A 144,179-nucleotide genomic window follows, 5' to 3' on the forward strand; every position below is an offset into this window, starting at 1 on the left:
TTATTTTTTAATGTTCTTGAGAGACAGACAGAGCATGAGCAGGGGCGGGGCAGAGAGAGAGAGGGACACACAGAATCTGAAGCAGGTTCCAGGCCCTGGCTGTCAGCACAGAGCCTGTTGCGGGGCACAAATCCACGAGCCATGAAATCATGGCCTGAGCCATGTCAAGTCCCAAGTCAGATGCTTAACTAACTGAGTCACCCAGGTGCCCCAGAAACTTGCTTGTTTTAAATAACTGTATGAGTTAATAGTACAAAGCCTCTATATTATTTAGTACCTAATTATGGTTTCAGATATGCAGAGAGGACATTCCAGAACTTTCTTACTTTATTTAGCAAATGCATGCAATAAAACACAGAATAGCTTTTAGGATTTTTCACAATCAAGGAAATCATCAATTACCAAATTCGATTTTCTCTTGAAAAAAAAATCTGCCTTTTATTTCTCCAAATGTAGCAGATTTGTGATGCTTTTCCAAAAGGTCATCAGTTTTATAGGCTCATTCATGGACTCATGAATTTTAAAAATAAATCTGAGGAAGATACAGTAGTTATTCCTATTAAAAAGTTTTTTTAATGTTTATCTACTTTTCAAGAGAGAGTGGGCAAGAGGCAGAGGCAGGGAGAGGAAGACACAGAATCTGAAGCAGGCTCTGAACTGTCAGCACAGAGCCCAACAAGGGGCTCAAACTCACAAACTGCGAGATCATGACTTGAGCTGAAGTCAGACACTTAAGTGACTGATCCACCCAGGCACCCTCATCCATATTTTTTTAATGTGGAAACTAGGATACAGAAAAGTTAATTAACTGACTTACAGTCAGAAAGATAATGACAGACTCAGTCTCACTCTCAAATGTCTCTTACCCTCTGTGCTGCAACCCTATTTACTTGTTCTCTGTTTGCTTTTCTGAGTGAATTTGATGACATGATCAAAGAAGATTTAGAGAGATATTTTATATAATGAAATTCTGCAAATTTGGTGTTTCTCAAAGTTTTTCTTATAAATCACATGAGTCAGTGGATATAGTATGGGATTTGGATATTCTGATTGTTTTCTTCAGTATGAAATGAGAATAATAACAGTACCACTTGTGCAGAGTAGGACATCGTAGGTGTTCCAAAATGTAAGATTTCTTCCATCACCTTCAATCAGGGAAATGAATTGTCTTAGGCCTGATTCTCTAGCAGGAAAGCCGGAGATGGGATTCAAGTGTAAGTGATTGAGGATGTCCTTTAGGAGAAAGAAACTGAAGTAAGCAAAGTAAGATTAGGGGAAGCTGCTAAGCAAGAATGTGAGTTTAAACCTAGCCTGATTGCACGGGATCTCTGCAGCATCAATCACACCTGAGAATTACCCCAGGAGGCAAAGGGAGCATCTGTCCTTATAGTTGTGTCTGTCATGACCAGTCCTGGCTCCCAGCTACAAGGGCAAGATGGGGATGAGGAGCAATGTGCTTTTTCTATAGAGCAAGGTGGCTCCTGTTCATCCAATAGGAATTCTGTGGAGAAGCAGGAACTTGGTATCATAAGCACCCAGCACCCGGCAGATGAGGAATACCTGCTTTAGCAAGCAGTAAGGGGACCTGTGTGGGGTCCCTAAGAGTATCTATTATATTAATGGTGTCTAGAATTTGATATCTCAATTCACATGTGTCACAGGACTTTTTAAAGTCATGGATAATATGTTTGAAAGTTTAAATTAGCCACTGCTGGTGTGCATTTGTTCTTTAGCATGGTAGCATCACTAAGGTTTTCATAGGTTAATTCGAAAGTGGATACGATTTTCTAAAATATCCCAAGACCTGGAGTTTGGAGTCCTCACCATTATTTTTTGCAGTTAGTGAATTATTAAATAATTAGCAAGATTCTTCCATGAAACAGTGACACAAGTTGCTGGTACCATTATCAGCATAACATGCTTTCGAATTAACATGAATTATACTGTAATTACCAGTATAAAACATGAATGCCTATAATAGCTTGCTAACTGTAGAATTGTGGGGGGTTGTCCTATTAACAAGAGCAGTAGCTTAAATTGACTTCATTTTTCCTATTATAGTTTACTTTTCAGCAGTCAGAAAATTGTAAGAACATTCAGAGTAGGTGGATTTTGGGAGTGAGACAAATTTTAATAAAAGTATATATTTCTTAGACATATTTCCAGTCAATTATCTTTTTTTTTTTTAATTTTTTTTTTCAACGTTTTTTATTTATTTTTGGGACAGAGAGAGACAGAGCATGAACAGGGGAGGGGCAGAGAGAGAGGGAGACACAGAACCGGAAACAGGCTCCAGGCTCCGAGCCATCGGCCCAGAGCCTGATGCGGGGCTCGAACTCACAGACCGCGAGATCGTGACCTGGCTGAAGTCGGACGCTTAACCGACTGCGCCACCCAGGCGCCCTCCAGTCAATTATCTTTAAATTTAGGTGAATATGTCCCATGAGGAGTAATCAGTTTCTGAGTTCCCTCCTTTACTCATTGAATTCCTGACACTTTGCCCACTTCCTGTGATCCTTGCATGTTGTCTCTTCTGTCATTCCTCAATTTAGCTTCACCCAAAAGGCTTTTGAGAATACAATAAGCATATTCTCCCTCCTCCTTGGCATGTATCCCATAGTTGCCCTTTTTCTTGTAAATAAGACTGATTTATTGTTAGCAATACAGCTTTTCAGATATGCATATACTATGCTAGTTGTAAATATGAAAATACTGGTATTTTTGTTGGTATAAAACATTAGTTCAGGACTTAAAAATCTGAACACTGAATCACTTACATCTTGAGAAATACCCAAAGAATTATAAGCTAATTCAATTTTTGAATATAAAAAATTACTTTTATTTGAAAAATGTTCAGAAAATATCCCTTCCGGATATCTCACTGTTATTTTAAGTCCCATTTTTCATTATTATTGAGTTTTTATTTTACATCATACATAATGGCACCATTTCTCTCAAAACCAGATGGAAGAAGCATTCTCGAACAACAGAGTAAAGACCTCCAAAATTTTTCTCCTCTATAAAATGTAGAAAGGAGTAAAACGATATTTATTTGCAGATGTCATCATCTTGTACATAGAAATCCTAAGGAATCCACTAAACAACTATTAGAACCTATAAATAAATTTAGCAAGGTTGCAAGATACAGAAATTAATTGTATTTCTATATATTTGTAATTACCAATGCAAACATGAAGTGAAGAAAACAATTGCATTTGCAACAGCATCAAAAAGAATAAAATAGTTTGGAATAAACTTAAAGGAAGTACAATAACTATGAAACTATAAAATACTATTGATTGAAATTAAAGAAGACCTAAATAAATGGAAAGACATGGTGTGTTCATGGATTAGAAGACTTAAAATTAAGAGGACAGTATTCCACAGATTGGTCTATAGATTCAATACAATATCTATCAGAATCTCACCGTCGTCTTTGTAGAAATTGACAAGTTGATTCTAAAATTCACATAGAATTTATGACTGAAAATAGCCAAAACAATCTTGAAAAAGAACAAAGTTGGAAGACTGATACTTAATGATTTAAAAACTTATTAAAAACCTACCATAATCAAGGATAGTGTACTATTGGCATAAGGATAGAACATAAATCTAAGCAATAGAATTGAGAGTCCAGAAGTAAACTCATGTGTGTATAGTCAACTCATTTTTGACAAAAATTTAAGGACCATTCAGTGGGGAAAAATAGTCTTTTCAACAAATTATATTTATATTTATTTATATTTATAAATTTAAATTAACTTAAATTAGATAAATTAACTCAAAATGGATAAAACACTCTTTTGTGTCATTCTCAGCCTATCAATAACCAGCACTGTGGTGAGATCAAGCCCCTGTGGTTCTTATTATGATTGCAAGATGCCTTCAGCAATAACCATCAGGAACCTTTGAAAGAGACAATGTTGGTTACTTAACAAGTTCTGGAAATTACATAGCACATCTAGGGCCACACAATGAGGTGAAGGGGAGAGAGAGAGAAAGAGAGAGAGAGAGCGCGCCAGCCCACAGGCCTGGGGTTCTGCTTTCATTGGGGTTGAAAGTGGGGTCTAGGGTTGCAAGAGCTCACTTCTTATTGGTGGATTTAAAATGTGAGAGTGGGAATTTAAAATGTGAGAAGAGAAAAAACAAGTGGCCTGAATGGTCAGTTATTGAAATTAACCAAGATCACTAAAACAAACGAGTCTGGGGTCAGGGATGTAGACTTGATTCTTTATTTAGCTTTATCTAGTCCTGTGGCTGGCAATGTTTTTATTCCAGATAGCCATCTTTGAAGTTGATGCCTCTTTGAAGTGGATGCCTCAGCAATCAAAGCTTAAATCAGGCACTTGCATTACAAAAAGAAAAGCCAACTGTCAGGGTTTACACTAAAAACACTGCTATTGAAGATCTAAAACTATAAAACTCTTAGAAGACAATGTAAGGGTAAATCTTTATGACCTTGGATTTGGCATAGAATTCTGACATATGACAACAACAGCACAAGTAAGAAAAGAAAAGAAAAAAAAAAAACAGATAAATATGACCTTATCAACATTTTAAAATCTTGTGCATTACTAATACCATCAAGAAAGTGAAAAGACAACACCCCAGAAAAGGAGAAAATATTTGTCAATTATGTATCTGAGAAAGTTCTTGCAACTAGAATACATAAATAACTTTTAAAACTCAACAACAGAAAGATAACCTAATAAAAACAGGCAAATGATTGGGGCGCCTGGTGGCTCAGTCGGATAAGAGTCTGACTTCTGATTAGGTCATGATCCGGGAGTTCCTGGGTTCTAGCCCGTGTTGGGCTCTGTGCTGACAGCTTGGAGCCTGGAGCCTGCTTCAGATTCTGTGTGTCTCTCTCTGCCCCTCCCCAACTTGTGCTCTGCTTCTCTTGCTTTCAAAAATAAATAGATACTTAAACATTTTTTTAAATACGCAAATGATTTGAATAGATGTTTCTGCAAAAAAGATATACAAATGTCCAAAATGCGCATGAAAAGATGCTCAACATTATCAGTTATTAGGAAATGCTAGTGAAAGCCACAAAGAGCTAGTATTCATCCTCACTAGGAGGTCTAAAAAGGCAGACAATAACAAGTGTTGATGAGAATTTGGAAACATTGCATTCCTGGTAGGAATGTAAAATGATTCAACCACTTTGGAAAACAGTTTGGTAATTCCTCAAAATGGTAACACAGAGTTACCAATTGTCCCAGGATTTTCTCTTGTAGATATGTACTCAAGAGAAAGGAAAGTGTATTTTTATGCAAAAACTTGACCACAGATTTCATAACTGCATTACTCACAATAACCAAAAACACATAAACATCATAAATATCTATCAACTGATTAATGGATCAGCAAAATTGGTATATCCATATAATGAAAGATTATTCAGCAATAAAAAGGAATAAAGTACTGGTACATGCTACAAGATAGATGAGCCTTAAACACACTGTGCTAAGTGAATAAAGCCAGTTACAAAATACTACATATTTTATGATTCCATTTATATGAAGGGTTGAGGATAGCAAATTACTGACTCCAAACAAAGATTAGTAACTGCTGGGCACTGAGGGGAAGAAAGAAAGGGGAATGATTGCTAATGGGTACAGAGTTTCTTTTGGAGATAATGAAAATGTTCTTAATTAGTGGTAATGATTGCACAACTCTGGGACTATACTGAAAACCATTGAGTCAGCCATTTTCAAAGAGTGACTTTTATCATGTGTGAATTATATTTCAATAAAGTTGTCATTTAAAAAATCAGTTTGGGGGTGCCTGGGTGGCTCAGTTGGTTAAATATCCAACTTCAGCTCAGGTCATGATCTCACAGTTCGCAGGTTTGAGCCCCACATCGGGTTCTGCACTGATGCTGAGGAGCCTGCTTGGGATTCTCTCTCCCTCTGCCCCTTCCCCACTTAGGATCTCTCTGTCTCTGTCTCTAAAAATAATAAATGAATTTTAAAAAATTAAACAAAAATTAGTTTGGGCACTGATCAACATCTACGAGTTGTGGAGAGGAAAACGGTTATCTTGGAAAAGAGTGGGATGCCATGCTGACTATTCTCCTTCCCTCTCAGGGATACATTCCCATCCTTTCCATATCATACCACAACCATTTTTCTCTCTGATAAAACAGTATTGGACAACAAAGAGTAAAAGATGCTTGTATTAGGTTATTATAAAATATGTTGCAGCAGGAATCAACGTGAAAATCTCAGTGGCTCAAAACAACGCCAGATCAGGCCATCCACCTGTTTTTATAAATAATGTTTTACTAAAACACAGCCACACCCATTTCTTTACATATTGTTTATGGCTGCTTTCCCATTAGAATGGAAAGAATGAGTGGTTGAGATAGAGAGCATTTGGCTCACAAGGCTGAAAATATTTACTATTTTACCCTTATAGATAAAGCTTGCTCCTCTCTGTGCTAAAACAACAGACGTTTATTTCTTGCTAACACAGAGTCCTTGGATGCCTGAATAACTCTCTGGGGCAGCTGTTCTCCATAAGATGGCTCAGTGTTGCACCTCCAAATCAATATGCACTTCCATATTTGTCAAGACAGGAGAAGAACAAGAACGGATGATTGCACTCTGCTGTTAAATGTTTCTGCTCAAGTGTGACACATGTCAGATCCACACACATTTCATTGGCCAAAATAAGTCATGTGCCAATGCTCAACTTCAAGGTTGCAGGGAAGGGCAACTCGAATGATTATTTTTGTGGTCACTGATATTTTGTTCATTTCTTTACCTGAAGCAATAAGCTGAGTGTTTTAACATATGTGATTTCAAAATGATTCGACCTTATACAGACTCCTTTGGTTTTTATTATCTTCATGAATTGTCAGCCTTTTATAATAATTTTTTGAGATTTGTGACTTCCATGCTCTCTAGTCTAAGAATTGATATAGAATTCTAATATAAAAGCTGATTATGTACAGATTTTATGTGAGATAAAATATCTTATGCAAGTGAATGTGCATCTATCCATATTAAGAAAACACATATACAGGAAACTTACATTAGAAAATGACTAGCATTTCAAGAAAGTTATTACTTTGCAAAATAATCCACTGTTGATTTGTCTTTTTAATTGTGACATTCTTTACTGCATTTTAAATTATTGATTACTACTAATTTGATTTAGAGATGATTTTCAAGAGCTAAGTTATTGGAGAAAGCAAATTACATTTTTCCTAAGCAGCATGGAAACTCAGCTTTCAGTCTGACATTGTTGAAGTATGAACAAATCCCTTTGAAAAAATATTCAAGAGAAAATGTACAATGAAAAAGAAATGGAGGTGGAAGGCTGTGTGGCTCAGTCGGTTAAGCATCTGACTCTTAATTTTGGAGCAGGTCATGATCTCATGGTTTGTGAGTTCAAGTCCCACCTGGGGTTCAGAGCTGACAGCACAGAGCCTGCTTGGGATTTTCTCTCTCTCCCTCTTCCTCTGCCCCTTCCCCACTTGTGTGCTCTCTCTCAAATTAAGCAAATTAACTTAAAAAAAAAAAAAGAAATGGGAAGGATTGTGTTGCTACTTTTCTAAAAGTTAGTATTCTTTAACAATAAAATCAGACTCTGGAACTAAATAATTTATAGACCTTGCATTTATTTATTGTAGAATAAATGCTAGCAGAGACATGTCATGATGTACCAAATTATTTAAGCTCCTTTTCACTCATATTTCCTGTTGTCAATCACTGCCTCTGCCCAATCTAAAATTCATTTTGAATAAACTTTAGAATGATATTAGTCTTTTGAGTCTGTTAGCTCTTTTAAGAGGTTTAGGAATTTTGAAAAATATTTCTAGCTTGTTTGTGTTTTCCCCAGGCTTTATGAAACTATGAAGAGTGACTTCTTTCTCTAATATTTAATCTGGAAGTCATTCAAACATAAGCAAACCAAAATTAATACACTGGAAAATATTCACATTTCTTTAAAATTTGCCTGTGAAATATCCTTGGTGGTATTGCATGCCAGTATCCAGAAAGATCTATTATAAATGCTGCATATGTAGTTAAAATGATCAATAATGACAATGTTGTTCTGATAAGGTAAAGGTAAAACAAAGCTCATTCACACCTATTCAATGAACAGAATAAACAAGAAGTTGCATCTTCACAGAAATCATGAAATCCATGACTTCTAGGATAGTAACTCCTTTTGTTCTTTTCTTTTGACTCAGTTTTCTGTTTCTTTTGTTTTCTCAGCCTATAACAATTGCAATCACCCCACACAGTTTCATTTTCTTCTCACTCCAGCATGGATCCACATATACTTCATGGTTTCACATATATTACTCTCATGTATATACTCACATATATTACATATATAACCACTTCATGGTTTTGCATATATTACTCTTAAGCAAGTAGAAAATTCTACTTATCTAATTCTTTATGTATGAAGAAATTATTGCAAGGGCAACACTTCTCCCTGCCCCTGGGTCTTTTCTGTTTACTTCTTCACTCATTTAATTAACTTTTTTATCATTTGCTGCACTCTGGACACTGTATTAGCAATCTGCTTTCTAGACCAAGAAGCTTCCTGAGCCTCAATTCAGTGACCCCCCCCCCCATTACATGAATGCCCATCTACTAGGTTGCTGTCTCAGATGAATAGATTAATAACCATTTAGTTAGGACATAGCAGACTGACAACAGTCACTGCAAAGTGTGTGTGTGGGAGGGGACCTTCTTATTACTCTTGGTAGTGTATACTCCTGGATTTTAAGGTTGCAATTTGTATTATGTGCCTGCACTCTCTCTTTCTCTCTCTCTCTCTCTCTCTCTCTCACACACACATACACACACACACACACACACACACACACACTCACACACACACACACACACACACACTGACATTCACATTTACATACATACACAATTATTTGGTTCCATAATTACAATGTATTACAGTATGATGTGTAATATTTAAGAGTGTAAATTCTCAGGTCTGATATTTTGTGTTCATATCCCAAAAGAACCCCACATTATCTGTGTGACATTGAGCATTGAAAACTGCTGAATATGCCAGTTACTTTATCTACAGAAAAATAGTATAGCAGTAGCCACTTCATAGAATTATTATGAGAATTAATAGAGATAATATGATAAAGATGTTTAGTAGAGTGATTGCATCATCATAAGCACCAGAAATCAAATGCAGTGAGTTAGAGATGCTTTGTGGACTACTTTAAAATAAAAATTAAAAAAAAAAAAACATTTGAAATGATTTTTATTGAAAAATGTATCATAAATTCCAGTTGATACATAAGCATGTTCTCAGAAGACAATATGGTTTTTTATAATTGGAGTTTGTTTATGTATCTGGAACTCAGAAATTACACAGTCTTTAAGCCAGCCATGTTTCCCACAGCCTGCATCCTGAAAGCTTAAGAAGTTTATATTTTCAAATTGCTTTTTTTCCATGATAAATTTTTGGGACTCCCCAAGAAAAGGTGGTAGTTACTTGTCATCTACACCTATTCTCTTTTTGAATATTTGCTTTCGCTTTCTATAGGTCCTTTCTTGTCACTGTGTCATAAATGTCTCCAAGTTGCTGCTGCCCTGTTATACTATCATCCCTTCTCCAAGGGTGGGCACTAGCCAGTCTCTTCACTGTTCAATGCAGAGCTAATGAACTTTACTGACCTTAATGAACTTTACTGAAAACTTGGGTTTAAATGAAAGAAAAAGGAAACTTTGAATTCTAATCACTGCTCTTGGAGTCCTGAGATTATGCCTCTCATAGGGGTGCCCTCTATTGGTCTCTATCTGTGGCTCCCGCGTTGTCTTGATGATATAGTGATCAACCAGTCTCTTCAAAAAAGGTGCCTTTGCCCACACTCCCCTGCCTAAAGTCTAAATTAAATGTGTCCTGGGCCTAGAGAGAAGAGAAGCCTCTCTCTACTCTGGTTCAAAGCTAGACTTCTTGACTGATCCTGGATGATTGGCAAGTAAAACATCCAGTCTGAAACTCTCACATGCCGGAGAATGGTGCCTTTTATAGCTTTTTTCAACAAGAAGTTTTCAATTATTTTACATTTGCTATTTAGGTGAGTTTCTCAAATGATTTTAAAGGCAAGGTGGTATATACCACTTAATCTGAGGTGGTAACTGGTAGTAACTTTTAAATCAAATCCATTTTTTCTGAAGTCAAGCTAAAAAAAATTAAGGTTTACTGGGTACCCCCAATTTTTAAGTATCACATATAATCTTTATTTTTGACTTCTACTTAGTGGAAGTGCAAACCAAGACCACAATTTAAATGATATTTGAAAAACATGTCTTCCCTTTCAAACACTCAGATTCTCATGTGTTTCTCTGACTACAACCTCCCATCCTTCTATCATTCACTGCATCTATGTACTGCTTTTATCGTGATCTCAATCTTTCCCATTCTCTTAGCCTATCATTTCATTTCAGATGATCTCCTTATCCGCTTGAATCCGGAACTTTTTTTCTTTAAGCACCCAATGGACAATGTTCTCTTGAATATCTGCAGTTCCTTCTTAACAGGCTTCATTTAGTTCTGAAACATGCCTTGCCCTGTATTACTGGGTTCAGTTGTTCTGATTGTGTTTCTTCTTCTTGAAAATCTTGTGAACCCTGGACACTGTACTCTGTTAAATTGTACTCTGTTAAATTGTCTCCCTTCTCTCTGACAATTTCTTCTGACCCTTTCTCATCTTATTCCTTTCCCCTCTTTGCCCTCTTTCCTGTAGTTCCAGTTAATCTTTCCATTTAGAATGTTAACCTAGGCTCAATTCCTAGCCCTAATATCTATTTCCAGTTTGTAATGTCAGCTACCATGGCATTTTGCTAAATATATTCATTGCTAATACCTCCTGGGTATTTAAAACTGAAGATTAATACTACACTAGCCACAGAAAACAGTCATGATGCTTCCAAGTATTAAACTATTTATTTCTCTTCCTCATCCAGGCCCTCTACCCAATATGCATGAGGGTGTCAAGGCCACCTTGCTTGTAGCTATCCCCTGACACTAGCAATCTCAGGAGGTCAAGAGATAAAGGAATGTTGGGGCACCTGGGTGGCTCAGTCCATTAAGCATCTGACTCTTGATCTCATCTCAGGTCTTGATCTCAGGGTTGTGAGTGGTGCCCCACATTGGCCTCTGTGCTGGGTGTGAAGCCAAAAAAAAAAAAAAAAAAAAAAGGAATATTGTCCTCAGATCCTCAGTTAAATGAGGCCAGAATGTACATCATCCACCAGGTGGTTATAAAGAGGAAACCAAACATACTTACCAATAGCTCCTTTTAAGCCATCTTTATTTTCTCATATTCACACTTCTTTAACCCAAACTTATAGTTCTCCTTTTCCTCCCAGACCTCTTTACTGGACCTGAGCCTTCTAAGACTGCTATCTCTGTCTCTGTCTTTCTCTCTCTACGTATCTCACATCACACATGTATATGCGTGATATGTGTGTATATGTATTTCTTTTTATTCAAACTCTCCTAAATCATCCATACCTTTACTGAATTTATTTATTTATTTTTTGCTTGCTTAACACAATGCTACCTAGAGTTCTTCATGAGAATTCTACTTTCTAGGTAACATTTGGAGGATGGGGTTGCTGGCCTATTTTTCTTCAGCTCACATCTCATGATCAAGAGGTCAGACAAGTCTTTATTTTTCTTTCATTCTGCTTCTAGACATTTTGAGTGTGTGCAAGGAGGGACACAGACTGTGCTTTCTGCTACAGGCAGGACAGGGGTTTCCACTAGCATAACACTGATCTTTTTGTACCACCTTACTTAATTCTGCCCAGAGGGAGGAAATATGACTTGTCTCTGAATGAGTAGTAGAAATGGGCCCTTCCTACTTCTTCCTCCAGGGAGGTAAGGTGCACACAGGAAGCATACATTCTGGTCTACACTTCCATTCCATTCACTTTATTAGAGAAGAGAAAGAAGGTCCTTGGAGAAGTCTGAGACACTGCAGTGCTGTTTATAGCTGAGTGAGTAAATCTAGTTTCATAGTCTAATTTTTGGAAGCCATTGTTGTTATAAACTTTGGCAACATTTTCTAGTAACAACTGGACTCAGAAAAATTTTACTCTTAGCTCTGTTCTTTTTAAGAAATGTTTTAAATGTTTTTATTTGTTTTTGAGAGAGAGAGAGAGAGAGAGACAGAGCACGAGTGGGGGAGGGACAGAGAGAGAGGGAGACGCAGAATCCAAAGCAGGCTCCAGGCTCTGAACTATCAGCACAGAGCTGGTTGTGGGGCTGGAACCCAAGAACAGTGAGATCATAACTTCAGCAGAAGTCTCACAACCGACTGAACCACCCAGATGACCCTTAGCTCTGTTCTTAATTAGCACTGTGAACCTCAATCTCTTCATGTGTTTCATGGAGAGAATAATAATATTTTATCCAATAGCATTGTGAAGATTAAGTAACTTAGTACAACTTTAAAATACTGTACAATGCACTTGGCCATAGTGATTGTTAACTGTTACTTAAAACCAGTGTGATCCTTAGGGGGTACCAGCCCGCAGAGATTCTCTGCTTCTTTCCTGCTGGAGGAAAGGGGGTCTTGAGGTGGGGGAGAGTGGCAGGACCCTGTAACCACCTATTGACATGGAGTTGGTAGAGAAATAAAAGTACAGTGCTGGGGCAAAAGACAAAACAAAACAACTAAGTGTGATCTCTTGATCTTTCTGTGCCAGAATCTCATCTCTTAATTTTTGTGAAAATTGGGTCAGTTGGAAAAGATAGGTGATGTTTGGTCACCCTTTATACCCCAACACAGATCATTACTTCTTCATCCTATTATTGAAACAACAAAAAAACAAAACCCTGTTCTTTTGAGGAGCATGCTATTTTGCTGTCCTATCCTCAGTTTCTTCCTATCACTATAGGCCCTGGCTTCTTGGATACCTCCAAGGCTTCCAGTCAATGGCTTCTTTGTCTGTTTGGATAGTATCATCAGTGGAATCTCCACACACTCATTTTCCATGCTTTCACACCTGGAGAAATGTATAATATCCTGACCATTTTCTACTAAAGTACAACTAATTGTTCTTTCTTTATGTCATGTTTACTCGTGATATGATAAGGATCATATCAACACTTGATACATTCTCCATCTAAGAAAATATAATTTACTTTATGTATTTCCTTATTAATGTTTGTAGAGATATCTACTAAGATAGCTAGGGATACACCATACTCTTTTCTTGGACTGCTCCCTTCACTTCTATACCAATTTTTAAAACTTACTTCTCTTTTTTTTATGTTTATTTATTTTTAAGAGAGACAGAGACACAGAGCATGAGTGGGGGAGGGGCAGAGAGAGAGAGGGAGACACAGAATCCAAAGTAGGCTCCAAGCTGTCAGCATAGAGTCTGATGCAGGGCTTGAACTCACAAACTGTGAGATCATGACCTGAGCCGAAGTTGGACGCTTAACCAACTGAGCCACCCAGGTACCCCGGCTCCTCTTACTTCTAAAAGGAAGCCTCCTCTACTTAAACACACCCACCCCTAATTCCTCCCTTATCAAAGTTTTTTTTTCCTACACTTTTACAGTATACATTATTTTAATTTGCAGTTTTAATATATTGCTTTGTAGTTGCTTCCAAGTTTATCAGAAATGTGTTTTGAATAACCAAACAAATACTAACATTGTGAAGGACAGGAAATGTTTCTCTTTTTTTCCTTCTCACATCTTCAAAGAATCTACTTTCTCTTTGAAAATAGTGAATGCTCTATAAATACTACCATCTGCCATGCATATATACTTGATAACATCTTATTTCCAAATCTTTGAATTATGGACAGTGAATCTTTTAGTTGTGTTGTTAGTTTGGACATTTCATATATATATAAATACTTGCCACAGGATAAAGATTTAGATATGTCATCATGAATTCTATGGAGACCTGGAGGACTGAACCCCCTCTAGCAATGTATATCATAAACATGATTTGATTTACAAGAAGAGTCTTTCAGATTCAGAAGTAACACTTTTGCTATTCATCGCCACAATTCTTTACACAGGGCTGAGTGGAGAATTACATTGAACAGAATTTTAGTGTCTTAAAAGTTTACATTTTTATTGTTTTTAAAACAATAAGGCCCAATTTTACTTTGATCATTCTGACTGTGCTACTGAATTGGGGAGATGAGCACAGAATGACTCTCTGAGTTTTCCCCCCACCTGAGGGCTTTAATCTACAATCCAGAGCTTTCTCTTCCATTGATTTGAGTACCAACCTATGCCAGCAGGTGAGAAAATCAAAGTAACAGTAAATTTGAACTCTTTCTATCTGTGAGAGTATAGTTGAAATAGTTCTGTTGGAATGATTTTGCTCATCATCTGTTAGACAGGTTGTTTCAGATCTATTCTTCTAAGAATCATGTTCTAAAATCTATAATCTGCTGTGTCTTATTGTCAAATTGCAAGAATCCTAGTTGAGTTTATGGTGATTACATTGACCTTATGTAATTATATCAGAACATTTCTCTTTGATTTTTATGACTTATTGCTATCTCCTTGCTATGTTATTTTCCCATTTATTAATTAGGAAGAAAATGCTAGTTTCTGCCTACCCCAAATCAATAAATCTATTTATATACACACACACACACACACACACACACACACACACACACTATATCTTTATATTCTATCTTTTTAAAAGAATTATTGGACTCTTCACATTCACCTCTTTAACTCTAATAATTAATAACCTTCCTTTGGTGTATCATGATAAATAGAGGATATTTAATACTTGATAAAAGTAGGGTCTTCTGGCCTCCCAGGCAGATTCCAGAATTTCAACTACATTCCAATGTTTTTGGATTTCTTTTTCAGTCTAGGAACTGAAGTTGATCCATAGTCCAGACCTTGTTTCATGCCTTTCTCTGGATTGGGTATCTGCTTCTACAGGCATTCTTCTGTACTGCTTCTGCATACCAAGAGACCAGTCAGCTCACACTGAAGAAAGTGATGCCACCTACCATGCATTTGAGCTGCTCAGGGCCTCAAAAACTACCCTCAAGAATCAGCTTTCTCCTCCTCCTCCTTCTCCTTTCTTTTTCTCCTTCTTCTCCTTCTTCTTTTTTGTTTGAGTTTATTTACTTTGAGAGAGAGAGAGAGACTGTGAGCTGTGGAGGGGCAGAGAGAGGGAGAAAGAGAATCCCAAGCAGGCTCCACACTGTCAGCACAGAGCCTGACACAGGGCTTGAACTCACCAACCATGAGATCATGACCTGAGCCAAAATCTAGAGTTGGACGCTTAACCAACTGAGCCACCTATGTGCCCCAGAAATCAGCTTTCTAATAAGCCTCTTCCAGGCGTGTACTCTGGAAGGGAAAAGTGAATTTTCTCTATTTTATACTCCTAGTTGGTATTCTGTTTCTCCACATTGCATTTAACACGAACTCTGAAAACTCAAAACTCACCAACTCTTTCCTCCTATTTAATCACCTGCAATTGCTTACCATCATCTTCTGTTAAAATCTGAAGTTTTATCCAATTCTTTTTTTTTTTAATTTTTTTTTCAACGTTTTTTATTTATTTTTGGGACAGAGAGAGACAGAGCATGAATGGGGGAGGGGCAGAGAGAGAGGGAGACACAGAATCGGAAACAGGCTCCAGGCTCCGAGCCATCAGCCCAGAGCCTGACGCGGGGCTCGAACTCACGGACCGCGAGATCGTGACCTGGCTGAAGTCGGACGCTTAACCGACTGCGCCACCCAGGCGCCCCAGTTTTATCCAATTCTTGTTGACTTACCTTTAGTTTTGAGTACGTAGAACTCTAGTATTCTTCCAAAAGACAGAATTACAACAATATGACACTCAGAAAGGCGTCATCACTCGCCTATTCCTTTATGCCATTTCACACCCACTTTTCTCCTTATAGGTCACTAATTTCATTACTTTTTGTTTTCTATTTCCTGTATTTCTTTCTTTAAAACTGAACAGATTTAAAGAATCTGTTAGTTTAAGATTAAACCTGAAAGATTAAAACCTGTTTTCATTTCTTCCATATATACATTACAGCATACTCTATGTGAACTTTAAACTTGACTTAATATTTTCTCGAAAGGACTCCATGCCATTTAAGTGTGATTTATCAAAGTTGGTTTTTTTTTAAATTTTATTCCTAAGTATTTCATGAACAGGAATCCTAACTGAAGAGCACCCTCGGCAATTGTATAATGAAATTCACTTTCTTTAATGGCTGATACTGGTGGTGGTAGTGCAGAGTGGGTTTGCAATATCTTGTTCTCTTTCGTTTCTGCACATGAATTTTTCCCCGTTCCTTCTTTCTGTCCCTCCACTTCCAATCTCCAAGACGCAGTATTCTTCTTGCATTTATCTAATCCTCTCCCAGAGCGATGCATCTGCAAGTCTGCAAACTTTTATTTCCACATTCATTGAAGCCCTTTTCCAACAGGTGGTGCTGTGAATGAGGCGGAGATATCTGTGTTCAGTATTTTAGCACTTGGTGTTAGACTTTTTCTCTGTGCTACATCTAAGGTCTCCACTCTGCTATCCTCTTTTTCTGTGTGTAAATCTTTCTTAGTCTGCTCGCCAGGCACAGAATCCTGCAGTCATGGTGTGTGTTTCAGCATTAGCTCCGTCAGGATTTGGACTATGTTTTTCTACATATCTGTGATGATGGGAAATTGGTGGAATTTCTGATCTTCTAATGATGCTGAAGGCATGGGTCATGTATGGTTTCCTTTGAAGTTTCTGTTGCTCATATGATCTTGAGGACAGTGTGTGAAATGGTTTATATTCAAGAGGCTAATATAATAACCTCTAAATAAAGAATGCTTAAAATCCAAACTTCCTTTTAACACAGTCTACACGGTGCTTCACCACCAGGCTCCATCTTAACTGCATGCTGAGTCCCCTGCCCGTTTGTACCTTCTGCTCCAAATGTGCCTAAATTCTTTGTTTTTGGACTGTGTCTTATAAATGCTATAAAAATAATTTTACTTTAATATTTATTTTGATAGTACTCATATATACTATCATTTCTTTGTTCTTGGTGTTTTGTTTTGTTTTGTCTTAAGGAATCTCTACACCCAACATAGGACTTGAGCTCACAACCCTGAGATCAAGAATCTCTAGCTTTACTGACTATTACAGCCAGGCACCCCACATATATGCTATTTGTAAAGTAAGTAGAATTGATGTATTCTCTTTGGCAGAATTATTACTTCTTTCGCCAACAGAATACATGTGCAATTCACCTCCCTAAATATCCATGATTTTTTTGCCACTTACTAATATGACTTAAACATGTTAAAATATTCTAATGATTGATTTTCTAATTTGTAAGGTAACAATATCAAACTAGTAACTGAGAGACTAGAACTAAATACATTTTTTTTAAATTAGAGCACATTTCCTCCCTCCCCCCCAAATTTAAAATCCTACTCACTGGAAAAATGGCAGAGTTGAAAAGCCAGTCCTTTTTTATATTGGTAATGTATCTGCCGCTTAGTAGAACCAGTATTTATATAATACAGTAGTAAGAACAATTATTCATTTTCTTTTTTAAAAAGTTAAAAACATAGAAATTGTATTGGCTGTGATAACACAGTAATAATTCATTGGTCGGAATACTGTAGCTACACTGGTATTATTTATATCAATAGACTCATTAAGGAACTAAAGATTTTTCTCCTTGAGTTATTGTGCTCCTCTGAATAATCAATAAAACCTTTGGCAATTCCTTTGATCCAAAAATCTGCCTTTGTTTCCCTGAAGAAAAATTAGACAAATTATCTTAGTGACACCATAGACATTTAGAAAGAAGCTTCCATATTCCTTGCAAAATAACCACTTTCAGAGTATTGACCATAGATTACTGTATGATTAGCAAGCAGAGTTTTAAAATTAAAGAGATCCAGGTTCAGATCCAATACTACTTCATAACTACTCAAGTATGTATGTTCATACATTAAAACTTAGTCTGATTTTCAGCTTGTGCACCAGTATGATAAGGAAAATAATATCTATTTCATGGGAGTATTATGAGACTTGATAAAATAATGTCTACCAAGCTAATCCTGCAGTAATTAGCACCACATTGGAGCTCAACAAGGTTATTGATAATCTTAAAATGTCTTTGAAATCCAAGTGCCAATTAAGGTGGCTTATTAGAAGCAATGTCATTTGAAGTTCCTTAATTTTTACACCATAATGCTTCTTAGAAACTTCTCTGTATATGTAACAGAATGTAAAAGTTTGATAATTAGTCTTTAATTGTGCCTATTCTTAAGTAATATAATCAAATATACAATAGAAGGAATTTTTGCTAGTTGGGTATTAATCTATAGATATGCTTTCTCAGGCCCCTTACGAAACACAGTGTCCCAGGCAAAACTGCTTCTGAGGACTGAGAGATATAAATCAAAGTGACCTCTCATGGACCATTTCATTAACATGTATATGCTACAGTCTTCAAATTAACCCTCAATGACAGCAGTGTACACAATATCTGTGGCCTGTTCTGTTCACCTTTTCCTGGCTGTATATTTATACCTTAGATGTTGAGTTCTGGGTGCTAATTATTCACAGATACCTTTATCTCTGAAGAATTCCCCTCCCCTCTGCCTGGAACAGTCTTAGTGGAGAGATTAGCCCCAATCCATATGAAAGTACAAAAGGCTGGCTCTTTGCCTAGGTGGGACCAACTCCATGTTTTTCCCATAGGTTCAAGCTGATGTAGGCTCCAGCAGCAGCAGGTACTCTCCAAGATGGCTCTCCAGTGAACCCATTTCTCTTGGTATTTTTGTCTTCGTGTGATCTTCCTCTGTATTGAATCTGCGCTAGGCTTGTGCAACCAAGAATGTGGCAAAAGTAACACTACAACTCTCTGAGGTTAGATTATAAGAATCTTTGAATCACCATTTGTCTTTTATAATGTTTATTCTGGGGAAAGTAAGCCACCATGTAAAAACATATGACTGTCCTGTGAAGGTCATGCTGTTAGGAGCACAAGCCATGTAGAATTTGGGTAGACACAGAGCAGATGTTGGCCAGGTCCAGGTGTTTCCAGGTGTATCCCAGCCCAAGGGCTAGACATGTGGGTGCAAAAACTCTCTTGGGCTATCCAATTCCAGTGGATGCAACATCGGGAAGAAATGAGGACCCCAAGCTTGTCTCCAGTTGTATTGTTCCAGTTGCCTTTAGTCATTTGAGCCATCTGACTTTGCTGAATCTTCCTCAAATTCCTGATTCACCAGAATCATGAGATAACAAAATGACTGTTGTTTTACACCACTAAGTTGGGAGGAAGTATGCGGCTGGAGATAACAAGAACACCAGCTGAGCCCTCACACTTGCTTAGGTTCTTCCCCAGCTCTATGCTGCTTCTCACCTCCTCTCCTTTCTTCAGGGCAGCCCTTCAGTAAGTCACTTGCACGGGAATCATCATTTCAGCTCTCCTTCTACCCAAAACTGGTACATCCTATTATTCTTCACAGTTTTTAGATGTTCAAATGGAGGAACAGATGAATAAAATAACTTACTGAAAGTCATATAACTAATACTTAGGAGAGTTGGTATTTTAATCAAGCCCCAGAGTGCTTGTTCTTAACCAGAATGCTATATGACTCTGACTGGAGTTACCGCTTTCTACCACGGGCAGAATACCGTACTGAGCTACTATGTTAAAGCTTCAAGTTCGGTAAGCTTTAGAATATAAAAGCAAGCATTTACTCACTTTCTGATTATATATATATATATAATCAGATATATATATATATATATATATATATTCGTTCTGTGGGTCCGTGTCTTTCAGAAAAAAATCCACTGTCTTGTTTACCATGTAAGCCTTCTGTGAAGTGGCAGGATGGCAACACATGGGGCTGCCTGGCTGTTGGCCAAGTGCAGTGGTGTTCTGTTTGCACCATGCCAATCCTTTTGTCACTTGTTAAAAATTCAGTGTTATCTCGTCTCCCAAACATTGCTACCATCTGCCTACACACAACATTGACAATGATTATGTGGTAATTGCAGCTGTGTGTTTGATACCAATTATCTTAATGTGAAATGGCCAAAGCAAATATATTTTCAAGCATCTATTTTTAAACCCTACCCTTCTAGTCTTTCCCAACACTGTCTTCCCCAAGCACTTTGCTTATTCTTTTGATTCTTTCGAAAGTTTATGGTAGTTTTGGAAACTCTTGATGCTTTCTGCTTCATAAAGAAAAAAAAGTATCATAAAAATCTTTCCATACATCCATCGACCAAATTAAAATAGCTTTAGGGGCTAATTTTTTAAGATCACAATAGAGTCATAATGTGGACTGATAAAAGTGTTCATTTTAATTTTGTTAAATGGAGCCAAAAAAACTTGATAGTTTTACGGAAGCGTTTTCCCAAATGTGTCCTTATAAATAAGTCAGTGCTTGCATTTATGCATCTTAAGCTTCTTTTTTAAAATTCTTAAAAATAATAACATACTTTTAAATAGTATGTTCTTAGCTAGTGTTTCCTGAAATGTTTGGAAGATTACTTTCAATAAGAAATTCCTGAAATAACAAACTTCCCCCCAATATCCAACTTTAATAAAAATATCATTCATCTCCTCTCCCTACCACTTTAGCTATAAAATATCAATTAATATTTGTCACATGTTTAGAGTAATGATAATTTAAAAAAATCTTTCAGACTAAATATGCCTTTTAGACAAAGATGGCCCATGTTAAGTGCCTGGCAAGTTTCTTAAGGAAAAAACATGTGATTGGCATAAAGCTGAGCACAGTCAGAGGTTGGAGAGTAGGAATAAAAGTAAGAAGATTGACTCTGGAAAGAAATCAAAACCATGAATATAAGAATAAAAATCCTTCGCTATCTATGCTGGGAAGTTTTGGCAGTTAACTGTGGGGTTCCATTTAGTGAGAAACCTAAGTGTCAGAAACTTGAAGTCAAAACACAAAGGAGGTTACTGATTAATACAAAAAGTACTCATCAGTTGCTCTCTAACCTTTCTGCAACAAACAAAAAAACTTACCTATATCTCTCCCTAAAACTCCTACTAGAATACTAGCACTAGAATGCCATCTCAGTTACACTCAGTTTCAGTGACCACACTGTTCCTGTAACTGACTGACTACCGCTCATTCTCTGTATCTCCTATTAGGCATTACTTATATATCCAACTACCTATTTACACTTGTTTTTTTATAGACATATTACATATGCAGGACCCAAACTCTTAATCTATGGCACGTGTTGCTTTTCCTTCATAGCTGCTAAACGTTTACTTTATGTCATTCAAGTGTAAGCTCAAGTATCTTTTCTTCAGAAAATCCTATCCTAGACACCCAGTCAAACCTTCTCTCAACTGTACATTCTCTTACTCTGCTATATTTCCCTTCAGAGTATTTACTTGATTATTTTTCATCTCTCTTGCTAGAAAGTAAGACTTATGAGGACATGCATTACTATACCCTTAGACCTAGAACAAAACAATGTATTAAGCACTCAAAATTTTTGAAAAATGAATAAATGAAACCAAGAAATAAAATAGTAACAGATGCATATATGAAATAAACAAAAATAATAACAGTTATAATATATACTCTGAAGGAAAAAGTAGTGTGTAGTGTTGTGTTTAAAAACAAAATAACTGTGAGGGGTGGTAAATAGGATTGTCAGAGCTCTCTGAAACAATAACTAAGACTTAAAGAATGGGAAGGAAACTGCCTTGCTGAAAGCCAGAGGAAGTACATTTAACCAAAAGGGACAGGAAGTATAAAGGGCCTACAGTGTGAAAAAGCTTGTTAAATTTTGAGAATTGTTGGGGAGGCCTGGGTGGCTCAGTTGGTTGAGCATCTGACTTTGGCTCAGGTCACGATCTCACAGTTCGTGGGTTCAAGTGCTGTGGGGCTCTGTGCTGATAGCTCAGGGCAGGGAGCCTGCTTCAGATTCTGTGTCTCCCTCTCTCTGCCCCTCCCCTGCTTATGTTCTATCTCTCTCTGTCTCTCTAAATAAATAAATAAATAAATAAATAAATAAATAAATAAAACGTTAAAATGTTCTGAGAATTTTTGGCAGATCTTTGTGACTATAGTACTGTGAATGAAGAAGGCAGGGGCTTGAGATAAGGATGGAAAGATGGGTAAGAGGTTGGTTACAGAAGTTTTTGTAGACAATGGTACAGGGCTTTAGTATAATTCTTAGTGAAATAAAACTGCTGCAAAATTTTAAGGGTGGGAGTGGCATGATACTGTTTCTTTTTTTAAGGACTTGCTGTTCATTGGATAAATGAATGGAAGAGAATACAATAGTAAAAACAATAGGATGATCAGTTATGTGGCTGGTATATTAATCCAAGAAAGACAGGATGAGGACTGGTCTTGAGGTGTGACAATGACATGGAGAAAACGGTACCTAGTAACAATTTATTTTAAAGGTAGAATTGATAGATTCAATAGATCGAATCTAATAGTTTGTATCCGGGATGGTTTCGGATATATGTGGGAAAAGGAAGCCCTGTCAGTTTCTGATATAAAGAAGTTTGGGTGAGCTAGAATTCACGGAGAAACAGCAGGAGTCATTTTGGGTAGATTAAATCTGAGATGCCTGTGAGTATGCCAGTGGAGATGTCTAGGCTCTGATAAACTTCATGTAATTGAACTTCTGAGGTGGTTTTATTGTATTCCCCACTGTACAAATGAATTTACTGAGATATAGAGAGGCTAATTAATTTCCCCACACTCTTTTAGCTGGAGCTGGAAGAGTGAATGTTGTATTGTCTCTCTCACTCTAAAACAGTGCTTATAGGTCATTAAGGTTAGTGGATCTGGGAAGAAGTCTGGTCAATAAGTATACATATTTGGGAGTTGCACGTGGTATTATATGTCCATCCGTATGACTACCTACAAACAAGACAGAGCTAAGACCTAAGCTAAGTCCTGAGGGATATGACCATGGAAAACCTGACTAAGGAAGCAAAAGACACCAATATGTTGTGACTAAGTGAATAAGAGGGAAATAAGGAAAGAAATTTCATGGCTACAGGAAGTAGAGCATTACCAGGTTAAAGGAATGGTGAACTTTACTGAATTGTTGAAAATTCAAGTAAAATGAGTACCAGAATGTTTAATGATTAACAAACATTACATGTTTAATAAAAATGTGCATGATTAAAAACTTTCACAATATGTTTTCCCCAGAAACTCATCAACCTCTCATATACCTTTCAGTTTTTGTCCTTTAAGTTTACTTATTTACTTAAAGAGAGAGAGAGAGAGAGAGAGAGAGAGAGACAGCACGTGCACAAGTGGGGGAAGGGCAGAGAGAAAGGGAGAGAGAATCCCAAGCAGCAAAGCCCAGCATAGGATTTGATCCCATGAACTTTAAGATCATGACCTGAGCCAAAACCAAGATCCAGACGCATAACCAACTGAGCCACCCAGGCGCCCCTTCCCTTCAGTTTTTAAAAGCTATAGTGAGGGTGGGATCTAAAACAATAATAATACTAAAACATAAGAAAAAGTGAAACAAGAATAAGAAGAATTTATAAGTCGTGGCTTTGGACAAATCATTTGATTTCCTCAGAGATCTCAAGTCCTTGCCATAAAATAAAATAAAAAGTTAAATCTCTTCTATTTCTTTTATAAGCTTCTTGGAAACCAGATGTGGTGATGGGGTGTTAAAGTGCTTTAATATCTCTTAAAGCATTAAGGAATATTGGTTCTCTATACATATGTAAACATTTGCATTTTCTCTTATCCCATCTCCCCGTTGAACAGCAAACCTCAAAGACTATAATGTCTACTATTTCATTAGTTCTCTTGGGCCTAGTACTGTGGAGCGCATCTCAAAGGGTTAAAACATGGAAATTCAGATGCTATTTTTCAGAAGAGTTCATAAATTTTGTAGTTGCCATTGATATTAATCATGTCACTATTTGCATGTGATCATTTCAATCATCTCTCCACATCATTTTTTCCAGGGACATAAATAACACTTTTCTACATTTTTAGGTACATATTTACTCCTGGTGTAACTCACGTAGAGTTACAAGACAGTAAGGTTGTGAGCAAAAATCCTAAAGTTGCAGGCTTTTTAGGCCCTCCTCCACAGCTGCAATTTGTTTTTCATGGTAAACAAGGTAGAATACCCGAGAATGGTTTTGAGTTTCCTTGTAGGAGACTGTGTGTGTAAATATGCTTGTAGCACCTATGTACTTCATAGCCAACATTACACGGGGCTCACAGATACTAAGGCTTGAGAGATAAAGAATAACAGTGTAAGCAATAATAACACTAAAGCTTTTTTTTTCTTTTCAAGTTGTTTTTTAATAAATCACTTTATTTTTTACATTAAAAAAAATTGTTTTAGAGAGAGAATATGTGCAGGGGAGAGGGGCAGAGGAAAAGGGAGAGAATCTTAAGTAGGCTCTATGCTCCATGCTGACGTGGGGCTCGATCCCACCATGCTGGTATCATGACCTGAGCTGAAATCAAGAGTCAGAAACTCAACAGACTGCGACACCCAGGTGCCCCTATTTTCAAGATTTTATTCAAATTCTGGTTAGTTAACACATGGTAAAATTGGTTTCAGGTGTAGAATTTAGTGGTTCATCATATATATAAAACAGCCAGTGCTTGTTAGGGTCAGGCATACGGCTGGGTAAAGATGAGAGAGAGAGAGAGAGAGAGAGAGAGAGAGAAAGAGAGAGAGAGATATCAGGGAAGTCGCCCCCAGGTGTTGTGGGGTGGGGTTTTTAAGCTGCATTGGTTCTGGGTTTAGGTCCGGGCGGGCTTTTTTTGTGTCAGGTCGTGCTGTCGCTCAGTTGGTTGACCTCCAAATTCGTTCTGGCAGGCTACTAGGGGCTTTTTGTTGGGTTGCATTGGCAAGATGGCCGTCCCCTCTACTGTGGTTCCAAGGAATCCTAACAGTGCTCATCAGGAGTGCCCTTCTTAATCTCCATCACCCATTTAGCCCATCCTCCCTGTCATCTCCCTCCATCAATCCTCAGTTTGTTTTCTATAGTTAAGAGTACCTTAGTTTGGACAGACTAAGCACAAAGCCAGTTTGAAAATATCAGCAATAGCACATCCGAAGAGACAGTGGTATAGAAAATAGTAGCAACCGATCAAAGAAAACACAAGGCTAAATGTTAACAATTAGTAATTGAGAGCAAAAAAAATTAATATCCCTATAATATGTTAGCTAATTAGTTTTAAATTTAAGTCTTACAGTCAGTAGATTTTATCACAGGGCCAGAACCACATTTTCACAGTAGTCATGGCCTTTTGGGGTCCTAGAATAACTTTATGAAAGCAAATATTGGTCTGGAATTTTTATAAACCAACTTAGTCTTTTTAGGCCAAGCTCCAAAATGATCAATCCGAACAAGGTTCATAAAGGAGACCACTGTCAACTCAGCTTACTCTATTATGACAGCAGCCAGTACTATTTACAATTCCCTCTCCACATTCAAAACATTCACATTCTGTGATGAAGAATGGGGAAAATAGGATCAGGAGAAACTGGGAAAAGTAGTTTGTTTTTGTGATTTTTAAACTTAGAGTTGTTTGAGTTCCTTTATCTACCCATAGATTTGGGATACTTCAATTACAAGCCCTATAAAATTCAGCGTTCACTGTAGTTTCCCATTGGGTATTTCCTTTGTCTTTCCTACCTCATCTTCAGATCAATAGGCCAGGCAGAAATCAAAACCACAGAGGTATCTCATAACAGGTAAAGACAAAATATTCTAATACAAAAAGGGTTGTAGTGTCTCCTACCAGTGAATATTATTAAATAGATAAGGAGTGCAGGCAAGTAGAATCATGATGGAGAAAGCATTCAAGATTTCTGTAACCCTCAAGCTACTCAGGTCACAACAGGCAGCCACACCACCCTCAATTCAGAGTGACTCAAATTTTGGTTAATTCATAATTTGATTTTCAAATTCAAAAAATATGTAAGTTATTTTACTAAAGATTATATCACATCTCTTTTGTACCCTAATGGTTGCCGGCAAGGAGTGGTTTCTCAAGGGCAGTGTCAAAGAAAAATTGTATCAAGTGGAGTTAAGCAGGCAGGGAAGTTAAGCAGGGAAGAATTTATTTAAGAGGAGAGAGATTCAGGGGCGCCTGGGTGGCGCAGTCGGTTAAGCGTCCGACTTCAGCCAGGTCACGATCTCGCGGTCCGTGAGTTCGAGCCCCGCGTCAGGCTCTGGGCTGATGGCTCGGAGCCTGGAGCCTGTTTCCGATTCTGTGTCTCCCTCTCTCTCTGCCCCTCCCCCGTTCATGCTCTGTCTCTCTCTGTCCCAAAAATAAATAAAAAACGTTGAAAAAAAATTAAAAAAAAAAAAAAAAAAAGGAGAGAGATTCAATTCAACTCCAAGAAGCAGAAGAGTTTTTAAGCACTGGGATGAGCAGAAGAGAACTAGAGGACATTAGTTAGGAGCTATGTTCAATGTGACCAGGCCATCTGTGTTTGCTAATTGACGCTTGTCAAAGTTAACGCTCCTACCTTCCCACGAAGACTGGGATATAGGGGCTCTGTCTTTCTTGACCATTGCCTTTCTAGGAGAATATTTATATTTCAAAGGGGTAGAAAGAGAATTGACAATTGTGAGTTTTCTAAAGTCCTCTAAGAAAAGGGAGGTCAGGGGTCTGTAGTCAGTGGGGTATCTATCTAAAGTCTGATTAAGCAGAAGGGAATGTTAAGGCTGTCTTGGTCAACAGTTATAGGACTAATGTTAGATTCTATACTAATGTCAGATACTGCTGAAGTAGTCTTTTATAATGTATGTACTTATACCCTATGAGTTATTCTAAGCAACATGCAGAGACTTCTGGGAAAGCTGGATTAATTTATGAGCTTCTCAAAGCTCTATTCTACGACTCTACCTCTCACCTGCTAAGACCTGATGCATTGTTTTGAAAGAACTCGGTTTTACAGCCTGGAATCAACTGTCCTGTGCAGAGGCACAAATGTTATTTGCCTCTTCTTCAGCCAGCAGGAAATCCCTGGAGAGGGTATTGTGCGTAAAAAGGCTAGAGGTGATGTTGAAGGGAAAAGCAATTGCTTCTGACTGCTAATGTTTAATCTGTCCCCTACAGAAATGAAAGCGGCCTTTTATCTTTGAGTAGAATAAGGTGATTTAGGAGGGGAACAAGATGACACTGCAGTAGTTGATGCTGATGCCTTAGTGGTAAATTCAATTCAGCGCATGACTTATGCGAATTTCAAGACTGAGATAAACTTCACTAATGTAATGGCTTCTGGGGAATAAGTTCAGAATTTCTTTTACGTCCTCTAAACTGTTGTTTGCTTGCCATTCTGGGTTTCATTGTAGTGGCAATGTTTGATCTGCAGCATTTAAAGACTTCTCATCATTTCTACCTTCTTCATAGAAATTTGCTCAAGGCTGAAACCTGACTCAAGTTGAAGGGAAGTCATAAAGTAGTTTTTCCCCATATCTGAGAACTTCGTAATTCAACATAAGACAAAACAATAGTGCATACAGTATAAACACTTTAGTAAATGACTATTTCATAATCAATTTGCTTGTTCATTTTATTTTTCAAATATCAACCAAATGTTTATAAGGTCCACAAACTCCTGAATTCTAGTAAATATGTATTGGATAACACAAACATAACTATTCTGGTATTTTTACAATAATTATATTTCTATATCCTGACAGTACTACTTATATACTTTTAATTTTAATATTATTTTCTATAGTACATTAATATAAAATCTTTTGGAAAAGTAATGTTTTTTAGCTTTAAATAGCAAAGTAGTCTTAAAAATAATTTTTTATAAAAGTATAATTGGCATACCATAAACTACGCATATTGTAAATATACAATTTGATTCGTTTTGACAAATGTATACAAACATGAAACAATCACCACAATGAAGAAAAAAAAAACATCATTCATCACTCCAACTTCCTTGTTCCCATTTTTAATGCCATACTCTTACCTTCCCCACTCTTACTCTTGAGAGCTTTGTCTGGAAGCAGCCTCTAACCTGCTTTCTTTTATTACATATTAATTTGAACTTTTTAGAATTTTATATAAATGAAACCATACACCATGCACTTCTTTAGTCTTCCTTTTTAACTCAGAATAGTTGTTTTGAGATTCGCTCAGTTTTTGTGCTATGAAGACTCCGTTCCCTTTTAATTACGGAGAAGTATTCCATTGCAGGATATACCAGATTTTATATATTCACCTGTTGATAGACATATGGATTGTTTCCAGTTTTTGAATATCACAAATGCAGCTGCTATGAACACTTGTGGAAAAGTATTTGTAAGGTCATGTGATTTCTATTGGCTAAATACGAAGTAGTATAATGGTTGGATCATAAGATCTATGTATGTTTAGTTTTTAAAAAATTGCCAAACTGTTTTCTGAAGTGGTTGTACCACTTTAAACTCCTCCTGGCAATGTATGAAAGTTCCATGTCCTGCCCAATAATTTGTATAGATGGACTTTTTAGCTTTAGTCATTGTAAAATAGGTGTTTAATAGTATCTCCTTATGGTTTTAATTTGCATTTCCCTAATGACAAATGATGATGAGCATCTTTTCATGAGTTTGCCATCCATATTTCTTCATTGTGAAGTTTAAATCTTTCATTTGTTTTTATTTTGGATGCTTTGATTTGGTATTATTGAGTGTTGAGAATTCCTTATATATTCTGGATACAAGTCTCCAATATTGAATTAATATACAATATCCTAATTTTCTTTCCCTTATCTTGCAGTATCTTTTTAACAGAAGTTCTTAATTTTAATGGAGTCTACTTTGTCAACTTGTTCTTTAATGGGTTGTGTCTTTGGGGTGATATCAAAAGAATCTTTTGCTAACCAAAGGTAATACAATTTTTTTAAGTTTTCTTTTAAAACTTTTGTAGTTTTATATTTTATATTTAGAATTGATCCACATGAGTTACTTTTATTTTTTAAAGTTTATCCACTTATTTTGAGAGAGAGAGAGAGAGAAAGAGAGAGAGAGAGAGAGGGAGGGAGAGAGAGAGAGACTGCAAGAGGACGAAAGGCAGAGAAAGAGGGAGAGAGAGAATCCTAAGCAGGCTCCATGCTCAGCACTGAGCCCAATGTGGAGCTAGATCTCACCATCCTGGGATCATGATCTGAGCTGAAATCAAGAGTCAGATACTTAACCAACGGAGCCACCCACTTGCCCCATTTGAGTTAATTTTTTAATGTCCTTTGTGTATAAAGATTTTTCTTTTTTTGCATATGAATATCCAGATATTCCAGCATCATTTGGTAAACACACCAAACTTTCTCCATCATATTGCCTTTGCATCTTTGTGGAAAAACAGTTGTCCATATATGCGTGGTCTGTTCCTAGACCATGTTTTGTTCACATGATTTATTTGTCTATCTTATGACAATATTATTAGGCAGATTTTTTCATTAAATATATTATCGTACTGTAAATGTGTTTTCTCTTCCTTATGAGTTTCTTAACAATATTTTCTTTAACTTACTTTTATTGTAAGCGCATACTATATAATCTATATCTATATCTATATCTATACCTATATCTATCTATATCTATATATAACATATAAAATATGTGTTTATAGTATCAGCAATATGGCTTTTGGTCAATCATAGGCTATTAAGTCTTGGGAGAGTCAAAAGGTACCTGTGGATTCTTGAATGCTTGGGGATCACTGCCCTTAACCCCCACATTGTTCAGGATCCACACTGTCTTGATTACTGTAGTTTTATTGTTAAGCTCGAAGTCAAGTAGTGTGAATATTCCAACTTTTTTTTCAAAATTGTTTTGCCTATTCTAGGTATTTACCTTAGCATTTTTATATAGATTTTAAAATCAGTGTGTGAATTTCTATAAAAAAAAGCCTGATGGGATTTTGTGACTGCATTAAATCTAAAGATTAATTTATGGAGAATTGACAACTTAACTATATTAAGTCTTCTAATCCATGGACTAAGTATGTTTTTAGTTTTTAGTGTTTTTAGTTTTCAACGTTGAGTACATTTGCATTTTGTCAAACTTACCCTTTAACGTTTAATATTTTTGGTGCTATTGTAAATGATAGTTTTTAAAAATTTTAGTTGTCAGCTATTCATTGCTAGTTTATAAAAACATAATTGATTTTTGTATGTTAACGCATGCTGCAACTTTGATAAAGTCTCTTATTTATCCTAGTAGCTATTTATTTATTTTTAAGTAAATTCCAGTGGATTTTCTACATAGAAAATCATTTTGTCCATGAATAAAGACATTTTTACTTTGTTTTTCCTGACTGGGTGTCTTTGTTATGATTATTTTGTTACTTATTTTCCTTTAATTTACTGGTCATAACTTTCTGTATAATATTGACTAGAACTGAAGAAAATACACATATTTTTATGTTGTTGCTCCTGATCTTCAGGAGAAAGCATTTGATATTTCATCATTTTGTGTGATATTAACTATAGGTTTTTGTGATCATTTTCACCAGTTTCCTTCCTCATTTGCTAATTTGTTTTTCAATCAAGAAGAAATGTTAGACTTTGTTAAACACCTTTCTTTGACATGTTTTTAAGCATTTTCCTCTTTCAGTTTTTAATGTGGGGAAATACATGCATTGGTTTTCAAATATTAAAATAACCTTGCATTTCTAGGATAAATCCCAATTAGTCATAATGTTTTTTGTTTGTGTTTTTGCATCTCTGTTCATGAGAGATTGGTCTGTAGTTTTCCTTTATTTTTATCTCTCTACTTTCTGGTATCAGAGTACTTCTTGCTTTATAGAATAAATTTTAAAGTATTCCTTTCTTTTCAATTTTCTGAAATAGCTTGCGTGGTATTGGTATTGTAGTTTTCTCTAAATACTCGATCACATTCACTAGTGAAACCATCTGGACCTGGAGTTTCCTTTTTGGAAGGTTTTTAATCTGCAAATTCAATATTTTCAATAGATATAAGCCTATTCAGATTATCTGTTTTCTTGAGCAAACCGTGGTTCTGTTTCTTAATGAACTGGGACATCTATGTTGTTGAATTTTTTGCATTAATTTGTTCACAACATTTCTCAATTATCCTTTCAATATCTGGGAAGCCTGTATTAAAGACATGTCTCTCTCTTCCTAATATTTGTAATTTGTGTCTTTGTTTTCCCCCTGGTCAGTCTAGGTAGAGGTTTATTAATTCTTTTTAACTTCTTAAGTAAGATTTTGGTTTTATTAATTTTTCTCTCCTTTTTGTAGTTGTTTCTATTTCATTGAATTCCATTTTAAAAATTATTCCTTTCACTTACTTGCTTTGTGTTTAATTTGTTCTTCTTTTTCTAGTTTCTCAAGGTAGAAGCTGAGGTTATTGATTTGATATTTATAAAGGCATGTAACACTACACATTTTTCTCTAAGCATTGCTTTTGTGTCATCCCACAAATTTTGACATGTGTTCTTTTTTATCCAACTAAAAATATTTTTTTAATTTTCATTTTAATTCCTTCATTGATCCATGGATTACTTAGCAGTGTCTGAGGAATTTCCAGAGATCATTATTTTCTGATTTCTAATTTAATCCTCGTATTCAGAGAATATATACCATATGACTTGAACCTTTTTAAATTAGTTGAGACTGGTGGTATTATGGCCAATAATATAGCTTATTCTGTGTGTAATGGAAAATAAAGTGTTTTCTGTTATTGTTGGATAGAATGTTCTAGTAATGTCAAGTAAAACAATTGGATTGATAATCTTATTCAAATCTTACATATTCTTACTGATAATATGTCTACTTGTGTTAATTATTGAAAAAGGATGATTGAAATTTCTAACTGTAATTGTGGAAATAACCTTCTTTATTCCTGGCAATATTCTTTGTTCTGAAATCTATTTGGTCTAATAATATTATAGCCTTTCTGGATTTCTTTTGATTAGTGTTAGCATATTGTGTGTTTTTCCAATCTTTTACTTTTATCCTATTTATGTTTTATATTTGAACTTTATTTCTAGTGGGCAAGCATGTATCTCTGATTTTTATTTGTGTTTGGTCATTCATATTTACTTTGATAATTTATATGATTGGGTTGAAGTCTATCTTCTTGCTAACTTTTTTATATTTGTTCCCTTCTTACTCTTTTTTGTTCCTTATTTTGGATTAGCTAATTTTTTTTTTTTACAATTTCATTTTCTTTCCTTTTTGGCTTATTAACTATCACTGATTATTTTTGTGGTTACTTTATGGTTTATAATGTACATTTTTCACTTATCATAGTTTAAGTGATATTATACCATTCATGAATATCATATAACCTTATACTGTAGTAACAGATTTACATTTCTCCCTTCCTGATCTTTCTGCTGCTGTTTTATGTATTTTATTTTCATATTTTTTTATAAACTGTGTACTACATGTATATTTTTGTTTAAGCAGTCAATTATCTTTAAAAGAGCTTTAAGTAATAAGAAAATATCTTACACATTTACCCAAACCCTTACTATTTTTTGTGGTCTTCATTTTTGTGTATGTAGATCCATATTTCTATCTGGTATAATTTTTCTCCTCTTGAATAAACTTTTAAAATATTTCTTGAAATGTGGTGATGAATTCTTTGTGTATGTTTGAAATACTCCTTATTTCACCTTCCTTTTTTAAAGATATGTTCTCTTGGTATATATTCTAGGTTAAATTTTTCTTTCAGTGATCTAAAGATATTGCTGTACTTCTGTAACTTGTATTATTTCCAATAAGAAATCTGTCATCTTTGTTCCTCTCTTGTTTTTTTACACTGAGTGAATTTTAGCTTTTGTCTTTACCACTTGTTTTATAATTGTCTTTCTTTTTCTTGTGCTTGGAGTTCAGTGACCTACAAGAAATTTATAGCTTTAATCAAATTTGGGAAATGTTCAGTCATCTTGCCCCTTCTGTGTTCTCTTCTTAATGCCTTCTATTTTGTGTATATTGAGAAGCTTTGAGTTTCCCCACAGTTCACTTATTCTTTGCTCTTTTTTTAATTTTATATACTTTATTTTTATTAATTTCTATATTTTATTTTTACTCTCTATTGCTCATCTTCAAGTTCACTCATCCTTTCTTCTGTACTATCTATCTTCCCTTTTATCTCATCTCTGTATTTTTTATGACAAATAGTGTAGTTTTCATCTCTAGAATTTCCATTTGGATGACATTTTTTTACATATTCTACGTACGTATTTAACATTTGAACTTATGCAACATAGTTATAATTAATGTTTTAATATTCTTTTCTGCTAATTCTAAGATCTTTATCAATCCAATCTAGTTTAAGATTGACTGATTTATTTCATCACTATGAATCAGACTTCCCTACTTTTTTTTAATATCTAGTGATTTATTAGATTGAAGACATCATGGATTTTAACTATTTTTGTGCTAAATATTTTTTGTATTTCTATACTCTTTTTAAAAAATTTTTTATTTATGTTTGTTTATTTTTGAGAGAGAGACACACACAGAGTGCTAGTGGGGGAGGCGCGTAGAGAGAAGGAGACACAGAATCCGAAGCAGGCTCCAGGCTCTAAGCTGTCAGCACAGAGCCCAATGCGGGGCTCAAACTCACAGGCTGCAAGATCATGACCTGAGCCGAAGTTGGACGCCCAACCGACTAAGCCACCCAGGCAGCCCTGTATTTCTATATTCTTAAGCATTGTACTCAGACATAGTAAAGTTACTTGGGAACAATTTTACCCTTTCAGGTCTTCCTATTAAGATGTATTAGGTGGGACCAGAGCATTGTGAGTCTAGGACTATTTATTCCCCATTAACTAGAGAAGGCTATTTTATGACTGTTCTCAATGTCCCATAAAACTTGAAGTTAGGTTGCCTGTTCTGCTGGTGAGAGAAAGCACTATACCTGGCCTCATGTGAGTCCTGAACACTGTTACCACTAGCCCTTTCACGTGGTTCTTTTCCCAGTCTCAGGTCAGTTCCTAATACATATACAATGATAAGTACTCAGAGAAATACTCCAGGGAAAATTTTCTGCAGATCTCTGAAGTTTTCTTACCTTGAAGTTTTTTTCTTTCCAGTACTCTATCCTGCAAAGCCTGGTTGCCTCAGTCTCCCCAGCCTCTCATCTCTTTCATTTGAACTCAGTTAATCTGCTGGGCTATGCTTGGGTTCCCTTTGCCTGTATTTTGGCTGGAAACTCTTTCAAGGAAGTAAGCTGTGGGAAATCACAAGAATCACTTTGTTTGTTTCCTGGTCTCAGTGATTATGTCCTTTGTTTCTTGATGTCCAGTGTCTCACAAATTATTGTTTTATATATTTTGTACAGTTTTGGTTGTTTTATGAAAGAGGAGAAAAATCTGATCTGTTACTCCCTCTGGGCTAGAAGCCAAAAATTATTTTTTTTTAAAAGGTGATTTTATCACAATATTTTATAAAATACCTTAGCTTGAGTTCATCCCTCTGGCTCACATAGATTCAAAAGGTTTCTTTATTTCTTGCAATAAAATTTACAGTGTCAATTTGGAAGTGATTTACCCTCTGAGTGGTACTATACTGTGGAATGGCATTCTAAGTTGTTTTTAGGAAGTTTATTTTTACCGTCAAACTGGGGGAAGAAAAATCCTAACTGATGGTGAACGGGATGTTCTTAAACAAAATGGTGGGGGCGTCTTTTCATACCTTCAGTAGATCTCCTTTTGCCATTGCTAAACTAAAAAAATTAGTCTCTCTTGAAGATGGCCTCTCACTGGAGGATGACTTTATCCTATATCACCAAGTTTTGCTAAAATATGAACGGATAAGTTACTTGTTTGATGTCTCAAATCCAATGTTCTGGGCAAAACTGAAATATTATCTTAACAACTTGTCACTACAATTAGTCATCTGGAAGAAAATTTTCTCCTTTGAAAAAGTACATTTATAGGAAACCTGTGGGTAGAGAATAAGAAAATGAAGGCACAAATTTGTATGAAGAAAGTAATGAAAACAAATTGGCTCTAAGAATAAATGAAGAATAATTTTAGGGTGGCTAAAAGAAAAAGATGAAAATGAGCAGAGTGGGTCAAAGAAGGAAAACGAAGTTGAAATAACACAGTAGGAGTCTGAAACCTAAAAGGGGAGAGATAGCTTAGGACTTTTAAAAAACAGAATGAATAATACTTGTGTATATGTTGCTGAAATTTCCACAGTGTAAAATGTGTCTTATCTCTCCAGATCCTCTGAAAAATCTGATTGTGTTCAGAGATCCTCAGACAATCTTCTGAAGCAGACTATGTTTTCTATGAGAAAAAGTCTTGATAAACTAGTACTTGTTATATAACATAGCAAGGCTTGACTGGTTCCATTCCCAAGAGCTAATTTATATAAGTTACAGTGGATGTAGATGCAGTGTAGATGCAGTGGATGTAGAAGATAATGACATCTCTTTATTTCGTTCAGTTCCAGGATGACATTTACATGCTTGGTTTATGAAATATTTGTTTTACAGAATAGAAGGAGCTCAACTCTAAACATTCCCCAATGTGTTAGTTGTCTTTTGCTGTTAAACACATCATCCCCAAATCTAGTAGCTAAAGTAGTAAATGTTAAATTCAGTTTCCTGTGGGTCAGGAATCAGGCATGTACTGGCTGGATGCCTTGGCCTCAAGCTCTCTCAGCAGGCTGCAATCAAGATGTCAGCTGGGTTTGTGGTCTCATCTGAAAACTTGAATGAGAGAAGATTCACTTCTAAGGTCACTCAAGTCATTTTTGAAAAGACTCAGTTTCTCATGGGCTCTTGGACTGAAATTTTCAGTGCCTCACTGGTTATTGGCAAGAGACCTCCTTTAGTTTCTTGCTTAGTGGATTCTCCATAGGTTTGGTTACAACATGGCAGTTGGCTTTTCTCAGAGCAAGAGAAGACAATCACATGGAAATCACAGTCTTTTTGTAATCTAATTTCAGAAGGGGTATAATCTATTTTTTTTCTGTATTTTATTTGTTAAAAGTTGCTATGTCCAACCTACATTTAAGGGGTTGGTATCAGATATGCATGTGAATATTAGGAGGCAAGGATCATTGTGCACCATCCAAGAGACCACCTACCACACTCAAGGAAAACAAAATATGGTAATTAATGCTTATTTCTGTCAACCAAAACAAATGACTAATTAACTCAGGACCTAGAAAAAGATAGATATCTCCCCTTATGTTGGTTGAGAAAGCCTTTAAAAATTTGTGACAGGGGCGCCTGGGTGGCTCAGTCGGTTGAGTGTCCGACTTTAGCTCAGGTCACGATCTCGCGGTCCGTGAGTTCGAGCCCCGCGTCGGGCTCTGGGCTGATGGCTCAGAGCCTGGAGCCTGCTTCCGATTCTGTGTCTCCCTCTCTCTCTGCTCCTCCCCCGTTCAGGCTCTGTCTCTCTCTGTCTCAAAAATAAATAAAAACGTTAAAAAAAAAATAAATAAAAATAAAAATTTGTGACATTGTTTAATTGTAGTATATGATTGAATTCACTACAAATTCAAAAATACATGTTTTTAATTATAGGACTGGCTCATTTATGATTAAGTTATTTTGTTGAAACGTTATGTATATATAAGCATGGTAGTTCTCTTTCACAGTTTTCCTTTTAGTCATTGGTAATATGCCAGAAATTTTAATATGCAGGGTACTACATTTTATGATTGTGTGCACATGGTGAGGAATAATCAACATACATAGATGGAAATATTTATTGTAAAGTTAATTATTTCAACAGAAGATGAAACACAGAACTAAACACAATTGATAAAAATTATCCATACCCCTCACTACCTTTTTTCCAAAGGAATAAATAGCTTTTGCACATTTACTTACATATTCTTGCCATTTTTATTGAAATATCTAAGGACAGGCTACCTGTAATCTGTGTCATACGTGCTCCAAATCAAACCAATATATTCCCCTGTAAGTTTGCTTTTCTTTCTAATATTGTTTTTGTTAATAGCATTGACATGTTTAGATTCTCAGCACCCTCCCTTCTTATTTTACATACCACTCGCCGTTTAGTCACTCAGGTACAAAGAGTTATTAATTTACATAGACAACAGCTTTTACACCATCTCATTGGCTTTATTTCCATCGCTACCACACAAATTCTCTGCCTCTTGAATAATTTAAAAAGTTTTCTTGGGCTTGCTGATTCAAAATTTTCCTTCTAATATTTCTCCTATTTTCTTTCAAGAGTAAACATCTCAAATAATACAAATATGTCAATCTCTTGTGAAATGTTATTCACTCCCCAAACTTCATATGTTGAACTAAACCTATATTGAGGTTTAATCTCCTATTTTTCTTTCCATGGCTGCTTCTAGAATTTAGTTTACTGTATTTATTTGCCTATCTTAAATTATGTAATTTCTTTCCCATCTTTCCATCTGTACTACCTCTGCCTTCCCCACTAACATGTCTAAAACCTGATTCATCAGTAGTTGTAATGGTAATCCCTTCAGAGAGCTTTACTTGATTGTGTTATCTAAAAGGAATATTTCCCCATCCTAAACTGTGATCATGCTTAATATTACATTTTTTGTTGTATATTTTATCACCTCTATTAGACTACAAGGTAATATTGATTATCAATGTTTTCCACCAAATATCTGTCATAGGATCTTACACAGAGTAGACTCTCAATGAAAGTGTAAAAGTTAACTCAATGAACCAATGATATATTGGTTCCACTCTTATACACATATATGTAAATACACATATATACATATATTTACACATCTATGTAAATATATACATAAGTACTCATTACATTTTCGGTGGACACTTGTAGTAACGAAAGGGGTTAATCCAGGTTATTTTTCATTCTGTTACTAGACCACTTTAAATGCCTGAATATTTTTTCCTTTAATAATCTGAAATCTGACTTTTAAATAGTAATAACTAAAAATTATACTATTAGTAGTAATAGTGGCTTCATAATTTTATATTAAATTATAGCTTTTAAAATATTTTTACATAAACAAAGTTCAATAATTTTCCTGAAGATTCACAGAACACACCTATCCTCTTCCCTGCTTTTCTTTAATTTTTTTTAATGTTTTTATTTACTTCTGAGACAGAGACAGAGCATGAGCAGGGGAGGGACAGAGAGACAGGGAGACACAGAACCCGAAGCAGTCTCCAGGCTCTGAGCTGTCAGCACAGAGCCTGACACAGGGCCCAAACTCACGGACTGTGACATCATGACTTGAGCTGAAGTCAGAGGCTTAACTGACTGAGCCACCCAGGCGCCCCTTATCTGCTTTTTCTGTGTCATCTGTTAACACTCCTCCCTAAATGTTAATTATGTATACAAAGTTCCTCTAATTATTTTTCTTTAATATTAGCATTAAAAATCCTTTTAGATATGCCAGAAAAAGGATTATATTGCAAGCTAAAATGAGCTGAGACAAGTAGAGTTTCCAGAAGCACTATTATTCTAAAAATAGAAAAAGAGCACTGAGTCATTTAAAAGCATTAAATGATAACTATCTGATGTGACAGAGGTATTAGCTAACACTACAGTGGTGATCATATTGCAATATATAAATGAATCAAATAAACCTATTATTTTACCTTAAATTTATATAATGTTATATGTAATTCAATATATATATTTCAATATAATATTAGATTTCAATAAAAAAAGAATTAAATAAGATAATGCACATAAAGCATTTAGTAGTATGTCTGTAGAGAGGAAGTCCACAGGACAAATTATTATCATTATTTCTTTTTAATTTTTTTTAACGTGTATTTATTTTTGAGACAGAGCATGAACGGGAGAGGGTCAGAGAGAGAGGGAGGCTCAGCACAGAGCCTGACGCGGGGCTCGAACTCACAGATTGCCAGATCATGACCTGAGCCGAAGTTGGACGCTTAACTGACTGAGCCACCCAGGCACCTCAGTACAAATTATTATTAATGTTAACGGAAGTATCAATGAATTTTTAGGATGAACATATAAAAAATGTTCAGCCTCTCTGAAAACAATAAATACAGTTAAACAATGAGTATATAATATAAGAAAATATTCTATAATATTAGTAGTGTTTATCTCTAGGTAAATTTTATTTCTTTTCTGTAGTTCTTTGTATTTTTCCAACTTTTTAAATAATGAATACATTTTCTTTTATAATTAAAAATGAAGTTTTGTTTCTTTGCTAAATATCTCCTTTTTTTTGCTAGTTAATTTCATGTGTCTTAATGTGTTCTAAGTCTAAATCTTTATGACACTCTTAGATCCACAAAATTCTGTTGTTTTATCCTTTGATATGACTTGTGTTCATTTTCTACATAAGCTTATTTCATACCTGATCTACTCAGTGACCAGCTTGGCATTTATATTAATTTACTTGACCATATTTCTTCTTACTTTCAGGTAAAAAATACTCAAGATTATTTTTTAGAATGAAATTATTGGATCATTGATTTTCAACTATTTCTGTCCTTAAACATCTTTACACCTTTTGATAGTCATTTCCATCAATACCAATGGCTTGTGATGACAATACCCCAAACTAGGGATAATATAGTCCATGCACATAGCATTTGGTTGAGTCTCTGAGTGTATGTGTGTATGTGTGTGTTAGTGAATGGTTAAAAAAAATCTCACAAGTAATCATGATAAACTTTCCTTCAACCCCTAATTGAGATTGCTCCTGAAGAGCTCCCATCCATCTGAGACATTTAATTTTCCAGGTATTAGCTGTGGAACACTATGTGGAGAGATGGAAATAGTCCTAGAGTTGTTATCAGATGACCTAGGTCCAAGACCTTGCTCAGTCACTTATAAGTCTTATGACAGGCAGCCACTTAGCCTTCTTTGCTTCCCTTCCCTGATTTTAAAATAGAGATAAAATACCTCATAAAGAGGTTGCCAGGATAAAATGAGTTAATACAAAAGCTTTATGTAGCATAAAAAAGGTTATATAATCAAAGACATGCTTATTACTATTATTTTCTTTTAACTTTGAAGTATGCTTACTTAACACTCAAGACCTCTTTCTTACTGTGCTCTATTTCTCAGCCTGTTCATTTTTTGAAATCTAGCATTACAGGCTTACTTTCAGGCTTTTTCACATTACCGATTAGTTCCAATTGTTTTTTTCTTAATGGCCAGGCCACTTTGGGGGTACTGTAGGTAAAGCATCCCTAGAAAATGTGACTAGCATGACTTTTAAAGGTCATGAAGTGCCTCCATAAATTCATCACACTGTCCTAGAATTGAAGTAACAGCTATTGTGACAGGAATAGACAGAAAAGGAATATAGAAAGCACAAAGTGAAAGCAACATTAGTATTAAATATAGTTGATAAAAATATGTCATAGTACAATCAAGTTAGTTAATATTAACATAAAACAACCAGAATGATTTTTTTAAAAAAACTTAATACATTACATGACACTCAACTTCTTAAAATTCCTCACTGTCTTCCATTGCATGTAGAATCAAGTTACAACTTCTAGATTAAAAAAAAAATTTTTTTTAATGTTTTTATTTAGTTTTGAGACAGAGAGAGACAGAACATGAGCAGGGGAGGGACAGAGAGAGAGAGAGGCACAGAATCTGAAGCAGGCTCCAGGCTCTGAGCTGTCAGCACAGAACCCGACGTGGGGCTCGAACTCACAAACCATGAGCTCTTGACCTGAGCTGAAGACGACGCTTAACCAACTGAGCCACCCAGGCACCCCTAGATTTTTTGGAGATTAATCTGTGTGTGTGTGTGTGTGTGTGTGTGTGTGTGTGTGTGTGTGTATTTTATAAGTTTGTTACCTTTTTTAATTATTCTCATGATTAGGAAAGATATTTTATAGTTTAGGTTATACTTGGATTGAATAAGCAGTTAATGAATACATCTTTTTAATTGATAAAATCAAACTAATAATGGGCCATTGGAATTTTGGATACATTTTAAAAGTGCTTATTTGTATTCTTTTCAATATAGCTTATTATTAAAAATGTAAGTCAATCAATGTTCAAATGAAACAGTAATGGAAATGAAATTAATTTATAAAATTAAAAATGTTATTTATTTGGTAAAATATATATGTACCTTTAGCCATATGTATGTACTTTTATGTATATGAAAATTACATGTATATATGTCTTTTGCAGTGAATTTAAACTTATGTTTAGAGTTTGCTATCTAATAATTTCTCCATTCATTCTTGTTTCTTCATTTCTGTGTTTTTCTGTTGTCCTCCTTCCAAATAGTATAATTTCACAATAATTGTAAAAATATCCCAATTGGAAATTCTAGAAATTGATATTTACCAATTATGGATATGTGTGGAAAGCTGTTTTTTATCTTTACTTTGTGGGTGGTTTTTATTTTTTGTTATTTTTTAAAGTTTATTTATTTTCAGAGAGAGAAAGAGAGAGAGAGTGCGCATGCCAGAGAGAGTGGTGCGGGGAGGAGCAGAGAGAGGGGGGAAGAGAGAATCCCAAGCAGGCTCTGCATGGTCAGCAGGAAACCCCAACACTGAGCCCAATTTCACGAATGGTGAGATCATGACCTGATCAGAAATCAAAAGTCAGACACTTAACTGACTGAGCCATCCAGGGGCCCTGTGGGTAGTTTTTATTAATCAGTAGAATTTGAATTTGAGTAAGTGTTGGAACAGAAGCAGAGTTTTCAGTAATTGTGATAATATGACAACCTACTTTGCTCAGGTCCTATGTTGTTTAATGAATATATGTAAAGGGCTTTGCACTGGCCCATCCACACTCTATTGTTAGTAAGGATTCCCAGGGAACCAAGGGAGGCTAATAAATTTTGCATGTATTAGTTTTTATTTTTAAACAAACAGAGCTAAGTAGAAGAAATTCAGAGATAAGACTTGAGGGAAACATATGAACATAGCAAAGCAGGACTAAATAATATACACTAGCGGGTGAAAGCACTTAAGGAGTTAAAAATAATTAAAGGTGACAAATCATAGGGATGTGACTTTCAACTCAGGGTTTGAGTCTAAGAATATTTTTAATCTATTTTAATGATGATTGAACCATGTTTTCAAAAATATGCCAAGCTCTATTTAAACAAGCAACCTTAATTTTAATGTGTTTCTAATTCATTGACTAATTAACAGAAAATATAGATATAATAAAACCAAAAAGCCCATATCATTCTTAGTTATTTCCCATCTTATGTGTATATTTAAATGCGATAGGTGAAAAAGTATTATAACCATTATAAATATAATTGTTATTTAGACCTGCCATATAACTGTAATAACTTTAGGCTTGCTCTTAAATTAGCCATTTATGAAAGATATAGTGAACAGTTCTTACAACATGAAATATTTCTAAAGATACGCAATTTGGAGAAAATATCTATTTTTGCTTCTGTTTTTTCATCTCCTTTTTTTCTTGCTCCAAAAATATCAAATATGTTAAATATCTAATATTCCCTGACTCTTGTTTTAAAGGCAACAAAACTGTTCACTATTTTAAAAGACTAACGATGTCCCAAATAGATTTATTATTAGTTCAGTGTAGAGCATCATTCTATGTGCCATGTTCAACACTCCCAATTTCAATTTATTTCCTCACCTCAGGGTAACCTCAGATCTTAGATTAATGTCATTTGATAACAGAGTGCAATTCTGCATGACATATTTTCAGTTGCCAAAGACAATGCTTTGATGAACGCCTTTCAAGTAGAATAAATCTCTTATGCTATAAAATAAATGGCCTGGTACACTTTTGCAACCATAATGAACACTGTTCAGGGATAAAAATGTCAACAGAATTTTTAAAAGACAATGAAAATATACCAGTGGTAGTGTTTTCCTATGTACCCGAGTCATTAGAATTATTCCAGCTGGTTCCCACTGAAGCCACCCTTCCTGGATACAGGTGCAAATGATGTACAGGTGCAAACAATTGGCCTAATTCTTCAATCACCAATGTTGTGAGGATATGGGGGAGGAGGGAGTAATCTACATAAATAGAAGGCAGATTCTGCTTCTAAGGATTAAAAAATCACCATAATCTAAACCATTAAATTAGAGCACTTTTATATTTAAAATTGATTATGATAGAGAAACCAATAGTCCTTAATTCTGAAAGTTGTTCATCAAAATTCAACTTCAGATCACTAAAATGATGATTTTTCTACTCCAAAACAATTTCTAATGTTTTTATACTGGCATGTTAAAGTGATGTTCAAACAATCAAGAAAATAGCCTTAAATATATTTCACTCTGATTTCATAGCTATGGTTGTACTCTGTGGAATTTTGGGTAGCTTTTATTTTTCTTTCTTTCTTTCTTTTCTTTCTTTCTTTTTTAAAGAAGAGATATGGTCATTGTGTTCAAATAGTATAACGCAAAATAACAGTAATTTATTCCAAAGTCTATTTAAAGCATATTTTTAAAGTTTACTTATTTATTTTGATAGAGTGAGAGTAGGGAATGGGTATATATATATATATAGAGAGAGAGAGAGAGAGAGAAAATCCTTAAGCAGGCTCCACGCTCTCAGCATGGAACCTGACACGGGGTTGGAACTCATGAACCATGAGATCATGATCTGAGCTGAAATGAAGAGATAGACATTTAACCATCTGAGCCACCTAGATGCCCCAAAGTAAATCTATTTCAAATCCTAATAATACAGTATTTGTGTTAGTGATACAGACTTGATTCAAGTTTTTATTAGTAGGACCTAACAGTGCTGGACAAGAGCAGATTTACAGTATTAGTGTTTGGATGAGTACATATTGCTTTATTTCTGGAAAGAATTTTGAATGACTTTGTTTTGCCGTCAAATATTATTGTGGTAATACTATTTAGTTTCTTGGAATTTTAGGGATTAAACTTTTTGTAAGTTGTTTATTAGCATCCAAAAAATGCCATATACATTGTTATACAAATCACCATGTTATTAAAGATATTTAGAAAATAGAAAATATAATCTAAAACTTGGAATGAAGGTTTAGTATATATGTATGTGTGTGTCTATATATTAATAAGTCACTTAATCACTCAGTGAATATCACTTAATGAATACTTACTTATATTTAATGAGTACTTATTATTTGTCAGGCACTATTATAAATGTGATTTGTTACTTCATTGACTTCTTACAACAGCTGTATGAGGTAATTGCCATTATTATCATCACCTCAGTTCTTTAGATGAGAAAACAAATGTATAAAGGGGGCTATTTGCTAAAGTCACAAAGCTAGGCAATTGCAGAGCCAGCATTAGAACACAGACCATCTTTTTAAAGCCTATTCACTTAACCTCTTTTCTTTAATGTATTTTGTTAGGTCTTACTATAAATTTTGTGATGGCACATGATTATAGAGGCCTCTGTAACTGACCTACAAACACTGGTCTATTAATTGACTTGTTCGTACAAATGACTCTTACACTCCTCATTTTAGTATGCTCCCAACATTATCACAATATTCTACTTCATTTTAATGTACTTCACAAAAGCCTATGAATTTCAGATTAGTCTAATTAATATTTGTTCTGTTTCTTTTTTACCATAAGTACACCTGAATCAGTTGAAAGGAAACTATCAATAATATACAATAGCCTTTCCTTTCTTGCTAATTTAAATTAGATGTACTGAAGCAATAGGAATTTCAATGAGGGAACATGGAACATGTGTGCAAATAGAGAAGATATTAGGGGGATATTAAAAACCCCATGACAAATCTAGCAGAAATTCTCATGTTTCACATTAAAAAAAAATCCAGAATCCATTATTCCATTGTAACCATTGGTCTAAGCCACCATTCTCTTTCAGCTGAGTTATTACGTTTGCCTCCAAATATGTCTCCTCCATGTTTCCACTCTTGCCTTGATAGTCCACTCTCCACATAAATAAATAACTAAGAGATTAAAAAAAAACAGCAATCAGTTCATATCACTGTTCTGCTCAAAATTCTGCTGTGGAGCTCTGCCTCACTCATTAAAACTAGATGGAATATGTAGCCCTTTAAGAACGCTTCCTGTATTTCTTGTGTGAAAGGAACTTTTCTCTATACTCAATCCCCACCACCAGCCCCCTTGTTCATTTAGCTCCAGGAACTCTGCCCTCTTGGTAGTTTGGTTCAGTGAACACAGAAAACCCAAATAACTTTTTAACTCACTTCTTTCAGGGACTTCTCCAGGTTGCTCCATCACTTCCTTTAGTTTTGTGCAAATGTGTATTCCTTTCACTGTGTATTCCTACAAAACAGCAAAATCTACTGCCACTCTCATACTCACTGCCCTCCTCCTTTCTGCTTTGCTTTCATTCATTATACTTACACTTGACTTACTATATTTCTTGTGTATTTGTTTATTATCTGTCTCCTCCCTAGAATATAATCCACATAAGGGGAAGGGCTTTGTCAATTCTAGGCATTGCTCTATCTATCCTTTGTGCCCCAAACAGTGCCTGGCACCTGGCAAGCACTCAATGAATATTGGTTAATATATGGAGTAATGGAAGAAGAGGAATAGAATAGGCATGGAATAGAAAATGAAAAATAGAAAAATACCACAGATAAATAGTCAGCAACTAATGCTCCCTAGCATCTGTTTGGTATCATTGAAAGCATAGGAGATACCAGTATCTACTCTCTCTCTTTCCTGTATAATGCCAGAATTATAGACCAAGTTTGAAAATTCTGATTCATTGTTAATTTTGTATTTCTATCTATTCATAAATAGGTATACTTTTTGGTGTCTTTGCTAATTTACTACCTGTTTTGTGATCACAGATCACATTTGCTATTTCATAACCTATCTTCTCTAAGGAGAAACAATGAAATGGGGGATACTTTTTTATTACAGCAACTTCCTCTGTCTATAACTCTCTCTGGAATTTCTCTCCTGTGCCACTAAGCTTCATGCCACTGACTGTACTGGGGTTTTCTCCCAGGTCTTTTCCACAAATCTATCAATCTGGGACTAGATCATTTACACCATCAGCACCTCTTTTCTCTCAGATGTGATTTCATTTTAAGACTTGTTTTCATCTCAGGCATCCTGTTTTAAAAATTTCTCTGAACTCTGCATGTATGCAGATACTTTTCCATGTGTCTATATCATAGGTTCTAGAAGAGCGATACACACAAACACTCAAAACATAGATCTCCTATACTAAAATCTCCTTTACTATACTAAAAGACTAAGGTCTCCTGAGAGCAAGATCTTTTCTCACTTTTTTTTAACGTTTATTTATTTTTGAGACAGGGAGAGAGAGAGCATGAACAGGGGAGGGTCAGAGAGAGGGAGACACAGAATCCGAAACAGGCTCCAGGCTCTGAGCTGTCAGCACAGAGCCCAACATGGAGCTTGAACTCATGGACCTCGAGATCATGACCTGAGCCGAAGTCGGCTGCTTAACCGGCTGAGCCACCCAGGTGCCCCTCTCGCTCACTTTTAAATCACACATTTTGTGGAATCCAAATGGATTAAATGTTTAACACATTTTTGTTGAATGGATACATATGTGAATGAATAAAATAAAATGTCTGGTAGAAGAAATAGTAGAAAACTACTTTTTAAAAAATAACATTATGGACATGGAGTTTTGTTCACTTGCTATTTTATGTTTATTTTTATTTTCTTGTTGTTTGTTTGCCTTTATAGAAGTTTATCATTCATTTATTTAGACTGAGTTCAACTTGTAACACATCCAGGAGGAAAGTTTCTTGTTGGAATAGAGTATATCCAAATGTCATATAGATCATTTTTTTCTAGCCTATTTGTGTAATACAATGAGAATGAGATCCTTGTTCAAGTTTATAGATTATTATGTGGAGAAAAAATAGGCTGGAGAAAATATTTCCTATGTCCTGTACCCTTGGATATTTTAAAACAAGTGGCGTCTTTCTTACTTGTTAAGGACTGTGGAAAATATGTCAAGTTCTTTTAGCAAGAGTTCTGGTAGATGAGATTCTGCATTGCTGATATGAAGCTGTTCTGAATTGCATCCATAGACCACATAAATTCTTTATCTTACTAAATGTATCATTAAAACGTTATAGGTTCAGTTAGTCATCTTGCCCAGGAAATCCTCTGAATACATTCTAGAGAGTTAGAGTTTTGATTTTTTGTTAAATCATTTAGCATCAACCACACACACACAAAATCCAATTCATGTTCATTAGATAATAGGATAAAAGTTACAGTTGAGAGATAATTTTTCAAAAGAAAAAGGAAACAAAAATGTCATTTAATAGGACACATGGTTTGCTTGAGTAATCATTTGTTTAAAACATGTAAAATTATTTGAATATACTTTCAGATTGCAGAATGGTTTGCTAGAGTGAAAAAAAAAATGATGATGACATTAAGACCTACCAGCCATAACTGTTTTCAACCATTTTATTGGGTAGTGGATGTACCTGTTATTGACTTCTATTCCTGTCTATAAGGGGAAGCTAATTATTTTGAAGAGAAAAAAGAAGAGAGTGATATATAAATAGGGTACAGTCTTAATGTTGATTTGGAACTCTTCATAAGCTAATTAAAGGACATGAATAATAGTTACTTCAGGCTTATGTCATTGACCTCTCCTATCTGAACATATGAAAGTCTGTCATTTCTAGTCTAGTTGAGTAAGCCAAATGACTCCTTGTGGTCAATAGACATGAGTAGAAAATATGGATGTCAACTTAGGAAGGAGGCTGTGTAAAATCCTTCTGCAACCTTCTTTTTCTTTTCCTTTTGCAGTGTCTAAAAGCCCTGCTTTGCATTGAAGAAATCATAATATAAAAACTAGGCAGATCTCCCAAGACACCACTTAGTGAAAAACTGCCCTGGAAAGTTATTGAACCTCATCAGACTTTGCATAAATAAGAGATAACATTTGTTTTATAAAGCCACTTATATTTTAGTGGAATTTATTATTTTATCATAACCTAGTATTTATATAAATGGCAATTATGTTCATTTTCTATGCTCTGAAGTTCAGTGTGTTGAGTTGGATATTTGGGTACATGTCTCATGATGTATAGCTATTGAGCACCCAGCATGTCCTTACTGATTCGCATAATGTTTATTGAGTTCCTATTCTATAGTGACACTTTGCTTGGCACTAGGAAAACAAAATTCCATAAATATATACAATAATATATATAATATATAAAAATTCTGAGATTTCAGTAGTAATGCCAATGCCCTGTTAAGATAAATGAAGAGCTAAATAATATTTGAAAGATATTACCTAAGCAATTTAGAAAAAGGATCACAGAAGAAATGTTGGACATAGACAACGTAGACCCTAAAGACGAAGAAGAAAGTCCAATGCACCAAGGAGAAGGGTTCTCCAGATGGCAGAAATGCTCAATAGTATAAGCACACATTCTATACATAGTTAATGGTCAAGTAGCAAGTAGAGATAAGAAGTGGATGATGGTTTTATTAACATAGTTTAGATACATTCTGCCAAGAGTGAAGTACCACAGACAGATTTTTTTTTCCACTGACAGATTTTTAAGTTGGGCAAGAACATGACCGTATTTGTTATAAAACATTTTGGAAACCACATGGAAGATGAACAAAAGAGGAAGGACTTGTAGGCAAAGACTCATTTGGTTACTGAAATAATACAGATGAGACTAACTGCACATCTCTATAACAGTGGTAGTGTACATGGAGAGAATATTGTAAATTTTAGAGTCACTGGTAAGGAGAAGGGCTTGTTTTACGGTGGGATGTCAATGTTAGAGGAGAAAAAAGAAATAAAGATCATAGTGAAGCTTCTAGTTTATGTGATTAGGAAGAAAATGAAGCCATTCTTATCAAGAGGGTCCAAAAAGGGAGAAATGTGTTGGGCATAAGATTTTTGTGTCCTAATTTCTGGAACCTGTAAATGTCACCTTATATAGGAAATAATTTGAAGATCTGACTAAGTTTGAGATTATGAGATGGGAAAATTATCCTGGATTATCAAGGTAGACCTTAAGTGCAGTCACAGTGTCCTTACAAAGTGGAGGAAGAAGATTACAGAAAGAAGAGGAGAAGGCAGTGTGACCACAGAGGCAGAGATTGGATTGATGTAACCATAAACCAAAGATACCAGCAGAAGCTAGAAGCTGGAAGTAGGAAGAGGGAAGAAAAGATTCTCCCATAAAATCTCTTTAAGAGAACAGTTCTGACAGTATATTGATTTCAGCCCTATGAAATTGATTTTGGACTTCTTGTCTCTATAGCTATAACAAATTTCTGTTGTTTAAAAACACTACATTTGTGATAATTTGTTACAGCAGCAATGGCAAACTAATACAAGTTTACAAGATTAGTATAGTTTCTGGCTATAAGCATGTGGATGTATGTACTTATGTGAGTATATGTGGTTTTTGAAGTGTGTGTATATGTGTGTGTATGTGCATGTGTGTGTATGGGTACATGTGAATTGATGAAAGTGTAGAGGAAGGGAAAGGCTAAAGCTGAAACAAAATACAGCAAGTAACTTGGAAAACAATGTACTTCTCACTTCTCTCCACCAATGCTGTAGCCAGGATACCAGATATGAAAATATCAGAGAAAATTAAGAAAGAAAGGCTGTAGGCAAGTCAGTAAAATCATCCTAGTTCATAGATAATGTGCTGTCAGGAGGGCTAGCCATAAATGGACTTTATGATTCCCTGTCTGGGGGTGTGAACATTAAAACTCTGAGACTCACCACATCTCACATTTCTGTACCCCAGCTCTATTCCTCCACCATCCTTCCATTAATGACTTTCATGAAAAAGGTGATAAAAGACAAATTTTATGAAAATCGCTTGTGACCTCCATATAGAAAATAGTGGGAAATGAAAATGGTATTTACAACAACCATGAGGTGATGCCCTACATCCTTCCCGTATGTCCAACAACATGAAAGAATAGAGACTAGGACTGTCACACAGAGCCATCCTCTGAATAGAGGAGAGAATGTTGTAAAAATCTAGGGATACTTTCTGGATCCTCTTTGTATGAGTTCCTATGATGAGCAAATAATAATTATAGTAAACATCAACTGAGTTAGACACCGTTTCAAGGGCTTTTTATGTGTCATCAATTTATTCCTCATAGTGCCACCAAGCTATAATATTCTTTATCTCATAGATGAAGGAGTAGAGATACACAGAGAGATTAGTATATAGTCAGTAAGCAATAGGGTTAGCAGTCCAAATGAGCCCACATTTTTACCAATATGCTACAGATTTTATGGAAAGTCAGATAACACTCAGGTTCATTTCTAAGACTCCTATTCACATTTTCTAATGTGTAATGCAGTAGCAAAGCAATAACAATATGAGGTCAACCAGTTTTGGAAGACCTTCTAAAAACGTCAGGTTTTACTCATGGTCCCTGAGCTCAGGCTCTTCTGGAATTCAATTACTGAAACAGATAATAATGTACTTCCTCTTCCAATTCTTCCCTCTCTTTCTCCTCTCCCCCCCGCCCTCCCCCCCCCTGCAACAGATTCTGATAATTGTCAAGCCACCTGATAAAATATTCATGCTGATACCTAATCAGAATGAATTTCTGATTAAGGCATAAACACTTAAATAATAGTTGATAGGATAGAATGATTGGGGAAAATATTGTGGTTAAGAATAAAAATCATTTTTAAAAGTCTTATTGAAAATCATTCCAAACCAAGACACTTCTCTTTTTTGACGAAAAGCTTTTATGTGTTTCATGATTATCACTTAAAATTGAAATTTACACTTAACATTGATATGGATAAAAAATAAAAAATCCAAAGACCCACACTAAAATATACAGTGAACCCCACATTATAAATTTAATTTACCTTTGCAATATCTAACATCACCTTTAATGGCTTATTTCTTATAATTTATATTTTATTTTTATAAATGCAAAAGATAAAAACTAAAAGTCTAAATACTTTATTAATCGAATTTTTAATAGGGTGTATTTCAATTAATTTAAAGTTAGGCCCCATTACAATTTTTCCATATAACCTATATTTATTGAAAAGAGAGTCATATGGCAAGAAGAAATTATTTCATCTTTTAGAAAAAATATTTGAAAACAAAATCTCTAAACCTATTCATTTTTATTTTATATTGTAAAATTAAGACATGTGAAGGAAATATATTTCCAATACTTTCTGAAGGAGGTACAGTTGAATGTCTGTCTCCAGGATACATGTCTGTCTCCCATTTCTAGTTATACAATTTTAAACTGTTTCTGATTTTAGTTCTTTTGGTCATCTATATTAAATTAATTGTAGGCTTCCATAATTTAGCTATTGTTGAGAGTGCTGCTATAAACATTGGGGTACAAGTGCCCCTATACATCAGCACTCCTGTACCCCTTGGGTAAATTCCTAGCAGTGCTATTGCTGGGTCATAGGATAGATCTATGTTTAATTTTCTGAGGAACCTCCACACTGTTTTCCTGAGTGGCTGTACCAGTTTGCATCCTACCAACAGTGCAAGAGGGTTCTTGTTTCTTCACATCCTTTCCAGCATCTATAGTCTCCTGATTTGTTCATTTTAGCCACTCTGACTGGCGTGAGGTGATATCTGAGTGTGGTTTTGATTTGTATATCCCTGATGAGGAGTAACACTGAGCATCTTTTCATGTGCCTGTTAGGCATCTGGATGTCTTCTTTAGAGAAGTGTCTATTCATGTTTTCTGCCCATTTCTTCACTGGATTATTTGTTTTTGCGGGTGTGGAGTTTGGTGAGCTCTTTACAGATTTTGGATACTAGCCCTTTGTCTGATATGTAACGTGGATGGAACTGGAGACTGTTATGCTAAGTGAAATAAGTCATACAGAGAAAGACAGATACCATATGTTTTCATTCTTAGGTGGATCCTGAGAAACTTAACAAAAGACCATGGGGGAGGGGAAGGAAAAAAAAAGTGAGAGAGGAAGGGAGCCAAACCATAAGAGACTCTTAACAACTGAGAATTAACTGAGGGATGATGGGGGGTGGGAGGGAGGGAAAGTGGGTGATGGGCATTGAGGAGGGCACCTGTTGGGATGAGCACTGGGTGTTGTATGGAAACCAATTTGACAATAAATTTCATATTAAAAAAAATAAATTAATTGTAGGCTTATGCCAGATTTTCCTGATTCATCAACTGTAAGCATTATCTGATTCCATTTATTAAGGATTAACTTCAATTAAACTCCCTCCTCCTCTTATCTTCCATGTTTTATAATAAATATTGGTTCTATTGATTATTTATATGATTTTAAATAATATACTTAAAACTCTATTACTTGATCCATCAACCTCAAAATCTCTTAACAGCCTTCTTCCCTCATTTCTTTCTTTACCTTGCATATCTGTTAGTACTCCTTTCCATTGTAAAAAATTTGCATTCTGTAATATTACACACTTCCATGATTACAGGTCTGTAATGTTACAGATTTCCATGATTTCCCTATAGGTTGACCCTGAAAACTTAAAGCTGAGATGTAGTCTCTGTCATACTAAAATTATGTCAATATAATTTTTTTCAGAACCAGATAGATTCTCTGAGGAGTGGTGGCTCCATGTCACTGAATTTTTGTGAGTAAAAGGGGGAAAACCCCAAGGCTTCAAAGCATGCTCTTTTTACACTATATTAATCATTCAAAATTATCTCATATGTTAGTTTGCTTTGCACTCTCTTCCTCCTTTAGAGCTCGGTATTTTCTCTTGGATATTCTGCTTACATTTTGCTGTTTTGTCCCAGGACCAAATGCCTTTTCCAAATCAGTAAGGTCAATCTGTAATGGTTTCGTGAATGCTCTGATAAATAGTGACTCCTCCTTAGGTGTGCCAAATGTTTACTACTCTGGGAAGGTCTTAGCTACTCATTTCTGAAGCCCATGTCTGACCCTTTCTTGGGTGACTTTTCTTTCTTGAAGTATATGTTAATTATTTTTTTTCAGAAAGGATGCATGGGAAGTAAGCTTTCTGCATCTCATTTTGCTCATTCTCTATCGAGGGAATGTATTGTCATTTCGCTTCCAGAGAGGCTGTGAGAAATCTAAAGTTTATTGTGATTCTTATTTCCTTATAATGGGTTGCTATTTTTCTCTCTGGAAATTTATAGAGAATTTCCATTATTTTTTTCTTAGATATATATATTTTTTTAATATGAGATCTCTGGGTAAATGTGGGTTAAAAGAATTCAACCTTCTTTTTTTAAATTTAATTTAATTATTTATTATTTATTTTTAAATATGAAATTTACTGTCAAATTGGTTTCCATACAACACCCAGTGCTCATCCCAAAAGGTGCCCTCCTCAATACCCATCACCCACCCTCCCCTCCGTCCCACCTCCCATCAACCCTCAGTTTGTTCTCAGTTTTTAAGAGTCTCTTATGTTTTGGCTCCCTCCCTATCTAACCTTTTTTTTTCTTCCCCTCCCCCATGGCCTTCTGTTAAGTTTCTCAGGATCCACATAAGAGTGAAAACATATGGTATCTGTCTTTCTCTTTATGACTTATTTCACTTAGCATGACACTCTCCAATTCCATCCATGTTGCTACAAAAGGGCATATTTCATTCTTTCTCATTGCCACGTAGTATTCCATTCTGTATATAAACCACAATATCTTTATCCATTCATCAGTTGGTGGACATTTAGGCTCTTTCCATAATTTGGCTATTGTTGAAAGTGCTGCTATAAACATTGGGGTACAAGTGCCCCTGTGCATCAGCACTCCTGTATCCCTTAGGTAAATTCCTAGCAGTGCTATTGCTGGTTCATAGGGTATATCTATTTTTAATTTTTTGAGGAACCTCCACACTGTTTTGCAGAGTGGCTGCACCAGTTTGCATTCCCACCAACAGTGCAAGAGGGTTCCCATTTCTCCACTTCCTCTCCAGCTTCTGTAATCTCCTGATTTGTTCATTTTAGCCACTTTGACTGGTGTGAGGTGGTATCTGAGTGTGGTTTTGATTTGTATTTCCCTGATGAGGAGCAACGTTGAGCATCTTTTCATGTGTCTGTTGGCCATCCGGATGTCTTCTTTAGAGAAGTGTCTATTCATGTTTTCTGCCCATTTCTTCACTGGATTATTTGTTTTTCGGGTGTGGAGTTTAGTGAGCTCTTTATAGATTTTAGATACTAGCCCTTTGTCCGATATGTCATTTGCAAATATCTTTTCCCATTCTGTTGGTTGCCTTTTAGATTTGTTGATTGTTTCCTTTGCAGTGCATAAGCTTTTTATCTTCTTGAGGTCCTAATGGTTCATTTTTGCTTTTAATTCCCTTGCCTTTGGAGATGTGTCAAGTAAGAAATTGCTGCGGGTGAGGTCAGAGAGGGTTTTTTCCTGCTTTCTCCTCTAAGGTTTTGATGGTTTCCTGTCTCACATTCAGGAGACAGGAATCCATTTTGAGTTTATTTTATCCATTTTGAGTTTATTTTTGTGAATGGTGTAAGAAAGTGGTCTAGTTTCATCCTTTTGCAGGTTGCAGTCCAGTTCTCCCAGCACCATTTGTTAAAGAAACTGTCTTTTTTCCATTGGATATTCTTTCCTGCTTTGCCAAAGATTACTTTGCCATACTTTTGTGGGTCTAATTCTGTGGTTTCTGTTCTATTCCATTGGTGTATGTGTCTGTCTTTGTGCCAATACCATGCTGTCTTGATGATTACAGCTTTGTAGTAGAGGCTAAAGTCTGGGATTGTGATGCCTCCTGCTTTGGTTTTCTTCTTCAAAATTACTTTGGCTATTCGGGGCCTTTTGTGGTTCCATATGAATTTTAGGATTGCTTGTTCTAGCTGCGAGAAGAATGCTGGTGCAATTTTGATTGGGATTGCATTGAATGTGTAGATAGCTTTGGGTAGTATTGAGATTTTAACAATATTTATTCTTCCAATCCATGAGCACGGAATGTTTTTCCATTTCTTTATATCTTCTTCAATTTCCTTCATAAGCTTTCTATAGTTTTCAGCATACAGATCTTTTACATCTTTGGTTAGGTTTATTCCTAGATATTTTATGCTTCTTGGTGCAATTGTGAATGGGATCAGTTTCTTTATTTGTCTTTCTGTTGCTTCATTATTAGTGTATAAGAATGCAACTGATTTCTGTGCATTGGTTTTGTATCCTGCAAATTTGCTGAATTCATGTATCCGTTCTAGCAGACTTTTGGTGGAGTCTATTGGATTTTCCATGTGTAATATCATGTAATCTGCAAAAAGTGAAAGCTTGACTTCATCTTTGCCAATTTTGATGCCTTTGATTTCCTCTTGTTGTCTGATTGCTGATGCTAGAACTTCCAACACTATGTTAAACAACAGCAGTGAGAGTGGACATCCCTGTCGTGTTCCTGATCTCAGGGGGAAAGCTCTCAGTTTTTCCCCACTGAGGATGATATTAGCTGTGGACTTTTCTTAATTGGCTTTTATGATGTTTAAGTATGTTCCCTCTATCCCAACTTTCTCGAGGGTTTTTATTAAGAAAGGATGCTGAATTTTGTCAAATGCTTTTTCTGCATCAATTGACAGGATCATATGGTTCTTATCTTTTCTTTGATTAATGTGATGTATCACATTGATTGATTTGCGAATGTTGAACCAGCCCTGAAGCCCAGGAATGAATCCCACTTGATCATGGTGAATAATTCTTTTTATATGCTGTTGAATTCGATTTGCTAGTATCTTATTGAGAATCTTTGCATCCATATTCATCAGGGATATTGGCCTATAGTTCTCTTTTTTTGCTGTATCTCTGTCTGGTTTAGGAATCAAAGTAATACTGGCTTCATAGAATGAGTCTGGAAGTTTTCCTTCCCTTTCAATTTTTTGGAACAGGTTGAGAAGCATAGGTATTATCTCTGTTTTAAATGTCTGGTAGAATTCCCCAGGGAAGCCATCTGATCCTGGATTCCTATTTGTTGGGAGATTTTTGATAGCTGAATCAATTTCTTTGCTGGTTGTGGGTCTGTTCAAGTTTTGTATTTCTTCCTGTTTGAGTTTTGGAAGTGTGTGGGTGCTTAGGAATTTGTCCATTTCTTCTGTCCAGTTTGTTGGCATATAATTTTTATAGTATTCCCTGATAATTGCTTGTATTTCTGAGGAATTGGTTGCAATAATTCCATTTTCATTCATGATTGTATCTATTTGGGTCATCTCCCTTTTCGTTTTGAGAAGCCTGGCTAGAGGTTTATCAATTTTGTTTATTTTTTCAAAAAACCAAGTCTTGGTTTCATTGATCTGCTCTACAGTTTTTTTAGATTCTATATTGTTTATTTCTGCTCTGATCTTAATTAGTGCTCTTCTTCTGCTGGCTTTGGGGTGTTTTTGCTGTTCTGCTTCTATTTCCTTTAGGTGTGCTGTTAGATTTTGTATTTGGGATTTTTCTTGTTTCTTGAGATAGGCCTGGATTGCAATGTATTTTCCTCTCAGGACTGCCTTCGCTGCATCCCAAAGCGTTTGGATTGTTGTATTTTCACTTTCATTTGTTTCCATATATATTTTCTTAACGTTTATTTATTTTAGAGACAGAGAGAGACAGAGCATGAATGGGGGAGGGTCGGAGAGAGGGAGACACAGAATCTGAAACAGGCTCCAGGCTGTGAGCTGTCAGCACAGAGCCTGATGTTGGGCTCGAACTCACGAACCGTGAGATCATGACCTGAGCCGAAGTCGGCCGCTTAACTGCCTGAGCCACCCAGGCGCCCCTCCATATATTTTTTAATTTCTTCTCTAATTGCCTGGTTGACCCATTCATTCTTTAGTAGGGTGTTCTTTAACTTCCATGCTTTTCGAGGTTTTCCAGACTTTTTCCTGTGGTTGATTTCAAGTTTCATAGCATTGTGGTCTGAAAGTGTGCATGGTATGATCTCACTTCTTTTATACTTATTAAGGGCTGTTTTGTGACCCAGTATGTGATCTATCTTGGAGAATGTTCCATGTGCACTCGAGAAGAAAGTATATTCTGTTGCTTTGGGATGCAGAGTTCTAAATATATCTGTCAAGTCCATCTGATCCAATGTATCATTCAGGGCCCTTGTTTCGTTATTGACCGTGTATCTAGATGATCTATCCATTGTTTTCAGTGGAGTATTAAAGTCCCCTGCAATGACCACATTCTTATGAATAAGGTTGCTTGTGTTTGTGATTAATTGTTTTATATATTTGGGGGCTCCTGTATTTGGCGCATAGACATTTATAACTGTTAGCTCTTCCTGATGGATAGATCCTGTAATTATTATATAATGCCCTTCTTCATCTCTTGTTACAGCCTTTAAAGTCTAGTTTGTCTGATATAAGTATAGCTACTCCAGCTTTCTTTTGACTTCCAATAGCATGATAGATAGTTCTCCATCCCCTCATTTTCAATCTGAAGGTGTCCTCAGGCCTAAAATGAGTCTCTTCTAGACAGCAAATAGATGGGTCTTGTTTTTTTATCCATTCTGATACCCTATGTCTTTTGGCTGGCGCATTTAGTCCATTTATATTCAGTGTTATTATTGAAAGATATGGGTTTAGAGTCATTGTGATGTCTGTAGTTTTCATGCTTGTAGTGATGTCTCTGGTACTTTGTGGTCTTTGTAACATTTTGCTCATAGAGTCCCCCTTAGGATCTCTTGTAGGGCTGGTTTAGTGGTGACGAATTCCTTCAGTTCTTGTTTGTTTGGGAAAACCTTTATCTCTCCATCTATTGTGAATGACAGGCTTGCTGGATACAGAATTCTTGGCTGCACATTTTTTCTGTTTATCACATTGATGACTTCCTGCCACTTCTTTCTAGCCTGTCAAGTTTCACTAGATAGATCTGCCACTAGTCTTATGGGTTTCCCTTTATATGTTATAGCCTGTTTATCCCTAGCTGCTTTCAGAATTTTCTCTTTATGCTTGTATTTTGCCAGTTTCACTATGATACGTTGTGCAGAAGATCGATTCAAGTTACGTCTGAAGGGAGGTCTCTGTGCCTCTTGGATTTCAATGCCTTTTTCCTTCCCCAGATCAGCGAAGTTCTCAACTATGATTTGTTCAAGTACACCTTCAGCCCCTTTCTCTCTCTCTTTCTCTTCTGGAATTCCTATTATATGGATATTGTTCCGTTTGATTGCATTACTTAGTTCTCTAATTCTCCCCTCATATTTCTGGATTTTTTTTATCTCTCTTTTTCTCAGCTTTCTCTTTTTCCATAATTTTATTTTCTAATTCACCTATTCTCTCCTCTGCCTCTTCAATCTGAGCTGTGATCACCTCCATTTTATTTTGCACCTTACTTATAGCATTTTTTAGCTCCTCATGACTATTTCTTAGTCCCTTCATATCTGTAGCAATAGATTCTCTGCTGTCCTCCATACTTTTTTCAAGCTCAGCAATTAATTTTATGACTATTATTCTAAATTTTTGTTCTGTTATATTGATTAAATCATTTTTGATTAATTAATTAGCTGTCGCTACATCCTGGAGTTTCTTTTGGGGAGAATTCTTCTGTTTCATCATTTTGGATAGTCCCTGGGGTGGCGCCCGACTTCAGGGCACTTTGCCTGTGCTGTCTGGAGTAACTTGTGTTGATGGGCGGGGCCACAGTCAGACCTGATGTCTGTCCCCAGCCCACTTCTGGGGCCACAGTCAGATTGGTGTGTACCTTATCTTCCCCTCTCCCAGCGGCAGGAGTGCTGGGCCCCTGTGGAGTGCTGTGGCCCCTGTCTGGGCTACTTGCACCCTGCCAGGCTTGTGGTGCTGCTTCTATGAGATCTGGCCAATAGCGTATTAAACAGGGTGGATCCGCAAGGTGCACAGGGACAGGAGGGGCAGGCTTAGCTCACTTTGCTATAGGTGGTCCCCTGCGGGAGGGGTCCTGCAGCACCTGGAGGGAGGCCAGCCCCTCGGAGGGATGGATCCACAGAAGCACAGTGTTGGGTGTTTGTGCGGTGCAAGCAAGTTGGGTGATGGAAACTGGTTCCCTTTGGGATTTCGGCTTGGGGATGGGAGAGGGAGATGGCTCTGGCCGAGCTGAGCTCTCTTTTCCAGGGTTCAACACCTCTCCCTCTCGGTGTCCTCTCACCCTTCCACTCTCCAAGCAGAGCTGTTGACTTATAACATTCCAGGCTGTCAGAACTCACCCGGTCCAGCCCTCTGCTTTTGCAAGCCAGACTCTGGGATTCCACCTTGCCTCTTGGGCTACCCCTCCGCCACCCCGCTCCCTCCCACCAGTCCGTGTAGCAAGCACTGCCTCTCCACCCTTACTACCCTCTTCCATGGGCCTCTTGTCTACACTTGGCTCCATGGAGTCTGTTCTGCTAGTCTTCTGGCGGTTTTCTGGGTTATTTAGGCAGATGTGGGTGGAACTAAGTGATCAGCAGGACGAGGTAAGCCCAGCGCCCTCCTATGCCACCATCTTCCGAACCTCCTCTCAACCTTCTTGATACTAAGTGAGAACTTCTGATCTGAAGACATATATCTTCGTCTTTACCTCTGGAAATTTTCCTTTCTTTGATTTCTTTGATAATTTGTTCCCTCCGTTTTTTCATTTTTTCTAGTTTTTAAATATTTCATGATTCTTCCAGTGGAAGAATATGGAAATATGGATTGCCAATATCCTCTCTACCATTTTTTATCTATTTGTCATTTGTCATTTGTGTTCTGAAGTAATTTCTAAATTTTCATTTCAAATACTTTATTGGATTCAGTTTTCAATAACCACATTTTAAATATGGTTTTAGATAACTATTACTCCAGTTCATAACAGGCTGTTTATGTTGCATTGAAACAATATCTTATCTAAACTCTCTAGACATATTAATAGAAGTAGTTTATTATTTGATTGTATCCTTTTCTCTAATCTGAATTTTATTGTTTTTCCTTCAGGTTTAGTTGTGTCATTTGTTCATCTTTACTCTTTTTTTTATAACTATTGAATTTCTAGGATAGCAACAGATTCTTAATTGGTCACTGATAAACATAAAATAAAGGATCTGGTAGATTAACTATGGGGCTAGCAGGGGTTTCCTCTGCTGTAATAGGTCTGTTCCTTGAATGAGGGAGAGGTATACAATGTGCGTGTGTGTGTGTGTGTGTGTGTGTGTGTGTGTGTGGTATTTTGAGGTGTTACTGTGATATTTCTGGGTTTTAAGTATGAAGCAGGCATATAGCTAAGAATTCAGACACATTCAAATACCAAAACAAGGCCAGTATGACTAATGTGAACAAACCCTCAATCTGGGAGCTGTGGGTCTCCCTCAACATATCACTCAATCTATATCTGGCATTGAAGCAAATGTCACTTCCTAATGCACAGGAATGGGGGTGGCCTGAACATGCACATGTCTTTCAGTTTGATTCTCCATCAGTCATCATGATTTCTGCCCTTCCTCCTACGCCTTCTCTTCCTTAGCTCCTGACTCTAGGGAGCTGCACTGTGCAAAATTGCTGCTAGTTCCACTGCAGCTTTTTCTGTTGAATATACTGAGCGATGGCTCTTTTTATTCTAATATATCCATCAAGGTGCTCCCATCAGTCTTCTGTCTTCCAGAAATTCATTCTAATCTTTTGACTGCTGATGTTTCTCTGCTGCCATTCTCAGAAGCTCTGCAGATTTATTCACTTTCATATTTCTTCCCTGAACACTCCATGGATTTTTGAGATAGAGAAGAATTTAATGAAATTTCTGACTCTAATAACTGGAACTAGAAGCCTGTAAGAATTTTTAAATGTTATTTCATAAAGAAAAGCAACATTTAAAGTCCATACCAAAGAAGTATTCCCATATATATGTACATATGAAAAGAGCTAAGTTCTCCTTTCTACAGTATTTATACAAATCACCAAAGATAAACTAAAAGAGTGAGAAAGAATTCAAAGAAAAAAACATTTTTGTAGATCTGAAAAACACAAATCTTTAAATAATATTATATTTTCAAAGACAAATTAAAAAATAACTGGCAGGCTGAGAAAATATAATTTCAATATGTATAGCTGAAAAATAGTTAATTACTTGTATGTCACCCTTAAAAATCTTTGTAATTTATTAAATTAAGAAAAATCTTAAGTGTCAAAACTTGAAAAAAAAGACTACAGGATATGAAAGGTAAGTTAAATAATGAAATGACTGATAAATATTTTTCAAAAACTTTTAAATTATGGGGAAATATTCAAATACTTGGCAGATGAAATATGATTCATTTGGATACAAGTTTCAAAAACACAATTTGAATTTATTTAAATTAAAAAGGAATGTAGTAAAAGGATATTGGTGTAGTTTACTTAATGAAAAGAAGAGAAGACCCCGGTATGCTTCTGGGGATTCTACTCAACCCAGTGCTTCTAAGACATTTACTCTCTCTGAGTGACTCTCACGTGTTCAACTCTCAAATTGGATACAGCCTTGTCTTATGTAGAAAGTGAACTTGCCACTTGGTTCACAGAGTTATGTCTACCTTATAGAGTGGCCCTGGAGGAGAGCTCTTGCTTATTGGGAAGGACCCTGACCTACCTTGAGTCACATGCCTACCATGAACAAATGAATATGGCTAGGTGCGCTGTGACTGCACCAAAACTGGTTCCCCTGCTAAACCCTGTAGTCACAGGGTAGTGACTAGGTTGGTTTGCTAGCCAGATGAAATAAGAGCTACTTAGCTGTATAATAAGTGAAGAGGAGGTTTTGTTAAAAGGAAGATGTTGCAAAACTGGGGGGCAAAATGTTTCTGAATCCTTTCTTGACAGTCACTTCCACCCATGAGAATTTGAAGGATGTTGATCTACTAGAAAGAGTAGTACACAGGAAATTAAGTATTACCTCTGTGGCTGCATCATTGCTGGCTATCACAAGGGTTTACTGGCCAAAAATAGATTGGAGCACACAGCATTTATAACCTAAAGACCAACAGGGAACAAAATTTTCATGCAGTTCTAATCTCTTTCTCACATATTCACCAAAATCCCACATGGTGAAATCTGTCAAGCATTTGAGTGGTCTTTAACAAAAAAAAAAGAAAGAAAGAAAGAGAAAAAAAAGTTGAATCGGCTACAAGGCTCAGCTTTCTTATCTTAAAACATAAGAATAAGCAGAAGAAAGGGCCCACATTCATAAGCATGATTCCTTATTAAGCAATATGGCCCAATTAGTGAACAGGACTTTGTCCTATTAGATTAGCAAATGACCATGTTGGAGGAGGCAGCAAGAAAGTAGATGAAAGAAAGGAATGGGCAATCCTTTGATCTTTCATGTAACTAATCCAAACATAAGTTTATGTCCTTATATGATCACTTGCAACTCTAGTCATGAATTTTCACTTTTCGTTATAGATATAGTGGGCTTTAGTCATAGAATTCAATAACAGGAGATGAATTTAGAGACTAAGTTTAACTGCATTATTTTAGACTAAACTGATATTCTGAGTAAATAAATTACTCTTTGAATTCGGGCTTTCTAACGGGGATGTGTGCTTTCTATTATATGTATCTGTGTTTCTACAATTAAGAAGGTTGCTTCTTCATTAAACAATACCTACTTGTCTGTATCTTCTCTATCAATCAATATAATATCATCTGTGTATTCTGTAATCTTAAGATAACGTATTTTTTATAAGATGCTGTACAATGACTATTTTCTATCTCTAGGGTCAAGCTCAATAAAACTGTACCCAGTCTTTTCTATTTTTGATTAAAAACAACTTTAATTCCTGAAGCTTTTATCCCTAAAATATATAGGTTTATTTCAACGTTTTATCGCCTATGTGTATGGGAAATACTTTTTCACATTTGTGGATATCTTTACTTTTTAATTGCTTAATTAATTTTCTTCCCTAATTTCTCATGCAATATTTATATCAGGCAGCCTCTGAACAGATAGATGCACACAGAGATACATAAACACATACATATACACGCATTCTGCAGCAGTCTTCCTAGAGTAATACTTCAAGTTAGACATTTTTATTTTTATTTTTTAGAAATGGGGAAATAGGCACTGGTTTTTTCTTTCTTTCTTTCTTTCATGTTTATTTATTTTTGAGAGAGAGAGACAGAGACAGAGCATGAGCAGGGGAGGGGCAGGAAGAGAGGGAGACACAGAGTCTGAAGCAGTCTGAAGCAGGCTGAGCTGTCAGCACAGAGCCTGATGTGGGGCTCGAACTCAGGAGCTGTGAGATCATGACCCGAGCCTAAGTAGGACACTTAACCAACTGAGCCACGCAGGCATCCCGGCACTGGTTTTCTATAGGCTACCCTGAAACTGTTTCAGAGAGATATGTTGTATTGTGGTATAAGTGCCACTTTCCTGTCATTGAAATACATAAATTCATCTCCCCCCAATTTACCAATTGCATAGCTTATCAATATAATTCAACATCACAAAAGATAAATGGTAAGCAAGCTATATAATGAAATATTTACCATTCATATTCATAACATTCACATGTGTGTGTGAGAGAGGGAATTACATATTGGACTGTTGTAGTCTGTATACCACAAGGTAATATTTCAGTTTACCTCATGTTTTGGGGTTCAAATTCAGTATGAAAGTTAGTCCTATGTGTAATTTGTAATTTTAAGACTTAATATGATATCTGTTGTGGGTATTCTACATATTATAAAGTATGAAATTTATAATGAAATCATCAAGTGAGTAACCTAAGTGACACTAGTTTTAAATTTCTCTTTAATGACATTACTCTCTGCACTGTTATTTAACATAGTATTGGAAGTCCTCGCCATAGCAATCAGACAACAAAAAGAAATAAAAGACATCCAAATTGACAAGGAGGAAGTAAAACTTTCACTATTTGCAGATAACATGATATTCTATATAGAAAACCTGAAAGGCTCTACCAAAAAATTGCTAGAACTGATACACAAATTCAGTAAATCACAGGACACAAAATCAATATATATATAAATCTGTTGCATTTCTATACACCAATAATGACCCAGCAGAAAGACAAATTAAGGAATCAATCCCATTTATAATTGCACCAAAAACCATGAGACACCTAGGAATAAACCTAAACAAAGAAATAAAAGATCTGTACTCTGAAAACTATAAAACACTGATTAAAGGAATTGAAGATATCACAAAAAAAAATGGAAAGACATTCCATGCTCATGGGTTGGAAGAAGAAATATTATTAAAATGTATATATTACCCAAAGCAATCTACACATTTAATGCAATTCCTGTCAAATACCAACAGCATTTTTCACAGAGCTAGAACAAACAATTCAAAAATTTCCATGGAAACACAAAAGACCTTGAATCACCATGCGATCTTGAAAAGCAAAGCAAAGATGGAGGCATGACAATTTCGGACTTCAAGTTATATTACAAAGCTCTAGTAATCAAAACAGTATGGTACTAGCACAAAAATAGGCACATAGATCAATAGAGCAGAATAGAAAGTCCAGAAATGAACCCACAACTATATGGTCAATTAATCTTTGACAAAGCAGGAAAGAATATCCAGTGGAAAAAAGATAGTCACTTTAACAAATGGTATTGGGAAAAGTGGACAGCAACATGTGAAAGAATGAAACTTGGCCACTTTATTATACTATACAAAAAAAGAAATTGCAAATGGATGAAAGATCTAAATGTGAGGCATGAAACCATAAAAATCCTAAAGGAGAACATAGGTAGTAACCTTTTTGACATTGGCCATAGCAACTTATTTCTAGATCTGTCTCCTGAGACAAGGTAAACAAAAGCAAGAATATACTCTTGGGACCTCATCAAAATAAAAACTTCTGCACAGCAAAGGAAATAATCAACAAAACTAAAAGACAACCTACAGAATGGGAAAAGATATTTGAAAATGACATATACAATAAAGGTTTAGCATCCCAAATATATATAAAACATAAAACTCAACACCCAAAGAATAATCCAATTATAGAAGGGCCAGAAGTCATGAACAGACAATTTTCCAAAGACATACATATGGCCAACAGACACATGAAAAGATAATCTCACTGATCATCAGGGAAATACAAATGAAAACTACAATGAAATACCACCTCACACCCGTCAGAATGGCTAAAATCAACAACACAAGAAACAACAGGTGCTGGCAAGGACTTGGAGAAAGGGGAACCCTCTTGCAGTGTTGGAGGGAATGCAAACTGGTGCAGCCACTTTGGAAAACAGTATAAAGTTTCCTCAAAAAGTTAAAAATAGAACTACCCTATGACTCAGCAATTGTACTACTAGGTATTTATCCAAAGAATACAAAAATACTAATTCAAAGGGATACATGCACCCCAATGTTTATAGCAGCATTATTTATAATAGCCCAAGTGTCCATTGCCTGACAAATGGATAAAGAAGAGGTCATATATATATAGAATATGTATATTATATAATACAATATATATTGTATATAATACAATATATATAATATATATACATTATATATAATGGAACATTACTTAGCCATAAAAAGAATGAGATCTTGCTATTTGCAATGACATGGATGGAGCTAGAGTATTGTGCTATGTGAAATAAGTCAAAGAAAGACAAATGCCATATGATTCCCATCATGTGGAATTTAAGAAACAAAGAAATGAGCGAAGGGGCAAAAAAGAGACAGGCAAACCAAGAAACAGACTCTTACCTATAGAGAACAAACGGATGGTTACTAGCAGGGAAATAGTTAGGGAGGTGGGTTAGATAGGTGATGGCAATAAAGAAGAACTGCACTTGTGATGAGCACCGGATATTGTATGGAAGTGTTGAATCACTATATTATACACATGAAACTAATATTTTACTCTGTTAACTCATTGGAATTTACTTTTTTAAAAGTTTATTTCTTTATTTTGAGAGGGAGAGAAAGAATGGGGATGGGGAAGAGAGAGGAGAGAGAGAATCCCAAGCAGTCTCGGCACTGTTAGCACAAAGCCTAATGTGGGGCTCGAACTCATGAACTGTGAGATCATGACCTGAGCTGAAATGAAGAGTTGGATACATAACTGACTGAGACACCCAGGCACCCCACTAACTGGAATTTAAATAAAAACTTTAAAAAAATCCTTCAGAGGGGCGCTGGGTGGCTCAGTTGGTTAAGGTCCCACTACAGCTCAGGTCATGATCTCGAGGTCCATGAGTTCGAGTCCCGCGTCGGGCTCTGGGCTGATGGCTCGGAGCCTGGAGCCTGCTTCGGATTCTGTGTCTCCCTCTCTCTCAGCCCCTCCCCCGTTCATGCTCTGTCTCTCTCTGTCTCAAAAATAAATAAAAAACGTTAAAAAAATTTAAAAAAATCCTTCAGAGAAACTATAAAAAATATATTCTCTAATTTGTTTATTTTAGAGCAATTTAAATTTTTAAACCCATAATAATAATTTATTTCCTTCTACTTTAAGGTAAATATGTATCTCAGAATTGGCTGTTGAATTATTACACGTTTTACTGCATATAGGGTAAAGATAGAAGTATAAAAGCATAAAATAACACATTTGTAAAAAGAAGAAGAAATCATACTTGAACTATAAGAAAAATAAGGAAACATGTAACTAATAATGATTTGTATGAGTAAATTTACATATGCAAAAGAAATTATCTAGAAATAAACATTTGCCTTAATAACATAATGCTCTCCAAACTTCTTAGGGAATATTCAAGAAAAATGCAGTTTTAATTTTAATATGCACATGAGATCAATTAATGTATCACATATGCAAATATGAAGGCAATGACCCTGATTCTGAATGCTTGTTATTTCTGGAGTTGGCATATGGCTCTCTCTAACAGCAGACATAATGATTTCAATAAATTAGCTGCTAATGCCATGTAATGAACTCTGATTTGTGTTAATTTGTGCATTACTTAGCAATTTCATGTTAATTTTTTTGAATATCAGTTTTTAAGGCAGTACTAGAATTTCATTTTGCACCTAAATTTTTAAAAATGGTAAGAATGAGAAGTACATTTTGATTTAGATATTTTAATAAGAAAAGAAATTTTAAAAAGTACGAATGTGGGATGTCACTCAAAGTTTAAATAAGAATTTGTTTCCAATAATCCAAGTTTTTAAAAATAGTGTTTTAATGGAACAACAACATTGCCAAAGAGTCAGAAAGGGTTATTAGGTTTATATTTAAAATAGCAAGTACTGAATTTCCCTCTTGATCTCTTTCCCACCCCTACCATTCCTATGTAACACAGAACATTACAAGTTTTATCTGATAGTTACTGGCATTGGTGGAGGTAATGGTGGGTCAGTGATATTCACAAATATATACTTGTGCATCTAGGTATGTGAATTGTATATGTATAGCTTAAATATCCACACTGGATTATTTTTATGAAATTATTAGGAATAAAATACACTAACAAAGAAAACCTTTTGACTAAGTGTATTGAATAAAATCAAGATTTTGCTTGTAAGTGTGGTCTTACAAAGACAGATTAATTCTAGACAGCTTACATAAAAGCTGATAAATATGAATATTTTCTATTTGATTTTTGTCAGTCTAAAAAATACAACAGAAGTTAAAATCATTCCTACTTTATGTACACTTTTCTTAATATCTCCTTTAACTTTCTATACCTCACTTTCCTTATGTAGGAGTGGGATAATGGTAATTAACTCATGCAACTCTTAAGGGAATTTAATGAGTTAATATATGCAAAGTGCCTGGCAGTTATCTTTATTAAGAAGTATTGGTAAAGAAGTATGGTTAAATGGATAGTTTCACCTGATCAAACACAGGTGTCTCGTATTTAAATATCCTGTCCATTTTCTATGTTACAGCCAGTGTTACAGCTAGTGTGAAACATAAATCTGATTTACATTATGATTCCTTTGCTTAATCTTTAGTGGATACTTCCAAGATAAAAGCCAGAATCCCTACATGGAATTCAAGGCCCTTCACATTCTGGCCTCTCCAATTTTCTTTGGTCATCTGTGAATCTTTGTAATTCATATCAACCAGTCTATCCACACTAAACTATTTGTATTTATCTGAATATATCATAATATTGAATGCCCCCATGCCTATTTAAATAATATTCTTTCTGCTTGAAATGCTTGCTGTAGCTTTATTTTCCTGGCAAATTCCTACTGATGATTCTTGACTTTGAGATGTGATCATTGATATATCTAAGTGAATATTTCAATCTAAGTGAATATTTCAATCTCCTTGTTTCCATAATCTCTTTAAAACCATGTATTTGAGCCTATCAGAGTATATTGTTTGCATGTCTCTCTCTTGTGGACTCTTAGCATCATGCAGATTAGTACCCTATTCAATATATCCTTTCACACACAGTGCTTAACACAGTACCTAGCATATAATAGACTTTCAGTGAATATTTCGTGAATCCCATGTTGAAAATGATGTAGAATTGTATTCATACGATGTTCTTCCAATAAGAAAAAATAAGGCATAATATTTAAATGGATCTTGGGTATTTCAAATAAACCCTGGATTTATGAGATATTGTTTGTGCTTCTCAGCAGCTGTATTTTCATGTTTAATTCCATGGAATGCTAAGTTCATCTGTTTTTAATTATAAATACTGGAAATATTGCTTTATTTTTTCATCATATAATCTTTGTTTTTTCTTACAGTGTTCTCCGTGTCTCATCGGCTCTGGTAAACTTTCTCACTTCACAAAGAGAACATAAGGTATGGCAAATTCATTCAGTGCTAATCATGAGCTGAGCTTTTTGATGTTTCACTTCCTTCTCTACGACAAAGTTAGAGGTGCCAGGAATATTGAGTTGTGACTTGTGAATCTTCTTGCTGATCCAAACATACACAGGAGACTAAAAAAATATTCAAGGCCCATATAAAGGTAGGTGTTAGATACTGAACCACAGTATATTCAAAAGCATGGAGTCTTTAAACCTTGTTTTTCTTGAAATTAGGGTTGGGATTTTAGGATAGATCAGTCTATATGGTGTACCAACATAAGTTCTGTTAGAGTTGGGGAAGGCAAGTCTCTGTGTAGGAAACTCCAGCATTTTCCAGAGTTTTTCACTCTTGTTCTCATTACTTTCTAGTTCGTCAGAACTTCTGTAATCCTAATTAGCTGCTGTTCATATCCGCACTTCATTGAGGTATGGGGGTTTTGGTTCTCATCTGCTTTGACTGATGGAGTCAGACAATGGGCCTTCCATTTAATGTGAGGTGCCCTAACATGCCAGATAAAAGTGGTTAAGTGGCCATTTTCCAAATTTTTTATGGATTGTCATTTTTTTTAATTATAAAAGCTACATCTTCTCACATCATCTGTGGCATAAAATGCTGAACTTAAAAACAATTTTCTGAACATTCTAAATAATTCCAAATAATTCCAATGAAAGCTTATTTTATAAAGTCACTCATAATGTTTACATATTATGTTATGCATAATATTTTAGACTCCTTGCTGACTTGATGTTGAATCATTTCAAAGTTTCGTGTGCATGTATGTGTGTGCTTGTGTGTGTGTGTGTGTGTGTAGGATAGGAGAATGTTTAAAGAGTAAATATCCCTCATTTTTTTCCTTTAATTAACCATATGTAATATTTTTAAAATCATATATGTAGGAGCTTGAGTGCTTATCATGGTTAGGATGTGTTGATCCAGTAATCTAGACTAAGTACCTGGGAACAATGAGAAGTGCTCCTAAATTTCAGTGCATAAAATATAGGCAGGCATTTGGAGAGTCACTATTGGGGTAAAAAGAAAACCAAAGTGAAAAAGTCAGTTCAACTCTGACATTGGTGGTCTGAAGAGGCTAAGGGAAATAGGAGTAGACAATTTATTACCTAAGCAGTATTAATCAGAGAAAGAATTAAGAGGGAGAAGATATTGCCTCTGAAAACAGAACTATAAAAAGTCTTTTTTGTTGTATTGATAAGGCTTTTCCAGAGAAATCAATAGGATGCATATATATATATATATATATATATATATATATATATATAAAGAGATATTTATTATAAGGTATCAGCTCACATGATGGAGGCTGGCAACTCTTAACATCTTCAGGGGGAGTTGGAAAGCTGGAAACCAAAGACAGCAGATAGTAATAGTTCCAGTATAAGTCTGAAGGCCTCAGAACAAGAAGAATCAATGGTGTAGTTCTACTCCAAAGGCTGGTAGACTCTAGACCCAAAAATATCTGATTTCAATTCAAGTCCTAAGGCAGGAAAAAGGCCAATGCTCCAGTTTAAAGATTGTCAGGCAAGAAGGAATCCTCTTCACTTTGGAAAGGTTGGTCTTTTTTGTTATATTAAATGCTTCCACTGATTAGATGAGGCCCAACAACATTAAGGAGGGAAGTTTGCTTTACTCAGTCTACCTATTTTAATGTTAATGTCATGTAAAGCACTTTCACAGAAACATCCAGAATAGTGTTTGACTGTATTTCTGAGCACCCTGTGGCCCAGTTAAGTGTACCCATAAAATTAAACATCATATTAGTAGAAACAGAAAATATAAAGTCAATGAATTCACAAATCACAGAGCTCTGACACCTTGCGGAAACCAGACAAAGTGACCACAAAAGTTCATTGATCTTAAGACATAGTTAGGCTGGACCAAATGGAATAGAAGGTCAACTGCCACAGAATGGAATAGGTGGAAATCCCAGTTGTTCAAGTGATGAGTCTCCCTTTCCATGGTAATGATCTTATGATAAGAAAAAGAGGAAGCACATACCTACAAAAGAGAAGTAAACTATAATTAGAGGGAGAGTCACTTATGTTCTAGCGGTGGTAAGGAGAAGGTTCTAAGAAGTTTGGGAAGTATTTTTCATGAATTAAATAATTTTACAAATGTACAAAAATATTAATGTAGGCCTAGGTATTCACATCCCATTGGGCCATCCTTTTTCCTATTTTGTTTAAATCCATGTGGATAACAGATTGTGTGGCTTCCTGCCTATATTGTGTCACCTGTTTTACTTCTAAGCCTTTAAGGAAACTTAGGGAAAATACTGAACCTTATTGTCTTCATATTTGTGTGACTTGTTTTAGGGTCAGAAACATTATAATAGTTGGCATCTTGATTACTCACATTGCCTTTATTATGACTGCACCTCCCTAGGGTGGTAGCAGAAATGGAAGAGGAAGTCAGCACTGGTAAGAAGGACTTGGTTGGAACTTAAAAGGAACAAACCAGAGTAAAAGAGTTCCAAGCACAGGGTAGGAAGCAGTCTTGGAATAATTCCTTCAGCTTCCAACTATGTGTGCAGTTTTTTATGCCTTAAGTCCAGTGACTGTCATTCATTCATTCATTCATTCATTTATTCATTCACATATTTGTTTGTTTATTTGTTTGCTTGTTTATTGGTGCTATTTTTTAGGATCTCACAACCCGCCAGAGAAACTGTAATGCCTTTGATGCTGGTACTCCGGTTCATTCATTCCTGTATCCTCCCCTTTCACATGTCTTTCATTTTGACAGCTGCAGACCCATAGTCACAGTGCTCAGCTAATAAGTGATTAATTTATATTTGTTGAGTATTTATTTTATAGGAAAAAATCCTTAACTGAACCTTTAGTTAGTCAACTCTAAATTATGCAGATGGTGGCCCATTGCATCCTGACGTCTTGGATCAAAAGCCTGTGTTTTTGTATCATTTGCGTTGAATTTACCAAAAATCATTTGTGTTCATTCCTGAACTTATTTATTCCAGTTAACATTGTCATTTGCAATTATGAATTTTAAGTATGTCTGTTCAGATGAAATATGAGTGTGAAAGACAAAGTGTGGATGCTTGCATGAAAATGAACTTTAATGCTTAGGATAGACTTGAAGATGAGAGGAAAAGAAAATCTGCTGAATGTATAGGCAGAAAAGCCAAAACTTGGGAGAAAATCAGAAAAATCTGGAGGCATGCTACATTACATTGCTTAGCAACTGTCTTAAATTCCAGCTATCTTTGAAGAAACTCAAGCTGAAATTCACACATTAGATTGGAGTTTATGCAAACAAGACACTGCAGAACTTTAATCATTTAACTAAAAGATTTGGGACCTACATTAAAAATAATTGGTGAATGGATGTGTATTCAATACTTTATATTCACATAAAATGTTTGAAGCATTTATATGCTTTTAGAATTTCCCATTTTTTTTGGTAATCCCTCATTTTAATCAAATGATTGACTAAATATCTATACTATTATTTTTGGCTATGAGATATCTACTGTGGCTAAATCAGTTTTCCTAGCATCAGTATAAATTAATTCATCATTCTTCACCACATTCTTCACATTCTAACAATATTCTAGGTCTTGCGGTTGTTACACATAAGTACAGGAACCATTACTTCCAATAAAACATTTGCATCCAATTATAAGATAAGTTTTTACTTCTGTTGCAGTAACCAGATCATTAGAGAGGAGGTGGGGCTTGAGTTGGTATTGAGGAGAAATAAGGCAGCAGTGGTGGAGTGTGGGAAGCAGAGACCAAGTCTGGTTCAAAGAAGATTAAGGAGTAAGAAAACCAAGAGGCTTTATAGAGCAAAGCAGATCAAACCTATCTATTGGATCTAAGGAGTCTTACTGAGGAGTAATAAGTGATTCATCCCCAGACTGGAGACAGGTGGTGTCAGCTTTCAATGCCAGGCCAAAGTATTTGTGATTTATTTCTTTGTGTGGAGTTATTAAATGTTTGTGAATAGCAGTAATAGCAAGGAGAGATAACATAATTAAAGCCATATTTTATATGGAATCAATTCATTAGATAGAAGGGGCAGGAAGATGGAAGATGTGGCAACCATTAAGAGGATTGTTATAAACAAACCTTTGAATTATTTGACCCCAAATCTCTAACTCTCCCTAATTACTTACTAACATAAAAGGATATTAAAATTTCTTCCTAAATTGAATAATTATCCATTTACTGTTGTTTTCTTTACAGTTACTCTAAATTTTCAACCCTTTTAATTGAAATCATTTAAACTAGATTACATCATACATAGATATAAACATCCACACACATATATAATTTACTATTTTTATAAGACAGATACAATGATGTATTCTGAATGGTTTGTTCTAACCTATCACCACAGTAGTCTCTGGAATATTCTGACAGTTACAGATCAACTGGATTGATTCACTCAATTCCACAATATGAGTTGCTTGACCTTGATATATTTTGTAATGCTATTTCTATCTACTCCTCAATTTCTCTGACTTATATGTCTCCATGTAACCTCAGTTTTATCTCTCCTTAGCTGATTTCATAAATCCTTCTCTTCTAGTCACCTGTCTAATACTATCTCAATATACCATCTAATAGAGGATGCCCATTAATAGCAGTAGTAAACTCTAAACTGCAGTAAATTATATGACTGGGATTTTTATCTAGGCTTTTTTCCTCATAAAAGATGTTTTTTTTCTATGTCCCTGCTGAACAGGCTTTGTCAGAAATGAACAGCATATAAATATTTGATTTATTACATTTCTATCCACAGCACCAAAATTGAAATGCCATACCTAAAGCACCATTTGTCATCAGGGTGGTAAATGTTCAACCAGTCTGCTTGAATTCTTTTTGTGAGCATAACTAGAGCTAGAATTTATTTGGCCAAAGGAAAAAAAAAGAAAGCCACAAACAATTATGAGGTTTAGTATCTTGCCTAAATGGATACATTTCAACTCTTATTATTAAAAGACAAATACGAAAGGAAATAAGAAAATAATTTAAATCTATTTATAAATCTCCAAACATCATATGGGTAATAATGTCATCAACTTTCTCACCTAGAAAAATGTAGCAGAGCTGACCATAAATATCACCACTGGATAGAATGAATTTCATGTCTTCTCTCTTTTCTTGTCTGTCCTTTACAAATTTGTGTATAATACACCTTGTCATATGTAATTGATCTCTGTGAAGGGCTTGCTATAGATCTCCTCCATGTGTTTTAATGGTAGAAGAATGTATACTAGAAATTATGGTATCATCACTCTGTACTCTAATTGGGTAAGAGAATAGGCTGTTCAAGCCATGAAAGAGTCAATGGGTAAAAAGGAATTTACTCATTTGACAGTTATTGAGAACTTACTCTGGACTATTTAGCCTTCTGTGTCCTGAGGTTGAATCTGGCTTCAGGACACTTGCACTCTTGGTTTTCCTATTACTTTACTGAACAATCCTTTGTAGATTTCTTTGCTGATTTCTCCTCTTCTCCTTGAACTCTTAATGTTGGCGTATGCAAGCACTCAGGCTTTGGTGTTCTTCTCTTATCTATCCATAAATCCTCCCTTGGTGATCTCAGTGTAATGACTGAGTACACTTTACCTGCTAAAAACTGCCTAATTTATATCTCCAACCCTAGACCTTGTTCTTAAATTCCAGACTCCTATCTCCAACTCAATATCTCTCAATATCTACTCAATATCTCCATTTGGAGTCCCATGAGACATGTGAATCCTGACTTTCCAGAACTGTTATCTCTAGTAAAAAAACCTTCTTGTTGTAGTTAAAGACAACTGAATCTTTTCATTTGCTCGGGACAAAATGCTTCAAACATTCCTTCACTTGTCTCTTTTTCTTATAACTCTGCATCCAATCTGTTAGGAAACTCTGTTGGCATTACTTTCCAAATATATCCAGAGTTATATTCCTTCTCACCACCATTCACACCTGAGCCACAATAACCTTCTTTTTTATTAGCAGCAAGAATTATCCTGTTACAACATAAATAAAATCGTATTATTCAGCTCTGAACTACAAAAGGTTTCTATTTTTCTCATTGCATAAGCCAAAGTTATTAGGATGGTTCATAAAGTTCCACATGATCCGACTCCCACTTATCTTTATTACCTACCTTATTTCTTTTTTCTTTTTCTCTTTCTCACACTTCACTCACATTGGCTTTCCTGTTTTTTCTCAAACATGCCAGGTGTGCTCCAGCCTCAGGATACTTGCACTAGCTCTTCTTTTTGCATGGAGTGATCAATCACAAAATATCCACATAAGAAAAATTATTCACTTCTTTTAGTCTTTGATCAGATGTCATCACCCGAGGGAACTTAATCTCTTGTTGTTGTGGTTTTTCATTGATATACACTGGCCACCTAAAAAAATCTCTTGTACATACCAAATTTCATCTAGTCTGAAATGCACATCTTTAAACTTTTAAAATATCTTTATAAACAGGATGCATTATACCATTGATAACAGATCATAGATCCATTAAAAAGATTATCTTCTCTTTCTTATTTGCAGATAAAATAATATGGTATATCTTACCATCAGTGACATGCTAGTTTTAATGAAATACAGAGGGAGGCAGTCGGTGAATATTTACTGAATGAAAGAATAAAAGACTGGGCGAGAACAAAATAACCGTTTTTCCTTTAAGATATTTGCAAACTAGTTGAATAGAAAGCCTCATAAAGAAATATTTATAATAGCACATTACAGAAACCATATAAAGGTAGTATTTAAATACAGAAAATAAATTTATTCTTATTTAATCTTTTTTTAATGTTTATTTTTGAGAGAGAGAGAGAGAAAGAGAAAGAGAGAGAGAGACAGAGATGGAGCACGAGTGGGTTAAGGGCAGAGAGAAAGGGAAACACAGAATTGGAAGCAGGCTCCAGTCTCTGAGCTGTCAGCACAGAGCCTGACACAAAGCTCAAACTCATGAACCAGGAGATCATGACCTCAGCCAAAGTTGGATGCTTAACCCATTGAGACACCTAGGCACTCTGATTCTTATTTAATAGTATTACTGAGTAGGGGGGATGGTCAAAGGAAGTTATTGCCACTACAACTAGGAAGGTAAGACATTTTGTTAATAGTAAGGTAAAATAGGAGGTCAGAGAGGTAAGAACATAGTCTAGAAAATGATCTGTATTGACAATTAGCAAGAGCCATCTACAATTTATAATTATTAAGTTATAGGAGTATTCCTTAGCTTTCTTCTTGAATACTGTTTTAAGATTTTGCCCTAACTGTGCTTAATATATATGAAATTCAAGTTTATGTAGATTTACATGTATGGACTCTTGAGATTTTTATTCTAATATCTGGGAAATGTGATTTTACTCCTTTTGGGAATAAGTAGAAAACAAGTAATAAAAGTCTGTGCCCCTGTATTTCTACAGGATGTCCATAATTTCTCAAAACATAGTTAATATGTTTGGTTATTTTTATAATTGAAGAGCCCTTTTCCTGTTTCCTGCCTTCATAAATATCCTCTTGTTTTCAAAGAAGTTTTTAAAAGGCGAAAGTAGGGATGTTATAGTAAAGCCAGCACACAGAATTGCAATCTCTAGTTTATTATAAGGGAGAAAGGGAAAGATGAAGGAAAAAGGACAATTAGTATCTTCCTTGGCATAAAGCTGATCACAAATAGTTTAACTTGTTATGGTATGCTGATGTAAGGTTCTTTTGTGTTTGTTTGGTTAGTTGATTTTTTTTCTTTTGGTGAGATGAGGAGTAATTTGGAAAATGTATCTGTAGATAAAATTACATAAATTAGAACAGGATATCAAATTGTTAGGTGCTTTAAGACCATAAGATGGTAATATTATAATGATGATCCATAGACATAATAGCAGAAATATATTGAAATTTTGGACAAAAGTACCAAACACACCTCAAATACACATTAATAGTTATTGGTTTAGCATATTATCTATAGCAAAAAGAAATTACAAGTACACATAAAAATGATAAAGGGAGGGGCGCCTGGGTGGCTCAGTCGGTTAAGCAATCGACATCTTGGTTTTGGTTCAAGTCATGATCTCACAGTTTGTGAGTTCAAGTCCTGTGTTAGGCTCTGCAGCTGGCAGCTTGGAGCCTGCTTGAGATTCTCTTTCTCTCCCTCTCTCTCTGCCCCATCCCTGCTCACTCTTTTTTTAAGCTTATTTATTTATTTTGAGCTCTCTCAAAATAAATAAGCTTAAAAAAAGAATTCTAAAAAGAAAAGGGAAATATTGGAAATATTTAAGGTAGGGATGAGTATTTATGGTATAGTATCCATAAGATCTAGCTTTATTTAGTTCTAACTAGTTCATATAATAATGTGAACAAAGAAATATGTACACTTTCAAAAAAATCTTTTCTGTAGAAGAAGATGAAAGATCATCTAAGTTAACCATAATGAAATAAAAGTCTAGATAGCAAGCAATGTAGAACAGTGACTGAATCATTTGTTCCTCTCTTCCATTAAAACTTAGGGAGCACTTCCTGTATTCAAAAGATGGTACCATGTGCTGGCGTAACTACAAAGAGCCTAGTGAGAGCTTCCAGTAGTCTATAGTCTAATAGGAACCATGTTATTTTTGATAATTTTTATCACTTGAACCCTACCATCTAGTAGTTGGTGCATTCTAAGTAACCACTGAATAAACATTTGAGAAATGAATATTGGATAAAAGCTGGCTAATAATATAAGTTTTTTTGAGGAACAACATATAAATGTTTGGGTCAAAGAATAAGTGCCTTGCATTTATCCTTCATTTCTCCCACTCTTTCACAACCCACCAATTCCTCAGCAGACCCTATCACCATAAGCTCCACATTCAGCTGCTTCCTGCTACCATCTTAGTCCAAGGTATTGTAATTTTTAACAAAACTATCAGAATGACGTTTTAACTATTTTCTTGATTCTACTCTTACACATACCCCCAAATGTCTATAGGTCTATTTTCCATACAGTAGTCTGTGTGATTATTTCAAATTTAAATCTAATTGTATATTTAGAATGGGTCAGGACTAGGTCAAGAATTCAGGACTCCTTATCTTTAATCTTCCTATGAAACCAAGGTACTTCACTTATAATTTGAACTCACATTATATATCAACCATGACCTAATCACATTTATCATTTGAATATATACTTCCATGAAAAAATTATATTTATATTATTAAAATTTAAATTTACATCATTAAATTTTAATGAAGTACAAACTATGAGTACTAGTATGCTGTACTATATATTCTAGAAAAGATGCATGGGTGGCATAGTTTTCATGCAAATCAACAAATCTGCTAAGTCACCTAAGCAGGACAGCTAATATAAATATCCACGGCTCCAAAGGTTCTATTTCTCCATCTTTATTTTCTTCAGTTTACATTTGATTCATTCTTTTCATTTCTCAAGCCATTACTTTGTTTATTAACTTAGAATGGCACCAATTGTACATCAAATAGCAGATCCCTGAATTGTTAATCTGGAAGTAATTTCTTAACTCAACCAACCTCATTTTATCCATCCTCTTGTTGACCCCAGTGTAGACCTCAATATCACTCTTCACAAAAATTACACTCATTGTCACATTCTTCTCCTACACTCAAAGGTACTTGAAGAGGCGCTTTAAATCAGTATCTGTTTGCAAAGAGTGTGCTTGGAATTTTTAGTAACATGTTGGCAAGAGGTTCTTTGCTTGCTAAAGAAATCTGGAAATACAAAGCTTAGATGTGATTATACCTCCAAAAATACCACACAGATAACATTCAAGTACCACTAGTACTTAGGAGACTCAATTGAATAGAATAAATTATTCTTTATTCCTATTTAATAGAAAAATAATGGCATTTATGAAATTATTTTACATTAACTCAACAAATATTTACTAATCTCTTACTACATGCCAGATCCTATTATAAAAACTATTAAATCCTATTAAAAAAACTATTTTCAATATATTCAATATATCAAAAAACTATTATAAATATATTATAAATATAATCCTTATGCCCACAGAACTTTTTAAGTTTAGTTGATATAAAAAAAAAAGGACAATTAAAAAATAAGTAAAATGTAAGGTGTTTAGTAGGCAGAAAGTCTTTAGGGAAACATCAGAGAAGGAAAGTGTGGTGTAGAGTTCTGTGGACAGTGTCCAAGAACAAATCAAGGATGTCCCACTGAGAAAAAGACACTAAGTAAAGGTTTAGGGAGGAAAGTGAGTGAGACATGGAACTATCCTTAGGAAAGCATTCCAGTCAGAGGGAAGAACCAATGCAAACCCTGAAATAGTATTGGGCATATTATATTTCATCAGTCATGGATTTTACTCTGCCATACTTCCTGGTATAAAGTTTAAAATTGTTGTCTCAGAAGCATGTCTTAAACATTTCATGCAGTAATTAACTCTTATGGGCTAAATTTTGTTCTCACAGAATTCATATGTTGAAGTCCTAACTTCTAGTACCTCAGATTGTGACTATTTGGAGATAGGGTCTTTAGTGAGGTAATTAAGGTTAAATGAGATCCTGAGTGTGGACCCCAATCCAGTATGACTTGTGTCCTTATAAGAAGAGGACACAGACAACTCAGACAGAAGACCATGTGAAGACAGAGGGAGAAGATGACTATTTACAAGTCAAGAAGAGAGGAGGTCTTAGAGGAAACAAGCTTGCAGACACCTTGATCTCTGATTCTTAGTCTCTAGAAGTGTGAAAAAATAAGTTTCTGTTCTTTAAGCCAAACTATCTTGTGATACTTTACTGTGGCAACCCTAAAAAACTGATACATTAATCTTTTAACTAGTCTAAGGTATAAAATAAAAATTTTGGAAACCAAAGATGCCTGTTTACAGGACACTATTGTAGGGTACCAAGTAAGATGTTATGCTTTCCTGAAAATCTATTAGTACTAGGGAGTAGATATGGGGGATCCATAGGAAGTCAAATAATTGTAGTCATGTTTTATTGTATTTTCTGTTCCAAACATGTTAGTCTGGATTAATAAGAATAAGAGTTATTTTGAAGTCTTATCAAAACAGACCTCCACTAAACAAAGCACAGCTGTGGAAATGTTAATTATCTGACAATATTAGATTATATTACAAAATGAGGGTAGTCAGAAAATCAAGGCAGTAGAAACATACTTCAGTCAAATCTTGTAAGAGAAGCTAAATAGTGTTAAAATCTGTGCATATAAAGGTATACTTGGCAGGCATCCTATGCAATGACGAATCTGCTTACAGCTTCAAGAGGACATGACAGCCAGTAAGGGTGTTAGATATCCTGCAGTTTGTGAGCAGGTAATTTTTTTTTCACAAACTTTATAACACATGGAATAAACTATGTACAGATAATCCACCTGTTTTCCAGTTTTCTTTGGATTAACTTTCATAAGAGAACAAAGATTTATGAGGGGAAGTTGTTTCTGCATTGACCTCTTGTGGTGCTCCTTTCAGAATATGAAAAATGGCATCATTTGACTCCAGAAGGGGGAGACAGTACAGTGTTCCAATCAAAACCATTATAGGGGTGCACTCGCAGATTCTACAGATTCTACTGCTTTCTCTTCCAGGAGGCTAACACTGAGCAGATATAGACTTATTCATGATTTCACTTATTCTTGTCATTATCATGTTCTGTGATAATGAAAGAAAATGTCTAAAAAGTCTCTGTTAATTCCAATTTGCACCAAGGTTTCAAGAAGCTAGAAATGAACCTTGTTGAGCTCAGCAATGTGTCTTCACCTGCAATGGCTCTTCAGTCTAAAATAACTTAGGAGAAAATCAGCAGGAGAAAGCTTTGAGACTCTGAAACAATAGGGCTTATCCTTGGTGCCCATTCTTTTTATTACTAATGTATCACAAATTTATCATGATATTCATCTATTGAGGTTTGCTTTTAATTCTGATTATTAATTTACATTTATTATCTCCTTGAATTCTCCAAATACTTGTCTGAATGAGGATTTATAACACTATTACTACAGAGATGAAGAGATTTATGTACAGAGAAGCTAAGTAATTTGTCCAATGTCAAACAGCTAAAGAGTTGATGGAGAGAATTCAAACCCAGACAGATTGACTCCAAAGCTTGTTTGCTTAGCCCCTAAGATGTATTACTTAAACAGCTTATCTGGAATGGATGCTTGGTACATTTAAGTATCTCTTTTCTTCTCTAGAAATGAAAGATAAGGGGATGGTCAGTCGGTTGAATGTCTGACTTCAGCTGAGGTCATGATCTCACAGTTCGTGATTCAAGCCCCACATCGGGCTCACAGCTGTCAGCACAGAGCCTACCTTGGATCCTCCGTCCACCTCTCTCTGTCCTTCCCCCACTTGCACATTCTCAAAAATAGGTAAACATTAAAAAAAAATAGAAAAGAAAGGCAAAACACATCTCCCGGCATAGTTCTAAAGAAATTGTTGCATGTCAGTAAGGTTTGAAAGGATGACTTTGTGTTCTGCTACACATGCTGAATGTTTCCCCCCTCCACTTCCACCTCTCCTCACCCTTTTCCATATACACCAATGCCTCATGAATTGATCTACATGGGTTACATTAATGGGTTCTCTCCCTCAAACTTCTAGTGGGCTAATTCACTGGGAATCTCAGCAATAGATTGGAAGAGGACAAGGAGATGGGAATCATTACTTTTGCTTCCTCCCTGTGGTGCAGCCAGGGTCCAAGTGAGTTCCTTGACTAAAGATTTCAATTCCTTGAGACAATCTTTCCACAAAGACTTTTCAGCCTCTGAAGAGTGGTAAACTTTTCCTTCCACAGTCCATTGGGTAGAATGGTGCACTACTCTTACTAGCCATGGCACCATTCCTCACAACCTCCCTGTACTCTGCCCACAATTTTGTGTTATCCCTTTACATAACCCTCCTTGAATTATCATAATTTGTATATTCCAATTATTTCTTTGGTGGCCTTGATTAATACAATTGAAAAAAAAATTATGACCTCATCTAGAATATTGAGCTTCTTACTTTTCCATAACCACTCACTGAATTAAGCATTCTAGCTTATAGTCCCCAAACATTTCCTGACTCTTTCCTCAAATTCCTCCCTGCTGTCTACCTTTGACTTACTAAATATCAGATCAAGGTCCAGATGGATCTAACAACTAAGGTGTGATCTAGAGGATAAACACAACAAAACCCCACAATGGACTACAATTGTGTATCCTGTCTTCTACATTAAAAAAAAAATGGATATTTCAACTGTCCAAATTTCAATAGTGGTAATTCAATAAAATAGGGGTGAGGTTTTTTTGTTTTGTTTTTTGTTTACTATATTGAGTTTCTTAAAATTCTTTGTTTTGGGACAAAACAGGATAACAGATACAGATTATTTTTTTGCTAGGAAGTTTTTTAGAATTCTTTTAGAACACTGAAGCATTGATCAACTGTGAATATAGTTATAATCATCATCATATTTAAGCATTATTGATTCAGGCCTCAGTGTGTGTGCATAATTAAATTTTTCACATGTTGTAACCCATAAGATACATTTCCCTACCAAATGAAGCTGTTCTGAGTATGCCCTGCTCCAGTCTCAGCCATATTCCCACTTTAGCACCTCTGTACATTATCAATGCTATTTCTACTTAGATAATTCTAGCATATTATTATAGTTAAATTCATTATACTGGCCTAACTGCTGTCCTCTTTATTTTAAATTCTTTAGTATCAGTGTTATAGATCTGCCTTATGAGTCAGGAACTGAATCCGGCTAGATTAGTTAATTGGAACATCCATCTATTTGTGCCAGAAACATCAGATTTTTTTTTTCTTGTGCCCACTACTTAACATTAACTTATTTAATGGTCATGATGAAATTTCCAGGCAGTGCCAACAACCTTGCATATGTGGATCTAGTCTTACATTCAAAGAGGAGGGTGAGTGTAAAGCCCATCACCATCTCTAGAGAAAAGCCCGTAATGCATACCTTCTATTTATCAGGTTTAACTGTGTCACCTCCATACTCAACAACAAATTAGTAGGAACTGCAGTTTCAGATTTGTTACCTGAAAAGAAATCAATATCTCAAATTGCTTAATATTTATCTCACTCATATGTATCCATTTATGTAGACCATTAGAGAACTTCACATGTCCTGGTAGATAGGGAGAGTGACCAGAAACCAGGTTATTTGAGAGTACTGCTCAATAGAAGCAGAAGTAGAACTTAGTGGTTTCAAGTACTAATCCCAGGATAATCTACTGCTTTGATAGTAGAAACTAGTTTGACTCTTGAACTTGCATCATTTTCTCCAATAGTGATAGAATTGGGGCCTTGGACTCAGCCTTGAGAGAACACAGTTTTGTATTATTCACTTTAGTTTCAACAAAAGTGATTCTTCTTCATGCCATGATTTCTTTTTCTTGTCCGAACATTTTATGACCAGTGTACATTGCCTCACCTTTGTACTATTCCCTTTTGAGAATGATAAGCGGCGGGGGGGGGGGGGGGGGACTTGAAGTAGTCTCCTATTTTTTTCTCTTCTTTTTCTCTATTAATAAATGGATTGATTTGAGATAAAGAATTGCTTAGACAACTCTAATGGTTGCAATCATTTCAGAATATTTTGTTAGCTATTGATTAAATTGTAATGGTACATGTGAACACAGTTGTGATCTGATTTCAAATAACAGAGTTCTGATTTTGTTTTGGTAGACTCTAAGTGACTTAAGGCAGTCATGTACTTGAAAATGAATGTCATCTGTCTTTCTCTGTATGGCTTATTTCACTTAGCATCACACTCTCCAGTTCCATATGGTTTCACTCTTATGTGGATCCTGAGAAACATAACAGAAACCCATGGGGGAGGGGAAGGAAAAAAAAAAAAAAAGAGGTTAGAGTGGGAGAGAGCCAAAGCATAAGAGACTGTTAAAAACTGAGAACAAATTGAGGGTTGATGGGGGGTGGGAGGGAGGGCAGGGTGGGAGGGAGGGCAGGGTGGGTGATGGGTATTGAGGAGGGCACCTTTTGGGATGAGCACTGGGTGTTGTATGGAAACCAATTTGACAGTAAATTTCATATATAAAAAAATAAAAAATAAAAATAAAAATAAAAAAAAAAGAAAATGAATGTCAAGCCTTTGTTAAGATTTTTTTTTGCATGTTTATATACAGTAAACAAAACAAAATAGTTTTCTATACATTATCAAAGGGATAGTGCCTGCTAAGACCAGTATGACTCATACTCACTTTGGTGACACTTGTGTGTCCGATAAGATCAAGTCATTTCTTAACACCTAGGAGAAGGAAAAGTGCCAAACTATCAGCATGATTGTGCCAGCTAAATGACAGTGATGAATGAGTAACTTATATTTATATTGTGTCTTTTTTCCCTAACGAATCTTATTCTGTGTGATACTTTCTTCAAAATTTAATGTATTAGCTACTAAGTCAAAGAACAACCAAAAAATGTCATCTCATACAAAAAGAAGAAGAAAAGTGTTTAAAGTTAGTCATGTCACACCTAATTAAATCTCAGGACCACCTAAGTAAGGCATTTTTTATTTAATATGCTGGACAAGAATCAATGTATAGAATTAAAAGGAATATATTTTAATTTAAAATGTTATTACACTTACAATTATATATTAGCTGTGCTTTCACTCTACCTCTTAAAATCTTTGTCTAAATGGTGATATTAAATAAAAAAAGAAAGAAACATGGTGTTTGCTTTGAATTATAAACTCTTGAACTAACTAGAGTAAAAATAATAAACAAGTGCTGTAATTTGGCATAAATTAACCAATATAAAGAAAAGAATAATATGACAGAGGGGCCAAATGTCTGATTGCTAAAGTCTCTCCTTTAAATTCTCACTTCCTATACCATGACAAGTAGGGAATATGGTCATATCATAGTCATTAGGACTACTTTGTTTTATTGAGAGATTACAAAATGGTTACTTTGATTGCTTTGATATGAAAAAGGGAAGAAAGTCACTGGACTGGGAATAAGAGGTCTGGCTCTTCTATTACATGGTTGTATGGTCTTGAGAAATCATTTCACCTCTATGGATCTTACTTTCTTCATCTAGCAGTATCAAGTAATGATTAAGATTACTTGTTCTGGAACTGATTTGCTGAAGTGAAAATTGCAGTCCACCATTTATGTATCATATTAGGCAAGTTTCCTAATGTCTTTGGAACTTTCTCCTCATTTTCACAATGCAATTATAGTTCCAGCTCATAAGGTTGGTGTGAAGATTAAGTGAGTAGATTCATTTAAACTGTTTAGAATAGTGCCTAGTCCATTGTAAATTTATTAAAAATTGTTGGCTTTAATGTGCTACGTTGCTTTCATGAATTAATTGAGTTTTTAAATTTCATTGATATATTGTATTGATTCAAGATCTGAGTATAAAATAAGAACAGTGGCTGCTTAGATTCATCCCAATTTTTATTTATTTATTTTTTTAAACATTTATTTATTTTTGAGAAAGACAGAGACAGAGTGTGAGATGGAGAGGGGCAGAGAGAGAGGGAGACTGGTTCAGGCTCCAGGCTCTGAACTGTTAGCACAGGGCCCAACACGGGACTCGAACTCATGAACTGTGAGATCATGACTTGAGTCATAGTCCGCTGCTTAACCAATGGAGCCACCCAGGCACCCCCATCCCATTTGTATATGTGAAATTTTATATTAATGAATGCTTTGCCAAAGGGAATGGAAGAGAATTGGCCATTTATGGTATAACATTTGGCTCAACTGAGATGAAGACAGTCTGGCATGTGAATCTATCAGCACTCACTCATCTTCCTTTCAGACTTATCTGGTATCCATTTTCAGGATTGGTCCAGTCGCAGAAATTCAGGAAGGAGGTTTTTGTGACATCCAAGAGAAAGGGAGGTTATTTATGGTGTATTGCTATGGTATCTGTTTTTCTCTCAGCTTTAGAGATTAGGTCTTAATTATCTAAAAGGATTTCACATAAAAGCTGTTTTGAAGACTGTCTTTGAGAGATCTGGGATGTGTGTGGCAGATGGTAATGTGTAAGCCACAGTTGTGGTGGATATCATTGTTCTCATCATAGTAAGGGATTCTGTGAGGGTCCAGAAAAATAGCAAGAGCTTTAAAAAAATTAATTGTGGTAAAATAATACATAACATAAAATTAACCATCTTAACCATTTTTAGATATATGGTTTAGTAGCATTATGCACATTTACACTGATGTGCAATCTCCAGAATTCTTTTCATTTTGCTGAACTGGAACTCTCAACCCATTAAACAACTCCCATTCACCTCTTGCCCCAGCCTTTGGCAACTACCATTCTACCTGTTTGGGTAAATTGATTAAGGTAGAACAAGAGTCAAAGATGAGATTCTCTGAATGGCTCTTGTATACTTGGTGACAGATAAGTGCTTTGTTTGCCTCTATTAAAAGCCATCTCTCTTCAGGGCTATCCAATGAATATAACAAATCCTGATTTTGGTTGCTTTCCCTCTTATTATAATTCCACAAAGACAAGATATTCTTGCAAATATAAACCATGACATTTTGCCATAAGGTTTGCTAGTTTTACTGTTTTACTTTAAATGTAAGATTTCTGTCTCTCATCATTAGTCATCTCTTTTGTCACAAGATTCTTCACTGAAACCACTTGGAACCTACAACCAGAATGGTCTTTTAAAAATATTAGGGGTGGTTGGGGGGCTGAGTCGGTTAAGCGTTTGACTTCAGCTCAGGTCATGATCTCACAGTTTGTGAGCCTGAGCCCTGGGTCAGGCTCTGTGCTGACAGTCTGGAGCCTGCTTCTGATTCTCTCTCTTGCTCTATCTCTGCCCCTCCCCAGCTCACACATGTACACATGCTCTCTCTCTTTCTCTCAGAAATAAACATTAAGAAAAAAATAAAAATAAAAACATTAACTGAAATAAAGTCATTCCTCTGCTTAAAACTCTTCAGTGGCTATTCATTTTTTTCAAAGTAACCTGGCAGAATTCCCCACATGGCCTAGACTGCAATGCGATCTTGTCTTGCTTTCTTTTCTGTTTGCTTGTTTTTCTTTAAGTCTCTGGGTCTCGGGGTTTCCTGCTGACTGGAACACTAGTTTGATTTCTGTTTATTTAAACTTAGTCTTCCTTGTGATTTCCCCTTTTCCTAGTTTTGGAGAAAATTTATCTGAAGTAGATACTTAATACTTCATCCCAAGTTATGTGTATCTTCCCTACTTCTACATACTTTGAAGGAGCAGACAGCCAAATAGATGGCTACATAGTAAATAAAATTCCTTCCATGGAACTTTGAAAGTAGCACCAAAATATTTAAGTATTAGAATAAATTTTCCTGGGTAAAACAAGAGATTAAACCCAGAAACTTCTGGCAGCAATCATTTTCTCTTTGGTGAATTAGAAGTTACAGAAATTTCATTTGTGGTAAGATACATGTAAGTAATACAACATTAACAGGACCATTAACAGGACCACTAAGAGTGGCCGGGCCACTCTTCCCCACCAGAAACTTCCTAGGTTTCCTCCTAGGTTTCTTGCAGTCAATATTTCTAGCCTTTGCCTTAGTCCCGGCCACATCTCCAACCTATCTTTCATAAGAGACCACTGTATTTTAATCATATGTATATTGGAAGCCCTCTTAAGCCATTTGCACTTTATTGATTGACCAGATTAACCAACAATTCCTTCTGAGAAGCATCCTGACCTGCCGTTGCAGTCACAGTTGAGTGCTCATAGTCATGTCTAGTATTCCACACCTCTTGATTCTGCCCTTGAGTTCAGGGCTTAACCAGTCAATCTTGCCTGTTCCCCACGCTGCTGGTTGATTGTTACCAAGATGAATTACTAAATTCAATTACCTTGTCTGTGTTATTCTCATACAATTTGAGAAATGGTGAACTGATGTTAAATTTTGGGTGTGCTTTACTTAAGATAGGTGATTCTAAGCTCCAATCAAACCTACACTCAAAAATATCTTTGGCCGTGTATCAAAAGTTTAGCAAACAAATATATACTTTCCTATTTAAGTTAAAATATTTAAGTTTGGAATATCTCTTTTTCTTGTTTGTTCCTCAATTTAAAGTGGATTTTATTTAATCTACCAATTCCCAAGCCCTCTTGAATTGAGTAATAGCACTTTTGCTCTCCTGCTATTATGTAAAGTTGAAATAGGGTTTGCTAATGGATCTCCCTGCCCCAAATCCTTTATTATACAGCTTCTCATGGGTTATTTGGCATTTTTGCACAGTTGGAGGAGCCAAGGCGAGGCAGAAAACATTATATTGGAAGGAGGAGTATTCAGAGGCAGGGACATCTGTGACTCAATAATACGTTAAAGTTAGTGAGATTTCTTTGTTTTCTTGCAAGGAGTGAATCTGCTGTTACTTTAAATAAGGAATATAAACTAGTATTATGGTGCTTCTGTTTAGTTTATTTACCTCTACATTTATATTTCACCTTTGCTAAAAGGATTTGAAGTGGCTTATAGTAAAAACACAATTCACTAAGACTGAACCATTAGCTGAGAATTGTTCTTATCGAGCATTTATTGCACTACAATTCTATGTTGTATTTGAAAATGTCCTTGCATTTTAAAAGTAGAGCTTGTAAACAGTTTGAAGAAAGTCAGCTCTACAAAACTGTATATGTGTTTTCCGTCCTTTCCTCTCTTCCTACACATCTCATGGCTTAGTCATCTAACCTAACATGTTTTCCATCATTTTCTCTCTGCGTATACCCCTCACATTTTAGTAATCTAAGAGAAAAGAAGCTTTATAGGATATATGTTGCCAACTTACATAAAGCCATATAAAGGATAATGTATCTGTAATAGTTTTTTTAGCACATGGTATGATTTGATTTGGTTTAGATGTGTACATGTATCATATACATATATATGTGGTTATGAACAAAAAATATAATGGTTTTGAAGATGACTGTGTAATAGAGATTTTGTGTGTGTGTGTGTGACTAGAAGATCTATGAAAACCAAACTTGGGCCTTGCCTACTTATAGATTTTATAATTTCAATCTGAAAACTTCATCAGTACTATTTTGCCACCCTACACCAGAAACTGTGCCAGTCTCAAAGCTGTAAATCTTATTGTTCCATTTTATGTCATAGTCTCCAGGCTGTAAAAATTCTACCACACTGCTTATGGGTCTAATTTACTGACTCTATAAATCTGCCCCAACTGTTGATTGACAACAGTGAATTTACTAATTTCTAGCAAACATTTAAGACAAAAGTGTCACCTCAGGACTTCTATTCTTGGATGAGAGCATAATGATGCTCCTATACATTTTGACTTGGAATCCACCAGTGCTAATGTCATCATGCCATATGGAGTCCAGTAGACCCAATGGAAATTGATATACACATGTGTAAGTATTACAAATGTCCAAGCCCTATGGTGGAAGAAAGAAAAATTTGGAGATTTTGAAATTATTTTAGCTCTGCATTCTACGTCTGTTGGGTCCTCAAAATATACTTAGATTTCACTAGCTCAAAAATACATTTAGAGGTGGTTAATCAAAATGAAGAGAGCCAGTTTTTATTTTTATTTTTTAATATCCAATATGACTGACGTGGGGTTTTCATAAGAGGTTTAAACACAGAGAAGCAGATATCTATTTTAACTAATAAAATGTCCATTAAAAAAAAGTTGAAGGGGTTCATTACAGTTCTGATCTGCTCATTCCATTAAAGAAATTATTAAAGATTACTTCAGGATGTGGCCAAGGTAATGAAGTGCTCAGAGTAATGTCTTGTAAATGTCATTCTTACAACTAATGACTTCTGAGTAGCCATTTAAAATATTAAACCTTAAACTTCTTTTTTTGAATATTTATCATTTGGGGAAACAGACTCTACTTATTAAGTATGTGTGTCCCTTGTTCATTTGTCTGAAGGTGTGTGTGTGTGTGTGTGTGTGTGTGTGTGTGTGTGTGTGTGTACAGGACACTTAACCTGTAATTCAGGGATTCACGTTGACTCTAATTCCATCAGTGTGTGTCTGAATTAGGGACAAGTAGATGTCACTAAAATGTGCCCAGCTTTACTCTTCTACCAATCTTCTGTTATATATTTAATTTAGTTCTGTATAGGTCTCAGCAAAAAGAAGATCACATCCAAGTATAAGATTTGTAAATTTCATGAGAACAGGGACTCTTAAATGTTTTGTCATATTTTGTACAGTCCCAATTCTAAGGAGGGTGCCTGGGATACAACCAAGAGTTAAAAGTGCAGGTTCTAGAATAAGATTAATCGAATGGGAATGTAGCAATGTCACTTACTTGCTGTGTAATGTTAGGTAAATTACTTAATTTATTCATGCCTCAGTTTCCTGAAATATAGAATGTGACTGTGATCTGTTACTCTATTTGTATCTGGGCTGTTTCTATTCCTGTTGTATATGATCACTTCACTTCCAGCAAGATCCTGCCTTCTTGTCTAATTAGATCATAAATTCAATCTAATTTTTAGTTTACTCCTACCAATTCATAGCCCACTTGAAAATTTCACTTTCAAATTTACCTCAAACCCTTCTTGTTGAATACTTAAATAACTGATCTACTCATTTTATTTAGTTTGGGTCTCACGTTACTCATATTTTTACATTTTTTAAATGTCCTCATGGTAGTATAAAAATTGGTGGAACTCAGGCTGAAGAGTGTGTGTGTGTGGGGGGGGTATGTGAGTGGTATGTGAGGAGAAAAAGAGTAACTATCCTGATAGGTATGGTGTAACGATACTCCGCCCCCCCCCTTTTTTTTTCTCAGATCATCATGGGCACCTAACTGCTCAGATAATAGAACATTTCCATGTCTTGGCTCAGTAAGTTGAATGTCTGACTCTTGATTTTGGCTCATGTCATGATCCCAGGGTCATGGAATCAAGCCCTGTGTTGGGCTCCACACTGAGCATGAAGCCTGCTTAAGATATTCTCTCTCTCTCTCTCTCTCTCTCTCTCTCTCTCTCTCTCTCTCTCTCTCCCACTGCCCCTCTGCCCCACTCACACGTGTGCTCTCTCTCTACCTCTAAAATCAAAAGAACGTCTCCATGTCTTAAATTTACTTGACATTGTACTTTCTAACTTTTCTATAAATATTTACAGTTTTTTTTCTTGAAAAATTAAAGAAATCATGCTTTAGTGGACAAAGAATTATATATTGTTTTCTGATTTAAAAAGATAAGAATTTTTGTTTCCTCCTCTAATTTTACAACATTCTCCATTTTCCTATGAGTGGAATAATTCTCAGAAGTGTTGAGTCTACGTTTAGTGCTAAAGGAAGAGATTAAACATGTTAAGGGATAAAGAAAAGAAATAAGAAAATATTGACTATATGGTTTCATAGGGATAAGATAAAATCTCCTAAATTGCAATGAATCCAATTGTTCATGGTTTCATTAGATGCTGTGGAGTGCTGGGGATGAGGTGGCATTTATCTCCCGAGGAATAATTCTTACTGCTCAAACAGTGGTCCGAGAACCAATGGCATAAGCATATCCTAGGAACTTGTTAGAAATGTAGAATGTCAGACACCTCCTCATAGCTGCTGCATCAGAATCTGTGTTTTAACAATATATCCAGGTGATTGCCCAGAATATTAATGTTTGAGAAGCATTAGTGAGACACCAGTTTCTAGAAGGTTGGCTCTGAAAGAAGGGACAAAAATAAATCTAGGTGGAGGAAGAGATACAATTCATGAACTGAACACATGGGAAATGATGATGGACAGGTTTAAAATAATGAATTACATATAATATCAAATCAAACATTAACAAAATAGATGTTATTTTCAGTGTATAGTTTTGGAAAACGGGTCTCAGAGGTTAAGATACTTTATCGAAGCTATAAAATAAGATGTGGACATATTTCAAATGCAAGTCTGTCTGTCTGCAGAGCTTGTGCTCATTATTAGGTTTAAGGTTTATTCTTAATGAGAAGAAAAATACTGAATTAAGCAAAGGATGGAAGCTATGATGATTATGATTTTTAATTTTGGAATTATCATTGCAAATGGTATTGAAATGGCTTAATTTATTCATGTCCTAACTATTTTATCTAACAAAGTAAGTCATTTGGCTGATGAAATAATCAATGGCAATTGTTAGAAAATATTTTATGAAATGTAGCTTTATGACAGATATAGTTGCTACTGTACCACTATTTTTGGAAGCTAAATATTGTGAAGAAGTTGGATACAATATAATTCTGCACAAACATACTCCTGCTACCTGATAATCGATGGGTCCTATGGTGTTCATTATAGATGATTTTCATGGTTGAAGCACTCCATCCTTGAGCTCCACAGATAACTCCTCTCCGGGATGTGTCCTTACCTCAAGGGAGCCCCTTTTTCTTTTCCTTGGGCTGCTCACAACCAATGACTATCGAGGTATAAAGATTAACTCTGTCGCTTGAGTGTTGTGTAACTGGAGAGAGTCTGAGCTCCAGAATGCTCTGTAGGATCTGCCACGGCCTCTGTTGCAACTACATGATAGCTCAGTTCAAAGGTGGACTGGAACGAACTCCATATGGCTCCTAAGAGCCGACTGTGTGCCTCATTCCTAATTCTGCATTCAGTGAATTTCATAATGGTAGCTTGAAAGGTTTAGATACACCATCCAAATCAGCAAATGCTACAAATCAATGATTATTTTTCCTGTTTATCAGCATACCACAAGTTCAAGTTCTACTTGTGCTCAGGCTTAGATTCCTTACTTCCTTACATTTGTCATTCTACAGTGTGTTCATCAATAAACCCTCTACAGGCACCCCCCTCTAAGCATCTGTTTCCAGGGAGCTCACCCTATGACAATGGCATTTCTGCAACAGTTAGATACTTTCAACAGTTTACAGGAGGGTTTGGTGAACAGTGGCTAAAGGGCCTGTTTTTGTAAATGCATTTTATCAGAACACAATCATACCTATTCACATACTTATCATTAATGACTGCTTTCATGATAGAATGGCAAAGATATATATATGTATATGTATATATATATGTATATATATATACACACATATACGTATATGTGTATATATGTATAAAGATATATATATATCTTTATCCCACAAAACCAAAAATATTTACTCTTTGTCCTTTATGGAAAATATTTGCTGACTTCTGGTCTATTGGACAACTTTTATATTTCTCTAAGACATTTCTAGCTTAAATTGTCCCAAACTAATCTCACTATCCCTGTTCTTCGCTTTATCTTTATTGCACTAGTATTCAGGATCTTGGGGCATATGGGTGACTCAGTCAGTTAAGCCTCCATCTCTTGATTTTGGCTCAGGTCATGATCTCGTGGGTCCATGGGATTGAGCCCTGAATCCAGCTCTCTGCTGAATATGTGGAGCCTGCTTGGGATGCTGTCTCTCCTTCTCTCTGTCTCTCTCTGTCTCTGTCTCTCTTGCTCTATCTCTCTAAGTAAATAATAAATAGCAAAACTTTTAAAAAATGTTCAGAATCTTATATATTATTTGGGGCTACTTTTTATCTGCCTTCCTTCCAAGCAATCTCTTCTCATGTCAGTTTTCTCTCTATGGTATTTTGAGAACTTTTGAGAAACACAGATTTTATCATATGATTTTTCTGCTTAAAACCTCCATTCAGTCACCATTAATCAAATACATAGCAAAAAACTTAGTAGGTGTGTTCTTTCTCAATTTGCCCTGCCTACTTTTTCAGTTTTACCCCTCAACAGTGTCCTTCAAACACAGCCTCTGCTTTCTCATCACTGATGATTTTTTACAAACCAGCAAAGCTCGTTCTTTTATGCCTGTGTATATAGTTCTAGCTGACTATGATGGTTATCTCTTTCCTGATTCATAAAATCCTGTTCATCTTCCAAGTTCCAGCTCAACTCTTCTTCTGACTTCAGGGCTTCCATAACTCCACCTAACAGAATTAACCACTCTTTCCTTGGCATTCACAAAGCATGAAGCCCTCATCTCTACTTTGTACCACATAGCATTTCAGTATTTGATTTTATATACGGTTGGACCAGTATTGTTTGCACATCTATCTCTCTCCATCCAGTTACTGTGTTCTCAGAATCATGGGCGCTATTTTGTTACACCTTTTCACCCAACCCAAACTCTAGCACAAAGCTTGAGGTTTTCTTGATTCTTAATGAATGCTGCCTTTGTTAGAAAAAAAGAAAAGAAAAAAGAAAAAAGAAAAGACTAAAAATACCCTGAGATTTGTCTTAGAAGGGGTTTAAGCTTATCTGATGGTAGAAATAGTATGCATCAGGTTATAGGATATTACCAATTTTCAGAATTTTAATAAAGACCACTACTTTCTGAGTAACATATATTTAATTTGAGCATTTGAGTTTTAACAAAGAAATGCCTTCTTGCAACTTCTGGGACTAGAGAAAATTGTGGTTGGATTTCTTAGGGCAGTATTTCATCATTTTGGCTTCAAGTGTTCACTGGGCTTGCGGCAGACAATAAACCCTGAAATTTCTATTCTTGATATTTTTGCATGCCCTTGTCGCAGAAATGGTTATGGGAGATCAAATAAATTACACAAATGGTATTTTATCAACTTTTCCTCTTAAAATCATGTCCTGATGCAGAGTTCCAAAGTTCATGTTTCCTGATACTTCGGTGGCTATAAGGTTGGACATAGCTATTTAATTCAAAGGATTAAATTAGCTTTAACAGAAAGAGTAAGGCTTGGTTTTCTCACAGATTGCCATGGGAGCATGAATGCTGTGAAGCTATTATACCTCTCATCTGAAGCATTTCAAATAATTTGGAATATCTCAAACAATGACATTCAAAACCTCCCAAGCATGATCATCCAGAATATTAAAGTTAGAGGACCAGGATATTTTATAATTTAGCACTGTTTCAAATATTTTAGTGGCACCGATTTAATAAATGGTAACATCATCCGGAATAGCATTTGAATCAGGGGCATTTTCTAAAAGTCTAATTAGCACAAAATACGTATTGCTAAAATGTAGCAGCCTACACATAAAACAACAAAACTCTAGGAAAAGGAAATAAATCATTAGACAAATAACAGATGAAATTGACCCAGTGTTTTTTCTTATGATCTTATAAACATTAAAAACGTCTTTTGAAATAGAAGTCCATTTAAGATGAGATTTTATAGCAATTTGAAATGTGAAATTTTCATCTTTGATATATTAACTTGTTGTGCCATCTACATAATCAACAAAAGGACTGAAAAAAAGATTGCCTTTCCTTTCAGTATGAAGCACAAATTTTACATTTTATTCAAGCTTATTGCTACTACCAGGAGGTAAAAAATGGTATATAGAAGGTTTTTTTTTTAGTTGAAATATGTTCGTGTTTATTCTGAATTTTAATTCAGTGTTGCTGACAGCACTTTCATTTAGATGGATAGAAAGACATTTTTTTTTAAAAAAGCATAGCTAATTCTCTTTCTAAAAACAAAAGTTGTATGCTTGATTCTTTCTATACTTAAAAGAAGACATTCTGAATATAATTCAAACAATGTCTTTTCATGCAATTTTGATTTTTCTTATCATTAACCAATTAGTTTTATTCTTTCTCACCTCTTGTTAATTTGTAAACATTTAAGATTACTTTGTATCTAATGGCCCATGATGAGCCATATTTTAGGTTTTTAAATACTCAGGTAAACCTGTATTTTCCCATGCAACTATAACGAAATGCATAATTTTTCTAATGATTTTAACATATGCTCTGATCCATCAGAAAAAAAAAAAAACAGTTTTTCCTAAGGAAAGACTACATTAGCTATTTCTTAATCTTTCATATTTTCTACCTAGTATAGGGCAGATTCATTTCACCTTAAGTAAGTATGTCTTAATGTTTGGTTATTCATTCTTATCTCACTGCTCTCAAACATTGTCTTTTATGTTACATCTTCCTAAGAGACAGTAACCAGAACTGTTTACAATACTGGAGATAAACTGATACAGGAAAATCAGTCAGAAGAAACATGATACAAAATGTAGCAGTGTGGATTTATTTCATTTTGTCCCTAAACAGAGAGTAAATGTGTGAAGGTAATTGCACTTTCAGCAATTAAAAAAGGTTACATAAAAATAATTTTCACTTAATGGGAAATGCTTCAGAATAGATTTCCCATTTGATAGCATAACTTGTTTCTGAGCTTCTTATCATAATCTGATTAATGTTAAAGACAAAGTTGAAAACGTTTTTAGTTATTTTTCTTCCTTCAATACCTGCAACAAAGAAAAATTTATGACTGTACTTTAATTTTATTGCTACTGAGCCTTTCCTAAAATGAACTGGCAGATGCCATTAGCAAGTTAATTGATTTAATAATGTTCCTATGAATAAGCTAGCATTTCTGACTTGAATTGCTTTCTCAATTGATTGGTACCCTACAATAGAATTCTATAAAAATGTATAGAAAGAGCAATAAGGAATTCAGCTTTGGATTTTTCCATTAATTCATTAGCATTTAAAAGTGTAAGAAATTATTGCACTTTCAATTTGCTAAATACACAGCATTTGTTACTAATAATTAGGCACATGCATTGCTTTTTACAAAGTCTCTTTAAAATGCAGTCTTGTAACAATGACACCAGGAAATGTGTGCTAATAGCCTAGCAGTGCGTTTATTTTTCAAATGTCAGCAAGTAGCACCTTCCAGGGATTTATAAGATGGAAGAGTCAGGATAACTTAAGGTAAAGGGTCATTTAAGGTAACCTGCAGGGAAGTCTTAGTACTGGGAAAAAAGAGGAAGAAAAGAGATTACCACAGAGGAGGGCTGGGGTGGCTCAGTTGATTAAACATCAGACTCTTGATCTTGGCTCTCGTCAGGAACTCACAGTTCCTGAGGTTGAGCCCCATGTAGGGCTTTGTGGTGACAGTGCGGAGCCTACTTGGGATTCTCTGTCTCCCTCTCTCACTGTCCCACCCCCAGGTTCACTCTCTCTTTCAAAAATAAATAAATAAACATTTGAAAAGGAGGAGGAGGAGGAGGAGGAGGAGGAGGAGGATGAGGAGGAGGAGGAGAAAAGGACTGCCACAGAGAAGCTAGCTGCAAGAACCCCAGTGGTTCAAAAGGAAGAAGAGGGCCGCTCCCCTCTCACCCATTTTCCAGAAAAAAAAAAATGCAAAGGTTTTGTAAAACAATGTCCTCATTTCCACAAGAAATTTCATTTGTAGCTGTATCATATAACCACCTTACTTAAAAAATTTCAACAATTGAGGCACCTGGGGGGCTCAGTCAAACATCTGACTTTGGCTCAAGTCACAATCTCACAGTTCATGGATTCGAGTCCCACATTGTGCTCTGTGCTGACAGCTTAGAGCCTGGAGCCTGTTTCAGATTCTGTGTCTCCTCTCTCTGCTCCTTCCCCACTCATGCTCTGTCTCTCTGTGCCTTTCAAAAATAAATGAATGTTAAAAAATATTTTTAAAATTTCAACAATTGTTCATTCCAATTAGAAAAATAGTTAATGTTCTTAAGACTCTTCTATTCAACAAAAATTTATTCAATATGTTCCAAGTATTAGCCCTGATTTTTGGCATAGATAAATAAGGTAATATAAAAACATATTTGAAACTGTCTTTATACAGCTTATATTCTAATAGGATTGATATGTTTTGACCACTCCATACTTCTCACAGATGCAGGACCAGGGCATGATAAATGATGTACTCACCACAGGTACAAAATTTAAAGAAGCTCCAAACACCTCAGTAACAAAAACAGGTAATATTTTAATACAATATTTTAAATAATCAATATTAGTGTAAATAATCCATAATGACTAAAATTTAAAAAAACTAAAGAAAAAAGTGTCATATAGAGACAATAGAGCCTAAGGAAAATGGAAAAAATTAGTAACAGTGAAATAAATTCTATCTCTTGCTTAGAGTGGCATGAACATATAGGGAGGGAAGAAATATATGGCAGCCAGCTTTGGAGACTGACGACCATAGTCTGTACCCTACAAGAATATTTCACATTCTTCTCCCCAAAAGATTTCATCCCTTCCATGTGACAAAACTCATCTCTTCCACTCAAAAGTTTCCATTAAATTGCTTCAAAGTCTGAAGATAATTTCATCCTCTAAAAAAAAGTTGTCGGGACGCCTGGGTGGCTCAGTTGGTTAATCCTCTGACTTCGGCTTACATCATGATTTTGGGGACAGTGAGTTTGAACTTACACAACTTAGAGCCTGGAACCTGCTTTGGATTCTCTGTCTCCCTTGTCTCTCTGCCCCTCCCCACTCATGCTCTGTCTCTCTGTCTTTCTCAGAAATAAACATTAAGAAAACAATAAATAAATAAATAAATAAATAAATAAATAAATAAATAGATAAATAAATGTAAAAAAAAGAAATGAAGTTGTCTCCCTCATTAATGTCTAACATACAATAGTGGAAAAGGGTCAGGACAACTGCACTAGATAATCCATGGATAAGGTGAGGGATGGAGGCAAACTCTGCTAGTTACTATTTTTCCCAGTAAAGATAAGGAATAGGGACACCTAGTGGCTCAGTTGGTTAAGCATCTGACTCTCGGTTTCAGCTCAGGTCATGATCTCACGGTGTGTGGGTTTGAGCCCTACATAGGGCTCCAGCTTGGAGCCTGCTTGAGATTCTCTCTCTTTCTCTCTCTGCCTCTTCCCCACTAGTGCTCTCTCTCTTTCTCAAAAGTAAATAAACATTAAAAAAAGATAAGGAATAAAGGATTAGAAAATATGTACATTAAATGACACTAGAATACTAAACAAAATAGAAAACAAAAACATCCACATGGAGCGGTAGTCTTTTAAGATTCAATTATTGAGTGCTTTGATTAGGGCTATGTTGTTGATTACCAGAAAGACTTCCACAGACACTGGGAAAATATTCTCTTTGTTGTTGTTGTTGTTGTTGTTTAGTAAATGACACAATCCAGTAGGTAAAGAGCACTTGAAATAACTCCCTAATATAGATCTGTAAAACAGAAGTGCACACAGTTACAGAGGTACTTGAGTCTTTATAACCAATTACTGATGCCATCATCTGGTTGGAAGGGAGGCTCCCAAACTGTTAATTTTTGACCTTTACTTTTCTACTTGTTTTTTTTTTTTTTCATTTTTTCCTGACCCCTCCCAATTCTTCAGGACACTCTAAGTACTTACTCTAAGTTCATAGGTTCAAAGACAGCACAGAGATAACCATGATTTTCATATTCATTTTTCTCATTTTCCATGGATTTCTTCTTTCTACCAGGCCCAAACTTAAGATTACCATGCACTATAAAATATCTCTTATTTTAATTAAGAAAAATTGTTAGAAAATGAGGCAGCGATTTAACAGTCTTATTACAAAAAACGCAATATTTTAACAATCTAATCTTTTCACAGGAGACTTTAAGAGTATCATTCCATTATCTTCTCAACTCCTTCAGCTAAGTCAGTCAAGATTCCTACTGGTGTCTTTCTGTGTATAAACTGTGCATTTTCCTCTGGATGCTTTTAAGATTTTCTTCTATCTTAGGTTTTTTAGCAGTTTGATTACTATGTGCCTTGGTGTTTTCTTTGTATTTTCCTTTGAGTTTCAATGAATTTCTTAGGTTTTTGGCTTGAAACCTTTTATTAATTTTAGGAAATTTTTTGTCATTACCCCTCCATATAATTCCTCTGCACTATTCTTCTTCTCCCCTCCTTCTTGAAATCCAATTTCATGCATGTTCGGTCATTTGATTTTATACCACACATCTCAAATGTGTTGCTTCAATGTTTTACGTATTTTTTTTTTCCTTTGTGCTTCAACTTGGAGAACTCCTTCTGGCCTGTTTCATCTTCACTCATTTTTTTTTCTTTATTCTACTGTATCAAGTCAGCTTTAAGGCTAATATTATATATATTTTTTATTTGTAGCATTTTCATTTCTTCCTTTTTTTTCTTACCATTTTCTGCTGGAAAATCACTAACTCTTTATATATGTGGTTCACTCTTTCTGTTAGTTTTAAACATATTTATTACAAAAAATAATCTCTTTGTCTAATTTCAATATTTTGGATACCTGGAGGCTTGCTTTTCTTTTTTTACTCTTGGTTATGGATCCTATATATTTGCTCTTTCAAATTTCTCATAATTTCTGATTATATGACAATTGTTGTGTGTAAAAATAGAGATTAAACTAAACAATACTTACCTGGAGGGAAGCACATGCCGTGCCTTCTAGAAGGCCATTAGGGTTTGTTGTGAGTAGGGACTGAGTCCTTATATTCTGTAGTTGAGTTGTACATGGGCTTGTTTACAAATTTAGTTAGTTTACTGTTATCGTCACATATTTTCAGGACACAGTCTAGACTTTCCTTCAGCAAGGCTTGCACTCTGAGCATTAGAGAGATTCTCGAAATCCCTTCGTATTTTATAAAACTACCTCCAGGTTTCCCAAATGTGAGTGATCTCTCTTTGCTTTACAGCTTGGCTGCCAGCCTTTTTCCTCTGGGGATGGTTTTTGTTTGATCATTGGCTTGAGTTTTCTTCTGCCCTTTCTCTAGCTTCCTGGGAATTGGAAGATCGCTGTTTATCCTTTCACGCTGTCTGCAGCCTTGGAGTGTGGCTTTAGTGTACATGGTGAAGGTCTGGAGTGGCTAAGGGGACCTTTATTAGCTTCCTTCACCCATGCACAGTTCTCAAAGGGCCACTGTTTTGCACTCGGACAGGATTCACATGCCCTCAGAATCAACAACAAAGGGATCATCAGTGACTACCTCAAAGGCTGCCTGTTACACATTAATTTATTTTCTTAGTATGGTAAGAAAATAGAGCAAAGGACAACAGACAACAAACACCACACCACCATCACACACACACACACACACACACACACACACACACACAAACAAAGACAAAAAAAACCCCTGAAGATTCTGTGGCTTATCTGGCTTATGTTTATGGGGGGATGGATGGTCTCTTACAAACTTAGTTTCTACATCCTAACTAGTAGAAGTCTTAACAAATTAATCTTATGATAAGCCATGTGTATTTTAGTAGAAAGACTTCTTGCTTAAAAATGTAAAATTTATATAGATATGTCAAATTATATGTACTAATATATATGTATATATAGTTTTCTTTTTTTCAGTTGGTGTCTTATGGACAGGAATTTATTAGAGGGGACCGGGATCAGAGTGGATACATAAGTTCCAGGTTGGGCAGAGGGGAGCAGGAGGCATGAGTAGTGCTGTCAAAGTGAAGCCAGTAAGACAGGATGCCAGGGGTGCCATAACTAGTAGAGCGCTGGCTCAGCAGGCAAGCAGGCAACTGCTTCTCATCCTACCAGTGCCATCACCTCAGGGCATGGCAGAGGCTTTGTGGGAGGAAGTCTAGGGTCCAGGTGTCTGGTTCCAGTTGTAAATGGGAGTGGTAGGGGGCATAAAGATGACGAAACTCCTACCCCAGGGGTCTTCGGCTACTGAGAGATAAGTCTGGGGAGATGCCACTCAGGGTTTGAGGAAGGCCATTTGGATAAGACAGGCAAAAGGCAGTTGTGGTGGCATCAGTGGCTGCATAGGGGAGGCAAGCCACAGAGGGAACACTGGGGTGGTGAGAGGTCAGTGCCCCAAGGGAGGGGAACCCAGGGCCTTTGTGCAACCCTTTAGAGCACCACCTTGAGCGGATACACTGCTCCAAGTGGGAGAGTTCCTTGGCCAGGGTCCCCTCCCAGCACATGGTACTGGCAGTGCACATGATGGCCTGAAATCCCACCTGTGCTCACAGCTTGTCCCCCAGGCCCAGATGATGTCAAACTTTGACCCGGGGCCCATGGAATAAATCACACATTTGAGGTCCTTCAGATCCTACTCCAGTGGTTTGTTAGCACTATAGTAGTAAAGTGCTATACTGTATATGGAGTAGTGGGGTTTTGTTACTAAAATATCTTTAAATCTTTGGATCTTGTATTTGCTTTGTCACAAACACTGCCAAGTAAATAAAGCATTTTCTCTGGCATACTCAGACATGGATCAGCCTCTTTTCCACATTGTCTTTAAGATTTAGTTCAATTCTCCTTTTTTAAGGTGCTCTCCTCCCTAGTAAATTCTTTCTCTTTCATATGTTTTAATGGACTGTATTTGTGTTCACTTCTTGTGGTTTCTACGACATTATATCATACAGATTGATTTGCTTGTAAGTTGCTCTAGGAGTCCAGCGGAAGACATGATACGTCATAAATGCTCAAACACGTTTATTAAATTAATTAATCTGGAATATTAGAACATAACGTTCTTAGTGTCCTTTTAGTATCTGGCCTCATTAACAAAGAGATTTCTGTGTCATAATGCATTTTTTTAATTTAAATGGCTAATGAAAATTTCAAGAATTTTTTAATTTAAATGGCTAATGAGAATTTCAAGTAGAATAAAAGGCTATCAATCATACAGTTACTATTTCTATACTCTTTTTTTACATTTAAAAAATTAATAGGTTTTGGTAAATTGACGTTGGCTAGTGGTCACTATAACACAGAGGTTACTAATACATAAATTAAAAGATCTACTTGAAATCAACACAATTTATTGATACCCATAGACTGAAAATAATTTCAATAAGCAAAAATAACAGAATATAGCTTCCTAAGAAACAGATGCAAAGATTACTTGCTGTAAGTAATGTTAAACCTCCTTTGCTGAATTGATTTGGTTGACGTCCCAGTAAATTTGCCAACAAAGCAGCCACTTCTCTTGATATTTACTCATTTTTCCTAGGAATTTGCTTATGCTGAGAAAGTTTGGAACCAATTCTTCATAGAGAGATGTCAGTCTGTTGGCAACCTGAACTATGACAGGGCCTCAGAGAATCATGATTTATGGCATTTGATAATTTTCTTTCAAATGACTGGATACTTCCTAAATATCCTTCTGTGACTTGACAGTATTAGTGTTTCCAGACAGCTAAGTCCTTTTTGTGTTTAGGTGTAAGGACAGAAGTAAGTTTTTTTCTTTCTTCTTATTTTGTACTACTTAGCTATCTATTCTTAAACATGGAACTATCAGGAGAACAAATACTGATATAAAAATAGTATGAAATGTTAAATTGTTTTAATTTCTTACACCAACAATATAAGCTTATGAAATAAATACTCTATATTTATATTAAGAAGATACACACACACATACATACATACTTATTTCTCACAGTTCTGTAGGCTGAAAGTCCAACATAAAGGTGCCATCAGGGTTGATTCCTGGTGAGACCTCTTCCTGGCTTATAGATGGCTGCCTTCTCTTTGTGTCCTCATGTGTCCTTTCCTCTGTGCATGCATGGGAAAAGAGATCTCAGGTGTTTCTTTCTCTTCTTTCAGATTAGATTATAATCTATCTGATTCCAGTTCTATTGGATTAGTGCCCCATGTATTTTTAGGGCTATTCTAAATAGTCCTATAAGTGATATTCTGATTCAGGTAAACTTATACAAATTAGAATTTGGACTGAAAGACAATAAATATTCTGCCTTCAAAAGACAGAAGAAATATTCACAAGGGAGTCAAGGAGAAAGTCCTAGTACCTAATGGAACTTCCTCGGGCAAAGTAATTTTGCCCAGAGATTTCCAGGGACACACTCCTTCTGGGGAAAAATTTGATTCCTTACCTTTTCCTGCTTCTAGAAGTTACCACATTTCTTGGTTTGTGCCAGTTTTCCTCCATATTCAAAGGGAGTAACTATGGTTGTCATACTGGCCTCATGCTGCCATCCCTGGGCTTCTCTCCCTTCTGACTCCCTCTTCTACTTTTATTGTCTCCTGTGATTACACTGAACCCATATGGATAATCCAGGATCATCTTTCCATATCAAGGCCAGCTGATTATCAGTCTTATTTCCATCCACAGGTTACTTCTCATTTGCCATGTAACCTAATATATTACAGGTTCCAGGGTTAGGGTTTGCGTGCTTTTGTAAGGCCATTATTATGCCAACCATTCGCAGCAACTTAAATGAGTAAGATTTAGCCCAGCAAAGGCAGGTTAGGAAGAACATTCTAAACAAAGGAAACAACATGACAGAAAGCGTTATTGGAATCGAGTGACAATGACAAATAGTATCTAACCTTCAAGCAGGAAGTAAGAATAGGAGTGAGGCATGATCAGCCTTAAGATACAGATGGCTTAAGATCTACTGACCTTGTTACAAAAGAATCAGTATTTTGGCCAATCACATATCACAAAGCCCTTACTTTCTGAAATTCCTAATGAAACCAGCATTTCCCTCAGCATTAATTCTCAACAATTAGCAGTGTGTTTATTTGAAAACAGGACAGAGAACCAATATCAGAATGAGTTAGTCTGATGGTGATCATTTCTGTTCTTAACACAAAGTCAGATAAACTTCATCTTTTATCTCAGGAACATGGGCATTTTTTTTTTCTCGTGTTCCTTGGCTGGTAGCATCAAAAAGAATTTACTAAATAGATATAATTTGAACCTTTATCAGTGTATCTTACAATAATGTGGCACCGATACTTTATCTTTCTTTGTTTTGTTAATTTGCTAGCATCTGCTAAATTTCTGGATTCTTACATGGTTACTTACCAAATTGAACCATGACTTATATTTCACAATTGACATAGCTTTTGTATGGATTATCATGTTTTGTATGGTAATGAATTTATCTTTTTCTTCTTTTGTAACATCACAAAGTTACATTGCTTGTGAAAATATTATTTTGTAACTTAGGATAGTCCCAAAGGATCCCTCCCATATTTCCCTCCCCTGAAATTCAAGGCTTCCAATATCAGAATACCTGTCTTAAAGGTGACTCTTTACAGACTAAATGTTGGTGTCTCCCCAAAATTCATATGTTGAAATCTTAACCCCCGTATAAACTGATGCAGTCACATGGAAAACCGTATGGAAGTTCCTCAAAAAAGTAAAAATAGAACTGCCATATAATCTAGCAATTTTCTGAGTGTTTACCTGAAGAAAACAAAAACACTAATTTGAAAAGATATATGCACCTCCATGCTCATTGAAGCATTATTTACAACAACCAGGAAATGGAAACAACTTAAATGTCCATCAAAGAATTAATGGATAAAGAAAATGTGGTAAATATATACAATGGAATGTTATTAGCGATAAAAAAAGAATGAAATCTTGCCATTTGTGACCACATGGATGGATCTTGAGGGGATTATGCTCAGGGTAATAAGTCATACAGGGAAAAATAAATATTGTATATTCTCACTTATATGTGGAATCTAAAAACAAAACAAAACCAAAAAAAAACAAACAAACAAATAAACTTGAGCTCATAGATACAGAGAACAGGTTGTGGTTGCCTGAGATAGAGGGTAAGGGGGTGGGTGAAATGGGTGAAGGGACTGAGAAGGTACAAATTCCAACTCATAAAATGGGTAAGCCATTGGACGGAACGTATAGCATGATGACAATAGTTAATAATACTGTATTGCATATTTGAAAATAGCTAAGAGAGTGGATGCTAAACATTCTAACCACAAGAAAGAAAAATCGTGTAACTATCTATGGTGATGAATGCTAACTAGTCTTATTGTAGTGATCATTTTGCAATATATACAACTACTAAATCATTACGTTGTACACCTGAAACTAATGTTATGTCAGTTATACCTTAGTAAGAAAGAGTAAGTTCTAATACAAGAGAAAAACCCCTGCACATTATCTTGTTTTCAGTGTATAGTTGTAATGTATCAATAAGCATATTTTACTTCCAAGGTTTAAAGAAGCTTAAAATACATTATGAACAAAAATTTTCTTACATGACATGAGAATGAACCTTGCATAAAATTCATGACACCTGTCAAGCATTTTAAATAAAACTGGGGGTTTGTAATTATACTGTAAGTAAACTACGAGTGAATAGAAAATATATTTTCAGTTGAAAATGAAGGACACATGGAAAATAAGTCACTTTTAAAGCTTGAGTTTCTGCAAAATTTCCCAACAGCTCTAATTTAATCTGTAACTTAGTTAGGATTTTGAATACATACTGGCAGTTAAACAAATTTCGCATTTAGAAGTTATTAATCCTGACCAAATATAAGTATTTTTTCTCTGTTCTAACTAACAAACTCTTGTTTGAATCTCTTTCTGAGCCCAGTAAAAACTTTCTATTAATTATATGAAACACAATTTCTACTAATAAAAATGAATTAAAAACCTTGAAAAGAATGTCACCTGTTCAATTTATTTGACTGTTTCATTTTTAATCAGAGCTTCTACTCAAATGGTTCATTTTTCTCATGGTTACAGAATAAAGGAATTGTTAGAAATTGACCTTGGTAATTAGGTTCTAAAGATGAAAAATTTTAGTGGTGACAGGATGACAGAATTTAATGATTAACAAAGGAAAAGCAAAGTTTCTATGAACTTACCCTACTTGAAATTTTCTCATTTATAAGTTGTCACTTTACCACTAAATAAGAATTATTGTTGAGGAAAATAGAATGCTCTATGATTTTTCTTCCTGTTAATATGGGCATGATAACCATATATCCTATAAGTAGGGAGTATTTGTACATTCAAAAGTGGGTCAAAGAAGAGAAAAAAATAGGGATGCTAATCAGAAGAAAGACACAGGCAATGTGTTACCAAAATGCAAATAAGAGAAGGGGAGGAATCACATCTGCATATCAACTTAACTGAATACTATTTATCAAATATCTGTTTTATGGTTTTAAAAACATAGCAGAAAATCTATAAAGTGTATAATCTGTCAATTACTCAAAACTACATACAGCACCTTGAAAATAAGGGATATTCTGTGGTGGCCTTGAAGATCAGCCATTTAAAATCTATCAAATTGACAATTTACCTAGCTATGTTACTGTAGTAATCTCCTACAAAGAGGTCTGAAATCTCATCCCTGGAAATCTCAAGGGGAATAAGGGTGGGCAGGACTGTGACAACAGATTTTTAGAACCAAAGACACTGTTGAGGACCATCGTGAAAAACTTTGTGATTGTTTCTCAGTCTAGCTGTTTCTCAAAGTACATGTATCTCCTGAAAGTTCAGAGCCACACTGATACTTCCTTAAGAAGCTCTAATGTTCATCTAATAATCATTGGCAGTTAGTATTTGTAAATATGGCCAATTCCAAATTTCATTCCCACGTTGTCTGGATTAGTCAGTCCTCTTTTCTCTCCCAAAAGAGCCATTTCAGTCTCTGTATTTCCCACTCTCATTCAAGAAAAATTATTTTTTTTTTCACTGTAGACTGAGAAGTCCCAGGATGGGCCAAGAATGTCATGTCATTGGGTGGGTTAATATATGTTCCTTAGGGTAATCTATGTGATAATGCATGTAGTAGGAAACAAACAAACAAACAAACAAACAAAAACAAAATTACTACATCAAAGGTTAGTCACAGAGTTCTAGAAGAGAATTTTCTGGATAAGAATCCTTCTTAATGAATTTGTTTAGTTTTGGAAATAAGCCCTCCTGAGTATGGCTTGGAAGTTTTATGGCAGATCAAAGAGAAAACCAGATGGCTCCAGAAAAAAATGAAAAGGGGATTAGGGGACTATAATCAGGAATTCTAGGGAGGTAAATGGAGGACCTCTGATAAAGAGAGAGGATGCTATAGGAACATGGAAAGTGTCTAAAGTTTGCACAGAAGAAAATTGCAGTGATAATTTCTCTTATGAAATGAATACCCAAGGGGCACCTGGGTGGCTCAGTTGGTTAAGTGTCCAACTCTTGATTTCAGGTCAGATCATGAACCCAAGGTTGTGGAATCAAGCGTGGGATTCTCTCTCTGTCCCTCTCTTTCTACCCCTCTCCCCCTTCTCTCTCTCAAAATAAATAAATAAATGTTAAAAAATAGAAAAAAAATATCCAAGACAGTTTCAAGAGCAGAATTTATAACACTAACACACAAGCCTTTTTCCCAATCCAATTCCCCAATATACATGGTCTAAAAGTGTAGAAATAATGAGATTGAGTAGTCTATGGAAATTCAGTGCAACTCTTTCCATCCTTCTCATGTTAGTTTCTGCTAAAGTATCTTCTTTCAGTAGAATGGCCAAAATCTAATAAGCTGACAATATCAATTACTAGTGAAGACGTAGAGGGACTCTCATTCATTGCTGGTAAGAATAAAGAGTGGCACCATCACTTTGGAGGACAGTTCAACAGTTTTTTAAGAGCTAAACAGAACCCTACCATACAGTCCAACAATTATTTCCTGGGTATTTACCAAACTTATTTGAAATTATGTCAACACAAAACTGGCGTGCAAATGGTCATCACATCTTTATTCATAATCACCCCAAACTGGAAGCAACCAAGTTATCATTCAAGAGATGAATATATAAACAAACAGCGATACATCTACACAATGGAATATTATCCAGTGTTAAAAAGGAATGAGCTAACAAGTCATGGAAAGACATAAATGAATTTTAAGTGTGTATTGTCAAGTGAAAGAAGCCAGTATGAAAATACTACAAACTGTATGATTCTATTTATATGACATCCTGGAAAAGGCAAAACTATAGAGAAGGTAAACAGATCAATGATTGTCAGAAATTTAGAAAGGGGTAAGGTTAAATAGGTGAAACGGTGGAATATAAGGGCAGTGAAATTAATTTTCATGACAGTATAACTGTGAGTATATAGCACTATCCATGTGTCTATGTATCCACAAAATGTCACAGGTCAGAGTGAATCCTATTGTATGTAAATTTAAAAAATTAGGAGGACATGGATGCTATGATAGAATGGAGACTGTGGCAAAATAATACAACTTCACATTAGGCTTGGGGGGGGGGAAAGCTGCTGATCTACATAACTTTGGAAATGAATGGAAAATGTAAGACTAAAAGCAAAGGAAGTATAACACTCTGATGTAGTTGGTAAAGTCGTTTGATGTGGAGATAAAGATTCGTAATACTGAAACCACAATGCATATGTCCTGGAATTAAACAATTAAGTAATTGGATAGCAGATGGCAGGAACCAGATTTCCCACTGGTAAAGTGGAAGGTTATAGGCCAGCAAGGAGAGGAGGCTAGAACAATCTATGCCATAATGACTCAGCTGTAGGCAACAGTATGAGCTCATGTTTATCTTTGTATAAGTATAGTGATTACATAGAGAAATAATTATAGATATGTGTACATATTAGGTCAATATATATATATAAATATGTATATATACTATATATATATATCTGTATATATCTATATCTATATCTATATCTATATCTATATACTTAGCTGAGAGCATCTAGAAACAACACCCCAATAGCAATGAGTACACACAGTGCCCAGGTTTTGGTTTCTAATATTCTCCAATAAAAGGAATTAGGGATCCTTGGAGAAATGGCTGATTTAAATTTAAATACCGGGGCAAGGAATGTACAAGATGAGTCTAAGGCATCTTATAGTGCCTGAAATTATAGTGCAGAAAATTAAAATTAAAAATACAAATGATTATGGAATTATTTCAGGACATAAGCACCAAATGATAGAGCTTCTAGTTGCCAAATACAGAACAATTTCAGTAATGACAAAAAAGGAGTATTGGGTCATAACCCAAAGTATGAAATAAATATCCATGAGTCCATATTGATATGAATGAATGATTAAATAAATAGGCAGATGGAGAAGAATAAACAGGTGTCCTGGACAGATGAATTCCAAATCATTTGTGTAGAAAACTCACACTCAAGGAGGTGGACTATAACTCTTCACTCCTTAAGGTTGGGCTGCACATAATGACTACGTTTGGAAGACTATGGCAAGAAAAAGAGGGGAAAATTGTAACTTTAGAGTGAAGAAATCTGACAAATTCTATCTTAGCTCCGGTGATCAAGTTTAACATTCACATTGTTAATTTGCATTGACAGTGTGTACCTTTGATATGAAGTAAGGAGGATGACATTTGACCTCTGTGGTTTTCCTGCAAACATAAAACACTAGGTCTAAATATGACAAAGACATCAGAAAAATCTCAATTGATGGGCATTCTACAAAATACATGAATAATACTCCTTTTTTTGTTCTTAATAATGTTCCTTAAAACTGTTAAAATCAGGGGCCCCTGGGTGACTCAGCATCCAACTGTTGATCTTGGCTCAGGTTGTGATCTCGTAGTTCATGGAATCAATCCCTTCATCGGGATTCTGTCTACTTGGGATTGTCTCTCCCTCTGTCTGCCTCTCTCTCTCTTTCCCCCAAAATAACTAAATAAAAACTTAAAAAAAAAACTGTTAAGATCATAAAAAACAGTCCAGAGCGGCCTAAGGAAACATAATGACAAAATATTATAGGATATCCTACATTGGTTCTTGAAATAGAAAAAGAATATTAGGTACAAACTAAGGAAATATGAGTAACATATGGACTTTAGTTAATATTAATGTATCAGTATTGGTTCATTAATTGTGACCAATGCACCATAATAATGTTAGATGTTGACAAGTGGGGAAAATTGGTATGGAAAATATGGGGACTTTTGTGGTATCTCTGCAACTTTTCTGGAAATCTAAAACTGTTCTAAAATCAAAGTTTATGAAATATTAAAAGTTCAAACTTGAAATTTGAAAATTACATTTCTTATAGTATGTGTCTGGATACAGAGACTTGTGAGTAAATATATAGACTTTCAATAGAAGCTGAATGAAAATACTTTTCATTGACAGAAGGTTTATAAGAATAGACCATGTAATTAAAAGATGAATGTGGACAAGGTATACATTTCTTGAATATAGTTCAAAAGATAGAATGAAGTCATCTTGCTAACAGTACATGGTCTTTAGTCCTGGGTCCTAACAGCACTCAAGAAGAAATCTCATTATCTAGCACCTATTAATCAAGTTGGTAGGAAACACACCGCAAAATTAGAGTGATAAAGATTTTCTTAAATATTTTAGAAGTTATCAAGGTAAAATTAGTATTTTGTTGCACTGCTTGGAGGAAGTAACATTATTTAGGTTTCATTGTAATTATCATCACTAGCAAGTCGTTTGATTTTGTTGGCAATTTGTTAGAATATTAGTTGTTATTAGTCTCCTAAAGAGAAAGAAAGATCTATATTTAGGGGGAAGCTATTTGACATAGAAATATATGTGACACAGAGATTTTACATGTCAGGTGGGAAATATGTTGATTTAAAAACATGCATATAAACTGTGCCATAAATATCAAATATTTCAGATATCATAGTCATTAATTCCTATATATTCTATTTCTTATGTTTTCTTTTATCTCAAACTTAGTTTGAAATACACAGTTAATCAAATGCATAATACAATCTGTATAATTGTTGCCAGACTTATTATTACTAGTTAGAGCTCTATGTTCTTGATCAGTTACTATTTTTATAAAAATATTTAAGATAGAGTTTCCTGGGTTGCTCAGTAAGTTGAGCATCTGACTCTTTTTATCTTAAATTTATTTTATTTTTACCTTTTTAAATGTTTATTTATTTTTGAGAGAGAGACTGAACACTCATGCATGAGCGGGAGAGGGGCAGAGAGAGACTAGGAAGGGCAGAGAGAGAAAGAGAGAGAGAGGGGAACAGAGGATCCTAAGCTGGCTCTGTGCTAACAGCAGAGAGCCCAATGTGGGGCTCAAACTCAGGAACTGTGAGATCATGACTTGAGCCGAAGTCAGAAACTTAACTACCTAAGCCGCTCAGGCACCTCACTCTTGATTTTGGCTCAGGTCATGATCCCAGGGTCATGGGATCGGGATCAAGCCCTGCATCAGGGCTCTTGATTTTGGCTCAAGTCATGACCTAGGGTCCACACTTAATGTGGAGGCTGCCTGGGAATCTCTTCCTCATTGCCCCTCTCCCATGCTGATGCTTTCTCTAAAATTAAATTTAAAAATTCAAAAACAATGTTTAAGATAATTATCTTATTCAGTTTAGCAAATGAAATGGTAGTACCCACTTCCTAAACACCCATACCTACCCAATAGGCTAGAAGACAACATGATTTTGTAATGAATAGCTTTTGTGAGATTTCTTGCTCCATATCACAGTGAGAGAAATGTTCATAGTAAATCTGGTGGGAAGCAAGGTGACTTAAAATAAAAATCATGTTTTTAAAATAGTGTCACTGGGAGAAAAACTCCTTTTACTGAAATGCCTATATTTTATTGCTGTTTCCATATCAACATCAATGGAAATTATATATAAATTATATATATACATATATAATTTTAATGATGTAAAAATGATACGACTTTCTTAGACATTGTGATTATTTCTGTGATTACAACATGGCAACTCAATATATAAAAACACATCTGTTGTTTCTAATTATACCTGTTCCTGAACATTTCCATCATGCTAATTTCAGTTGCTGAGTGGAAATAATTGAATTTGCCTTTCCTTTCATTTCATATTTGTTTAAGCAAACACCTGGGGATTTCTGCCTGTAGGGAGAAATATAATGAGATGATTCAAAGATACAGCTTACAACAAAAACTTATTTTTTATTTTAATCTTTTTGCTATTATTTATATAAAGTTCAAGTTCCCCATTTTTTCCTCCAGAATTAAAAGTTTTATTTTTTTCAGCTAGATGCTATTGGTGAGAAAATTTAAAACATTAAATACTACAACTGGATTTACCCAGAAGGTGACTTTGATTAAATTTTATAATAAATAGAAACTGAAAAAGTAGCATATTTACAACATACTAGTTTTTCCTATTACTTCTTGACATTCAGGTAAAGTCATTATTTCTATTTAGACAACTTGTTTCAATGCTTCAGTGAATCATATCATTATCAACCAGTTATAGAGCTTACTGTCTTCATTATTCTAGGCACTTTATATGACATGAGTTTTGCTGTCACTGAATATATAATCTAGTTGAAGAGACATGTCGTAACATATAATTGATTTTTTTCTTTTTCAAAATTTTTATTTATATTCCAGTTAGTTAACATACAATGCAATAATAGTTTCAGGTGTAGAATTTAGTGATTCATCACTTACATACAACACCCAGTGTTCATCACAACATGTGCACTCTTTAATATCCATCACCTATTTTATTGAACATACAAGACAGCAGTATTAAGAATACTAAGAATACTATGTTATTAGTATTCATGAGAGGATTAAAGATTAGAACAGAGTTGCAAAGCTTTAAGGAAATGGTGAATTTATATATGTGTCTTAGAGAATAAATGACATTTAGATGGTTCCTGAGGAGTAAATAATATATTTCAAAAAAATGGAAAGAGATGAAGGCAAAGGGAGTGTGGCCAGATATGACTAAGAAGCTGGACCCAACTTCTCCAAATCAGTGAATACCGACAAGGACTCTAAAACATTTCACAGATATGTACTAGGAGACCAAATTATTCTGTTAGGTGGGTATAATTATGAAAAAAAAAATAAACAATTAAGAATCATATGTATGCCTTGTTAACTATTTTAACTTTACATGAAGCAGGAGATAGGAAGAACACCTTACCTAATAGACAAGAGAATATCAATCTTCTTGAACCATTTCATTTATTCCCTCTTATTCTCTCTTTAAAAGTGTCTACTCCCTTTTACTTTATGATTAATTGTCAGGGTGACTGAGAAGCTCTTTCCTGAGCAGTATAAATGTCATTCACTTTATTTAGGTGTGGGCTTCTCTTGAAACATGTTTGACACCTCTTCTTAGAAGCTAAAAATCTCAGACTCCAATATTCTCACAGTCAGAAATAATAAAGTATGTTCCAAGAGAGCAACAGGGTCAAACTTGTTGAGAATAGATTTCTAAAATTAAGTTATACATGGCCATTGGTATTTTGTTGTATAAGTGGGCATATCAGTGAAAAGTTGCAAGAATATTCCACAATTAGTCTATTTTAATCTACATAAAATAATCCTTTGATGAAACAAAAAGCAGGAACTCTATTCATTTGAATATATTGTAATGTCAATTCAACTCCAACTGCCTAATTTACCTAAAAAAATTATACACTATTTGTGTTACTTAAAATGGAAGTTTTGGTGCCATGATGTGGGACCCAGATCTCCCTTCAGGAATGAAGGACTTATTCCCTAAACTATTGGGAATGCTGCTAGAGATTTTTTTTTTTTTAGAGCTGTCTCCCTGCTTTGCACATTGCATCAGCTAAAGAGCTGCTTAGATATGGCCACACCTCCTTCCCGAGCAATCACAATCCAAAATGTGGGGGTAAAGGCTTCTACTGGATCTGTCTTGAAGTAACTCTGAAGGAGAATCCCAAGTCTTAAGGTCCTCATTCAAGTCAGCAGAGGTCTTCACTGGAATTTCATTGCAGCTCAACTCTCCCCTAATTCTGCTTTTTTACATCTCCTCTAAAGGTGTTCATGCCGAGTATATTTTCTAAAAAATATTCTGTCTCAGAGTCGGTCTCTCATGGAGTCCAATCTGCAAATATTTTAAAATATGTTCTTCTAAATACCCCAAATTTCTTAATCAAATATAAACCCCATATTTCCAGCTTTCTATAGAGTTCTTATTTGAAAGTATTGTATTAGCATCAAATTCTTCATGACCAAAACATATTCATCTCTTAATATACACACATGTATATAATATACATATATACACATATGTATATATGCATGTGTATATATGTATATTATTACTTATTAATTATTAATTCTTATTAATTCTTCTCCTTATATTAATCTTCCATCCTAAACATGCATGTAAATTAATTTACTACTAACTCAATGAGCCAACTGAAAATGTTCCTCATGTGATATTGGGCATAAAGGGATTTAATAGTCAACTATTTGACATTATTCCCCAGTAGTTGGAAGATATAAAACATGTATTTCAAGTGATAACCTAATTGCAGATCCATTTTGGCTCACATTCCAAACATGACACTGCATGTGAAATGGATTTTTCCAAATTACATAATACTAGGTTTTGCAGAGAGATACATCTGCTAGTGAAAGCCCTTATTCAGTATTTATTCAACAACATTCTCATAGAATCCTCCTAATGTTCTTGCAAGCATTATAATTTCTGGGATACAGTGAATAAAATAGACATGAGCCCTACTTTATTGGCACTAATAAGATAATAAAATAGGTAATTGGTAAAGATGTACCTGAACCAGACTTACTCAGGAAGTCTTTAAAAGGAAAATTCCATTAAGCTAAGATCTGAATCATAAGAGATCATTCAAAGACCTCGAAAAAACATATTCCAGGGAGAAGGAAGATTATGTGTAGTATCTTTAGAGGTGGGAATGGCCTTGATTTATTGAAAGGATAAAAAGAAAGTCCTTATGGCTAAAGCACGAGAACAGGATATCTTTAGGTTTCATTTTCTGGAAACAGACCTTGAAAAGAGAATTAATGAGCAAACAATTTATTAAGGAAGTGCTCCTGGGACATAGAAATATTAAAAGGATCTGGGGAGATCTGGGTAAAGTAGTGATATCCTCTACAAAAAGAAAGCAGTATATGAATTGAATACAATGTAAGAACATAATAAAAAATTGGATTATATTTTGTTTGATGACATGCTTTTGAAGAGTTTTAATCAGAGTAGTAGAACGATCAGTGTTGTGCTTTAAAATTATCACTCTGGGCACTAATGCAAAGAGAGAGAAAGGGAGAAGGAGAGCCAAGAGGGAGGGAAGAAAGGAAGGAGGGGGTAAGGGAGAGAGACAGAGATGTAGAAGACCAAATCTGATATCAGAGAAGTTGGTTGTAAGGGAGTTGAAGTGTTCTAGAAACTAGTGATGGTAGTTCAGTCAATATATGGATAGAGAGAAATAGCCAAATTCTGAACATATTTAAGAGGTTGATTCCATACATTTTGCTCAGAGTTTAGACATAAGACATAGAAGAAGGAAAAAAATAAGGATGATGCCTTGAATTTTGGCCTGAACAACTGGCTTCTGATATTTACTAAGAGTGAATATCTTACTCACTCTGATATTTACTAAGAGTGAATATCCCTATTGGAAAGGGATAGATTGGGTGAAACACACACGCGCGCGTGGGCGCGCGGACACACACACACACACACACACACACACACACACACACTACTTGTCTATACTTGTCAGTTTTAGACAAGTATATATACCAAGCAGTTAAATAGATCTAGAAGTTTGGAACTCAGAGAAAGTTTTGGGCTGGAAAATATATATTTTGGAGTCAGGCATAGATGGAAAGTATTTATAGTCATGATACTGGATAAGATTACATAGAAACAAAGGGCCAAAATCAATGAAACACTTCAACATTTAGAAGTCTGACAAAGGAAAATTGTTAGTGAGGTGGGAAGAAAAAGCGAGATAGATATATAAAAGACTAAAACAGGTATTTCAAGAAGGAGAGTATAGTCAACAGTGACAAAACAGGTGAGTATTTGAATCCTGTTAGAATTTTGAAGCAGCTCAGCAAGTTTCAGAATATTAGGAACAGACCTATTAGAATTCCAGGGTCTTTACAGCTAGATGGCTAGTTTGTGTAGTTAGTTTCTTCTGTTACCATCTTTCAAATTAAAGATAGCTAGGAGGAGCCTAAGGATGAATTATTTGGTGCATCTTCTCTGACCTTTAATTAGGTAGTAAATTCTAGTGGTCTTGAGTCATTGCAAACAGTGTTTGTTTGTTTGTTTGTTTGTTTGTTTTTGTTTGTTTTTGTTTTTTGTTTTTTTACTATGCTTTTCATATTAAAAAAAAGGATAGGGCACCCGGGTGGTACAGTCTGTTAAGTGTCTGACTCCAGCTCAGGTCATGATCTTATGGTTCATGGGTTCAAGCTCTGCATCAGGCTCTGTCTCTCAGCACAGAGTCTGCTTAGGATTTTCTGTCTCTCTCTGTCTCTGCCCCTCCCTTGCTTGAGCTCTCTCTGTCTCTCTCAAAAATAAATAAACATTAAAAAAAGATTTAAAAAAGGATATGTCTATGCTTATAGTACCTTAAACATTCTTTTGCACATTTTATTACCTTTGTTTATATTTCCCTTCCTCACTTTTGAAAGAAGAGTGCAATGGAGTTAAGAGCATAGTACTATAGTTACACAACCAAAGTTCCAAACTCCCTGCAGCCACTTTTGAGTTGTATGTTCTTTGCCCCACTTCTCTGCGCCTCCGTTTCTTCACTGTTAAATAAGGAAAAGAATAATTTTCCATTCCATGGGTTATTATAGAATATTGTAGAGGATAAGTAGAATTAATATGTGAAAAGCCTTAAGATACTGATATCTGCTACTATTTTATCATTGCCTAGAAAAAAATCCTACTCATTATTTTCTAGATTCTCTTCTAAGATCTATTTTATGACAGACCTGGACAGAATTAATCATTCTCACGTCTGTGTGGCCACTGTATTTTTACTTATACCCAGATTTTTCCTGCTGCATTTCTTACACTGTTATCTCTCCCACTACACAATGAGCTTCCTGAAGGCAAGATTATATTTTATACAGCCTGTATCCCTGCAACAAAATGATGTCCCCCTACACATTGCACCAATGATTATCATTCTTGGCTCTGGCAGGATCATTGGGGATATTTCTTAAAATATATATGCCATGATATTAGGATTCAATAGGAAATTTAGGTTTTTTTAGAGGGTTTATCATATGTTTTTTGTGTTCTGGCAAGTTGCGATTCTATGTGGTAGACATACAATAAATAGGCAAATAAATGAATGAGCTATTTTCTCTTTGCTTACTATTTATAGAGGAAAACATTTTTATTTCTCATTCCTTCTGAGCGTCTTGTAGGAAAATTGCATTTATTGATGGAAAAGAAGAGCTATACATGATCTGATTTATGGAATACCTTTTTTTATATTTGAATACTATTATATATCACTTTTCAGCTTTCTCTGACAAAGTCAAAATAATCACATATAATGCCTTTGGATTTATTCATACTCTGAGTATGATGCACTACCTTATAAAGAGTTTAATTGTGTGGAGGAAAACTTCAAATGTATAGGAAGATTGTCCCCAACCTTTAAATATGTGCCTACTTTCAGAAGTTCTTTATTTGAACGTGGTGATTTATGTTTGTCTAATTTATTAATTGGCCAAATTAGTTAAAACATATAATATGTTCCTCATTTTTCTAGGTTTCCAAAAAGAAGAGTATATGTAGATGACATGAGAAGAAAACTTTAGTGGGGAAAAATATTTAAAAAACAATAGAGAATGAAAAAAAAAACAGTCTCTCACTGAAACTGTCAAATTGTGTGTCATGAACAATAGCACTCATAATGATGAATTTGGCTTATTGTTGAAGATAGGAATATATTTTGTTATGAGTATTTTGGTATTATTAATAGTTTTAGTAGTAATAGCTTTCTTATGGTGTCCATATCTATATAATTTTTTGTTTTATTGGCAGAATTTCAAATTTTCCATTGTAGTTTTTTAAAAATTTTGGAATGGAAACACATCCCCACACACCCAAACCCACATGCCCCCCCCCCCCACACATATATGCTTTTTAAAAAATTTACAAACAGAATATGAACAGATAATAAGCAAAATGTCATCTGGTCATCAGGTTAGAGTAAACGAATCTGAGCCTTTGTAGTGGCATTGGAACTGAAAGATAAAGTAACCAATGTGTCTTCTTTGGTATGTGACAAGTGTACTTTGTCACAAAACAGATGGTTGTTAAGCACTATATGAGCTACATAAAGAATATGAGTAAAATCGTACATCTTCTCTGAACTGTACTTAAATCTCTATGCATTGATTTTTTCTCATTATTTTTTAACTGAATTTTCTGCTTATCTTTATAATACAAAAGGATATTTAAATGATATGTATTGTTTCAGTTTCATATTCAAATCTATCTGGGTTTTTTCTTAATGTTTATTTTTGAGAGAGACCGTGTGAGCAGGTGAGTGACAGAGAGAGGGGGTACAGAGGATCCAAAGCAGTTTCTGTGCTCACAGCAGCAAGCCAGATGCCCACTGGAACTCACAAATGGTGAGATCATGACCTGAGCTAAATGGGACACTCAACCAACTAAGCCACACAGGCGCCCCTCTCTGGTTATTTTCAAGAGCAGATATTTTAAACATTTTTTCACTCCAAATATATTTTTTGAAGAAATGACATCTAATAAGATGTTCCCTCATTTGAAAATCACTTGCTGTGATATTTAAATGCTCAACAAAATTAACAAACTCATGAGTATATAATTTTTTTTTAGGACTTCTGGATCATTCAGGTTGGTCCCATGGTTTCCTCAAATGTAAAAAATTTTTATAAAAAATGTTTTTGAAGAATATTTTGTGACAAACTCCTGATATACATTCATTTATTGGACCCTTAGCTTTTTAAAAAAGTGTCAGTATGTAAAGAAAGTCATTGAGATAGGGGTGGCACAATAATGGCTACCTTCAAGTTTCATTCAAATCTTCTGTCACAATGGTATTTTATGCCTCTTTTATAGAGCTGGAAGCAGTTTCTTCGAGCTGATGATTATGAGCCTACAAACCCTGCTCTAAGTGAAGAATGTACTTTCCTGTTTATCTGAACAGTCCTCAAAGTCCTGAGAGTACTTTGTTTACCTTACTGTCATTATTGATTAAAGGCCTAGATTTTGTCCAGTAGACTTCCACATAATTTCTGTCTAGTACAAAATAATTTTAAATATTTGATTTTTAATTTTCTTCAAACATTAATCAATTTTGAATCTAATCTAGTTTTCTAGTTCTCCAAAATACCTAGTTTCTCAAAATACTGTTTTAACCAGCTTTTTCCTTTACTGGTTTTCTGATAACAAGTTAAAGATATTTTTGATATACACATATATCATTCCATATTTGAAAAACAAAGGTTATGAGTATTTTACTCATCTTCAAACATCTCATATGAGTATGACTGCACTTGTTTATTTCACAGAAAAGTTTGATATGTTTGTGATAAATAGGGCATAGAAAGCCTCAATGGAGTGTCTCATAGCCAAGGAGACAAGTACAAGTTGAACTATTTATTCCCAAAGCCAGTCATTACAGTAAAACTTTATGAATGAGATTCTCCTCTGAGTATCTTTTCTAGTTGGAAAGCACTATGAGAAGACACAGTTCATGCCAATGTATTCCCAGTATACTCTGAACATTCCAAGTGATTTATGGATGATGGACTCCTTCACTTATCTTCCTAATGGTTAAGATTATCTGTGGTCTAGAGAAACACTGGAAATAATGGACTATATTATACTATCCCATGAATAAACTTAAAACTCAAGTCTCAGTCAATTTCAAAGGGTTACTATGTGATTGCATCAATATTTTAAGATAACTTACATTTGAATTTTGTTCCTGATAAGAAGTCAAGCAGCAATAAAGAATTAATTTCTGTTTCTCCTATATGTTAGTATTGTTACAAATTTGCGAGCTATTTTTTGGAAGAAGGATGAAACTACATGTAATTTTTATTAAATAATTGATTTTCTTAAATTATATGGCTAAATAAGATATACGCTTATTTTTTTCCATGCCTACACATTACTTAGATGTCCTTGGGAGAAAAGCAGCTAAATTAGGAACAGAAATAAAATCTAAGACAAATTTTCGGTCATCCAGAAAAGAGTAGAATAAAATCCTGAATTATTTTAACTCTTACTGCAAGAACTAATCAACTAGGTTCCAGTACTTTTTTAAAAATAGATTTTAAAATACAATGTCCTTGTTTTTCCTTTTATTACCATTCCTCATATTTGAGTTAATGCATCATTGGTAGTGTTTTAAACCATAGCATCTACAATTGGTCTTTACTGCATTCTTTATTGCATACTTGAATGGAATTTTTCAAAGCCTAGAGGTTGTTCATATTTCCCAGTGAGATTTATGCAATAGAATTTGTAGAGTAAAAAAAGGGGGGGAATCAAGAAAAAAGAGTTGATGATTCTATTTAATGTAACCTTTGATTGCCACAGACTAACTCAGACCTAAAAAAAAATATCAAGTACTCAACTTAAGTCAATGAAACTTAAAGTCTTTTTTTCTTTTTTCTTTTTTTTTTTTTTTTTAATTCTCCATTGAAGTTCCAATTCCACCAGCCTTCACAAGTAGTTGCTTGGGAAGCCAGAATGCCTTCTAATCTCTTTTTCTGTCTCAATATCAAGGGCAACTTATTTAAGGAAATGTGCCTATCATAGATATTAAATGCCCAAAAATGTATTTATTGAATGAAAGGGCAATGTAAAAAAAAATCTAAGTAGACCTCAGTCTGTAAGATCCCTTTCAGCAATGGGCAAGTGCCTGCTAGTATCCAAGGCAATCAATACACTAGGATTGCTTTTACTAAGTGTTACATATTTTACAGGCATCAAGGTATAATGTAAAGCACAAAGGCATTAAAACCACACAGGCAAAGATTTCTAATCCCATCTCTGTGTGGCTATGAGCAAGTTCCTTGACCTACTGGGTTTTAGTTTCTTCTTATGAAAAAAAGGAGATGTAACCTTGGAAGGTGGCTGGTAGATTAGAAATAATGGATACAGAGCACCGGGTACATAATAGGCCTTCTATAATAGCTATTAGTAAAAATTCTTCAGCCCCAAATAGAAAGAACACTATTCCTTTTTAGGTACTGTTAGAAAGCCTATCTGATTCATGTTCTTTTAGTCTCACAGGGTAACCTTGCTCTTTCAGGCTTACTTTTTTTTTCTGTGAGAAGTTTCCATCATGTTCTCCTAGGAACTGAAACAGGAGCTGTTTTTCTGTCAAGGCTTGATGCTAAGCTCAGACCTCTCTTCCACTGACCTTCTCCATTTTTTCTGAACCAAAGTTTTGTATTTCAGACTGCTCCCAGTCAAGGTGGAAGGGGCTAGAAATACAATGCAGAATAAGATATGATCCCTGAACTTCAGATCTTCTAGTGTGTCGTGCCACTAATTCTCAGGTCTATTTTGGAGTGCCTCCAGCAGAGAGCCCAGAAACCCTAAATGCCCATATATCCTTAATAGACTGATTTACACAATTTGTGATGACCTTAGTTTCATTGCTTCTAAGACTATTAAAATAACATTTTAGAATAAAATCTGACTACCATACAATTGACAGTTGAGACTAGAAACAAAATATAGTGCCCTTTTTCTCTCCCAACACTTGCATCCTTAAACTGCTTTTGCAAATGAATAATAAACCATTTATTACAGAAATGTTTACTGGGAGGCTGCTGGAATGCTAGGCATACAGAGTTGACTAAAACAAACACTTTTCATAGAACACACATTTGAATCTTAGCCTTTCATGGAACATGTGTGGTATTTGCTGCTATATGTAGGTCATATAAATCATTTTTTTGGAAGCATTACTTTCTCTGTTCTGCAATTGTTTTCTTTGGAAATCATCAATAATCTGCTAACTGGGCATCATTGCAGGTATTATAACCATTCATCAGAAATTTCAGATCCCTTTCTCAGGGCACAGGTAAGACCCAAAGTCCTATTTAGGCTAGAATGACCACCTTAGGTTAGAATTGTATCCAAGACATTTATTATTCTTTTATTTTTGAACTAGAAAGCTGGACTGAAACACATTTCAACAAAAGGAGAGTGTGGGCTTTTATTTTGATCCTGGAAACAAGATATCAAAGATATCAGTTTCTTTTCTTTTCTGCCTGAAGCAATTTACTTGTTTCATTTAATAGTTAACCCCTCCAGAAAAAAAATAAATAAAAACAAAACAAAAGGAAACATAACAAACTTTTCAAGGTAAATCTGTAAGTTGTTTTCTCAGAGAGTTAATGATTTGGTCAGCTGAAGCTTGATCCACAATAGAGTTAGAGCTACAAAGGTTGTTTCAGGTTTTACATAATGGAAAGAGAGAGCTCAGGAGTAACCCAATGAGTTAAAATCTTGACTTTGCCACCTGGCTGCTATGCAGCATTGGGTAAGTTTCCTATCTGCAGTAAGCTGAAATTTTCACATCTTTAAGATAAAAATAATATTACCTATCATATAGAGAGTTGGGAACAAATGAATGCCATAAGCAAAACACCAAATACTGTGACTAGAACATAGTAAATATTCATTGAGTACTAATGTTCCCATGTTATTATCGCTCATAAATATTTCAATAAAAAGAGAATCAATATTTGAAAAAAAAGTAGTTGAATTGTGAATAGTGCATTGGAAATTCAGAAGAGGTAGCATTTTTGCTGAACCTAAAAAATGGGATCTGGAAAGGACTTTCAAGATTTTTCTATTTATGTGAATCTTCCTCCTTCCTAACCTAACAGAGAATGTTGAAGAGATTTTTGTTGAAAACTTGCATTATAAATTTCTCCACTTTTAGATAAAAATAGCTTACAGATTAAAAATGACATTCAAACTCAGAAAACCATCATTTGACTTGCAGTTGCTTGTATGGCCAAAATTGTTTCAGACAAGAAAAATTTAGATACATAAAATTAAGGAACACAGGATTTCCAGAGTTTTGCTTTCTCATGGATAAATACTGTCTCTCATTTGCAATATGTCATAATTTTTTTGAGTGCTAGATAAGTCTATTTAAATAAAATTAATTTTTCCCACTACTGTGTAAGAATAAAGAATAATATGGAGTAAAATAATACTCTAAAGAGAAAATAATATAGAGTTTTACCCTTAAAAAACAGAATGCCTTGAGACTTACTTGTTCTCATTTTACACTCTGTAAAATCATCTTCAAAATATCCAGCTCAGCCTCTGTAATGAGAACAAATGATAAAATGTAATAGATTATGTCTGGATAAAAGCACACACACGTATTTAGTGTTCTTTAACACTAATTCCTCTCTGTTGAAGAAGAGGACTTTAATAGTTGCTATGAACAGTGACCAGGAGGCCAAACAGAAGGATTGTACTTACCACCTTCCTGTTTATTCCTACTTTATTAAGCCTTGATATTGGTCAAGTAAGACAAGTTTTGCTTGTTCCCTAATATTGTACTTCCTTCATCTTCACTGAGTATTTCAAATCATTTATAAACTTGGAAGATGAGATGAAATATAATGCCTGGAGGGAGTAGAGAAAAAAACTGTTTTGCTAATATAATCTTGTTATCTTTTCTCATCTGGTAGGAAACTAAGTGTTGCCTTTACCTTTGGGCAACAGGGAGCTGTGCTAAGCCTCTGGAGTTTAAAATATTGTGTTGGGTTTCTATCTGAGAAAATACTAACAACTGTAAACGCTAAAGCCGGGGGGCTGAAAGTGTTTCATTGAAAATCGTATGGAAGAATAGGCCTGTGGTCAGAAGAATTTCACTTCTCTTGATTGAAATTCAGCCTAAAAACCCAAGGAATTCAGGAGTGTGAAAGCCATATGTTTATCCACACCAGCATGCTAACAGAAGTACCAAAGAAACTTTACCTTATAAAAACTTCATGATTGATATTACCCTAGTTTTGCTGCTGTGAAATTTGAGGATTACAATTTTTGGTAAATTAACAAGACTTCACAGCTGATAAGTGGTGAAAAAGATTCTATTTTTGTTTGTTGGTCTCAAATTTTAATTTACTATTCAAGTTCGTTAACATAAAGTGTAATATTGGTTTCAGGAATAGAATTTAGTGATTCATTACTTTCATATAACACCCACTGCTCATAGCAAGTGCCCTCCTTAATACTCATCACCCATTTAGCCTGTCCCTCACCCACCTCCCCTGCAGCAACCCTCCATTGGTTCTCTATAGTTAAGAGTCTCTTATGGTTTGCCTACCTATTTTTTTTCTCTTTTTCACTTACCTTATGTTCATTTGTTTCTTGAAGTCCACATTTGAGTGAAATCATACAGTATTTGTCTTTCTTTGACTTATTTTGCTTAGCATACTACACTCTAGCTTCATCCAAATCATTACAAATGGCAAGATTCAATTCTTTTTGATGGCTGAGTGTGTCTGTGTGTGTGTGTGTGTGTGTGTGTGTGTGTGTATAACATATATATACACACACACACACATAACATATACATAATATTTATTCTTCATCCATTCATCCGTCAATGGACATTTGGGCTCTTTCCATAATTCAGCTATTGATGATAATGCTGCTATAAACATCAGGGTGCATGTGTCCCTTCAGACCAGTGTTTTTGTATCCTTTGGATAAATACCTAGTAATACAATTGCTGAATTGCAGGGTAGGTCTATTTTTACCTTTTGAGGAACATCTATATTGCTTTCCACAGTGGCTGCACCAGTTTGCATTCTCACCAACAGTGTAAGAAGTTTTCTCTTTCTCCACATTCTTGCCAACATCTGTTGTTTCCTGTGTTGTTAATTTTAGCCATTCTGAAATGTGTGAGATGGTATCTCATTGTGGTTTTGATTTGTATTTCCCTGATGATGAGTGGTGTTGAGCATCTTTTCATGTCTGTTAGCCATCTGGGTGTCTTCTTTGAAAAATGTGTATTCATGTCTTCTTACCATTTCTTAAGTGGATTATTATTTTTTTTGGATGTTGAGTTTCATAAGTTATTTATAGATTTTGGTTATTAACCTCTTATCAGATGTGCTATTTGCAAATATCTTCTCCCATTCTGTAGGCTGTCTTCTAGTTTTCTTGTTTCTTTCCTTGTTCAGAAGCTTTTTTATCTTGAAGTCCCGGTCGTTCATTTTTGCTTTGATTCCTTTGCTTCTGGAGACATATCTAGTAAGAAGTTGCTACTGCCAATGTCAAAGAAGTTGTTGCCTGTGTTATTCTCTAGGTTCTTGAGGGTTTCAGGTCTCCCATTTAGGTCTTTCATTCATTTTGAATTTATTTTTGTGTGTGGTTAAAGAAAGTGGTCCAGTTTCATTTTTCTGCATATTGCTGTCCAGTTTTTCCAATACCATTTGTGGAAGACACTGTCTTTTTTCCACTGGATAATCTCTCCTGATTTGTTGAAGATTAGTTGACCATATAGATGTGGGTTCTACTCTGTTCCATTGATCTATGTGTCTGTTTTTGTGTTATTACTATACTGTCTCAATGACTACAGCTTTGTAATATACCTTGAAGTCCAGAATTGTGATGCCTCCAGCTTTGCTTTTCTTTTTCAAGATTGCTTGGGATATTCAAGGTCTTTTGTGGTTCCATACAGATTTTAGAATTGTTTGTTCTAGGTCTATGAAAAATTCTGGTGGTATTTTGATAGGGATTTCATAAAAAGTGTAGATTGATGGGGCACCTGGGTGGTCAGTTGGGTAAGCGACTGACTCTTGATTTCAGCTCAGGTCATTATCTCAGTTTGTGAGATGGAGCCCCACATTGAGGTCTGCATTGACAGTGCAAAGCCTGCTTGGCATTGTTTCTCTACCTCTCTCTCTCTCTGCCCCTCCTCTGTTCATTCTCTCTCTCAAAACAAATAAATAAACATTAAAAAAATATATAGATTGCTTTGGGTAGTATGGACATTTTAACAATGTTTTTTCTTCTAATCCATAAGCATGGAATATCTTTCTATTTCTTTGTGTTATCTTCAAATTCCTTCATAAGTGTTCTATTGTTTTCAGAATATAGATCTTTTACTTCTTTGGTTAGGTTTATTCCTAGTTATCTTATGGTTTTTGGTACAACTGTAAATGGGATCCATTCTGGAATTTCTGTTTCTGCTTCATCACTATTAGTGAATCGAAATGCAGCAGATTTTTGTACATTGATTTTATATCCTGTGACTTTGCTGAATTTGTGTATCAGTTCTTGAATTTTTTTTGGTGGAGTTTTTCAGGTTTTCTACATTCAGTATCATGTTGTCTGTGAAGAGTTTGACTTCTTCCTTGACAATTTTTATGCCTTTTATTTCTTTTTGTTGTCTGATTGCTGAGGCTAGAACTTCTAGAACTATGTTAAATGACAATGGTGAGAGTGGACATCCCTGTTTTATTCATGACTGTAGAAGAAAAACTCTCAGTTTTTCTCGATTTAGGATGATATTTGCTGTAGGTGTTTCATATATGGTCTTTATGATGTCGAGGTATGTTCTCCATCCCTACTCTGTTGAGAGTTTTTATCAAAATACTTTATTTTGTCAAATGCTTTTTCTGCATCTATTGAGAGCATCATATGGATTTATCCTTTCATTTATTAATGTGGTGTATCATGATTGATTTGCAAATATTGAACCACCCTTGCAACCCAGGAATAAATTCCACTTGATCCTGGTGAATCATTCTTTTAATGTGCTGTTGGATTAAATTTTCTATTATCTTGTTGAGAATTTTTGCATCCATGTTCATCAGTGGTATTGGCCTGCAGTTCTCCTTTTTAGTGAGGTCTTTGATTTTGGAATCAATGTACTGCTGATTTCGCAGAATGAATTTGGAAGTTTCCTTCCATTTCTATTTTTTGTTATGGTTTGAGAAGAATAGGTATTAACTTGTCTTTAAATGTTTGGTAAAATTCCCCTGGGAACCATCTGGCCCTGGACTTTTGTTTGTTGGGAGATTTTTGATTACTGATTCAATCTCTTTGCTGGTTATGGATCTGTTCAAATTTTCTATTTCTTCCTGTTTCAGTTTTGGCACTTTGTATGTTTCTAGGCACTTATCCATGTCTTCCAGATTGCTCAGTTTATTGGTGTATAATTTTTCATAATATTCTCTTATAAATGTTTGTATTTCTGTGGTGTTGGTTGTGATCTCTACTCTTTCATTCACGATTTTATTTATTTGCATACTTTTTCTTTTCTTTTTGATAAGTCTGGCTAGGAGTTTATCAATTTTATTAATTATTTCAAAGAACCATCTCTTAGTTTTGTTGACCTATCCTACTGTGGTTTTTTTGTTTGTTTCTCTATCATTTATATTTGTTCTAATCTTTATGATTTCCCTTCGGTTGGCCTTAGGTTTTATTTGCTGTTCCTTTTCTAGCTCCTCTAGGTTAGGTTGTGTAATTGAGGCTTTTCTTCTTCCTGTGGTAGACCTTTATTGCTATATACTTTCCACTTAGGACTGTTTTTCCTGCATCCCAAAGATTTTTAACTGTTGTGTTTTCATTCTCATTTGCTTCTATGTATTTTTTAAATTTCTTCTTTGATTTTCTGGTTAACCCATTCATTCTTTAGTAAGATGTTCTTTAACTTCCATGTATTTGTGGTCTTTCCAAGTTTTTTCTTGTGGTTGACTTCAAGTTTCAAGGCATTATGATCTGAAAATATGCATGACATGTACTCAATCTTTTAGTACTTGTTAAAGCTCATTTGTTACCCAGTATGTAATCTATTCTGGAAAATGTTCCATGCACACTCAAGAAGAATGTGTATTCTGCTGCGTTAGGATAAAATGTTCTGAATATATCTCTTTAGTTCATATAGTTCAGTGTGTCATTCAAAGCCATTGTTTTTTGTTGATTTTCTGTTTAGATGATCTGTCCATTGCTGGAAGTGGAGTGTTACTGTCCCCTACTATTATTACATTATTACTAATGAGTTTCCTTATGTTTATTATTTATTGTTTTGTATATTTAGGTGTTTCCAGTTGGGGGCATCAATATTTTCAATTGTTAGATTTTCTTGTTGGATAGATCCCTTCACTATGATATAGTGCTCATTTCATCTCTTGTTACAGTCTTTGGTTTAAAATCTAGTTCGTCTGATTTAAGTATGGCTAGTCCAGCTTTCTTTTGATGACCACTAGCATGATAAATCGTTCTCCATCCTTTTACTTTCAATCTGAATGTGTCTTTACATCTAAAATAAGTCTCTTATAGACAGTAAATAGATGGGTCTTGTTTTGTTTTGTTTTGTTAATCCATTCTGATACCCTATGCCTTTTGATTGGATCATTTAGCCCATTTGCTTTCAGAATGATTATTGATAGGAATTTAGTGCATTTTATTACCTGTAAAATCAATTTTTCCTGGAGATTTTCTCTACTCCTTTCTATATTGCTTACGGTCTTTCTTTTCCACTGAAAGAGTTCCCTTTAGTATTTCTTGCAGGTCTACAGGAACCTGGGTGGCTCAGTCAGTTAGGCATCCGACTTTGGCTCAGGTCATGATCTCATGGCATGAGTTTGAGCCCCACATCAGGCTCTGTGCTGACAGTCAAGAGCCTGGAGACTGCTTTGGATTCTGTGTCTCCCTCTCTCTCTGCCCCTCCTCAGCTTGCACTCTGTCTCTCTTTCTGTCTCTCAAAAATAAATAAACATTAAAAAAAGTTTTTAAAAATTCTTGCAGGTCTTTAGTGGTCACAAACTCCTTTATTTTTGTTTGTCCCTGAAACTCATTATCTATTCTTCTATTCTGAATGACAGTATTGCTGGATAAAGTATTCCTGGCTGCATATTTTTCCCATTCAGCACTTTGAATGTATCATGCCACCCCCTTCTGGCCTGCCAGTCAAATTTCTGTGGAGAGATCTGCTGTAGGTTAGGATTTTTGTTTCCCTTGCTGCTTTTAAGATTCTTTTCTTATGTCTGTGTTTTACAAATTTTACTATCCTATATCTTGGTGTTGGCCTGCTTTTATTAATTTTGATGAGAGTTCTCTATGCCTCCTGGATATCAATGTCTGTTTCCTTCCCCAGATCAGTGAAGTTTTCAGCTATAATTTGCTCACATAAACCTTCTGCCCCTTTCCCTCTCTTCTTCTTCTGGGACTCCTATGTTACAAATGTTATTTTGCTATATGGAGTTGCTGAGTTCCCTAAGCGTACATTTGTGATCCAATATTTTTCTTTCCCTCTGCTTTTTAGCTTCATTATTTTCCATATTTTTATCTTCTATATCACCTAATCATTCCTCTAATTCTTTCATCCTTTTGTTCATTACATACAGTTGGTTTTGAATCTTGGTTATAGGATTATTTATTTCATCCTCACTGGTTTTAAAGTCTTTTATCTTTGTGGTAAGGGATTGCCTGGTGTCTAGTATACTTTTCTCAAGCTCAGCTAGTATCCTTATGATTGTTGTTTTAAATTCTAGATTAGGCATATTACTTATATATGTTTTGATCAGATCCTTGGCCATGGCCTCCTCCTGTTCTTTCTTTTGGGATGAATTCCTCTGTCTTGGCATTTTTATCTAAGTCTCTATCTTCTTCTCTGTGTTAGGAAAGCCAATTATGTTTCTTGCTCCTGAGAGTAATGGCTATATTAAGAAAAGATCATATACTGTTCAGGGCCTCGTGCTTCAGGAAGTGTTTCTGGTGTATGCTGTGTGTACTCTGTTGTTGTATTTTGGCTGCTCTTTACATCACATCAGTCTCTGCAGAGTTTGAGGCTTGATCCTGTTTCCCCTAGAGCTGAAGCTGCAACACTCTACGGTCAGTAGACTTGGTGGGTGTGGGGGGTTTGTGCTGGTCTTACAGGGAGGGGTGCACTGCTGCTCTGACTCTCAGGCACATTTGCCCTAATTAAAAACCACCTTCAGAGTGTAGGAGGGTGGGGTTTGGTGTAGGGAGCTCAAGCCTCTACTGTGTGCATTGTGCTGCTCACTGAAGTCCGTCTGTGCTGATGGGGGTGGGGGGGATGGCATCTGCCTGCTCTCATCCCCAGTGAGGGGAGTTCACACCTTCCACTGTTCAGGAAGCCTGAACAAAAAAGTGAACTATCTTCCCTTGTGTATCCCAGGCATCCCTCAGATCCCTGGCTTCACCTTTTGTGTGTCCAAGCCATCTGCCCGCCTGATGGCACAGTGCTCCTCTGTTTTATTTTGGATGCACTGACTGGGTATCAAAACTCCAAATTTTAGGGACCCAACATGGCACGGACTCATGCTGATCCTCGGGGGGAGGGGGTCTTGCCCCACTGTGGTTTGTGCTCTTTTGTCCTGGAAGGTCAGTTGTGTGAACGTGCAGGGGCTTGGAGTTCATGGTAAAGCACAGTAAAGAGCCTGTGTCCAGGTTAGCTGCAGTCAGCAGGTGCTTCTGCTCCTGTGCTAATAAATAGGGTAGCTTAATGGTGCCTTCTGGATCTTTATTCCCTTGTGAGACAGTGCCACCTCTCCCAAATGCCCTCGAAGAAGGAGAACTGTGTCTCCCAGTGTGACCAAGGGCATCCTCAGACCATGTAGTCTGCTCCTAGGCCTCTGCCTTCCTTCTCCATTGGAGCACCACTACACCTCTGGGCTCCACCCTAGTGATGGCACAGACCTCTAAAACTTCAGACTTTGAGTTTCACTGCTGCTTGTAAAAACTTACAGTTATCAACCCCTCTTGTTTTCCAAGTCAATGGTTTTGGGGAAGTGTTTTTCATGTGCAATGCCCTGTGTGCTGCTTTCTGTCTCTCTCTCCCTCCCTGACATCTCTCTGTGATCGTGGTCCCTTTCCCTCCACAGCACCCCCAATTCTTTTCTCCTCCAAATCACATCTCTGCACCTCCTATCTTCCATCACGTGGCCTCTTTTCTCCCTCTACTTGTGAAGTCTTTTTCTCAGTCTTCAGATCGATTCATTAGTGTTCTGAATGATGTGATATTTAAATTTTTTATTACATTTCTTTATTTTTGAGAGGCAGAGAGAGACAGAGTGTGAATGGGGGAGGGGCAGAGAGAGAGGGAGACACAGAATCCGAAGCAGGTTCCAGGCTCCCAGCTGTCAGCACAGAGCCTGACACGGGGCTCGAACTCATGAACCACCATGAGATCATGACCTGAGCCAAAGTCGGATGCTTAACTGACTGAGCCACCCAGGCACCCTGTGAATGATGTGATATTTACCTAGCTGTGTTTGAGGAATGAGGCAAGCATAGGGTCTCCTTACTACTCTACCACCTTAACTCCTTTTCTCCCCCAAGATTCTCTTTGATCAAACTTTACTCAGGCCCCTATGAGCCCTCTTCTGTAAGCCTGGACCATCATGGCCCCTGTCCTGCTGGGCCTGAATAGCCCAGTGTTTTAGCAAGAATCCTGCTAAGCCAATTAAAGAGACTCCCTCACCCTTGATAACTGGTTAAATTCTTCATCCTTTGGCTTTGATGTAATTATTGTTGGTCTGACTTCAGACAAATCCTAAATCAGTTTAGTGAGAATTCCCCGTATGCTTGATGTCTCCCCTTGTTAATTTTCCATCCACAAACCACCCCCTTCAACCTGCTCCTTAGCTATGTTTTCTTTTCTTTGTTATAGTTGGAGTTGAGCTCTATTTCTTATCCCTATTGCCATAGTACTGAAACCTATCACAGTGGTCTAGAATAGTCTTTGTTACCATTTTAACAAGTGTCAGAATAACTTTTTCTTTAATAGTAGTAAAACCAAGAATGGAATCAAATCTGCTAAACTCAGAATCTTTGTTCTTTTTTTTTAAATTATTATATCTCAACACTTGATACTTATATTCACTAATATCAAATTTGTTTTGTTATGCATACATATTTAAAATATTCTTTTTATTTTTATTTTTTTCTTTTCCTTTTATTTTTATTTTTTCCAGTATATGAAATGTATTGTCAAATTGGTTTCTATACAACACCCAGTGCTCATCCCAAAAGGTGCCCTCCTCAATACCCATCCCCCACCCTCCCCTCCCTCCCAACCCCCATCAACCCTCAGTTTGTTCTCAGTTTTTAACAGTCTCATATGCTTTGGCTCTCTCCCACTCTAACCTCTTTTTTTTTTTTTTCCTTCCCCTCCCCCATGGGTTTCTGTTAAGTTTCTCAGGATCCAGTGAAATAAGCCATATAGAGAAAGACAGATACCATATGGTTTCACTCTTATGTAAAATATTCTTTTTAAATGCAGCAGATAGTTGGGGCGCCTGGGTGGCTCAGTCGGTTGAGCCTCTGACTTCGGCTCAGGTCATGATCTCATGGCTCGTGATTTCAAGCCCTGTATCAGGCTCTGTGCTGACAGCTTGGAGCCTGGAGCCTGCTTCGGATTCTGTGTCTCCCTCTCTCTCTGCCCCTCCCCCACTTGTGCTCTGTCTCTCTCTGTCTCAAAGGTAAATAAACATTAAAACAAAACTTATAAAAAATAAAAAAAAAATAAAAGCAACAGATAGATAATTCTATATTTTTGGTTAGCAAAGACCAAGAGACCTAAATTTTTTTCAAAATTACTTTTTCATGTTGCAAAAGTATAATATAGTCTATTTCCTTTTATAAACATCTCTTCAGCCTTTTGGTCTATGGGCTCAGTATCTTCTCTAAAGCATGCAATGAATTTACCTTTATTCAAATATTCTTAATATTAACACAAGGAGAATTAGCAAATTATTTGTTAATTGACTTAATTTTTATAACTTTTTCTACTTTCTCGATAATTATATTAGCTAACATGTTGCATAGAGTTGTATGCAATATATTTGTTTAAAGGAATTATTATATGAAAGTAGGCTTCCAAAGAATAAGGGTTTTTATTTACTTAATGCCTACATTCATGCATGTGTAGTAATATTTGTAAGTATTATTACTGATGTGAAAAAATTCAACAAAATTCTTATTAGAAAAAATTTTTTGAGGTAGCTTTGATGTCACCATTTCATCACAAGTATAAACAGTCAAATAGAGATGATGACCAAAATCTGTGGTCCTCTATTTTGGTTATTTTTATTTAAAAAAAAATTTTAATGTTTATTTATTTTTGAGGGAGGGGAGGGGCAGAGAGAAAGGGAGCCAGAAGATCTGAAGAAGGTTCTGAACTGACTGTAGAGAACCTGATGTGGGCCCCAACTCACCAACCATGAGATCATGACCCAAGCCAAAGTTTGACTCTTAACTGACTGAGCCACCCAAGCACCTTTATTTTGGTTATTGTTAAAATAGGGTTTGTCACTTTGATCACTTTTGTTCTTTTCATTAGACAAGAGTATGTTTCTTTTCCTTAATGGTTGACACTTTTCTTCTATTTCATTAATAACTTTCATTTTCCTGATGTTATTGCTACAAAATAGCTTTCTGCTTTCCTTAAAGTGATCATATGCTTTCCGTGGCTATAAAAGATCATGCCTAAATTCTGTTCTTTGCTATGTCACACAAACAATAGGTTTTTAAAGTTTTTCTTAATAATAATATTTTATTTTTTATCTAATGTAAGAAAAAATTCAGATAAGCAAATCTATGTTCAATCACAAATATTTTATTTATACTAATTTTATAAGGTAAAATATAAGGAAAAATTATTTCATAATTTTTGAATGAAACAATTACTAGTGACTTAAGCAATAATTGGTGATGCTATCATTTCACAACCACTGTATGTGATAACTATTATAATGCCAAAATTTGAATTAAGAGTTAGTTTACTTCTCTGAATTTCCATAATTAGTAAGTAATAAACCTTAGGCTTGAAACCGAGTCTTTTAACCATAAATTCAAAGCATTTTATACATTATCTTCTCAAATGTATGCTATGAGAATAAATATTTATTGTTGATGTTTAATAAGAGCTGTTTGTATCTATGAATCTGTTTCTCTGCACTTTAGGATTGTTCTCACTATTCCTTGAAGAATATTGAAAAGAAAGCTTGGGTGTTTGAGTAATAAATGCTAAAGATATCTAGTTTTTATTTAAGGAGACCTACTTTGTTATAGAAAAATAACATTATTTTAAGGTACATTTATGCAGTATCAACCAAAGCATGTCCAAGATCAGAAATCTTCAGCTTGTATGTATACTTTAACAAGTATGCCATTTGCTTTAATTATTTTTTAATATTTACTCCCTTTTGTTTAATAATGTCATATATATATAGTACAGATTTAAAATCATCTTAAAAACACTACATCTATAATATGTGTCTTTGGCCTGCTCAAAACTCATTCAGCCCACCCTTGTTTATCAATAGCTCCTAATCCATACCTCCTGCTGCTCCTTGTTCCAATAAGCTCAAACAACACTAGCATCTGTCTGTAGCAAATATGCTCAGAATTCTCTAGCACATGCTGATGAAAACCAAACAAGAAGTGAATAGAATGTGGATTTAAAAGTGCTTTGAAATTCTTTTGGGCTTGCTACTTTATTCTTATTAGACCCCTGCCTGACTCCCATCAAGCTCAACTCAATTTCATTTAAGCCTTTGGCATACAGACTGCATTTGTCATCACAGCTGATAAAGGCAGAATTTATACGATTATACTGATTTTTGCAACTTTTCTACTGAATTCAATTTGAAGTCACTTCTAATATACAATATGCAAAGGAATATGGCCTCCAAATACAAATTTACAGCACTTGGTAGTATCCATCTTGAGTGAGAATGAGCTATACTCCATCAGATAAGAGTCGATATTAGTATTACAAAAATTCATAAGGTATTTACCACAGACTGGGTCAGAATTCTGTTCAGCATTGAATTTGGGGCTGAAATCTCCATTTCAGCCTAGCGGCAGTCTTACCTGTGTTTAATGATTTTATTACATTTCAGTACAAACAGCCTCAATTTTTAAAGGTTAATCTTCCTGAAAATATTCAAAGCAGATTTCATCAGAAAATATCTCTTCCTATTCACAGTTGTATGGAGAGCAAATATCCACACAGTGCTTTTCAAATAAATGAAGAAGAAGCCTTCTTCCAAGAGTGTACCATTCAGATAAGACTGACATGTAATGAGATCTAATGAGTGATCAGTCAGGTGGTTTCTCTCTTACTTTCTCCTTTTATTATTAGTTCAGAGTAGCATGACAAACAGGGTGGTAGAAAAATATATGAGATGCTGCATTATGAATGAAAGGTATATGTAAGTGACGGATCACTAAATTCTACTGAAACGAATGCTAAAGTATGTGTTCACTAACTTGAATTTAAATAAAATATTGGAAGAGGAAAAAAAAAGAAACAGTATAGAAAATAGAAGGAAATATTCAATGTTTAATATAGAAAAGGAAAACCATCTTGAAAGAAACAAGAAAATATTTACACTTTCATGAATGGGCACTCCTGGTTTACATCTAATGAGACTTTTTACATCTTTAATTTTTTTACCTTTCTGTTTTCGAGATGGCAGAAATATTACCTCTCCAACAACAATTTGAACTAATTCTATAATATTCAAGGGCATTAAAATCTAATTGTCTGGCAAATGAAAAAAAATGCAAAAGTGATAAAACTAATCTTTGATTGTTATAATGAATGAGGCTTGGATTTGAAGCAATCATATTGCTTAAGACTACCAAACACTGAGAAATACTGTTGAGAATCCTTTGTCATTCTTCTTTCAGTTTCACTTTGATTTGTATCCCTAAAAACATCTAAAAAATTATTGGAGCATGATGTTAAATAGTGAATGCTAGACATAATGGTATTAGAATTTCATGCATAAGCATAAGGATTTGCTTTTTTCTCCCCCTTCTCTTCTTCCCTCCCTCCCTTCTTCCCTCCCTCCATTTGTCCTTCCTTCCTTCGTTCCTATTCAGTTCTTAAGAAATACAAATAAAATGAATATAGACTCTCAGTTTAGAATGATTTCATGAAAATAAGTTGCATTGACAAAATTGCCTAAAAGAAGATTGAATCTGAAATAACATAATTTATCAAATTTTTATTATCCATTTTACGTAATATAAATATTATTTATATACGTATTTTTTCTTTTTTTTTTTAATTTTTTTTTTAACGTTTATTTATTTTTGAGACAGAGAGAGACAGAGCATGAACGGGGGAGGGTCAGAGAGAGAGAGAGACACAGAATCCGAAACAGGGTCCAGGCTCTGAGCAGTCAGCACAGAGCCTGACGGGGGGCTCGAACTCACGGACCACGAGATCATGACCTGAGCCGAAGTCGGACGCTTAACCGACTGAGCCACCCAGGCGCCCCTATACGTATTTTTTCAAAAATACCGTATAATAGAGGAAATCTCTATGGTTATACCTATGTAGACATTTGCAGATAAGTCATGGGAAAACTACGAACCAAATAAGGTTTTCTTTATAGAAGCCATATTTTTCATTTTGTCCCCTGCTCCATTTTCTGTTCTCCTATTGTCACCATTTCAGGCCTAACCTCTCTTGTCTCATAGAGATCGTTATTGCTCTGATCTGTTCTTCATCTTAGGCTGAACTTTGGCTGCAATATATCACATTCCTTTAGATCTCTGCTTCTAGGTGACACGTAAGCAACTTGTGCATAGCTAATATGTCCTTATTAAGACAGAAAAAGAGATCACTAAAACATTCACCAAAAATCATCTGGAAATTTCCCCATCCATTTGGCAAGAGACTGTCTTTAGCATCCAGCAGAGATGGCCATGTAGTCTCTTCCCAAAGGTATCTGAATGAAAAGTCTCTATTACTTGCATCCCCTGATTTTCCATTATTTAGTAGACTGACAATCAAGATTTTCTTCTTGGGCTCACCTGAATCCTTTACTGCCTTTATTTAATTCCACTGCATCAATCCATTCGTCTGAAGAGAATCCATTAAATAGCACTTCCATAAAGACTGAAAAAGAAAGTCTTTATTTTTATAATACACAAAATTATATAAATTCCCATAGAAGAAAGAATTTGGGTCATAGGCACAGAAATGAATACCATCAATTGGAAGAGTCCCATGTATTAGAAAAAAAAAAGCTAAAATAGACTTTAGTATACATATGTCTTTTCTTACACAAAACCAGACAATTGCAAGTTTGAGCAGCTTATTATATAGTCATTGCTGCCTCTTCAATAACTCATTTTGATATTTTGTAATTTGCCAAAATGTGCCTTTGTGATCCCACAGGCTCTTAACTACTTTGTAATGAGTGTGTATGAACAGATGGAAAATGTTTTCAATTTCAGAGAAAACCACTAATGGATGTCACCAGCTATTAGGAAAGCTCAGGTGGCTCCATTTTCCAAGGAAAGGTATTGTCATAAAACTCTTCATTTTTTAATGAAATGTTTGCTCATTTATACCTAGATGGTAATTTAAGACTTCAGAAGTCTAAACAGATTAGAACTATAGTTGGAAATTATTCAGTGCTAAATAGCCTGGAAATCTAATCTCAAGAATCTCACCTGAAAACAGTAGTAATGTAACTACTCTAACAGGTCATTTTATTAGAACAACATGAATTACTATAAAAACAATTTCCTCAAAAGAAGTGGTGGAAAGAATTTAACTAAAAAATCAAATGCATGCTTGAGCCTTGGTAACAATCTCTCTTTTAAAGTGAAGAGGAGTACACCTTCTATTTTCAGTTTGCATCCCAAGCAAATACATCTTCTCAAAGAAATATACATAAAAGGAATGATTATAAGAGAGGTTGTTTCTAAAGTATAGTCCATTTCACGTTCAAATGATATTTACTAGTTCAAAATGCAGAGCCATTAGCTGTTAACTATCCCCTCAAAATTCAGAACAGCTTCTTCTTTCACGAGGCTCTTAGTCTAATATCCTGTGGAAGAAATAGGCTGAGTTCTGGCATAATTAGTTTATTTTGGTCCATTGTTACCCTCTTTTTAACTTGGTAAAACTTTGGTCAAAAAATAAATGCAATATACCATCTGTGCAATGATTGATCTAGCATGTGTTTATTTATTTAGAGCTCCACCAACAAGAATTATTTATATGCAGGTTAGGAAAGAATGGAGCTAGCAATTATTTTCTAGCAAAGCAAATTCCTATAATTTTAAGGATACTTTTATGGTTCTATTTCTCCCTTACTTAGATATGAAATTTTCAATATATATTTTAGATTAGCTGTTTCCTCTTTCATGGAAAAAAAAAAGTGGTAAGTCACCATCCGGAGTGCTGACACTATACTTTTAGTGTCATGAACATCATATAAATGTAATTACATCAAAACAAAAATTACTGACAATAATATATATTTTTAAATAAAAGTGCTTCCATACAGAAAAAAGTAAGTTTAAAAATCTCTGGGTCTAAGGGATATGTCAAACGTACATTGGAGTTTCTTATATATTTTATTTCACCATGGAGACAAATCACCTGACAGTCAACTTCTGAGGCCACAGTACAGAGTAGTAGCAAGGTAGAAATGTTGTGATAGCCATGTGCATGAGAATATTTGCTGTCTTTGAAAATGTAACTACTCTAAAGATATCATCTGTTTGGTTTGTAATGACCTTTATGCATAGATTCATATATTTAGTGGAATTTTCTAAAGACAAACAGCATGTACCAATAGCATGTACCTCATCAGTTCTTCTTTGTTATAGATGATAGGAAGTTCCCATCTGTGGTTGCATTCTTTTTTTTTTTTTTTTTAACTTTATTTATTTATCTTGAGAGAGATAGAAAGAGAGAGAGGGAGAGAGAGGCAGAGAGAGGGAAAGAGAAGGAATCTCAAACAAGCTCCACATTGCCAGCATGCAGTCCAATGTGGGGCTTGAACACACGAACCGTATGTCCAATGGTTAACCAACTGAGTCACCCAAACACCCCTGTAGTTTCATTTTTTAGCCAGGGAGTATTGATACAATTTTCTTATCTTCATTACCAACTTTTAAAACTGGCTTTGATTTTAATTATTCCACTCAAATAGATTTTGGTCACAATAATTTTTTAAATTTCAAATCAAATCACCTTTCAATCATTTGCTTATATAGGTGTGTCTATAAGTATGAATGAATTGTTTATAATAAGATGGCCTTATTATTCTCATAGTATTTTTAAACCCACTTTAAAATAGAATGTAGAATCCCATTGTAGTATGGCTCAACAATGAAGGTATATAATTAATTCATGAGTTAAATCATTGTTCCTTAAAGTAGCCATCTACATTATAGTCAGCCATAGAATTTTTGGCCTATATGCAGGGATGTATAAATTTCTGACTTTGAATATTAACATTATTAAGGCATGTAGTTTTTATGGTTCTGTTCTTTTTACTCAAATGCATGCATGCACACACACACATATTTGTATAACTATCTTTATCACAGGTGAGATGAATGGAAGCTTAAATATTGTAGAAGAAAAGATCAGTAAACTTGAAAAGATAATTATAGAACCTATCTAAAATGAAATAGAGAGAAAATAGAGAAAATCTGTGGAATAACTTCAAGTTGCTGTACATATGTGTAACTGGGGTCCCTGAAAGAGGGGGGAGGGCAGAAAATATTTGAAGTAATAATGCCTGTTTTTCCCAATTTTATGAAGATTAAAAAATCCATACTTAAGAATCACAATAAATCCAAAACAAAGAAATATGAAGAAAACTATCTTAAGTCTTAGCATAGTCGTATTGTTCTGAAGCATTATGAGAAGGGGAGGAAAGATTATAGGGATTATTAGCAGATTTCTCATCAAAACAATGCAAGAGAAGACAATAGAGCAGTATTCCTCAACTCTGGTTTCATTATTACTCTCACCCAGAAGTCTTTTTAAATACTTTTTTTTTCCTAATCACTCCTGACTGATCAAATCTCAACACCACAGATATACTGTATGTCTGTTTAATATACACAGATATACATACAGGTATCTGTTCAGCACTGTATATAGTGTGGCTCTTTTGAAGAACACAAGCCACTGTCATATGATTTTTCCCTCTCCTCCACCATGAACTGTCATTTTCTTGAGAGTGACATTGCCCATGCTGAGGATACATACAGAAAGTAACATCTTGAAATTAATGAGAGAAACCCAACAAAATTACCTTTCAAAAAAACAAAGGAATGATATACTTTTTTCAGATACAAAAGTGCAGAAAGACTTACTTGCTAATAAAGCTGTGCTTGCAGAAATATTAAAGGGATGGTGGGGGAAAAGTAATTCCAAATCAAAATCTGGATCTACATAAAAGAATGAACCACAGAAGAAATGACAACTGCATCTGAAAATGGAAAGACTATTTACCTTATTACTTAATAAGTCTTTAAAAGATAATTGAGTAAAGAAAACAAATACTGTTCTGTGGAGTTTATAGTAGTGGAAATAAATAGCAAATAAGCATTAAAATTCTTAAAATAATGGCCATTAGTAACTGGTTTGAAGAAAATAAACTGATGTGGTGGTTTAATAATTGACCACAATGAGTGGAGGAATCCAACTTTTGTTGGAATGATAAAGTTTTCTCTGGGGATCCAAGAGAGTCAACCATAGGGAAATTCTAAGGTCGGAATGATCAAGGCAAAAGAAGTATCTAGTACAAAGACTCTAAAAAAGAAACTACAGAAAGAGATCATAGTGTAGTGAGTTGCGGTATAATGATAAAAGACAAGGTTCAAATTGTAAGCAGAAACCTCTGAGTCCTTGCAGCTCAGAAATGGCTTTTGGATTTCATTCTTAAGAGTAGCAGACAGCCAAAAAGAGGATTCTAACCAGATAAGTTACATTATTGAAAATTACATTAAAAGTTACATTATTATAAGTTACACTATTAAAAGGTGACTAAAAACTTCATGGATTAGATTCTTAAAACATGAGATATATTGAAATATGTCAAAGTTTCTCTTGCATATTGTCATAGCTTCTTAAGGATTTTAGTCTAGGAAGAGGGAAAAACATGAGTAAATATTATATTTCACTCTTAGGAGAGCAGTGCTAACGAGTTCTGAACTCTCCCTTGGCAGAACATGAAGATTTTCTAGAAGTAATAATTGGGCTAAAATCAGAATAATGTTTAGGTGTCAACTCTGTAGGAAAAAAAATACAGATTGTGAGAAGAATTCAAAACAGAGTAACCATATTCAGTAAGTCTCTAGGGTTAAAAGGACTTTATCTTGGAAAGACTGGAAAAAGAGAAATGAGGAAAAACGTGGGGATTAGACTGTAAGGGAATAATATTTTGACACATGTCTTGACTGAGTTTGATATACTCAATGATATCATAATAACATAGTTTACATCTAAGTTCATGCATTTGGCCATCCAAAAAGAGTATTATCTTATTTCCCATTAATTAGCACACATGTTAATCACTTAAGAATGTGACCATTAATATTTCATTACTATAACTCCAATACTAGAATATAGCTTTCATACCAGACTTTATACCAGAGACTTATCAAAGCCAATACTTCTTATTCTCCCTAAACAGCCTGATGTTTACATATAGCTTATTACATAACACAAAGACACAATGTTATCAATTATCTATTAGATATAGCACAGATAACCTAATATACTTACTTGTGTTTTTCCCCTGGTCTTAATTTTTTAATTAAAATTAGCATAATATTATACCATATCATTTCTTGTTTTCTATCAGTCTATACTCCCCTACTCTTATAACCCTCCCCCCAAAAGCAGAACCTGCAGTTTATATTTATAGATTTCTAACAATTCTTCACAGAATTTTGGGGAAAAATTAAGATCACTTAAAGCTCGTTTGAAAAGATTTTATTAATTCTGTATTATTACTACAGAGCAAGGCGCAATTTCAAAATATTAATCCGTAATTTCTCCCTGTGTTTTCTTGACTGATTTGACCCTTTCCCCCCTCAGAGAAAGGTTAATGTAGCTAAGAGAATTCCATGGTCAAATACTGCCTTAGTTTTTCCAAGGTTTGGTACTTAGAGGGAAATACAAAGAACTCACATCTTGGAAAATAAAAATAAGGAGAAAATCTACAGTATAAAAACCAGGGTGTGCTATCCTCAGACTAGATCAGAATGGAAGACAAAAATTGTCAAAACGGAAATGGAGAGTTTAGATGAGGTAGAGCAGTTTTAAAAAAGGGTTTGAGGGGCATCTGGGTGGATCAGTTGGTTAAGCATCTGGCTTTGGCTCAGGTCATGATCTCATGATTTGTGAGTTCAAGCCCCACGTCAGGCTCTCTGCTGTCAGCACAGAACCTGGAGCCTGCCTCAGATTCTGTGTCTCCCTCTCTTTCTGTGTTCAAGTCTCCCCAACTTGTGCTCTGTCTCTCAAAAATAAATAAAAATTAAAAAAAAAGACAAAAAGAAAAAGTGTTTGAGCCTCAAGTGGAATGAGCCACAAGTGGAATGGAACAGTAGAAAACCAGTGAGGACTGTGTAATCTAAGAGGAAAAAACAAAGTTGAACACTTCTGTTTCTTAATAGACCTTAGAAAAGTAGCCAAGCCCCAATCTAGGAATATAGGTATGATAGGTCTAGAACTGAGTTTACTTGGTTCTCACTTGCATCCATATAGCATGAATGAAGCCAAATAAACTAAAGAGTGGCATTGACTTAGATGTCATGTGACATCCACAGAGGTACTCTCATGTTCTGTTGTGGTGTGGAAGCAGATGAAGTGAATGCCAGCAAGGAATGCTGCTAAAAATAAAGGAACTATTCACATTTTAACATGATATGGAGTGGAGACCCTGGAATGGACAAAGGAAGGATGATCAGATGGGATGACAAGTCTTTAGTGGTTGTCAACTGAGACTGACGGCATAGAAAGACCAGATATTAACTATGAAATTCTTGCCATTATGCAATATATTAGAAATTATGCACAATCCCAGGGATAGGGGAGGGAATTGAAATTAGCTTTGGTTAAATATTTTCCTCTCCACTCTTTCAGTAGGGGACTTAAAAGGAAAATTATACAGAATTATAAAAAAATAAAATACATTTCTTGAATATTTATGTTTGTGGTGTGAGACTTGCACCTGCTATGAATATACTCTGTTCCCTCAGAGAAACATTCCACGTTATTTTGGAACAATGAAGTATAAGGCACATGTCTAGGTTTGCTTTTTCTTGTATACCTAAAAAAGTCAACAAAACTCAGACATTTTTCTTAACACATTTTTTCCAGATGATACTTTTTGGTTACCAAATGTATTACTTAAATTTCAAAATCAAACCCCTAAGTATCTCCTTCTTTGTGGAAAAAAATAAACTATTCTAAAATTATGCTTATAGTTGAGATCTTTTTCACTTATATTCAGCTCATGGAATATAACTATATTAAGGGCTCCTAACTTAGGTCCTCATGCCATTAGGTTATATGATATGAATCCACTTCCTATCTCTTTAGTTAAATTAGCAGTTCTAACCAGATATTCTATTAGAATTTATAGAGTAGTCATGAAAATAGCACTTAATCAGAAACTTAATATAACTAAATGTTAGGTGGTAATATACTTTAGAATTCATTTCTAGGTTTTTATCAATCAGTTTATATCAAATTACATACATTTGCTTGGGCTATCGCACTTGATCTATCTCTGAAATCGCAGTCTAAAAAATGTCTTTTTTTGATTATATCTTATTTTCCAATTTACTTATTGAAGTACCTCTACTGCAATAATTCTTTGATTTCATCAAGATTTCTAATCCATGGATTATGCCACTTTATCATTATTAATCAGGCCTCTCTGGGGTTCATTTTTCCTTGTCTAACCTACAATTCATACTCCATCATTATCATTATTTCTTTGAAAAGCCTACCAAATCTCTTTTATTTCGCATTAATAGAACTCACCTGAAGATATGAAAGTGATTTAAATACCAATATCCATTTATTTTCTCCAGATTTGTACTTTAGCAAATAACTGCTCAGCTGACCTGAATTAATTCATGTTACACATTTTAAACAGGTCCTCAAAACTACTGAACTCTAATAATGCTTTCTTGTTGGGTTCATATTATGCTGCACGATATACTTTCTTCTGTCTCTTAATCCTAACCTTCTTCACCTTTAATCTGAACTAAAGATTTATCTTTTAACTCACTGACAAGTTAGAAGTCAACAGAAGCCGGTTTCCTCCACATTCTGCCACCAAATCTACAAATTTATCCCACACCTCCCTTTCTCTTCTAGACTACAATTTTGAGTGTTACTCTTCTTTTCAAAAGCGGTCTTCCCTGCATTTCTATGGATCTAATCCATTTTCAAAAGGTTCAGTCTTTTAGTCATACCTTTTATTTCTTCCCTGCAGAATTTTTCCTCTCCATTTGATAAGCCCTACAAGCATAGAGCATATTCTGATAACTTCTATTTGTTCTGTGAACTATGCTTTCATTTCAGTTATAGCCACATTTATCT

General features: G+C 35.3%; 1 long non-coding RNA gene across 2 annotated transcripts; it reads left to right on the top strand.

Moving 5' to 3' along the window:
* The first annotated feature begins 19,373 nt into the window (after window positions 1–19,373).
* Window positions 19,374–69,078, top strand: LOC125922757 (uncharacterized). 2 transcript variants are annotated; one of them, XR_007457766.1, is made up of 4 exons: window positions 19,374–19,480; window positions 52,444–52,492; window positions 68,445–68,502; window positions 68,880–69,078. It is a non-coding gene; the product is annotated as an uncharacterized LOC125922757 (long non-coding RNA). The 2 variants fall into 2 exon arrangements; XR_007457767.1 differs by lacking the exon at window positions 52,444–52,492.
* Window positions 69,079–144,179: the final 75,101 nt, after the last annotated feature.

This window comes from Panthera uncia, chromosome B1, assembly GCF_023721935.1.
Source record: "Panthera uncia isolate 11264 chromosome B1, Puncia_PCG_1.0, whole genome shotgun sequence".
NCBI classification, from domain to species: domain Eukaryota; kingdom Metazoa; phylum Chordata; class Mammalia; order Carnivora; family Felidae; genus Panthera; species Panthera uncia.